The sequence below is a fragment of the Chanodichthys erythropterus genome, chromosome 5, assembly GCF_024489055.1.
Source record: "Chanodichthys erythropterus isolate Z2021 chromosome 5, ASM2448905v1, whole genome shotgun sequence".
Classification (NCBI taxonomy): domain Eukaryota; kingdom Metazoa; phylum Chordata; class Actinopteri; order Cypriniformes; family Xenocyprididae; genus Chanodichthys; species Chanodichthys erythropterus.
The window spans coordinates 25,746,663-25,890,841 of record NC_090225.1 but is presented as its reverse complement, the minus strand read 5'-3'; the positions used below and the strand labels follow the sequence as shown (position 1 = coordinate 25,890,841).

The 144,179-nt window shown below is 37.0% G+C and overlaps 2 protein-coding genes across 2 annotated transcripts in view; one reads left to right on the top strand and one right to left on the bottom strand.

Moving 5' to 3' along the window:
* Positions 1-8,970, bottom strand: part of micu1 (mitochondrial calcium uptake 1) — a 103,970-nt gene extending 95,000 nt beyond the window's left edge. Inside the window, exon 1 of the mRNA XM_067386718.1 lies at positions 8,812-8,970. The gene's annotated coding sequence lies outside the window, so the exon portion shown is untranslated. The remainder of the gene's footprint in view (positions 1-8,811) is intronic.
* An 18,231-nt stretch (positions 8,971-27,201) lies between these two features.
* Positions 27,202-143,124, top strand: mcu (mitochondrial calcium uniporter). The gene is made up of 9 exons (XM_067386719.1): positions 27,202-27,413; positions 74,043-74,156; positions 117,663-117,726; positions 123,400-123,570; positions 124,256-124,360; positions 124,453-124,613; positions 132,991-133,194; positions 133,330-133,446; positions 137,599-143,124. Exons 1-9 carry the CDS (start codon positions 27,294-27,296, stop codon positions 137,677-137,679), a joined length of 1,137 nt encoding a protein of 378 aa, XP_067242820.1. The 5' UTR covers positions 27,202-27,293; the 3' UTR covers positions 137,680-143,124.
* Positions 143,125-144,179: the final 1,055 nt, after the last annotated feature.

The window sequence follows — 144,179 nt, the reverse complement described above, 5'->3', positions numbered from 1 at the left end:
TCCCAACTAATGCTGTAAACTACACATGGGAGTCAGTTAGTACTACTTTACTATAATATTGAAATTAACTTATTTATATGAAAACACTTAAATTACACTCAATGATGTTTTTATTATAAATAAAGTTTGAATTACATAATCATATTTCTATTCCATTTAGTTTTTTTTTTTTTAAATATAAACATTCAAACATGCATGAAATATTGAAGAACATTAAAAATTATAATGAATATGTAATGGTGTATAGCTATATTTATCAGAATGTTGCTTTCTAGAGTACACTTTTCTAGCTGACTAATGAGTTTATGGTCACTGAATATGTTTTTCTGAGGTGAATGTGACGTTACGTGACATTGTTTACAAGACGTTTTATTGACGTCTTTCCGAGGTTGAAACACTGATTGAGCGTTTACACGAGACATGATACGGATTTCAGTAAGTTGTACTGTATATTTTAACATACCTTCAGATGTTTATTTATGTTTATTTTGTGCTGTAACTAGTATTAAAGTGGAAGAGAGGATATTCACATGCAGTCCGCGTTGCCGCTTCTCTTTAACTGAGGCACTAAAGCGATTTGTCACGCCAAAACGGTATTATTTTTTTAATCTCATAATAAGATGGACGTCATTTAAAATCAGAGACTTTGCTTCATATCAAAAGTAACAAAGCACAAAGATTATTAAAATTTATTGGATGGGAGGTGCTACATATTCTGCTCATTCATCAACTGAAAACAGACTAGACTAATCGATTCTTGGGATTTAAGAATCTTTATCGGTTTCGTAAAAATGAGAATCGATTCAAATCGAGAAATCAATATTTTTTACCCAGCCCTAGAAATAAGGTTGGGTAGTTGAAAAGAGCCGGACAAGCAGAAAATGACAAAATAAATGTAGACATGTTTTGAAAACGGCAGAGACGACAGCGTGGAACAAACCCATGCATACCAGCCTCCTAAGTTTCTGACACTACATCATAAGACGTAGTAGTCCAGCATGGCGGTGGTGGTTATTGGTGTTTTGGTGTATACCTACCAACAATGTCATTGCCATAGAAACCAATGCAGATATTCTGGAAACAAAAGAGCAGCATGGGACACACATATCGGATCTAAATAGTTGCAATACACAATGTAGACAGGCAATAATTTTAGATGAGATTTTAATCCAAATAATTGGATTTGGACTGACAGTGAACTTTTACTGTTAGTTTTACACAATAGTAAAACACTGCCGAGTGAAACACACAAATTAATGTTGACAACTAACTGGCCAGTGGATCCACAGTTCCCAGCAGGCTTTACAATGGACTGCATTAGTAGAGTAAATTTAGGAATTAAAGTGTTATTTTATGTGTTTTTCAGTAAAGGGAAAGATGTTGTTTGTTTATGTTGGCGTTAAATGTTCAGTTATGTTGGACATTTAGAGGAGTTTCTGTAAAGTTTTTTATGCAGAAGAGTAGCATCTGTGTTTAGGCTGTGAGCATGTTTATAGGGTTTTGGTTTGTTAGAGTTTGTTAAATTAGTTATTTTATTTATTTATTTATGTATTTATTTTTGAGTGCATTTTCTAGAGCGATAACAGCAATATTGTAATACCGCGATAATGACACGCCAACAGCGAGGTTCATTTTTGGCTGAACAATCCCTTTTGAAAAAGAACAATTTAAAAGCATACATATTTTACAAAGAGGACTTATTACAGATGTAATAATATTTAAAAGAATATAATAAGTGTTAACTACTAGGTCTGAGATGATAATGGACCAACTACCGGCGGTGGTACCGGCTGTCAGAGAAAGCTAAACTAAAATCACCGGCATGTGTGAAATGTGCTATACAAATAAGCTTAATGTGCCTTACCAAGTCTAATAATAAGCACAAACTGTTAAATAGAATTTGACGTGCAAGCAAAATGGTATCTCTCCTGTCCTACTTTACCACAGTAAAGAATGCAAATATAATGGGTGAGACGTGAGTGAAGATGATTTGGCAAAAGAAACAAGAGATTTCATGTTCAGTGGAATAACTAATGGAATATTGTTGAATTTGCAGATAATCGGGTGACTATATTGCAAAACAGAATACAAAGCTAAACATTATGGGCTCACGTACCTCTTATTCGGCTTGAATCCAAATGGTTCCATGGCTGCAATGTAACATTTAATTGCTAACCTATTATTTCTTTTGTAAACAAAGTTTTGTGCTTCACTCGTGTCATAATATTCACGTAAAACAGCATTCACATACAAATAAAAAAAAAAGAAAAGTGTTTTGGCGTATCACCGCCGGTGCTACGCAGCTACCGCAGTGGTGCAGTTGTCAAGTTTACTGGCTCACCCTTACTACATGTAATGTTTTCACTTAATTGTATGTTATTGACAATAGGTTGTTTGCACATGACAGCAGCGTGAATGAGTCTGGAGGGCAGGGAGTGATTTTTCTATATAGGAATCCTATCAAAAACTCAAAATAAATATGTTTTGCATCGTTTATGGTTGCTCAAATCGATAAAATCGAGAACCCAGAAGGTGTTTATATCGTTTACATAACTTATACCGTTTTTTATAACTTATATCATTTTTTAACTTTAAAAGTTGTCGCCTTTAATAGCATTTTGCGTCTGCTGATACTGAAATGAATATGGATACCTGCTTACTTTATTTGTTTTTGACTTGGTTAAATATCCACATTCTTCATGGTATCATTTGCAGGGAAGAGAAGCTATTTTATCCCACTGAACGATAATTTGGTGTTTTCACTTAAGTTTTGTACACAATGTTGATCTGGTTACAGTGTCACGCGCTGCTGCTTCAGCCATCGTATGGAATTAAAATGTATTATATTTGAAAGGTCCCATGGCATGAAAATTTCACTTAATGAGGTATTTTAACATTAATATGAGTTCCCCTAGCCTGCATATGGTCCCCCAGTGGCTAGAAAAGGCGATGGATGTAAACCGAGTCCTGGGTAAATTGAGAAAATGAAAGCTCAGACGGCCCAATCTGGAATCTTCCCTATATGTCGTGATACGAGGAAAGGTTACCTCCCCTTTCTCTGCTTTGCCCGTTTTGTATGTCTGCGCCACACATTTCACCGACGACTGTTTCCTCAACGTGGGCCAATACAGCTCAGTTACTGTTGCTAATGTAAAGGTAGACAGCATCAATATTTTGAAAATCAGTGGAGACCAAACAACATTGTACCTCACTGACTTTCTGTACTGAAATAATGCCAAGACATTTTTCAAAATACCTTTTTGTTTCATGTTTCGAAGAAGAAAATGAGGCCAATAAATAAGGCCAATTATTTGATCTCAATATTTTAAAGAGCAGCCTGAACATTCTACAAAACATCTCTTTTTGTGTTCCATATAAGAAATAAAGTTACAGGGGTGTTTGGATGCACACAAACCCGCAGACAGGAAATACTTCGTAAATTACTAAATCATAATTCCTCCATGGGCTTGAGACTTTGAGATTCCCAAATTGTTCTATTCAAAGAGAACTCTTTAACCTGGCTTCTCTGCAATCATCAACAGAAAACAGACTGCAGCAGTCTTGGTTTCACATATCTAGTGGCAATTGGGAATCAGCTTCTCTCTATGCACCAGTGATCTAACAGCCACACGCCTCTCAGATAAGGTTCTGCCAGGCATTGCACCAACAGGAGACATCAGGGCCAACTTCACAGGCAGCAGAGGACAAACTTGAGCGAGGAACAATATTGTTCCCTATCTGTCAGTCACTTTGACGTTCTGTCGATGACTTACACTAGGGGAGCCCAAAAAACTCCTGATACTTTGAGAAAAGGCCAATGAGAATTGGAGAGTGGATTTTGCATACCACTTCCCCGGACATAAGAGGGAGATGGCATGCACCACTCATTCATATTTGTTCTTCAGAGCTGAGCGAGTGTCATCTGTACACAAGATCATTTCATTCACCTCTGGAAGAAGCAAGTTGCTAGTGTTAAGCCGTATTTCAGCGGCCGGTCTCCAAGAAGTGCATTGATAAGTGCAGAAAGAGTTCCCCTGGGTGCTTCAGCAACAGAAGAGAGCAGCTTTCCTCTAAAAGAGCAGACACAGATTGAGAGCGTCTTTTTAAAGATGTCTTTCTGCCTGTGTTTCTAGATGTGGTCAATATCTTTCAGCCCCAGACAGTCATGATCGCCATCTCAAGTGTTTGGATCTCATCACCGATGTGGAGACAGCGTTTGTGGATGGCTCAGGTCCTCATTGCGAGAACATGACCATGGCAACATTCTCTTTTCTGGTAAGAGCATCACCTTATTTGCTCGTCCCGGTCCTTCTGCTATGCACAATGCCATGGTGGTTAGCGCTGAGGGCGATACGAGGGTGATACAAGGGCAACAGGAGTGTTTCCGCTGGGTCAATCCCCACGGGCCTTCCTTTCCTCGTCTTGCACATTGTGCCCGGTGGAGGTGTGGGGTCCCAATGAGGACGATAGCAGTATAGGAGGGTGGGCTTATGCCTTACGCTAAGGACTCATAGGGACTCCACAACCTCGGGTGTGGGTAGCTCAGTCTGAGTCTGATGCAGAGTTGGCAGCCATGCTTGTCCAGGATGATTTGGTATCTTGTATCAGAACTTGACTCACAGTCGCATTCAGGCCCAGTGCTTTTCTTCCCGGAAGTGCATGAATCCCTGACATAGTCAAGAAGGGCACCTTTCACTGCTCGGCCCCGCTTCACAAGATCTTCCCCCTCACTACCCTCGACGGTGGAATGGCCAGGGGAAATACGGAAGTTCTACAGGTGGAGCGTACGGTTGCAATGCATTTATGCACTTATCTCTAACGGCGAAGGCTTACGGTGCTGCTGGACAGGCTGACTCCGCAGGGCATGCCATGGCCATCCTGAAGGTCCATAAAGTCAAAGCTCTAAAAGAGCTGCATGAGGATAGTTCTGAGCCGGGATTAAAGCAGGAACTGTGCTCTGCGATCGACTTTGTTCTCCGAGGGGCGAAGGTCACTGCATGGGCTCTCAGCCAGACGATGTCTACCATGGTGATCCTGGAGAGCCATCTCTGGCTTAACCCTGCTGAGATTAGGGAGTTTAACAAAGTCCACTTTCTGACACCGCCTATCTCACAAGGTGGCCTCTTCGTTGACACTTTGCTCAGCAGTTCTCGGCAGAGATAAAGAAATCCTCCCTCAGGCCGCCGAGGTCATCATCTGCTCATTCCTAAAGGCGTCCGTCTGCGGCTGCCACATCAGCCAACAGGAAGTTGATGCAGCCCGCTCTTCAGGTGAGTGCTAAGGACCCCAAGAAGGCTTCTATTCCTGACACTGAGTGACCCAGAGGTGAAAGGATCTGCTCTTTCCCAGGAGGGGGTGAATGCACCATTCCTTCGGCCAGTGGAGGACCGGGTGTAGAATCTTTGGTTTCATTTGCTTTTAGCTCTGTGGCTTGACCAAGTGGCAGCAGTACCAGTGTGGCTTCCCAACATGGCAGCCAAAGCTCCACTTCACCCTCCCTACCGCAGGTAGGTAAAAAAACAACTGTTCCTCTAGTGCCACTCTTGCGGACTTTGGAGGCCTGATTAGCACTTCCCAACACGCCACACTGGTTCATCTGGACAGTCAGACACAGCAACGTGATTCAGTTCACCAGGCGCCCACCCAGGTTCAGCAGCATTCTCTTTACCACTGTGGCATGCAAAAATGCCCATCCTGCATGCGGAAATTGCAGTCCTATTGGCGAAGAATGCAATAGAGGCTGTCCCTCCAGCCAAGATGAAGAAGGATTTCTACAGCCTTTACTTTATCATATCAAAGAAGGTGGTGTCAACCAATTTTAGACCTGCAACTTTTGAATCGGGCCCTGCACAAGCTCCCCATGTAGGGCTGCAACTAACGAATATTTTGATAATCAATTAATCTGTTGATAATTTTTTTGATTGGTCGGATAAAAAAAATTGCCCTTGCCCAATGCTGTACTCCGAACAACGTATAATATAATAATATATATTATATATTTCAAGTTGTAGCTGCTAAAGTGCATGATCTTTTACTTACAGCATTCTTCACTTACTCTCGTACACACACAGAACTCTGAAGAAGATTTATGCTCCTTAGAGTGAAAGCCCTGCACAATTCCATATTATAACATAAAAATAACTTATTTATTATTTGTTGCATATTTTTTTGTGGACACCTGTGGACCTAATAAAAAGTTACTATTGAAACGTTATTAAAAAAAAATATATATATATTTTTTTTCTTTTTTTTATATATATATTATTTTATGCTGTGGCTCATTTGGGGGGGAAAAAATCATTAACCAAAAATTTAAAATTTTGGTTAAAAAAGGTTCCCGACACCTGATGTAGGCTATGCTGTACATTAGAAGCAAAAAAGGGTTCAAATACATTCTAAACCTAAAAACAACGCATTGCTTATTATTTTAAAGCAGAAATTAAATGACTAAAAAAATGATCAACAAAAACAAAAGCACAAAGTGTTAACTTGTAGGAAGTATGAAGAACACACACACCATTCGTCTGAACATAGTTTTTATATTACACTGATGAGCTATATCATTTTTTGCACTTGTTAACTTTAAAAGCTAAATTAGAATCTATACTTTTATGAACCCAGAACAAATATAAGGATGCATTTACTGCATTATAACAGGGCAGGATAATATATACCCCCAGTTTTACGGACAAGGCATAAGTCTAGTCCCAGACCAAAATGCGCGTTTGAGCTGTTTTAAATTAAAGCTGCAGTCCGTAACTTTTTTTGGTTAAAAATTATCCAAAATCCATTTTTGAGCAAGTACATATCCAGCCAGTGTTCAAAACCATCTCATTATCTTAGCTCGATTCACAACGGTAAGATTGTAATAATGTTTTATAATAAGAGCGACATGGTGGATTTCCAGGGAAAATTCGAGCATGCAGCAGTTCCTCTGTGCGTCATTACGTCACGTCCGTAAACAGAAATGAAGGAGTCGGTTTTCGAGAGGCTAGTCGGTTTTATCACGTGAGGACGCTGCTGGTAGCGGATCATTTATAAACTTTTCTCACAGCAGCTGAAATAATTAAACTTATCATTTTGATGGCGGATTGTAATCAAGAAAGATCCAAATGACAATCATCAGTGACAACTGGAGATTCACCTGTTGTCAAAAGCAAAAGTTCTACAGGTAACGCTAATACACACTAAATACACATAGTCACACAATGCTGATGTTGTTAACATTAACAATTTGAGAACAATATAACAGTAATAATAATTTGCACGGTTTGGCATGATCCGAGCTAAGCGATCATTAGATTTAATCATCATTGGCAGCGCAATTTATTGTAGGCCTAATGCTTTTTTCCTCAGTTGGTCAGAACAAAAGTGGCATGTTACTTACTTGTTCAGATTATATTTTTCAGTGAAAATTCTTATATTGGTCATACTTTCAAGACGTAGAATCTGTGATTCTGAAGTTCAGTATCCACACCGGTGCAGTGACTGACAGCAAACATTAGATTCATCCGCGCTGACGAGCCGTGCCGAGGCACAACGCACGTACAGATAACTGTTCTGCATATGACTGCAATTGCAAGTTTCAAACAGAGATGGCGACAAAGAGGAAAAATCACGGACTGCAGCTTTAAAGCAACTTTCACAGACTTATCTGAAATGTCAGCGCCATTGTTTTGTCTCAAAATGCACATCAGTAATGTTTTTCTTTCTAAGGCATGTTTATAAAAGCTACTTAAATGTCCTGTTTGAACTAAGGCCTAATCCTGGCTTAATCTAAGCCCGGTCAGTGAAACCAAGCCATAATATCTGTAACAAGGTCAGGTTTGAGATACATTACAACAGGCTATACTTTTCGAGCTTGCCCCATGTCTAGTAAAATAAAAAAAATAAAAAAAAATAACATTGTTTTATTAAGTTCATCACAGAAAATATCTATTGTCCTTTATCATATATTTTGCCCCTAAAATCTTTAATTTGTGGGAAAGAGTTTTCCTTCACAAAAGTTACTGTAGAGAACCTCTAAAATACAACATAAACACAAACACATGTGTAACTGTAAACACATACAAAAAAAAGAAAAAGTAAAAGTAACATGGTATTACCACTAGATATGACATATAGGTCAGGTTTCACAGACAGGGTTTATGCCTTAGGGCAAAAAAAAAAAAAAAAAAAATACATTATTGGTGTGCATCTTGAGACAAAACAATGGCACTGACATTTAAGATATGTCAGTGCAAGTTTCTTTCAGTTAAAACAGCTCAAACATGCATTTTAGTCTGGGATTAGACTTAAGCCTTGTCTGTGAAACCGGGGGATAATTCACAACAGGAATGTCAGCACTGTCTGAGCAAAAAATGCTTGTCAACAAGACCGTCAATAATTCCTTTAGTGTAGAAAACAAAACCAGCCAAACATAAACTGGGTCATAATATTAGTCTCTGAGCAACATGGACACATTATAACAGCTTTAAAAAAAATACCGAGTCAGAGTTTAAACGTTAAGCTTGAGCATGAGGATGTGGATGGGCTGAGACGCTACGCAGCTGGAGCATTAGCATGAGCTACACAGTAAGTGCATCTTTAACTGCTTTCTTTTCATTTATGTACAGTGTTATATTGGAAGATGTTTAGCGACTGCATGACTATTTGTAATTATGGACCTTTCAACTATGCTCATGCAGATACGATCAGTCACGTACAGACAGCCCACCTACTGAAGACAGACTGACTCTGGCTATGTTCGCTAGCCCCTGTGGCTGTCTCTGTCAGTGGTGTTAAAGTGATCTGGTCTGATCATATACTCACTCTGACACTTCTGGCGATCTCAGTTAAAGTCCTGTAAGGAAGATGTTTTCAGTGAAAGCTTCAGATTCCCCTCCGATTCTCCTTTAACGTAAGTCGCGTTCACTTTCTCCGCTGAAGTTCCGCGTCTACGGAGGCCGAACACAAACATAAACCCCACATGAACGTCAGAAGAGCCTCCTCCTTCTCTCGGCTCTTTTCCTGGATCTCCCTTCTGTTTGTAAACACAGGTTTTCATGGGCGAGGTCAAAAAGCTTTTGCGCTTTTGTGTAAGTATATAATAAAGAGTTTTTGGGAGCAGATAAATGAATGAATCAACACTTTAAAAAAAGTGTGGTTAAAAGATAATATTATAGATAGCAAAGTATTTGTGTAATCGTATTCTTCGTGGTGCCAACGTGTGTAAATGTGATATGGTAATCATACAGTGCAAAATACCTAAAATAAGTCTACCAAAAATACCAAAATGTTGTGGTTTTATACAGAATGATTTTATACTATACATACTTACATTCTATCCCCTAACCCTTTCAGTACATTATGCAAAAAACAAAAAAAACATAATTTAGTATGATTTATGAACTCTTTTGCCTATTTTTGTCGACCACAATGTCAAAAATATCAGGTTTTACTATCCCTGTGGAGACAATTTTCCCCCACAATGTAGGGAATATGGACCACAAACACATATTTGTTTACTATTAGTGAGGACATTGCATAGACTTCCATTTATTTTAGGTTAAAGGTGCAAAATGTAAGATTTTTGCAGAAAAATATCCAAAAAACACTAGGCCAGGGTTATATATTTTTTTCACTTGAGTACTTACAATATTCCAAATGTATCCAACTATTTGTAAATCGTGAGAAAATAGCAATTTTAACCAAGCCTGTCAATTGCGTCATACCCGGTCTGCCTAGGTTTTATTTTGTTGAAACCATGGAAACACCAAAGACGCTTTACACTTTTTAATAGACAATGGAACAACTGTTTTGATATATTTATAGACAGAATACTAATTATTGTTATATAGCTCAACATGTTTAGTCTTATTGTTTAAATCTAATTTTCTTGATTTTTTTGTGAGTACTATGCTTTACCATGCCTTAGAGAAAAACACTATTTTATGAAGTAGCTAACATAGCATAATCAGAAGCAGCTTTATCTTTAGTAACAGTAATACAGCATTTTCTCCATCATACGTTTTAAAATTAATTGCATGCTATTTATCAACACAAGCCATCCAGCATTTAAAGGGTTAGTTCACCCAAAAATGAAAATTCTGTCATTTATTATTCACCCTCATGCCGTTCCACACCCGTGACCTTCATTAATCTTCAGAACACAAATTAAGATATTTTAGTTCAAATCCGATGGCTCTGTGAGGCCTCCATAGGGAGTAATGTCACTTCCTCTGTCAAGGCATACTAGTAATATTATTTTCTATCATCTCCTAACCTAACCCCTACCCCTAAACACAACTCTCACAGAAACATATGCAAATCACTAGATTTAAATAAAAACACGTTTTGGCCAAATTTAAGCCTTTTTAGTGAGGACCAGTGAAATGTTCACTAGTCGGTTGTCATAATATTTCACTATATAAGTGAGGACATTTGGCCCTCACGAGTATAGCCAAACCTGTACACAAATACATATTTATAATTTCAAACTCATACATAAAATTTCCTGGTATTAATTTCAGAAATGTATCTGTGAAATATATTATGTAATACATATAGACTAACCTGTTTGTAAAACCATGTTTTGTCTTTGTTGTGTTGTCATAAAAGGTCCATCGCCCTGCTGGAAAATCCAGCTAAACCAGCTTCTTGGTAGCTACGTGGCTTTTAACTGCTTAAAGCTGTTCGTCACTGGGTACATAAGAGGTTGATCAGCTGGACAAGCAGTCAGAGGAGCCAAAGTCAAGCTGGGTAAAGCTGGTAGACCACCAAAGTCAATGGAGCTAGATGATCTATGATCTAAAATACAGCTTTGATTAGTTGACCAGCTTGACTACTTTAGGACAGTTTGACTTGACCTTTCCAGCAGGGCCTGGTCATAAACACTTAAATTTCTATGTTCACTTGGTGTGGGGATGGATGTTTGATTCAGTTGACTGATTTAATTTCCTCTTCAAATTGTCTGGCAGCCTCACTGCAGCTGAAGATGGCTCAATATCAAAAGTGTATGCCCAAAGCACAGAACACAAGAGCTGGGGACCAGAAATAGGCCACATTTTTGAAAGTTTTTCCTCCCTACATGTTTGAACTTGCTCAGTTCTTCTAATTTATCTTTCTTCAACCCTCCTCTTTCTCTTCCTCCCTTTTGCTATTTCCCCCCTGCTTCTCGATATATACAATTTGTCCCCTAGTGTTATCACACATACACACACACACACACACACACACACACTCCCTCTGCAAAATAGACTGTCTTTGGCAAATTTTCTCTCTGGATAAACCAACCGTGAAACAGGATCTGAGCAGGCTTGGGTGCATAGAGGATCCATCTATGCAAACTATTCTATTTTGCAGACTGCATCTTTTGAAGTTAAATGTAGCTTTATAATTTAGTCTGTGTGAAGCTTGTCACCAGGTTATACTTGTTGCCATAACACGCTAAATAATTAGCCACTGTTAGCATGCAACATCCAGTTGCGTGAGGTCCATTAATCTTATAATGCTTGTCACATACTGATAATTAAGGCCCTATGAAATCAACATTTTTGTCTATGTCTATTAGTGCTGAAGCGTGTGACTCCCCCACCCCACCCCCCAATTAAATGATTACTTTCAAATGAAAATTAGCACAAGCATTACTCACCCTCAAGCCATCCTAGGTGTATATGACTCTCTTCTTTCTGATGAACACAATCAGAGTTCTATTAATAAAATATCCTGACGCATCCATTCTTTATAACGCGACCAGCGAGTATGAACCTGAAGAAAGTACATCCATCCATCATAAACGTACTCCACGTGGCTCCAGGGGGTTAATAAAGGCTTCGTAACTTGTTGAATATGGGTATTTTTCTTACACAAATGCATCACTTTGCTTCAGAAGGCCTTTCCGGAGCCTTGTGGAACGTGTTTATGATGGATGTACGCTGTTTCAAGCTCTTCAGATCTCATAATTCAGTGGAAAATGAATAGAAATTATAAATTGTATAAAGAAGTAAACATTTAAGAATATATCTGTTCTCAGATACCAGTGATAACAAGAACTCAACAGAATATTCTTCCGGAATACTTTTCTTCTGTGTTTACGCAGGTTTTCAACACAGCGCCACCACTCTTACACTTTTGTGCAACAGCAGCAGCTCTGGGCACCTGATCTAGAGCTCAAAACTAATTGGACAGCCTGTTTCATTGCATGGTGATGGAGAAAAAAACGACACACTGGTAAAAAAAATTTGCTTGTGTGAATACCTCCATTGGGATCTATTGTTTCAGTTCAAGAGCATCATCGTATCGTACATTCACGTCACTTAAAAAGTGAGTTCACTTTCAAATAAAAATTACCCCAAGCTTTACTCACCTTCAAGCCATCCTAGGTGTGTATGACTTTCTTATTTCTGTTGAACACAATCGGAGATATTAATAAATATCCTGACGCGTCCGATCTTTATACTGTCAGTGAGCGATACCAACGAGTATGAGCTGAAGAAAGTGCCTCCATCCACATCCATCCATCATAAACATGTACTAATTTTTATTAACAGGGGGTTAATTAAGGCCTTGCGAAGCATTTGTGTAAAAAAAAAAATCCATATTTAACTAGTTATGAAGTAAAATATCTAGCTTCTGCCAGACCGCCTTCTGTATTCAACTTACGAAGAAAATGTAAAACTCTCACAGTTAAAAAAGCTTACGCTACATCCTACGCCTTCCACTTAAAAGCTTAACTGACACGACGCCACTTCCGATTTTTCCGTAAGTTCAAGACGGAAGGCGGCCTGGTGGAAGCTATATATTTTACTTCATAACTAGTTAAATATGGATATTTGTTTTTACACACATGCATCACTTCGCTTCAGAAGACCTTTATTAGAATGGTCTCTGCTTCTAATAAACCCCACGACGATTACTACTACTACTACTACTTTGTGCGTATTCAATGAAGTGATGAATCAAACCTCTAAAAACACCAATGAACTAGTGACAATATGCAATCTGTAAAGCAGTTTAGGGTTACAGTAGAAACATGCTGCCGCAAAATGGCAACTTGACATGTAGGGAGGACCTGCGGTCTATGAGATAGAAATGGCTCATTCTAAGCTAATAAAAACATAACGGTCTTTAAACCTCTGAAAACATAGTTATGTGTATTATATTGCATTTATGTCAATAGATCCTCCCAAATTTTACACACTGCACCTTTAATGAATCTCCGATTATGTTCAACAGAAATAAGAAAGTCATATACACCTAGGATGGCTTGAGGGTGAGTAAAGCTTGGGGTAATTTTCATTTGAAAGTTAACTAATCCTTTAAGCAAATATATAGCCAACCATCTTTTTTTTTTTTTTTAGCTGTCTTTAGTTGCACTAAGTTCCACTAATGTGGTTAACATTAGCAACAGTCTACTTATGAAAAATACTGTATTTCTTTGGAAGATATTCAAATATGTTTTGACACAAAGTGGACTAGACTTTATGCCGACAGTCAAAAGTCTGGCAAGACTAATGTGTAGTCTAATCATGCATAAGTCTCACTGCTGTTCAAAAATAACCACAGTCTACTGACTGTTCTCACATTAATTTTGAGAGTAGAGCCAGACTGGAGACATGTCTCGTATTTAAGCCCACTTCTCTGCGCACTGTTGTATGTCTATAAATCTCCATACACATCTCCATGGTTGCCATAATCGTTTTTTAAGTGTGGATTTGCCAGTAGTACAGTCATTCATGATGTGTAAAATAGAGTATCTTACAGCAATATTTCAATTCAAGTCTTTTTCAGTCTATCGGAAATGTCATTGATCTGTTGAGTGCTCTGCATAGCATATCCAATTTCTCTGCTGTCAGATTGTCAGAATCTCTCGCCTTATCGAGGGCTTCTAAACGGCTACTTTGAGCCAGAATAAAATATGTTTTATTGTTCACTGCCAAAAAGTGTACATAAATATAAAGCCTTGTATAATATTGGGCTGTGCAGGGCATGTTTTCTCTGGCAAGAAAAAAGTAATTGGGTTGTTGTTAAACGTATTATTGATTTTTCCCCCCCAGTATATATGCTGCATTTACGTGGAATACAGTTTTGATAAATCTATTTCCTCAGAGTTTGGAGGTGGGGGCAGGGGGTAATAAAAGATCAGAGATGATGCCATTCTGAAGCCACAATGGACAAAGAGTAGTAGCCCTGATAATATCATGCACGCAAATCTAGCTTTATTACAATAGACCTATTCAGATCATACGCCTACAGCATGACCAAACTAGCCATATTGGCGACATATGTGTCCTTATCTCTTTTGTTTTTTTGTTTTTTTATCCCTTTCCAAGTTTATTTTACCACAGGAAAATGCAAGGCAACAATGATAGTATCGTGTCTAGTTTCTGAATGTAAATAAAGTATATCAGTGTTTGAGGAGGTTACTTTGAAAGTGTAGTTTGCCAAGCCACTCATTTCATCCACAATGGAAAAAAGTAGATGTTAACTATGGAAGCTTGTTTCTACCACAAAATAAAAAGCTACAGTAATTGTGACTTTTTATTTCACTTTTTTCGCACAATTACAATTTTGTATCTAACAATTCAACAATTTCTCTCATGACTGAGAGTTTTATATTTTGCAATTGCAAGTTATAAACTCGTAATTGCAAGTTTATGTCTCACAACTTTGACTATACATTCTGTTTCTTGTTTGTGTTTTTTTCCTGATATGGAATAAATTTTGATGTTTTACCTGACAATTGTGACTTTCTCCCAACTGTGAGTTTGTATCTCGCAAATCTGTTTATATCTCTGTATTTACGATCTCTAATTTACGATTCTGAAAAAAAAAAGTCTGACTTGCGAGAGAGAGAAAAACCCCTCATAATTGCGAGATAAAAAGTCTCAATTGCCTTTTTTTCTGTGGCAGAAACAAACTTCCATAGCTAATAAAACATAGGTAACTACATTGTTTTGATTTGGGCCAGTAAGCAGCCACCTAGATGGACACCCAATCAAACCACCCAGAAAACCCTAGAAATATATATTGTTACGATCTCCACTTTTTTTAGGTCTAGGGGTTAAGGGAAAATGTAAAAAAAAAAAATGAGAGAGACCATGGGGAACTTCTCATCTCCAACCCCAGCTCAAAGAAGAAACACTGCCAACCAAAGATCAAACTGAAGCATAATTTATTAAAAAAAAAAGAAAAGAAACAGGAAACAAAAGCTTCAGGAGGGAGCAAGGCCGAAATAATAAACAAAAAGTTCCTAAATCAATTTTTTTTTTTCTAAATTACCTATAACAAAGAGAAAATGAACAGAAAAACAGCAATACTTCCCTGTCTCCCTCAGAAAGAAAAAAAAAAAACCCTGGAGAAAACAGTGAATTACAAAGGAAATGGCATCCACCTCCCTACAAGTTTCCAAATAACAACAACAAAAAAAGAAGTAACATAACTGGTAGAAAGAAACCAACATGTTCAATTAACACTTAAGATTACTCACTTAACACCAAAGGAAACTAAAGAAAAGCAAGAACAGAAGAAGTCCACATGGGGAGGAAAACCTCCAAATCTCTCTACTTGCTGGATATCTTTAGGCTGCTTTTATTGTTGACCCTCTTCCTGCTTGAGCCAATGAATGGAATGACAAATGACAATCAGCAAATGAGATACAGGTGTTTCCAATCAGCAACTGAAGAGCATCAGATCAGCATAGAAAGAAAACAGAGAGGGAAATAACAAAAGCAGCAATATACAGAAATGACCATAAACACATCACCAAACATATTACACAAAAAAACAATATATATCCAGCGTTAGCATCAGATCTGGCAGGTCACGTCAGTCAAGCTCACATCAGCTGACTCCCAGGTGACTTACTTCTACATATAGGAATATGACGCCTATCACAGCATCCATAAGCTCCTCAGTATTATCAGCAGCTATTGCATTCCTCAGAAGCTAATTACCCTCCTCCATCCCCAGCTCCTCCTCTCTTCAGTCAGGATTGGCCATGATTCCCCTGAATCAGACTAATTCTTGAAATATGTGTACGTAAAATTTTTGACATTAATTATATCTGCATATGTTGGTTCTGTTCTGTTTACCCTGAGGGGGGGTGGTATTGCTGCTCTCCCTGCTCTTATCCATGCTAGGCTGCATGGATGTGCAGGAAGTTCTTGCCTAGAACAGAACCACCGCCAATACAAACTCTATGCAATTATCAATCATATTTGACGATAGTGGTCCTGACAGAAATATATTTGTGGGTAATATAACAATACTGAATAAAATTTAATAATATACTGTATTATTAATCACACTAGTGTGCTTTAATGTTTAACCAGGAAGTTTGTTTTGAAATGCTTTAATTTTGTTCAAATATATATTTATAATACAAATATAATACAAATCCTATGCTAACTGAAAGTTGACAAAAAGATTGAATCCAATATTTGTTGACAATATTGAGTAATTTACAAGCAATTTTTTGTAGGCCGATGATTTTGGACTGGGAACACCACAAGTGTAACAAGGTGGAAAAAATCACAAGTTTTAGAACATTATTTGGGGGAGTAGTTGTACCCTGGGTGAGTAAAGACAGTAAGTTTTAGTCCAATGTAATAATGTTAACTAGCATTTTTGGGAAAAAGAAATCCTCTCCATGACCCCAAACACAACTTGAGGGTTAAATGTGTATTTTGGATGTTTTCTTTCCACTACTATGGAATAAAGAAAGGGGAAAAAATGTCCCAAAATCTTAAAATTGACCAGTGCATGAAAAAACAGTGGTTTTGCCTGCAGTGCCCTGCCTTAAACTGAGGTAGAATTTGCCCATTCAAAATTGAAAGACCTAAAAAAGCAGAGCTCTGCAGATACTGATGTCATAGAAGTGGAGATGATGTTGTTACTGTGGCTATCTGTCATCTGCGTGTGTGCATGAATGAAAGAAATGGACTCGGATTACAAACTGTTAATCAGGTGTGTGTGATAGTTCCAACAGAACGAGTAATGCTGGTTCAGATTTCTGCTTATCTTGCCCAGTTACTATGTGTGTGTGCCTCTGTCAGAGGTATGTTCTGCCATGCACGAGAGGAGGTGTGGAGTCCATGCGACTAAGAGTCTAATCATGTAAATATGAACCCTGGGAGTGGTGCATTCGTCAGGTGCTGACAAATGTTTCCGTGTTGCTGTGGTTACCAGTTCTACTGTCCTCTCCTTAGACATGACTGTGTTCATGCAACTTGATCTTGAAATGGGCTGTTGAGTAATGAGTACTTTGTTTAAGAAATTATTAAAGTGCTTTATTCAAAATTGATATCAATTTCAATTTTAAGCAATTAATTCATCCAAAACACTTTGCCTCAGGTATTCTATCTATCACTTTCCTGAAACTTTAATTTTTCTTTGCAAGCACTGCTGTTTCCTTCAGGAAATGCAAATCTAGTTCTTCTAACTCTTCTTCTCCACAATTAAAGGGTTAGTTCACCCAAAAATGAAAATTCTATCATTTATTACTTACCCTCATGCTGTTCCACACACGTAAGACCTTTGTTAATCTTCGGAACACAAATTAAGATATTTTAGTTGAAGTCCGATGGCTCCGTGAGGCCTCCATAGGGAGCAATGACACTTCCTCTCTCAAGATCCATAAAGGTACTAAAAAACATATTTAAATCGGTTCATGTGAGTACAGTGGTTCAATATTAATATTATAAAGCGACCAGAATATTTTTGGTGTGCCAAAAAACAAAACAAATGAATGACTTATTTAGTGATGGCCGATTTCAAAACACTGCTTCAGGAAGATTCGGAGCATAAATGAATCAGTCTATTGAATCGTGATTCAGATCGCGTGTCAAACTGCCAAGGGCTGAAATCACGACTTTGGCGCTCCGAACAGCAGATTCGATACACAGATTCACTGTGCTCCGATGCTTCCTGAAGCAGTTTTTTTTTAAATTGGCCATCACTAAATAAGTCGTTATTTTGTTTTTTTTTTTGGCGCTCCAAAAATACTCTCGTTGCTTTATAATATTAATATTGAACCACTGTACTCACATGAACTGATTTAGATATGTTTTTATTAATAAATGACAGAATTTTCATTTTTGGGTGAACTAACCCTTTAATGAACTCAAATCTCTTAACAAACAGACTCCACTCAAATTTTGTTTTGTCTACTCTTCACACAGTGTTCTTGTGTTACATCTGCACATTTTTACAGTCACAGTTGCACTAGTAATCATGCACCAATCAGTTCAATTCATGCACATGATGGAAGATCAAAAACAAAAGTTTATCTTCTGCTCCGTACCAATGATCAAATTTGAGGACCTCTGACCTGCAAATTCGCATTGTGCACAGACCTTCGACCAGCAGTCAGAGACTGACCTCTTGAACTATTGGATAAATTCAAAGGACATGCAAACCTAAAGCTGCATGGTTTGCTGTTCAATTCCATAGAACTCTGGCAATTTTTTTTAAACACAAGAACTCATCTGGTATGTTAGCTATATTTGTTTTTTATAAAACGGTTAGTTCCTGTCCTTGATTCTGATTGGTCAATAGCTGTGTTTTATTCATGATAAAACACGGCTATGTCCGTTTCACTCAACGGTTCTGTGTATCACTACACAACACCCTTAGCAACCACTCTTAGCAATGTAAACTGTTCTCAATTGATATTGTTTATTGAAACTTACTGTATTATGTCGAAGAGTATTGTGAGAAAGAGATCGAGTGAGCGAGTTTATTTCCTGCATTCAGATTTAGCATTTCCTTCAGGTCAGTCCTATGTTCATAATAAAAAAATCTGTTTAAATGTCCAATGTATTATCTTGTCCTTTTAACAGTTAAGCGGTTTTCCCGTGACTGACAGCACTAGTCAAAGAATTTGCGTCTTGTTCTGTGTTCACTACAATTCAGTCTTTTCAATGTAAACGTCTTCGTTACTGGCTGACACCAGTCTTTGCCGCCATCTAATGGTGTAATAATGTAACTTCTGTTGCTGTTCATGGTCAGGGACTATTTTTTCCGGCGGAAGGAAGACTTTTAGTGAAAGTTTACTTCATGAAAGTTGCATTGATACATATTTTTGGCTTTAATATTTGTATTGTGTGGAAACCGTTTTATAAAAACAATAAGGTACTCAAGGCTAGTGCTGTATCGTGAATAAGTCACTACTGAACTCCGCTTTGCGTCGTGCCTAACAACGCCCTTCAGCCGTTACTTATTTACAATACAACACAGCCTCTCGTACCTTATTGCTTACATATAAACTTCAATAAACAGGGGTTTGCGTCATCTCAATTAATTGATGACAATATAATATTTACATGCAGAATTGACATTTTGTCTTCATATCAATTTGCATACTGAATTACAATTGGTCTTTTCTTTCTCATAGGCCTTACTGTAAATCTGTCTCCCTTCATCTATCTGGGTTTATAGCTTTTCTATCACTTTATCTAATACTTTCAAACTATTGTCCTCCCTTGCAAGCAGCCTTTACTCCTTCAGGAAATGTTTTGCAGTTCCTGCAGTTGTGTTCTATATATTAGTGTATACCTGAATGTATAGGTGAGTGAAAATACATGAGCACTGTTATCAGCTAACATGGCAGAGGAAATGTTTTCTTTTGTTCTAACTGCCATTCAACTGACATGCTTCCTTTAGCTCTAAAGTCCATGAATATTGGCTATATACCTTTAGACTTAGTGACAGCTAAATCAAAACCCTTCACATGATTGAAGTACTCCAGTCCAGATTATCAAGTTAAGAACAGAGCTTGTGTTTGGTTTTGATTTATCTGCTGGAGTTCATTTGACTTGGCTGTAATTCATGCAGATTCACTGAGAGTATTCTGAGAAGTACAAATATGTGTCTGATTATCTCCCATGGCAACAATGGAGTGACTCAGAGAGAGTTGTAGGCAGAGAATCAGGATGTCAGCCATGTTTTCAGGCTGGTGTCATTGTTAGAAATGGGCCTTAAGGGGTCTGTGACTCAGCAACAGGTGTGAATAAAAAACAAAAAAAACAAAAACTGTGTCTTTTTTAGCCTCAATCACATGGCTCAAGTTAACGAATTGCATAAGCCTTACAGCTGTTGAACACACATGCTGTCCTAAAAACTAATGACCATCTGTATATTCAATTGGTTCTGCTCTTGCAAAGCTTAAGTCTCAAGATGTGCCGAGGATTTGGTGTGTAGATGTTCTTCAGTCTGAATAATCCAGATTTCCTTGTCTGGATTGTCAATATCGCAAACTAATAAAATGTCAAGCATTTAAAACTTGAATTACACTGTTCATGACTTTTAAAAACATCTATATTAAAAAGTTTTCAGTAAAACATATAATTTAATATGACAGAATAAACTTACTGTAACTTTAATAGTGTAAGGCTGGTGTTTGGTTGGGCTGTTTGTTTTCATGTTTCATGTGATTCACACGTTTTCCTTGTGTTCATGTTCTTTTTGTTTTCATTTGTGTTACGCTATCATTGGCTCATATGTTAAACATCAACAGCAAAAAACAACTCACTTGTGTAAGTATTGGTATAGTCACTGTCTCTTTAGTCTCTTTGCTGTGTTGCCAAGAAAAAAGTATCAATTAGAACAATGTAGATTCCCAAACAATTCCTAAAGTATGTTAGATTTATATTCAAAAGATCATATTCATCACATAAGAAGTTAAACTAGTTACCTAACCTGGCAACAAATCCCATAAACGGACATTAGGCTAAATTACACATAGTTTTGTAACATTAGCATGCAAGTTATCTAGTTGGCTAGATATACAGTAATATTAAATATATCTGTATTTTATAATTAGCTGAAATAAAGAGAGAATGCATTTATCTTTTAAGTTGTGGTGCACATTATTTAATTCAATTCTTGTTTCAAGATCTGAACTGGCAAAGAACTGATCAGTGATGTTCTATACCTTTCTGATTCTGTTGAGATCTCTTTGTGAATAAACTTGTTTAATACTGCTGAATGTTTGAATAGACTTTATATTAATGTGATGTTTTTGCATATTTTTAAAGTGTTATTGGATATTATTATCCAATAACCTGGTTATTAGTTACCACTGAGTTTCAGTTTTAGCAATTCTGATTCTTATCAATTCCCAGTTTCAATTCCAATAAGGTTAAAAAAATGAAGTCAAACATTTAGATATCAAACATATTTATGTGTCTTTTTGCAACACATTTTGTTGCGGCTGAATTTCATGAGCAGAAATCAGCAGCAAGAACACAAGGAACTTTCGCCTATGGTTTTAACAAAAACACCTCAGCAAAAACAAATAGCCTAACTAATATAAATTTCAAACATTATTAAAGACAATTAAACAAAGAACAAACACACAAATTAACAGTAGCACAAAGGAATACAACTGAACAAATTTCAAGTACAGAAGATGAAATTAAATGCAAAATAACACTGCATAGTTTGCATTTATAAATAAAATAAAGACTATCCTAATCCTTATTAAAGTTACAAAATGTATTCAGTCAAGATCAGCAAGTGATTTTTTCATTGTCGTATGTTGTTTTATTAACATTAATAACACAGACAGCAGCAGGAATATTAGGCTGCTGTCACTTTAAGACCTAATGCACGGATACATTCACGGCAGGTCATAATTCAACTTGTAAAAAGTGTTCACGTCCTCTTAGAACTCATAGATAGGAATTTTCGGAGAGTTCCTACCTGTACCATGTGATCGGCAGACATGTAAAGAGTACCTGAAAACCATACTTGAGTAAAAGTACAGATACCTTACAGCGAAAATGACTCCATTACAAGTCACCAATTCTAATACGACTTGAGTAAAAGTCTTGAAGTATCTGATTTTACTCTTACTGAATGTAGGCTCTAAGATGCACTAGTCCTCAACACCTAGAGATATGCCAGTGAAACACAAGTAACAGCTGATTTGTAAGATGAGAAAACATGTTTATTTTCTAAATTCAAAATAAAACTGAATAACTCAAAATTGCAATAAATCATGGTCGACAATGACAACAGCCTCTTAAACGTCTACAAAGTCTCAGTTAAGCTCAAGGAATATCACTTCTTTTCAGAAACAAACTGCTGCAGAAAAAGTTAGGTGCCATGCAAAATGTAATGCGTATTTGCATGACTCATCACACATTTATTGGAGTACAAATACATTTACTTATTCAAAAATATAGTCAGGTAGAGAGTAAAAGTTGCTAATATCTCTGATACTCAGTACAACTACAAAGTAGTCAAAAGTACAGTAACTAATTGCATTTACTCAAATACTTTACACCACTGGTGATCGCTGTACCACCTGACTGCTGCAGATTCATTTAGGCATTGATGGTGTTGCCATAGAAACTCATAATTCCCTGTCCGAGGACATGAACAGCCTCAAATAGAACATCACGTGTTGTCATTTCAAGACTACGGTAATTACAACATGGCGTGAACATAGCAATAAAGCTGCATAATTCCCAGTCCGAGGACAGAATTTTCATTTTTGGGTAAAGTAACCCTTTAATACTGGTACACTGCGTTTTCTTTCTTAAATGTTTATGTTAACTTAAAGGTGCAATATGTAAGAATTTTGCCATAAAATATCCAAAAACCACTAGGCCAGTGTTATATATTTTGTTCACTATATGAACAATTGTTTGCAACTATTTGTAAATCGTGAGAAAATTGCAATTTTAACCAGTTAATGTGTGAGGAGTCGCCTGTCAATTGCGTCATACCCGCGTTAACCCTCGGTTTTATTTTGTAGAAACCATGAAAACACCAAAGACGCATTAATATATTACATGTTTTAATAGACAAGGGATGAACTGTTTTGATATATTTATAGGCAGAAAATTAATTATTGTTATATAGCTCATCATGTTTAGTCTTATTGTTTAAATCTAATTTTCTTGATTTTTTGTGAGTACCATGTTTACCATGCCTCAGAGAAAAACACTATTTTGTGAAGTAGCTACAGCATAATGTTTTAGTAACAGTAATACAGAATTTTCTCCATTATACAATATGCTTTAACATGAATTCCATGCCATTTATCAACACAAGCCATCCAGCATTTAATATGACATTTTCTAAAATCGATCTATCTTACTGCAGTGTGTAACAAGTGTCTCACAGCAGCCACCGAACGAACGCACAGAGTAACGTTATAACATCATTTTCAACACACTCAAATATATCTAATATGATAAACAGAGCTGTGTTACCTCACACTCATGACCGGAAAAGCGGAAGCGGCGCCGGCGACTGTGTCATAATAAAAGTTCTGCTGCTCGTGAGGCATGCGTTGCGTAGTTGCTCCAGCGGCCTCGTTCAGCTCCCACAACACTCGTTCCTGCTCTGCTTTAACGTTAATAATCTCATCCATGAACATGATTTCTTCCCAATTCCTATCCTGATTATTTTCCACAGGCTGTGAGGTGGAGACCACATGTCCCAAGATTCCGCGCTCAAACTTGGCGTCATCAAGCTATGCCTTTGTTTTGAATAGGCCTCTAGCGACTTCTAGAGGACATAAAATTTTACATATTGCACCTTTAAGAGAAAAGCAACTGTTTTTACGAGGATATTTTGCCATAATTTTGTGTGTATTTGTTCATTAAAGCGCAAGAAGATGCGAAAAAGAACTCAGTTCAGTGTTCACACACTATATGAGATTCAAGAGTAAGCCTCCGATGTGCGCGCAGAGAAAATAGCGTGTGGCGTAAGCTCTCTTTCACTATTTAAAATCACATTGAAATGCACACACAGCAATTGATAGGTGGAATAAGAATCAATTGAAATTTTATAACAAGTTTTCGATTACTGACATTGAATTACAGAACTGAACCCTATATACTATTGATTGTATATGCTTTTAAAATGTTTATTTGAAATTAAAAGGCAGCATTACAAGCCACAGTTCAGGTTAATTTATTTACTGCTTTTATCAATTGTGGTCATACAAAAAAAAGGGCAGTAAACCACGCCTCAAGGGAGAGGAAGAAACCTTGGGTGGAACCAGGGCTCAAAGGTAACACAAATCTCATCTGAGCAACCTTGGAGACTTAAAACAGTTGTTCATAGACTTTCACATACGTATATAGTAAAGTATAATAAAGATTTATTTGAAATATTTGAACATCAGCAGAGATTCAAGTAAGATGTAGCCTATATATGCATCTTTCCATGATCTATGGTATGCAAAATTGTTAATGAAGTACAGGGTAGGTTCAAATGAACTATCAATAACAGACATCTGTTTTGTAACAGAAGATCTATATGCAAACAACAGTGCAATCCCACAATGAAATCGCAAGACATCTGTCACTGTGTAATCTAAACAATGGCACTGATTCAGATCAATGCTAAATAAATCCCTTAGATTGATGAATGATCTTTTGGAATAGTAATCGAGTTGCTGTGTGTACACACATTAGAGTCATATATGTTGGAGACACGCACACAATCAATCATAGGTTGAACTCTGGAATGTGTTAGAAACAGTTTATGAGCTACAGGGTGTGACCCACCATGCAACCTCTGAACAGACAAAAACACATCTTTAAAAGCCTCAATTGTGTTTGGCTGCTTAGTGATCTTTTTGAGATCAGAAAACAACAAGACCTACTCTGGGACACCATATGCATAGATTGAATTTCAATCAGTGTGTATTGTGCTATTGTTTTAAGTGGATTAGGTGTCTTAATAGAGTATATTAAATGTGGTTTGGCATTTTCATGTTCCATAACTCCAAAGAACTATTTGAAGGACAGACTAATAATAGAGACATAATTATATAATGCACAGGATGGATCAGTTGCCAAGAAGCAAGAATGAATGACACAGTGACACAATGGCACAGTGGAACAGCAGGTAGTCTATAGGAGATGGTTTAAAAATATTTCTACTCTTTTATTGAATGTTTATTCAACCTTTTATTCAATGTTTATTTTAAATCTGAAAGTACACTGTATATACTGTAAAGTCTCAAAAGTAAGAGTCGACTCTGAGTCAATTAAACGAGTCGTTTGTAAAACGAATAACAAGCCGTACATTAGCATTTTGTCCGCCCACTTATGGTGCGCTAACTCAGGTCTTAAAATCTAGATTAATGCCCAGTTTATTTGGACCAGCTTGCTCCTCTGTGAATCTCAACCTGTAAGTATGATTAATCATTGATGTTTATATTTTCTAGCGTCGTTCAAAATTCATAGTTATGTTGTGTAACATACACCCTAGTCTGTATGTCTCCTGCTAACTGGCTAACTCACGTTTTTTGTAGTTCTGCTATTCAGTGGGTCCAATGTTGTCGATTGTACAATATATTAATGCAGCTTGTCTGTCTTATTACTTGGAGTAATTATCAAGGATGGAGCATGACTTTTGTGGAGCTCCATCTGTAGCCTATTGTAATAGGATGTTAAGATGCTAGTCCGCGCTAGCTAGTTGAAGTATTCTCTCTGTAAACAGTAAACACCCCTTGTAATGTCAAACAATGACATAGCCATTTTTTACTTTGTTAATAGATATGACGAAAATGTCTGTTTACACATCTGGCCTAAATGTTCATCTTATGTTAGAGGTTTTCAGCTTCGCTTGCCATTCTGATACAGTTCCCACAGGCGAACCTACATAAAGTATAACAGTGATGCTGCTATTGCATCTTATAAATAACTAAGGTTTTCCTTGGTAAAAGTCTTGCTCCAGGGGGTAAAATCTGTGTTTTTAGCTGGGCTCCTCTTGTAAAATTCACATTCAAGGGCTAAATATCATGTTATTTAGGGTCAATTTAACCCGTGGACATGAAAAACAACCTGCGGAAACAGTGTAAAAGTAGCCCTATTCCGCAGGAAAACTGCAGACTTGGCAACACTGACGTGCATTAGACCAATAACAAAGGATTGGGCCCTCTGACCAATCAGAGCAGTGTAAGCTCACGGAAAGGAGTGGTTTAGACACACTGGCTGCGTCCGAAAACTGGAAAATGCTGCCTTCCGAGGACACATTTCAAGGTAGTAAGGCATCAAGGCACTTCCGAATCCAATGTTAGCTTCACTTCCTCTCTCATGAGATAACTTCCTCAGATCGATTTTTGAAGGAAGCATAGATGTATCCTTAGCTGCCTTTGATATCCCACAATCCTGTGCTTTCCATTCTGTGACAGTTGAGCTAGAAAAATAAAGATGGCGTCCGAAAGTTGCGTTTGCTGCTCAGTTTGTGTATAAATGTACGATTTTGATCAACATATTTCAATTTTTATATCACTTCTATCGAGAAATTACTACTGTAGTAATTAAATATTTGTGTAGTTCTCACCAAAGCTTGCGCTATATTGCTGTAGATCATTAAACTGTTACGCTGCCTCAGAAGTCTGTCCGAAATCAGTTTCGTGAGGTACCTTCATGCACAAATGCTGCTGTACAAGTCATTCACTTATAAGATAGCAAGGCAGCAAGACAGCTACCTAGGTTTTCGGACGCAGCCACTGATTCTTTGAACTCCTTCAAACTAATCGTTTACCAATCTTTGGTGAACTGAGGTGAAATTAAATGTATATTATGAGAAAACAAAAAGTGTTTTTAACCTTGCATGCATGTAAACCTGTTGTAGGAGACTCCCAAAACAATACATTAAAAAAGGTGCACTTTAACATGGCTGACAAAACAGGTAATGCACCAAGCAGCCTGCCTTTGGCACACCTACGACTTTCTTTGCAGTGATGTGTCTCTCAAAATACATAATTTTGGAAAGAAAACAATAAGTGGTTTAATATTATATAATAATATTTAATAGATATAAACTAATATGTTTTTCTTTCACAGAGAGAGAGAACACAAGAGCGCGAGCGTCCCAGGTTCTCTGATTGGTTGGGCTGACGTTCTCTTCAAGTTGTCAAAACTACAGAGCTGCGCCTCTTCTCATTGGACGAAAAGAGTTCCTAGCGGTGCCAGCAGGTAACCGCTCGGCCAATCAAAACTCTCCTGTCATGTTGTCCTAGAGACCGTGGTATTTGAGTGTATCACTTCCTTATACTGACATTTCCGAATGCCTTATGAAATATAATATTCTAGCTGTGTCAAAGTTCCCCGTTAGAAATACTTGGCTTCGAACGCGGAACTACAGCGACCTTCTTTAGAAACATTTCTTGTGTAGGCTATCCGTGTGTGTGTGTGTAGCGCTGCGTGTGTGTGTGTGTGTGTATGAAATATTAGCCCAGCCCAGCAGCCCTTCCTATTTCCCCTCCCTTTCCTCCAACAGTCTCAGTCGGTTCGCCCGCAGCACTTGCGTTCTCTCGGCCGGGTTTCACTCCAGAGATGGCTGCGAAAGTGTGTAGATCGGTCCTCCTCCTGTCCCGGAGCAGCGGCGCCGTAGCCTCTTCTGCTTTCCCCGCATTCGGTGTCTCCTCACAGCGACATCATCAGAGCACAAGAACGGTGAGTTCCTGGAATGGAAACCGAACATGGGTGCTGCTACCGCTGCTGCTGGACAAGGGGAGGGTTGTGAGGGGAGACATAAGGGGGCTGGGTTCCTCTCTCTGAAGAGGATTAGATGAAAACAACCGGCCAAGGAAGTGTTTTGGGACGGTTCTGTCCGCATTGAGTGTTGTCGTGCATTGCACAGTGATGATCGGCAGTGCTGCATCATTAACCAGTACACTTTCAGTCTAGCTGTACAAGACGTCCCGTTTACACATGTGCAGTCAGTGTCATGGCTTGACTCGTGTATGAACATTACATTTCAAGTTTGCATGCATGCTAGAGAATTACACGCGAGCGATCGGATGCGCTTTTGGCGCATGGGTTCCGTGCGATCCGTTCCAGGATAACCTTGAAAGCAACAGTGATCTCAACTTTAACGCGGACTGCACGCACAACTCCGAGACACATCATACGCTCTCTGTGATTGATTACGTGGCATTGGATCGCTTCGGTGATTTCAAGCATGCGATGTGTTCTTTCAAGCTTTCCCAAACTGGACGGACCGTTTGAGTGTGTTTGATCCACTGCAGTGTCCGCTGTGTATATGCGATCAGAGAGAGAGAGAGTGACAGTGCGGCATGACTCCTGCGCTCACACAGGACGTTGCGTTTGAACGTTCTCGAGACGCGTTTATAAAAGTTGAACTAATTGTTAACTTGACGCGCCGTCTTTAAAACGCAACGCAACGTCCGTCTGACGCATGCGTATTCAGAATAAAATAAAATAAACAGACGAAACGCAAGAATGCGTACAGTCACAGTCAGTGAGAACGCCCCCTGCTCGTCTGAAGTACTGTTGAGGGGAAACGAGTAGACTCTTTTCTCTCTCAGGCAAGCATGTTCAGTTCAGTTCTTCGTTTAATTATGTCACTCCTCCTTTTTACTCCCACACTCCTCCCTTTCTTCCTGCGGGTGTTTCCCGTTTTCAGCGGCAAGCCTGTGGGTTTTCCTTTGAGCAAACTCCAGTGCGCATTGCTCATTGCTCAGTGGCGCTCTAGCATGTTTCGGAAGCTCGTCAGCTGGAGAAAAACATGCGAGCAGTTCTTGAGACACCATCATCATAGCTTTTGCTTTGTTCCACCTCAATGACACTGTAAACGAGAAGAATGTGAGGAGGAGGAGGGCCAGGGGTTCCTGTGAAATTTACCATGAGAATATAGCCTCATTGTGAACGCTAGCATAATACAGATCCAAAAGATAACTTATTTATCCACATTTAGTAAAAGTACATATAAAGTGCTGAGGTTATTCCATATTTTTTGGGCAATATCTTTGTGGTACTACCATGGTATGTTTTGTAGAACCTTACAATACATAGCCTGGATAAAGTACTTTATACTTGCATATACATATTTAATTTCCCACATTACCAAAGCATATTGTTATTCTATGTTTGTTTTTTGTTTTTTTTGACAAAGGATAGCATAGAAAAAACATGTTTCGGTACACTGGCATGTTGCTAATACAGCGGCTATTTTATAGCTTACAGTACCATATTTTTTATTGTCCATACTTACAAACTTACTTTGTACTTATAACATGTTTTTAGACAAGTTGTCAGTTTGGACCATGGTAAACAAGGATTTTTCAACCCAGGCTTACTAGAAAAATGTGCCTATGATATGATGTTGATTCTTGAATGTGAATCTGGCAACATTTTTGTTGCTTCTTGTACATTGCAGCTCAGAAATGAAATGTCCTTTCAGTGATAATAAAAAGGTTAGTGCTAGGTTAGTGCTTTATCGTGTTAACCTACCTCATACACTAAATGCTACCTTAAATCTAACTGACTGTGATAACAAAAGTAAACATGATGAGATAAAAATGTGTTTGTTACAAATGTTTTATCATGACTCATATTTAAAGGGATAGTTCACACAAAAATGAAAAGTATCCCATGATTTACTCCCCCTCAAGCCATCTTCTTTCAGACAAACACAGTTAGAGATATATTTAAAAACATCCTGGCTCTTTCAAGCTTTATAATGGTAGTGAAGAGGGGCCTGTTTGGAGCCACAAAAAATACATCCATCCATCATAAATATTAGGGCTGGGTAAAAAAATATTGATTTCTCGATTTTAATCGATTTTCATTTTTACAAATCGACATTGATTCTTAAAGGTACAATTTGTGATATTTTTTTCCGCTAGAGGTCACTAGAAGCCTATTCAAAGCAAAGGCGTAGTTTGATGACGCCAAGTTTTAGAGCGGAAACTTGGGACATGTGGTCTCCATCTCAACGGACGGTGCAAAAGAATAGGGATTGGAGTCTGGAAGAACTCATGTTCGTGGATGCGATTATTAACGTTACTGTAGTATGAAGCAGAGCAGGACCGAGTGTTGTGGGAGCTGAACGAGGAGCTGGAGCGATTGATCAACACATGCCTCACGAGCAGCGGGACTTTTATTATGACACAGTCGCCGGCGCCGCTTCCGCTTTTCCGGTCATGAGTTTACGGGAGCTGTCCTTGTCGACAGAACCAGCGGCAGATGGTAAACAGTAATTATGTTCCATAAATAAGTAACACAATCCACCATAAAACGTGCAAGAAGTAAACAAGGAACTGCTTGAAGCAAGCTAGTGGTTTGCTGGACACTAGACACTACTTCCGCATTTGTCCACGGCACTGTTGTCATGTGGTTTCTACGTCAGTAAAGGCGGTAGCAAAGTTAACTGACGTCATTGACAGGCGACTGCACTGCCCCGTGACACTGTTTAGAATGGGAATTTTCTCATGATTTACAAGTAGTTGAAAACATTAGAGATATTGTTTGTAATCAGCTGGACAAAATATATAACACTAGCCTAGTGGTTTTTGGATATTTTACTGCAAAAATTTTACATATTGTACCTTTAAATCCCAAGAATCGATTAGTCTAGTCTGTTTTCAGTTGATGAATGAACAGAACATGTAGCACCTCCCATCCAATAAATCACAATAATCTGTGTGCTTTGTTCATCTTATTATGAGATTCAAAAAATACCATTTGGTGCTGTTAAATATGACGTGACAGATCGCTCTAGCACCTCAGTTAAAGAGAAGCGGCAACACGGACTGCATGTGAATATCCTCTCTTCCAATTTAATCCCAGTTACAGCACAAAATAAACATGAATAAACATCTGAAGGTATGTTAAAATATACAGTACAACTTACCGAAATCCGTATCATGTCTCGTGTAAACGCTCAATCAGTGTTTCAACCTCGGAAAGACGTCAATAAAACAGCTTGTAAACAATGTCACGTAACGTCACATTCACCTCAGAAAAACATATTCAGTGACCATAAACTCATTAGTCAGCTAGAAAAGTGTACTCTAGAAAGCAACATTCTGATAAATATAGCTATGCACTGTTACATATTCATTATAATGTTCTTCAATATTTAATGCATGTTTGAATAAATCAGTTATGACAGCCACGATTAAATGTTTATATTTCAAACGAATTGGAGTAGAAATATGGTTATGTAATTCTAAACTATTTATTATTAAAAAAAAAACATAAATGACTGTAATTTAAGTGTTTGTATTTATCTGATTGGAGCTCACAGACACCAGGATGGATTTAGTTCTCAGATTTGGCTCCCTTGTTCTGGAAACAAAAGTGTTCCTGTTTAAATGCCGTATACACAGCATATCTTTAGGCATATTAGTACCTAGTAAGTTCATTTTAACCTTCAATATTATAGTAAAGTAGTACCAACTGACTCCCATGTGTAGTTTACAGCATTAGTTGGGAGATATACTGATATACTACATCCAAAATAATCTATATCGGATCGAATCGTAATCGAATTGAATCGCAAGCATGTGAATAGAAATCGAATTGTATCATGAAAATTGTCAATACCCAGCCCTAATAAATATAATCCATAAAGGCCCTCTGAAGTGAAGCAATGTGTTTTTGCAAGAAAAATATCCATATTTAAAACTTTATAAATTAAAATAACTTGATTCCGCCAGATGACCGTACGCATACCGCAAGTCGACTTGTGCCAGAAGACTAACCCATGATGCGATGTATGGCGCAGGATGTAGGAATATCGTAAGCTTAGATGTCTCTCGCAGTTCAAACAAATAGGGCTATGCAACAAACTCCTCTTTTCTTATATCGAAATCCTCTGACATTTCTCTATAAAGATATTCATTTTAGACTTCTAATTCATGACCAGTGTTTTGTTTTGCTCTATCCTCTGAGCTTCCACATTCGTCATTGCGTCGTGCATCGGGTCATAGGCCATCTGCTGGAAGCTAGTTTTAAATATGTTTGTTTTAAATATGGATATTTTTCTTACAAAAACCCATCACTTTGCTTCAGAAGGCCTTTATTAACCCACTGGAGCTGTATGTATTATATTTATGATGGATGAATGCTTTTTTTTTGTGTTCTTCATTTTTGGGTGAACTATCCCTTTAAGGGGACTCATACCTGAGTGCACCACACTGCATGTGCAATGCTGAATCAGTTCAGCTAAGGAGCAAATTTACTACATCAGAAAAGCCACTCATATGGAGCTTATCATGTGATGCAAATATAGTTTACAGATCATGCAAGTCATGACAGCATTATGCAAAAACAAGCCTTTATTAATCAACAATCTGCCCATTTAATCATGACTTGTGTGAAAAGGAATAAAAGTTGTTGATGTTTTACTGCCACTATAGTGTTCATTTGAATTTTGTGTATAATGTATAGTTTCAGAGTTTTGAAAAATGTAGAGGCATGTTTTTCCAATAAATCTAGGTTGTGATTTTTAATTTTTAAAAACTGCTAATGTGGCAATGCAGTGGTATTATTTTACGTTCCTTACTGTATATTTTAAATTCCATAATATATGAATTTGGTAATCAGACATTACTATGGTAAATACTATCACTGATGGTGGCACTTCAGGGATTTTCTTTATATAGGTTTTATTGTAACTTGAAATTTAATGTGTAAACTTAAACATGTATTCTTTGATGAGATTGTGGCGTGCAATTAAATAATCTTTTAGTTGTTTGCAGAACTATACCTTCTCCGTTTGGCAAAGAATCACACCAGCAGACTCTTAAACCCTTGGATTAAGCAATCCCAGTTAGATCATGAATCTTGTGTGTCATTTATTTATTTCCCTCTGGGCAGGAATATCTGTGGTTCTGTTGGCATTTATAGTGTTTCCAAAACCAAGCCAGCATGGCCTCTTACAGTGCTTAGCACAGACTGTCAGGTTTAAACACAGCAGTGACAGGTCTCTGACAGCAAGACCATGCTGCCTGAGCACCAAGTCTCAAAGCACCATTTTATCATAAAAATCCAAAGCACAGCTGTGAGGTGTTTAACGAATTGCTATAGCACAACGTTTCCCTAAGGACTATGCAGTTCAGGAGAAATAACAAGGCTTTGAGTGTCTAAAAACACAACTGGACACAAGCAGTGGAGAGTGCCATGAAAAACAACTTCCTCTTGGATCACAAGCTGTCGTGGTGTCAGATATTAATCCTGACTCTGATGTCAGACCCCTGAGATATGCACTTAACTCTCGTTGGCTTCTCATTGACTCAACTGTTCAATAAAAGCCTCTTTTGAATGTGGACAAGTACAGAGACTGCTGAAAAACAAAGTATATTCACCTGAAGAAGAAGTAGATCACCCTGTGATCTCTGTGGTCCACTCCAGTGGCTTTCTGTCATATCTTTTTAAGGGTCATCAATCTGGGCGAATTGTTGAGTTTTCTCTGTTGCCTCAAGCATATGCAGAGAGTGTATGCGGAGGTTAAGCAAGCTGCAGGGCAGTGCTATGAATTCTGGGAGGTGCGTCCGTCTGCGTACCTTAGATGTTAAAAGAAACATTCAGCATTAGTTTCCAGTCATACATTCTGTACCAAAGATCTTTTTTTTGGTCATATTAGCCATTGTACAAAGTTTATGCTAGTTTATAGATTAATTGCTTTTGAAAGTGAAAGTGACATGTGAAGGCCAAATATGGTAATTTGTCCTCTGCATTTAACCCAGTGGTTCTCAACTCCAGTCCTCGGGACCCACTGCTCTGCACATTTTGTATGTCTCTCTTATCTGACACACTCAATTCAGTTCATGCAGACTCTCCTAATGAGCTGATGATCTAAATCAGGTGTGTTAAATAAGGGATACATACAAAATGTGCAGAGCAGTGGGTCCCGAGGACTGGAGTTGAGAAACACTGATTTAACCCATCCAAGTTAGTGCACACACATTATGAGTAGTGAGTACCAGTGAACACAAACACACACACAAACACACACACACACACACACACACACACACACACACTGCAAACCATGGACACACATACCCGGAGCAGTGGGCAGCCATTTTTGCTGTGGTACCCGGGGACTTGCTCAAGGGCACCACAGTCATTTCCTGCCCGTATTGAGACTCGAACCTAGCCTGACTTCGTCATACTCATATTCTTGGCAGAATGTGAGTCTGATACTGCTCCATTGCACTTGAATTATGGGGCGTGTCTTAACCGAACCAGTTAAAAAAACAACAACTCTGCACTCAATTGGATAGACCTACAACCAATCAGAGCAACGCAGCAAGTGACGTATGTTGAACTTGTACTTAAACGTTTGCTGAATCCCATTGGAAGGACGGCAAACACATCTTTCCCATCGACAAATGCCTTGATTGCGGTTCTTTGTTCGTCTTTTTTAAAATTAATGCGCTGTCGATTTCTTTTATTACAGACGTGATAGAGGAATCTAAACATCTTACTTCTCCAGCTGCAGTCATCATTGGTGAAAACCAATTCAACCCAAGCGCTCTTTGATGACGTAACCGCAGATAGCCTGTCCATCATCGATTGCCCACCCTGGCAATTTGATTGGCTCGGCCTTCTGGGAGCCGAGCATAATTACTCCACAATGGATCGAGTCCAGACCGAACTTCCCGTCCAAAAAATGTTGTGGGCGGGGTTCGGGCTGGCACCCAGGCTAACTTGAACCCACAACCTTTGGGTTACCAATCTGACTCTATAATTCAGTGGTCTCAAACTCAGTTCCTGGAGGGCCACAGCTCTGCAGAGTTTAGCTCCAACCAGTTCCAACTCACACCTGAAGTTTCTAGTAATCCTGAAGACCTTGATTAGCTGGACCAGGTGTGTTTGATTAGGGTTGGAGCAAAACTGTGCAGAGCTGTGGCCCTCCAGGAATTGAGTTTGAGACCACTGCTATAACCATTAGGCCACAACTGCCCCCAATTATTGGTATTTACACAGATGATTAATACCAGTGATCACATCATATTGAAGCGACTCAAGCAAGCATGGCAGTAAACGTGTTGAACCTGGCCTGTCAACATGAACAAATTTTGGAAGTTGTGACAATCCCAAAAATTTGGAATGTGGCTGCATATCAATTTAAATGTGTGTATAAATGCAGTTTTAAAATGGAACTTCATTACCTACTGGATACATAGTTTTCTTGTTAGTCTCTCCTTGTGATATGAACATCATGAAATTATTTGCTTCCAGTATTTTTATTCATTTATTTTTAAGTAAACCGGTTCTAAATTACAACCCTGCCTAGCCTGTTAATCCAATTTGGATTTAAGTGGCACGATTAACTGCCGTCGTGGCTTCAGTGATCTTTAGTAGCAGGAACAGACGGAGATTGGTCTAGACAGAGATTGTAACTCTCAGGCACAGTTTACAACTGATATTGAGATGTGTTTTGGTCGATTGGATCACAAGTGGACGACGTTAAATACAGGTGTAAATGGGGTCTAAAACGTTCTGAGCTTGTCCACTTTCGACCGGATTGTTTTCATAGTGTAGACGCTCATGTGTTCGAATGTGATCGAACATCCACAAAAGACCACTTACTCTTCACCTACTGACTTAATGCATAAACATTATGGGAAGTGTGCTAGCCAGACGGGATATACTTTGTCGAATGAAGACCCAAGTTTTGTTTGGAGAGGAAAAAAGTACCAAGCACAATGTTCTCTCACACTCAAATGTAGGGGTGTAAGAAAATATTGATACTCGTGAATATAGCGATATTATGTTTGGCGATACTGTATCGATTCTCAAAAACACTGTATCGATATTTATTTATTTATTTATTTACATTCAAGATTCATGGCTTTGTGTTTGGTTTAAACCACAGACTGTATTAAACCCAACCGCTAGATGGCAGCGTTATCTCAGAACGTAAACTGACGTGGAGCCGGAGAAGCGCGAGGTGCATAAATAGCGTTAGCATTAGCAAACCGATAGAATTAATACGCTCCTGCGGTATACAGAGCTGAAGTGTGGACTGATTTTGGCTTCAACTATTAAGAACCCACTAAAGAGATCGACAAGAGTCAGTTGTTTGCAAAATAGTCCATGTTAAAATCCAAAACTCAGGAAACGCATTGAATCTGAGAGCTCACTTAACATCCCAACGTGATCCACGCTGCTGAGAGGCATTTAGATAGAATATGTAGTAACGTTTTGTACGGAACATTTTCCTCTCAGTAACAAAATAAACACACAACAAAAATGACAGCGGTGACAGCATAAAGAAATCTGATCATAGTGATGTGGATATGTTTGCATCAGCTCTGTTCAGCACTTCAGTGATGGCACGTTTATTTAAATAGCACTATACATTAGACTGCTTTACAGTATTAAATATAAAACAAACAGACATTCAGTCATGAAATGGACTATGCACTAGTTGTTAAATAGTTTAGAAATTAAAAACTGCTATACTGTGAACCTTTAAAACGTATACACTTAAAGAATCCTGCAGTCACTTTACTATTTTCCCTTAGATTGCACAATATATCACTAATAGTGATTAGTGATATAAATGCAAATGATACTGTATAGAATAAATAAAATAAAGTTGTTTGTAAGGTTTTATGCATATGGTGGTGTTGTTCTTTATGACTCTTTTTCTCAAATTACATCCTTTTTCTAAAAAAACAAGAAATATCGCAATATATCGCCTTTCTTACAGTATCGCAATATATCACAATATATCACAATATATTGTATCGTAACCCCTGTATCGTGATATGTATCGTATCGCCAAGTTCTTGGCAATACACAGCCTTACTCAAATGCACTCGCCATGTTCAGTCAGTCCTGCGGCTCTCAGAACAGAAACAAAAGTTGCTGCAGGACAGAAGTGATCGAAAGTGGATGAAAGAGACAGATTAAAACACCAGCTGTAAACGGGTTTGTGTCTCCCTTGGCCAACTTGTGATCCGATTGACCAAAACGCATCTTAATAATACCAGGTGTAAACAGGGCTTCATTGTCCCAGCTGGAAACTGCTGAAATTTGTCTGCCTCTGAACCGAATACCAGTTTGTGATCATCCTTAATTATGTTTCAGGCCGTTTTTGGATATTTAACTAAAAGGACAATGCTTGATGAGCAACGTAACATGACCGATGTGTTCCTGTGGCTTTATATCTGCTAATTTATGTGCTTTTATAATACTGGTCTGCCTGTCTCTCTCAGTGGACGGCTCCATAAAGCATTCTCCTATCTGTTAAAAGGAGCTCTATGTTATGTTTTCAGATTGCTTCTGGCACACAACCATCCTTTATGTTGATAAAAAGAGCACTGCTGTGACTAGAACGCTGACAAGTTAAAATGTGCTTAGATGCATGATCATACTAATAGTGATATTTTTACATTTTATCCCTGCTAATGCATAAGCGCCAAAGCCATACACAATAAATGGGACAACAATTTAGAGCATCCTGCAACAAGCACTTTAAAAAGTGGACAAACCTGTCTAATCATACTAGGATAGTTCACCTAAAAAGATAATTGTGTCCTAATTTACTCATCATCATGTCGTTTTGGACCTTTATGACACAAAATAAGATTTTTTTCCCAATCAGTGGGAATCAATGTTGTTTTGGACCCTATGGTATAAACAAAAACACTTATTTTGACATTCTTCAAAATATCTTCTTTTAGTGTTGATTTATGGAGCTTTGCACATCTCTACCATTTGTGGCTGCATGGATAGTCATAGTAATGCTTGCCTTTGCAAACACACCTAATAATCAATATATGGATGCTGATTAGACAGATTAGGATTTTAAGGAGTTGTCTTTAACGGAGGTCTCTGTGTTTTAACACTGGAGCATGTCATTTATTCAGCCTTGAGAAATGTCAGTAAGGGCAAACTCTGGGCTGAATAATAAGCTCAAAATTATGCAATACTGTTCCTTTATGTCTAATGAAAAGATGATCCATTGGTTCAGTGTTCATGGTTGTACACCTAATTATGGCTTGATACAGTTGTGCCTTTAAGCATACTAAATCCTTAGATGCAGTTATACAATAGACTATTACTATTGCATACATTTGTGTAGGCGTAAACTCTGTGTACGCTCAACACTGGGTCCCTGTGTATCCTTTCCCCACAGAAGTATAAACACAAAATGTTTAAATTCCAATTATTCATGTGGTTGACAACATCACAAACAGAAGCCTTTCTTCCAGCTGTATCTCATACTGTATGTCCAAATATACTTACTTCCTACTATTTAGGAAGGGAAAAGCAGTGGATTGAGTTGAATGTCCGAATTCATAGCATTCATAAAACAGTAGTTGAAAAGTAGCCAGATCACCTACTACTTCGGCAAGATTCTCAAGTATGCATCCAGTGGATCCCATGTGGCCACGAATAGGAGTTATGAATGGCAACATATTTTTTAACAAATATAAAATTTGTTCCTCAAGTAATAGCTATTAGACAGTATGCGATTTAGGAACCATAGACAACATGCTTTTAGGTTGACGCCAGTGACTGTACACAAATGTATGCAATAGTAATAGTCTATTGTATAACTGCATCTAAGGATTTAGTATGCTTAAAGGCACAACTGTATCAAGCCATAATTAGGTGTACAACCATGAACACTGAACCAATGGATCATCTTTTCATTAGACATAAAGGAACAGTATTGCATAATTTTGAGCTTATTATTCAGCCCAGAGTTTGCCCTTACTGACATTTCTCAAGGCTGAATAAATGACATGCTCCAGTGTTAAAACACAGAGACCTCCGTTAAAGACAACTCCTTAAAATCCTAATCTGTCTAATCAGCATCCATATATTGATTATTAGGTGTGTTTGCAAAGGCAAGCATTACTATGACTATCCATGCAGCCACAAATGGTGCTAACTTGTGGTCTGCTGTCTTCTTGGGCATCATTCTGTATACAATGTAATTTGTAACTCCCTAAATGGCCAACAACTCAGTGGGCCCTATCTTGCACCCAGCGCAATTGACTTTGTACACCGACGCATGTGTCATTCCTATTTTGCACCCGCGCAAAGCGCGCTTTTCCCTCCACAGAAGCACGTCGCTAAACTAGTGAATGAACTTGCGCTCCCTGGGCGGTTCAGCGCAAAAAAGGAGGCGTGTTCCGGCGCAAACAATCCCTGGTGCTATTTTGCTGTTCCATTAAACAATTGCGCCACTGACCAGAAAAAAACTAGTCTAAAGTCAGCGGCGCGTTGCGCGTTGTTCATTATGCTGGTTTTAAGACCGCAGCATGCTTGACCATAATGTATAGCGTGCACAACGCGCATACACTTTGCTCATGTAATCTACACAGATGCAACAGTTATTTTTGCAAATCATATGTTACACTAAAAAAATATTAACACATGAGATGACGGAAATCATTATGGTGTGCCACGAAGATGTGAAAAAACCTGTTTAACCGACGCTATTTTGGGTGGGTTTCTCCCATCCCCATACAACACAACTTCTCTGTCTTTCACTGGTCTTACAAGAACATCAGTCTCCTCGGCTGTGAACCGCTCCTGGCGTGCGCCTGGTAAATACGCCATAATAATAGCAATCCATAATGGAACTTGCGCACCTGTTTTTAAAGGGAATGTTGGATGACGCTCTGATTGGTTTATTTCACGTTACGCCCAAACAACACCTATGAATAATAAAGCTACTTCAGACCAACCCATTTTAGATTTGCGCCGGGCGCAAGAGCCATTTATCCCGCCGGGAAAATAGCAACAGCGCCGAGACCCGCCCACAAAGTTACTTGCGCTTCGCGCTTTGACACTTGCGTTTCAGATCGTTAAAATAGGGCCCAGTGTCTCTTACAGATACCAATCTTTGTGCATGGAATACTTGATATAAGTTCAAATGATACAATGAATCACAATTTATATTAATACAGTTTGGCAATTACATATTGCTAAGCTAACAGCACAGTCGAACACACAGCCTTGGAAAGTATACTTCACTTGACTCGTACGTATACACTGGTGTTTGACGTATGCGCAGTTTTGAGCAATCTCTCGCCACGGGTTACAACCCATGTAAACACCTTTGTATTCTCTCATGCTAGAGTTGCACAAATGAGGGTACTTTCTAACCTCTTTGCACAATCTCTCATCTCTGTGGGCCTCTATTGTTGCTGTAGCTTGCATGCGTTCCGATCTGTTCTTTTTATGCAGTTTTTCTTTGACTAGCTTGTGAATCGATGCCCTCGCTTACATGTGAAAGGGAACTATACTATGGGCTTGGTTGTAGTGTTTAAGTTTAGGTATCGGGTATGAGTACGGGATGTAGAATATGGTCATGCAGAATAAGGCATTAATAAGTGCTTTATAAACAGCCAATATGCAAGCTAATATGCAACTAGTTAAAAAACGTTATCCTTTTTAATTTAATTATATATTTTTTTATTTTTCGGTATTGAATAAATAAGTATTATAACAAGCATTTCTCTTGCTTTCAGTGTTTTGGATGATTTTTTTTTTCACAGTGCATGGTATTTCAAGGGTACATAAAATGTTGCCTTAGAGAATTTGGTTAAAATAAGTTGACTTCTTAAAACAGCCTTTGCGCCTTTATGATGTCTTAACTGTGTTTTTTGAACAGAGCCTTTTAAATTTCTCTCAAACCACACAATTTTTGCCCGACAAAGTTCAGCTTTAAATGAAGACCTTTTCAATGATCTTTTTTGCATTATTGTGTCTTATAGCCATCTTCTATCTGTACTTAATCAGTTTAAGTAGGCTAAAATTAAGTGGTTCATGAGTGTGGAGAGGACAGGGTAGTATTTAACATTTTAGGTGACCATATTGAAGGTTATTAGAGCTGCTTTTAGTATAATTGCCCTTACATGAAGGCTCAACCTCCTCAGTGGTACTGGGCAGCTCGCTGTGTTTTCTTATTGCCTGTAGGTGCAAGTCATGCTTAATGCGGGCAGTAATGGAGGCCGGTGAGAGTAATATGATGATGGATGAGGAGGTGGTTGGTTACCCCTTTGCTTTGATGTTTCCCCTAGATTCTGACACTGTTACGAAGCCTGGCCCCTCTCATTGGTTAGTGAATATTGGACGCTCCACAATGTCATTACTTTTGACAGGAAAACAGATTTCTCTCCACTGAGGATCTGCATCAGCTTGGTAAATTAGGCTTTTTTAGACGAAGGTCACCTGAGCTGAGATTCCAGTCGGACGGATGCAGCATGTTGACTAGGGTTGGTGTAGTGCTAAATGAATGCGTGATTGGGTTTGTAATTTTTTGAAATGCTTCATGATGTGCTCCAAAATGTCGTTTAATGGTTTGCAGTTATGTGTATTTTCAGTCATTAAAGGTCATATTTCAAATCTGTGTGCCAACAGTACGCCCACTCTTTCATCACTTCTACACCTCTTGCATTCTTTTTCTCTCTGGACATCGTTATTAACCTTCCTCCGGTCATTTTCATTATTCAGCTTTTATTTAATTGCACAACAATAAATTAAATCTTCCTTATTTGATTTGAAGTAGTTCATCATTTTGAGCACCTTGCTGGAAATCCATAAATGACTCCTAAACCGTAATATGAGCATCTGAAGTGATTGCCTGCCTGGCAGTCTCGAGACCCTGTCATTTGGAGTCAGGGTGGGAAATATTAAGCCCTAAGAAGTTGCTATTGATGGAATTGTGGAATATATTAATGGAATATGAATTATATTCATTTAAGCAGGAAACGGGCAATCACATCATTGCAATCACATCATTCTCCATGGGGCACAGCTTATTGGTTCCTGCTGTATCAGTAGCCAATGAGCTCGCTGCTCATACTTGGTAAGCATTTGCTGTAGCAGTTGGAGCGTGCTTTCAGAAACCCTCCACCTCCCCAGCTCCACCTGTTTAGATCTGTATGATATTTTGTGTTGCAGCAGCATGTCTTATTTGCTCATTTGCAGCGTGTCATGTATGAATTGGCAGTAGCGAGTTGTGGACTTGCTCTGCAGCAGCAGAAGTGTAGCAGATCTATACTGCCAAAACCAAACACATCAACACTGTCATATGCATTACCACGCCAAACACTCTGAGAGTTGTCATAAGTTATAATATGTTATAGCTAAGGTTGTCATGCTTCCCAGAATTTCCATAGTTGTTGCAAATGAAAAAAAAAAAAAAAATGTTATACCATTGCAAAAACTAATATTCACTCTGTGTAAAATATTAACATGAGCATTATATAGCATGTAGCCTTCAATTATTTCTCAATTACACCATACGTTTTCCAAGTAATTATTTTCAAGTAAATGAGTAATCAAATTAAAGAATAAAGAAACTAATTATAGAGCAATAGAACACATAAAAAAATATAAAACAAAGATAAAAGTGAAGTGCAGAATATCAGATTTTTTTTTTTTTTTTTTTTGACATATTGTTTTTGTCCCACTTGTTTACATTAATTTAAAGTTTGCATTAATACTTTGTCAGGACAGACATTTTAGACCAAGAAGCAAATTTGACACATGCAGCCACATTATCACATGGGACAAACACCCTTTTTCTTTTTCTTCTACCAGTACTTTTGAAATCCCTACCTTTTGAATTTCAATATATTTGAATTAACACTGAACTGACTTCAGCTGAATATTGACACCATTTTCTTTTTTCCTTTTATAACTGTAAAGCTGCTTTGTCTGTATTGTATAAAGCGCTATATAAATAAAGTTGACTTGGAGTCAGTGTTTGGCAGTTAGACTGTATAGAGCATCATGAAATTAATAGATATTGCATTAATTGCATCATGAATGTTTGCATATTACTTTTGGTTTTGAGTGAGAGATTACTTTATTTGCATTTCCAGCCCTTGTCATTCTTATCAGCAGATTTTTATGGCTGCCTTTTTATCTTGCACTGCCTAGTTACTTCACAACCAGAGTGTAGCCACTATCTTTTCAAAGACCTATGCCAACCTGCACCTTTTACTTATCCCTCCCTTTTTGGTTTATAGTGATCCATGTAGAAATAAATGGGATGGATTTATTTTTACTTATTTTTGTTCTGCGATGTTTAAAAACAGGGTTTTGGTTCGAGGTCTTAACTTGTGAGATGCTCCCTGCGCATGATTGATCGATATGCTGGGTTAACAGTGCAGGGTATTGACATTTTCAGGCTTATGTTTGCTTTGTACCTGAAAGTTTAAGGGAAACATGGAGTATACAGCAAAAAGACTTCACTTTGATGAGGAAAGTGAATGAAACCCCTATCACTAATGCCAGGGTCAGTGGGGCTGGATTTGGAATTTGAAAAGTACATGAATGAATGAATTTATATAGCGCTTTTACAATGTACTGTGTACTGAGCACCCCCTGCTGGCCTCACTAAAAGCCCATTCACACCAAGAACGATGACTATAAAGATAAATATAATGCAGTTCTAAAAATCTTTCTAAATATAAAAGAAGAATCCACACCACAGCTATAATGATAAAAATATATAGAAACGATATCATTGGGATCACTTTCAGATTGTTTTTTTTCCCCAGCTGCTGAATGATAAAACACTGACAGCCAATCAGAATCAATTTCAATTTAAGCGCCCATGCATTTAAAATGGCAGACGACATTGTGGAGAAGTTAATCACCGAGGTCCAGAAAAGCCCACCACTGTTTGACATTTCAAACCCCCTTTTCAAGGATACTTTCAACAAAAAGGATGTATGGAAATCTATCAGTCATACCCTTGGAAAAAGGAGAAGTATTAATAGAGATGAGATCATTGTACCAGGCCAGCAAACAGTGTAACATAAAATTACTTCAGGTATCCAGCGCTAGTTTCGACATCATTGTTTTGCTTCCTTTAAAGTTGCAATGAAAAAGACTAGGTGGTGTGTTTATTCCACTATATTGACTACGTCAGCTAAATTCACCCTTAGATTAGACCAATTACACTAGCTATTCACTCGAAACATAGCATGCTGAGGAAATCTGCTGGTTAAAGCCCTGTAAGTAAAATAAGAACCACATACATGACACACACTTTGAAACCACAGCGCAAGAGCTTAGAATAAACACACCGTTATCGTTTGTTGTCGTGGATGCAAATATAGTTATCTTTATAGTTATCGTTGTTGGTGTGAATGGCTCTTTACACCTCTTCCTACATGCTTTTCACAGGAATTCTTCCATCTAGGTACTAACCTTAGCTTCAGTGGGCAACCAGTCTTGGGCTATAGGGTGATATGGCTGTGGCTGTGAAACTTTAAAAAGCTGTAGTTAAGGGGAAATGAGTGGAGAAGTGATAAGTAGTGACCTTTATGGATGGTTTTGTGGTGGAACTGTTGCAATGTCAACAGTTCATGTTGTATGAAATACTTTCTGCTTTGTATTTCAAATCCTTAGGCCGCATGCAACTCACACACAAAGGGCAGACAGAAAGATATAACAGAATTCATGTTAAAGTGTTAAATTTACTTACCCTTATGTAATTTCAAACCTTAATGACTTTCTTCCACATAAAAGGAGAAGTACTGTAGAATGTACTAGTCACTCTTCTGCTCTTCCATGTAATGAAAGTGAATAGGATGGTCTGTTGAGACCATCTATACATTTAAAAAAATATATATATATAAAATAAAATAGTATATATATTATACACTCCATATAACTTGTGTACTATATTCCTCTAACAAGACCTTTTGTGTGAGAAATATACCACAATATAAATGATTAATGTGCCCCTATTATGGCATTTGAAATGCCATAATTTTTGTTTTGGCAGTCACCAACAACAGGTTTACAAGCATGAAAGGTCAAAAAACACTACAATTGTCTTATAATCTGCATTTATTTTTACCTTATTTGCTCAACGACTCTCAAACGATTCGCTCAACGATTCATTTTGCCGACCCCCTCATTTGCGTGACACTAATCTGCGGTGATTGGTCAGATGACTTCTGCTGGTTAACATGGAGTACAGTATATATAGTGCTTGCCTCACTTACATTATATTATAATAATGATGGTGCTTCGCTCTGTTCTAAAAATAAAGACTCAGAGAGGAATTAAGTTGTTTTGTGTTTGTTAGCGAACCTGGCCCACAGCTCGGTGGTAAACACCCAAACAGTGGTACATTCGTTAGCCCAACGCAGAAATGTATTGATAAAGCACTGCAGTTGTACATCAACGTATTGCTCTATTCTTTATCATAACTCCTAGTAATGACAACGAACATTTGACACATTTCTAGACAATTGTGAGCGAACACATATTGCTGTTAGCTGGTTAGCTGGAGACCTACAAGCTGCGCGGAGCGTACACAACACACGTATTTGTACATGCTACAGAGGATGTGGTGACTCTGGCTCGGAATTTGGACGTGGAGACATCACTGACATGTTCGGACTGAACCCTATAAGGGTTTCAGCAACGTTTAGGTCATTGAACTGAAACTCAGAACCGTGTGGATGTTAGACACTGGATTTTAGTCCTTGTTAATCAGTTCAGTTGGATTGCACATCAGATCAGGTGAGTCTTTTTGTTTGGGGGCAGTTTTATATCTTGGATCCTTAAAAACTTAGCTAGTTTAAATAATTTTCTCTGTGAGAATTATAATACTTGCAGGATGTGATTCCGAGGAGGGAGAAGCTGGTCCAAATAAACTGGGTACTGACCAGTGTTAATTTTGACACCAAATTTTGATTTAGTTTTAGTCATAGTCTTTTGACTAAAATGCTATTTAGTTATAGTCATATTTTAGTCATTGGAAATTGTTTTAGTTTTAGTCTAGTTTTAGTCGACTAAATATCATAAGATTTTAGTAGACTAAATCTACAGTAAATTTAGTCGACTAAAATGTAATTTAGATAAATTGTAAGCATTTCCTTAACAATACACAGATCCAATACACTGATAGATCTGATATTCCCCAAACTATTTGTGTTCACCCAACTGTACTTTGCTCGCCAAAGCGGACGGTTTTTGACCGTTCAAGTGCAAAAATACAGAAAGAGAGAAAATCAGGACTTTTCAGGGATTGACACACTTATCATTGAGGTACTATTTAGTTTTCGTTTAAAATGTTTAGTTTTTCTGCTTTCATTGTAATTTTAGTTAAAAGTTTTAATAATTTTTTGTGTTTGTCTTTTAGTATTTGCTTTTAAATGTCTATAAGTTTTTATTTGTTTATTTTAATACCTCAGGTTAAGCTAAAGCTTAGAAACTAGATGAAATAAAATAAGTTTACATTTTTTATATATATATATATATATATATATATATATATATATATATATATATATATATATATATATATATATATATATAATATAATATTTTTTTTTTTTTTTTTTTTTCAGTTAATGTTTATTTCAAGCAATGAAGATTTCTTTGGTTTTAGGTTTAGTTAACTATAATAACCCTTATACTTGTAAAATATATTGAATAATGTGTCAAATAATGTTCTTAATCTTTCCTTCCTGTGACAGAAGATACAGTAGTTTACTCTGAATTAAATAGACATTAAATTGAATACAGTTTGTGTAATAATTATAAACAATCCCGAAATATACCGTGACTCTTATTCAGAAATGTCTGCAGTCTGCACTGTAGCAGGCTGCTCATGAGGGTGATAAATATGCATTCTTACAAACCGTCTAAAACATGCTACCATATAAACATTGTGTAGTAAACATTGTCATAATTCATCAACATTAGTGTATAAGCAATCGCTTGGCATAAATGTGCACTATTCATTAATTGCGACGCAGTCTGAAGCGTTGCTGCTCGAGCCTGTAGAGCGCGCAACAGCGCCGCATTTTCCTGCGGTTAGATCAGCACGTTACACTTCAAATGTGCGCATCTTCCACACAGGACACCAGTCCTGACTGGATATCTTCCCAAATTGTCCCTCTCTTTCATTTTCGTCTCGTTTTTATTCGTTGACGAAAATTAGAGTAGATTTTAGTCATAGATTTAGTCATTCAAAACGCATTTTTATTTAGTTATCATCTCGTTTTCGTCCGTGAAAAAATTTGTTGACGAAAATTATGGCGAAAATTATTCGTCAACGAAATTAACACTGGTACTGACCCATCCTTCAATAACAATCGACCTACGAATCCCTCGTTGAACGCATTTAGGTTGAAGAAGCAGTCGTCAGTAAAATGATGGGAACACAGCGCAAGGTTCGGGTTTCAAGTTTTCCCTGGTGCCTATGCGTGCAATAAGTGGGCGGGCAATATGCTAATGTTTCGTTGTGACGTCACAATGAAACGGCTTAAGATTCGTTTTACAAACGACTTGTTTAATTGATTCAGAGTCGACTCTTACTTTTAAAAGAAAATAACTTAACATATGGTGCCCTTTCAGATTTAAAACTTTGCAGGATGTTTTCCTTCACTTAGAGCTGTGTTACACACTACATGAAAGGTAATTTTCAAAAATCCATTATAGGGGCACTTTAATTTGGAATCTTTGCCTAATCTTTAGTTTGGATCTAGAACATTTGCACTTTGATTGGTCACATCACATTGATGCAACAACATCTTTGATTATCAAATGTAAAGTGTTGTGTTTAAAGGCACCATACTTGGATATGGACTGCAGAATGCAAGATTTTCAGTGAATAATGACTTACATTTCAATCTATTCATCGTACAATACTCTCATCATGGGGGGGCTCAACAATGCATGTCACCATTTTTATTATATGGACAAGAGTAGCCATTACATTCTTCAAAATGTATCCATTTGTGTTCCAACGAAGAAAAAGTTCTACAGGTTTGGAATGACATAAGGATGAATAAAATGATGACAGGGTTTTCATGTTTGGCGAACTGTCTCTTTAAAGTTTTACTCTTCAGCGAAGCATGCAAACTTCCACAGTAAGTCACCTTCATGAACCTGTTTATGTCAATTGAGAATTCAGTAACAAAGGTTGCAGGCTTAAAGATGAATAATCATTAATGGAGGGGTTAGGGGAAATCTTTACTTGCATATTATTATACTGGCTAATTAGCGCAATTAAATTGGCACAAACAAGCCCGGGTGACCACATGATGACCTGAAATCTGTGTTTACACTGTAATGAGTTACCACAACAACAGCGCTCTGCCAGATTTACCGTAGAGCACTCAGAGAACTCCATAAACAAACAATCCAGCTCCGACTGGCTCAACAGCTGCCATATTGTGTTTCTAGTCGATTACCCCGACTGCACATTTCTTCAGCATACAATAGACAAGCGCAAAACCCTTCACACGGGCTATCTGATCAGTTTTTGTTTTTTGTGTAGAAATGCGAGTGTATTTGACCCAGATATTCCAAGGACACAGTTGCTCTGTAAGCTCCCATCTGACTTCCTCGTCCTGCCAGGCCTGTCGCTGAGCTCTCGGTGGGTTGTCTGCACCACAACCTCCTCCCCCTTTGAATGAAAAGGGTATGGGAGAGGAGGCAGACTATGTGGGGCTTGATCTCGTCCACTTAAGCTCTGTATCACAACAGGAAATCGATATAATTACACAAAAGCTAAGCATGTTGGGGAGTTGGAGGCTGACAGAAAAAAGGTGACGGAAGGAAGAAATTAAAAGAATGAGGAAATTTTTTCTTAGCGGAAAAAACAAGAAAAGCAACCCATCTTTCAAACTGATCTATTAACCTTTGGGGCATGATTTTATTAACTGTAACAAAGCAGCCTCTCACACTGGCATCCTCTGGGATGAGAGATTGGAAAAATAAACCTTAGACAACAACATGCGATTCGGTTTACTCAGAGATGTGCTTTCACATGTCTGAATCCATTGGCTAAGCAAATTAGACTGCAGGGTAAACTTGGTAGTGGACTAGAGTTTTGATCCACATCTTCAAAGTTATTGCTGAGAATCGTGACCGACTTTTCTGGCTTCCCATGATATTTTTTTAGTCATAATGATCCAAAACTTTACTTCTAATTCACTCTATTACAGTTGTTTATGTTCACATGGTGCTCCTGTTATTATATGGATGAGCTTAAAGTGACTAGGAATAGGAGGGCAATGTCAAGGCAGTCACAAACAGTCAGTAAGTGTACCAAAATCTAGTTGTTTTGAGTCACGTAGTGGGATCTTGGCTTAAGCAAATTGGTATAATTCTGAGCATCACGCACTAGTACCTCATCATGATGTGATTCACATTGTGAATCAATAGTCACAATTCATCACAGTGCATCTTGGTATAATAATTTAAGTGTAGTTGGAACTGTGCCAAACTTGTAAGATACAAAAATTAATCTACCAGTTCCATTTCAACATCTGTTGGATGTTCTCTGTACAATATGCCGCCTCAAATGGGCTTTTCACACTGCTTAATGCCAGTTTATCATCTTTAGGAATGCACCACTGCGCTCCTGTTCTCGGTTAAAATTCTCGGATACCAACAACTGATACCATGTACAGTACAGTGCTTGTGTCCAGACAAAGAAATAAACATGGATGTATCAGAGAAGGATGTCTATGAAGTAAAAGTATCTAATTAAAAGAATATTAAACAAATTAAATATTCACACTATAGTTGCTGTGCACGAGCTGATGAGCACACAGTGGCAGAGACGCCCTAGCTTTTCAATTGCATCTCTTTTTCACAGACATCGTTGGAAAGTTTGTAGTTCGGCCGGATATGGCACTAGCAAAGACAGTAAAACGAGAAGCATATTACTATTGTTAACTTGCCTTAAAGAATGAGCGAGAGAACTTTTTGCATGCTCTTGATTGCTGTTCGCTCACTCAGCAAACATGCTTCATTTGGATTAAAACTGAATCGTATGTGTAAAAACATTATCTGTTACATGATTTATAACAAGTGGCTCCCTACAGTATTACAGGAAGGCGGTACAGTAATCACATGATGTTTTCAAGAAGTTTTCCGTGCGCAAACATCTGAAAGCTGCCTCTCAGATAGCGCGCGAATAGCCTATTAAATCAAGTTCTCTTTATTCTTGCACTTAAACAGACAAATTCACACAAAATTATGTCAAAATGCCTGTATAGGCAAGTACCTTGTGAAACATAGTTGTTAAATGGCTTAAGTGAATGTAAACTTTTGGATACGTGCAGCTCTTAAAATGACAGCAGCCTATTAAACCTACTGCTGTCTTTGTCGTCCGTGTTAATCTAAGAACAAAATACAAAGAGAAAATCACTCACTGCTCTTGACTGAATGACTTTTCTAACTTTAAAGGATTAGTTCACTTTCAAATGAAAATTAGCCCAAGCTTTACTCACCCACAAGCCATCCTAACTATATATGACTTTCTTCTTTCTCATGAACACGATTGTAGAAATATTAATAAATATCCTGACGCATCTGAGCTTTATAATGGCAGTAAGCGTTACCAAACGAGTATGAGCTGAAGAAAGTCTCCATCCACATCCATCCATCATAAACATAAATATAGGCCTTCTGAAGCAAAACGATGCATTTGTGTAAAAAAAAAATCCATATTTAACAAGGTATGAAGTAAAATATCTAGTTTCTGACAGACCGCTTTCCGTATTCAAGTTACGAAGAAAGTATAAAACTAGCAGTTCAAAAAGCTTACACTACGTCCTTGGCTGGCTTGAGGGTGACTAAAGCTTGGGGTAATTATCATTTGAAAGTGAACTAATCCTTTAATACAGATTAATCTATATTAATTTCATACAGTGCAGACTATGCAGTGTTATTTTTTCATAATAGCATTATTTGATTAAATTTTTCAATTTCTGTACCTGAAAATTGTGATATTTCATTGGTATCTAAAAAAATGATACTCTACTAGGCATCTTCACTTTGACACCTGCTTTGAGTTTGATGATGTCTCTTATGAGCCTATCACTCAGGAATAAGGTCTCTAGTGCTCCACTAAAGGTCTTTTCACACTTGAAATAGTTAACCCTGGGTCATTCTAAACGCCAGGTAAATTGAATCCTGGGTTATCTTGCTTCACGTTTCACACTGCTCGTAATTTGCCCGGGATAACAATTAATCCTGGATATTCATAGGGTGACGTTTCACATTGTACATTCCTAAACCTTGGGTTAACGTTCTTATTTGCAGATCCGTGTCATTGATTGGATAAACACAGCACACATGCTGTTTCTCTCAGCATTTGACATTTTTCCTCTCAAACACTGAATTTACTGTTTATATACAATACGTAGTGTTTCCGTGACTGTCCAAAGCAGGCAAATATGAGTACACTATTGGTTGTCTGTTGCTAAGCGTCTAACATTCTAACACTGCATTGTTTCACACTGTACAAGTTTGGCACTGCACTGCGGGGTTAACACAGCAAAAGTGGTTGCTAACCCTGCTCTGAAGCAGGGTTTCATAACTCTGGGTAAAAAAAAAACAAAACGGCACCAACCCCGTTTCTAAATTGCAAGTCTGAAACATTCCTTTACACAGGGTTAAAAGCAGTGTTTAGAACGATGATAACCTGGGATTAAGTGCAGTGTGAAAGGCCCTTAACTTGCTGCACAGCAGTAACTAGACAGACCCTAGAAAATACCTTAAAATTTGCTTTAATCACAGCCAGGAGGATCTCAGACCAATTCCTCCTGAAATAGTACAACAGTTTATATTAGACATGATTTATTACATTTTTTTTTTTTTTTTTCAAAAATAAGTTCTTCATATGTTTAATTCTCTGTTACTAGGTAAAAGCAAATTTGCATTCGTTAGGTTAAATATATATTTAGACAGCTATCTAGTTTTGTTTCCTCTTTTGTTATATTCAGACACAAACTTTGGCCCAAGTGTTTGGGGACATTTAGTTTTCAAAAACATATAAATGTTCATCCTGTAAGAAAAAGGAATGTTAGTTATGATTCATTAAAAATTTCCTTCACACCGGAAACTAGCAAGCCACAATATTTAAAAATGAAAGTACATCACGAAGCTCGGTGCAAGTAGTCCATTCATTGCACCCTAGTCTCCACTTTAATCCCTTACATCCAACAAGGATGCAAAGAATCCATAACATCCAAATGTGCAGGCAAGTTTGTCATGTACAGCAATGTTACAGAGCTTTTAATTTGCCTGCTGTCAGTAAGACGAACACGGTGGTTTTGTCAATCTACATGACAGGGCTTTAGGTAATTGTGGTTTTTTGAAAGTGTTTAGAAACATGGAGATCTTCCACATTTCCTAATCGTCAGACATATATGGGTTAGCTGTTCAACTGTCATTCGAGCCTTTCCAGAGGATTGATTGTTTGTGATGTCCATGTAGCGAACGATAATTGTTCTTTTAGGAAGGCATTGTGAGTATTGTCCATCAGGCTCTGCCGGACTCCACATGGCTTTCATTACTATCCCTCTAAGCTCTCTATTATAGTGTATGTTAAATAAGCAGTCATGAGAGGGAATGCTGCAACCAGCTCTCATGGTTGAACCAAAGTGTATGATATAATGAGGGCAGTTGTGCGGCACTCTCATCCTTAATTCAGCATGTGCCGCTGTGTCTGTGCTGAGTAATAGTGGTCCTGAAGATGACTCAGCTTCCCGCTGTTTCATTACTCTGTAGCCGCACGATGGCCCTAAGTGGATACAGTCAATGATCCCATATTCCGCAGGTGCCTCATTCAAGAAATGTTCAGAACAATTTCTGTAAAGAATTCATGAAACTAAACAATGCGACTGTTTAAGAAAAAATGGTTTTACAAACAATTTACACATTCACTCTGCTTATGTTTCATGAAGGAAGAATCAGTCACATTTACTCTTTGCAGGTGAAGAAGACAGGACTAGATTTAAAACAAGTGCCTTGTCCATTGTGAAAGTTCATTGTTGCTAAATGTACGAAGCACCACCCACAAAGAGGTCACCTCAGTGACCAATAGCAATTTGATATTGTTTACTGTAAACACTTAAAATTTCAATTCATTGAATTCGATTCAAGCTAACTGGCATACGAATAACTCCAAAAAGAGCAAATCATTCACAAATTGTCTGTTTGTTGTCTTTTATTTATATTTCTCTCTTTGGCATTTGCTCAACAAAAATTAAGTTTGCATTTAGCATTTATCATCATTGCAGGAAAGACAAATGGAAAATAAAGGTGGGCGGTAAGACGACACACCCTGGGTGTGCCGCACACGTCCTGAAAAAAGAAGCCAAAGCATTTCAATTGCCCCCAGGTGACTGCATGCAGTATAGGTCATAAACTCCGCCCTCTCCATGTAAACAAATGGGACGTGAGCCAAACTAAACAATCAAATTACACTTCAAATAAATGTTTTACAAAGATGGTTTGTCATTTTAGCAGTTTCTTATCAAGCTGATGTAAGTTCAAGTGTTATTTTTTTTTTAAAGAAGTTTGATTTTAGTTAGTTATTTGATGCTATAAAATGGGGGTGTGACGTCATGATTGACAGCTGTGGTTTACAGCTTCTTTGAGTGAAGTAGTTACACAGGCAACAACTGGCATTTTTTCAGGATATGACTATGTGGTTAGTAGTTGTATTTACCTTATTTTAACAAGCCTACAGTTGTACTACAATCCACAGACATCAAAATTGGAGCAGTCAGGTTATTTAAAGGAACACACCACTATTTTTGATTTCTGATTAGACCGTTAGCATCTCGCTCAATAATGTCCAAAGAGTTTTGATATGTTTCCTATTTAAAACTTGACTCTTCTGTAGTTACATTGTGTACTAAGCCCGATGGAAAATGAAAAGTTGCGATTTTCTAGGCCGATATGGCTAGGAGCTATACTCTCATTTCAGCGTAATAATCAAGGAACTTTGCTGCCGTACCATGAGTGCAGCAGGTGCAATGATATTACGCTGGAATGAGAGTAAAGTTCCTAGCCATATCGGTCTAGAAAAACACAACTTTTCATTTTCTGTCGGTCACTCTTAGTACACAGTGTAACTACAGAAGAGTCAAGTTTTAAATGGGAAAAATATTGAAAATCTTTGGTCATTTTTGAGCGAGATGCTAACAGTCTAATCAGATTCAATGAACTATGCTAAGCTGCAGCTAAAAGTGCTACCACCAGACCAAGAGATCGGCTGAATGGATTCGAAAATGGGAAAAACTCCACTGTTTAACTCTAGGGGAGATGGAAAATGAGCCTATTTTCAAAAATAATGGTGTGTTCCTTTTAAAAAAAAAGTTCAGGGGCATCTGCTTGCAGTATATAGGTGGGACCTTGATAACGCAGCTCCACTTCACTTCTGCGCAGACTCAGGCTCCGAACAACGTAATTAGTAATTAATAAACTTCACATCACGTTTCAGCCTTTAGTGACAAGATCTTCTTGTCTTGACTTGTTTTGGACACATCCCACTTTACTACTTCTTACTGTGTGCAAGTATACTGCAATATAAACATAGCAGGAAAATCTTTAAACACATTTCCACCATCAAAAAGTATATTCTGTCACACCACCCTGCCTTAGTGCATAGGAGATCATTCAGAGGGGTTGATCATGTCATTCTGTTTCAGTTATTGGCATTACTATTTTCACCTGCACATAAAAGAATTGATTTGTCTGATGATGCGTTAAGTTGTTGAAACCCCACATGACCGTACAGTGAACCTTAACTGGTAATGAAAGCAGGCATTGTAATTCCATTATTGAATGTGAGGTTAAGTCGTTTGTTACCTTGGATAGTAAGGGGGTGTGTGTTGTTTGTCAACCAAGTCTTGTGGGAAAACGGCCTGTTTGATGAGGGAGTTTGCTCTGTGGATCAGTCTGTCAGCCTTGACTCTTGAGCAGGAGATTTGCAGCCCTGTTTCAGCTATAGGCTGTCAAAGTGACGCAGGCTTTCCCGCTACCATTGATGGATGAATAAACACACACTTTTCCTGCTGCATGCTTACGCCGTTTCATCTACCAGTTTTACCGTGAGTAATTTTGGCGTGGCATATAGTATTTATCATTTAAAGTATCTAATCGCCTGTAAACAGTTTTTAAAGCACATCTGTAATTTGAATGTCTTCAACATGATGCAAGGTTAATTTCACTGTCAAAGTAAGTCCTTAAGCTCCTGTAAATAGAAATATTAACACTAGGATTACACTGCTAGTTCTACCATCAATGTTTTGGGGTTGGGTGGGGTTATTATTTTATGACTTGAGTTTTATGTGCTTTATATAGCATTCATTGGCCGTCTAGTTGACTAATGTTGTGGACGACTAATTGACTTCTAAAAAAATAAGTAGTCATGCCAGCTCTAGCACGCACAAACAAACGAGCACGCACGAATTTGCAGCGCATGATTTTCTGTGTGCCACAAGGGAAATAAGACAATAATAGAAAAAACAAAGAAAAACCTTGATGCACTCATAAACTCTCGGAGGGGTTTAGTAGGCAGAGCAGAGTGTGTGAGGGTCACCCTGGTGTAAAGCATTACATCAGGTCTCCTTGGCAACTGATAAACCACCAGACTGTTGCAATATAATGCGACCTGCATTCTAAGACTGAGGAACTGTAGAACATTTTACTAAAAAACGATTTGAATAACAAATGTCTTTTTACATATACAACAAATGCTGATAATTAAGAATGCATAATATATCTGTATCATATCGGTCATCAATGTATATTAGTTTTTTTTTTTCTCCGATATTGGATTTAATTGTGCATGTTTATTTTTTTTACACTTATTTACCTTTGTCTGATTCTCTAACACTCACTTTAAAGTTATTACATATTAATTTCCATACTGTACATAATGTTATGATGACTAAATAAATTTATAATATCAGATTTTACATTTTAATATTTTTATTTGTAATTTATTTAGGCAAAATTGTATTGATTTTAATATCAGACACTTATCGGTTATCATTATGCTATATTATATATTAATATTGGACAGAACACATGCTGGGTTAAAGTAACAGTGCGTATTGACTAAAATTGTATTAATTAATTTCATTTATTAATTTTACCATTTATTAATTTTACCATTTTACTCATAAAATTTAAAAATTTCTCTTGTAGCAGAGGCTATATATATATATATATATATATATATATATATATATATATATATATATATATATATATATATATATATATATATATATATATATATATATATATATATATATATATATATATATATATAGATCTTTATATATATATATATATATATCTATATATATATATATCTATATATATATCTATATCTATATATATATCTATATATATATATATCTATCTATATATATATATATATATATCTATATATATATATATCTATCTATCTATCTATCTATCTATCTATCTATCTATCTATCTATCTATCTATCTATATATATATCTAAATATATAAATATCTATATATATATCTATATATATATATATCTATTTTTTATCTATATATATATCTATATATATATATATATATATATATATATCTATCTATCTATATATGTATGTATATCTCTATCTATATATATATATATATATATCTATCTATATATCTATATATATATATCTATCTATATATCTATATATATATATCTATCTATATATCTATATATATATCTATCTATATATCTATATATATATATCTATCTATATATATATATAGATATATCTATCTAAATATATATATATATATATATCTCTCTCTATCTCTCTATCTATATATATATCTCTATATATATATCTATATATATATATATATATCATTTATATATATATATCATTTATATATATATATATATATCATTTATATATATATATATCATTTATATATATATATATATATAATTTATATATATATATATATAGTTATTTATATATATATATATATAGTTATTTATATTGATAAACCATTGTCTCTTTAGAAAATGAATGAATATTAAACAAACAACATAAGAATAGTCTAAATCAAATCATTTTAATTGATGGCAAAAGATGATGCATTGCATATGGCCGTGTCATATCTTTTGCAATGCAAGCAAACTTAGGAAATGTGACATAAACACTAAACAAGGGTGAAACTACAGATGTTTTTGTCTGTACGGTAGTGTTGTCAAACACTAAACACAAATTTTAAAAATATGGAGCGCTGTTGAGTGGATTCGTAAACACCTCTGATTGGCCATTGTGTTCACGCACTCAACATATATGTCTGTGATTGGCTACAGTGATCAATTGAAAACACATGGAAGTGTATGGATTGGAAAGCCAAGTGGCTTTGGTACCAAAGTCTGCACTTTTGGCACTACTGTACAGTAATTATTTGATATACAAGTGAATACAAACCTTAAAATGATTCACAACGATCACCTCAGAAAGCTTTCTCCCAGAACAGGAGACTAAATGACCATTGACAAATGATACATGATCCAGTTTTAAACTGTGAACCAGCAGTGGGCTACTGTAACCCAGCAGGCTGGATAGTTTGTGAGGCAGTAGTTTGTAACCCTACTGATGGTTAGACTGTAACCCAGCAGTGAGTTACACAATACTACTCAACCCTGTGAAAATGACCCAATAGGCAAAACCAAGCGGCGTTTTAAATTGTAGTCAAATGATATGGACCTATCTGTAGTCCTTGAGGGTTATAATAGTCCACTGTTCACCGGTGCTTTGTATCCACAAATTGTATCATGTTTCAAGTTCTGAGCTGAGAAATGGATTATTCTTGATAGCTCTGCCATCTCGATTGGTCGTTTTTTCATTCTAGAAGAGGAACAAAGGGAAAAATGGAGGTAGGAGTAAAAAGAGAAAAACAACTGAGAGTTAATCTATAGCCAGCAGTGTTTCTGATAGGATCCCTCAGTGCCCGAATCTCCGGTTCACCAGGGTATCCTTGAGGATTCCCTCTTATTAGCCAGAGCAATATTAGGCAGAGATACTTAAAATGTAAGAGGCTGTGGTTAAAAAGGATTCCCATTTCTCTTGCACAGAAAACAGACATGCACACAAAAGATTTGTTTCACTGGCAAATTGCTGCGGCGGGTGAGCCTGCAGCGACTCCACAAAGGCATGTAAATCTAGACTGAAGTGTTCCACGTGCAGCTCAAGAGAAAGCATGAACATTAAGGGCAAGCTGCTTTCAGACAGGCAGGGAGTGAAGAGATGGCATTCACAGCACATATGACCTCACACTTTTCCCAGTCACCATGGAGTTGCTGTGGAAACGCTGCATTTTTTTCAGGAAGTTCCAATTCAGCCTGCTGAAATGTGCCCACTCCGACACACTCCATTCATTTATGTGTGCTATGTGTACACCTTACGTTAAGAGCACTGGCAGTTAGCCTCTTGGGTTTAAACTGAGTTGTTGTCAAGGTGTTCTCTAACATGCAGCTGTAGTGTTAGTCCTACACTAATGCGGTCTTGTATTGACTCACTAAGCCCATATCAAATTTCTTTTCAGAGTGATTTGATTGTGTGCATTGCATCAATACAGCACTGTGGTTCCCTGAATATTGTTCCATAGAAATACCCATAGTGTTGATCAAGTGTTCTTCAAAAGACATGGACAAATTTGGCATTCTATGTAAAATATTCTTCCACACAGATACTTTTTTTAATTTAGTAAGCTTGCTCGAAATTAATGAATCCTCTCATGGGGAAAGCATATGTAACCAAGAATTAATTAAGCCTATGAAGGAGTATGGAGGTAGTTAAAACAGATGTTTTACGTTTACTTAGAATAAATAGAATAAATGTTTGTTGAAGAATTGTTTCTATGAGAGTTTTTAGTTTGTCCTATAATTACAAGCCTTTCAATTTCTTGTTGAAAAAAAAAGTACATAACAATATTCCTCAGCCAGTGGTGAAACTCTTCTCTGAACTTCAGTGTGGGTAAGTCTCAAGGAAGAGTACGGGTTGGTTTTTCTGTGAGGGTTCAGAGTAGTAAGTACTATCCAGTGACCAATAATATAATCAAAGCTCTCTGCAGTGTATGACTAATGACAGACTCTAATGAAGGGGGGTGAGTGTCATAAAAACACATCTTCTCCACTGGAAACCTCAAGCAATTGACCATCACCATACTTATGGGGCTTGTCAGGGTCAGATTTCAGTGAGGATAGGCCGTTTTCACAAGCTGAGATTATTTGATCACAGATACATGTATATTTCGACTGAGGAAAATTCAGAATCTTAAGATTTGGGTTCCCACATTTCATTATTTGGAATGCAAATTAAATTTGCCCCATATCCCAAACAGGAAAAAAAAAAGGTTTGACTTAGCTTTTTAAGGCTACATTCACACAGCAGCAACTCACATCCTTAAAGGTGCCCTAAAATCAAAAATTGAATTTACCTTGGCATAGTTGAATAACAAGAGTTCAAGAAGATTGTTTCATCCTTCTTGTATAAATCTCATTTGTTTAAAAGACCTCCGAAAAACAGGCGAATCTCAATATAACACCGACTGTTACGTACGGATCATTAGTATGTACGCCCCCAATATTTGCATATGCCAGCGCATGTTCAACGCATTACACAAGGGCAGGACATCTGGATGTGCACAGCTGAATCATCAGACTAGGTAAGTAAGCAAGAACAATAGCGAAAAATGGCAGATGGAGCGATAATAACTGACCATGATATCATGATATTTTTAGTGATATTTGTAAATTGTCTTTCTAAATGTTTCGTTAGCATGTTGCTAATGTACTGTTAAATGTGGTTAAAGTTACCATCGTTTCTTATTGTATTCACGGAGACGAGAGCCGTCGCTATTTTCATTATTAAACACTTGCAGTCTGTATAATGCATAAACACAACTTCATTCTTTATAAATCTCTCCAACAGTGTATAATGTTAGCTTTAGCCACGAAGCACAGCCTCAAACTCATTCAGAATCAAATATAAACATCCAAATAAATACTATGCTCACATGATCTGACACATGCATGCAGTATGCATGACGAACATCTTGTAAAGATCCATTTGAGGGTTATATTAGCTGTGTCGAGGGGGGCAGGGAGCACGTGATTTAAAGGGGCCGCATCCTGAATCGGTGCATATTTAATGATGCCCCCAAAATAGGCAGTTAAAAAAATTAATTAAAAAAAATCTGGGGGGTATTTTTAGCTGAAACTTCACAAATACATTCAGGGGACACCTTAGACTTATATTACATCTAAAAACTGGTTCTAGGGCACCTGTAAATTTTCTCACAACTGCATTCTCGGAAAACCCTCGCTGTGTGAACGGAACAGGACTGGACAACTACACCGCGAAAGAGCCTCTCTGTGCAGCACTAACGCTTGTCTACCGTGTGTTATGGCTTTTCATGTGTGGTTTCGGTAACTTGCAGTGACTGATATATGAGCTGGTTTTAAGTCTAAGAATTTAGTAGTAGGAAATTACTAGTTATCCAATTTTTATACCAGCTATGCACACCGTTAATTTTGTGAAATGGTACGTTTCGTCAGGGCGCAACTAAATATAGAGCAGAGTATCATCAGCGTAACAGGGAAAATAGCGCCATGCTTCCTAATGATATCTCCCAAGGGTAGCATGAACAGAGTGAAAAGCAACGGTCCTGGTACTGAGCCTTGCGGTACTCCCAGTCCCATATTGAACTTGTGATCTGTAGGACATCTCTTTGTTTGCTGCTAGATAATGGTCAGGTAAGTATGATTTGAACCATGACAATGCAATTCCACTAATGCCAACATAATTTCCAAGTCTATTCAAAAGAATGTTGTGGTTGATAGTTACAGATCTAGACACTGTTCTCCACCAGAGCTGCTTCCGTCATTTTTTCTTCTACAAGTGACTCAAAAGCTCCGCTTTCCACACAGATATAAAAAGCTGCTCTCGGATAATGAAAATTTGATGGATGAACTCTCAGATTGATTAGACTCTTGTCATGCCAATGGTGTGACTTTTCAAATATGGTGATGTCCAAAAAAAAAAAAAAGATATTATTTTGGTCACGGTTGCTGTGGTTACTAATAAGAGAATATGTACTTGACTCACATCCCTAACAGACCGTATTCGAGGTGCTACTTTAAGTTGTTGTTTGAACGGACCATTTTGAGACTCACATTTGCCAGTAAATGGGGTTGTCAATCCCCAAAATTGACAGTATGAATGTTTTTTTTTTTCTATCATGGTCTTTAAATCAAAATTATATATATATATAATCATATAATGTATAATAACTAGCTGCTTTCTCTAATCAACCTTGAAGCAGCTAGCAGCAGGATATGTTCTTGTGAGGGAACAACTTGAGCCTTAAGAAAGATCTGCTAATAGATGTGCATGAGAGAGGGGGGATGAAAATGAGACTCTCAGGGGGCAACTGTCTAATTCCCCGTTTAGCATACAGCAGAGCCACTCTTTGCTGTCAGACGGTTTACCAGCACTCTCATCTCTCCACCATCTGCATAGGTCTGCTCTTTCCTAATATGTCTGTATGTCTATCTCACCCCCACACACCTAGCCATCAGCATTTCTCAGTGATTTCCTTTCCATGTGCCCTGTTTTGTGAAGGTGCGAACACTGGTGAGGGGCAAAACTTCCTGGCAACAATCTTTTTTTTCTTTTTTAATAGTTTTACTGTCAGGAGAACAGTCAGGAAAACATAGATCAAGAGAAAGGACAGTGGAGAGAGTGAAAAGTGAAAAGTAATTTGCTATAATATGCAGAGGCGTAGTTTTCAAGTGCTATAAAGTCCCCTGTAATCGCTTGACATTGTAAGGACCTCTCAGGTTTACAGGGCTCTTGCTGGATATGTTTATCTTTTAGTGAAAGTAGCACCATAGCAAGTGCCCATTTTCCCCCTTTGAGAGAATTTTAGTGTGAACACCAGCTGTAAATGTGAATAACAATTTTGATATCATTCCACAACATTTATTAGAGTGTCGACTAGAATCACTGTGCCTCTTTTTGTAGGGCTGCCATGTTGCAGGTCTTTCATTTTGAATGAAGAAATTCAAAGTAATTCATCTCTCTTTCTCCATAAGCAGCCCGATAGAGAAACACCTACCACATTGTCATTAAGTCTGCTAGGGTTTCTCTCAATTTATGGCCATTGGGGTGGATTGATCCACCTGGAAATAAAGTTGCTATAACTGCTGTGCATTTATAAAACTATTTTATTTGACTTCCAGGCTGGTCTTTTAGTGTGGAATAACGTATTTCTGTCCAACCTCTTTTAAAACTGTACATAAAAACAAAACTGGTTTAAAAGTAGATGGTTCTTGCACCTTATTACACCATATTAGACCTATACTGCTGTTGCTGTTGTACTGTCTTGAGCAGGGGTGCCCAAATCTACTCTTAGAGGATCACCTTCCTGCAGAGTTTGGTTTCAGTGTGCTACAACACACCTGGTTTAACTGGTTCAGGTGTGTTTAATTATGGTTGGACTTCATGGTTGGTATACCAAGAGCAAGGTTGGACAACCTTGGTCTTGAGGTCCTATTTCAGGGATGTCCAGCTACAACTCATGTTTTCAAGTTGTTTGTCCATGGAAAATTTGTGGAAAGACATATAATAAACCTACATTTTGCATAAACAATAACTATTCAGGTACACAACCATGTGACATTTATACAAAATTAAAGCCTACAAGGCTGTGGAGCTGAAATGGCATCTATTCTGACACTATTGTCTGTTGGTTGCCTCAGTTACCCAGTTTTGTCCTTGGCAGAGGTTACACACATGATGTTGGTCCAGAATAGATGTGATGGGCGCATGTGTGTGTGTGTGTTTGTGACTGAGTGCATCAGCTGCTGCACATTCTCACACAGTCAGCGTCTGACATATCGGTTTACTTCACTCGCGTATTCCTCCAAGCACACTAATATGGCTCATTAGAAGGGATTCCTTTCATTTCTAGAGCTCATGTGTTCCCCTCACACATTGTAAAAGAGCCTGATTCTAGCAAGGACGCACCTCATCACCTTCTATTCAGTCTAACCTGTTCTCTATTCATCCCCTGCCTTTCTTAACCTCTGCTTTCATGTCCCTTTGGGTCATGTGAGTAATAAGACCATGTTGAATGCACAGGTGCACTTTGTGTGTGTGGTTTCGTTTTGAGGTAATGTTTTGTGTGTCTTAAGATGGGATACAGAATCTACAGCCCAGTTTCAAAAGAAACACATGATATGCAGTTGCAGTTTTGTGAACTAAGTTGTGAAAGGCATTGTGTGTGATACTGTAAAGTCCACAAATCTGTAAAGTGCTCCTTTTTGTCAATTTAGATTTCAGAAGGACAGTCACAAGCACCTGCTAGGCACACTTTTGCCTAACCCATATTGATGCTGGCTTTACAACAGACTTCTTCTTGACCAGTGTGGTCTCGAAGAAACAAAATGAAGTGGGTGGTTACTAGGTGTTACTAAAGCCTTGTTGCAAAACCAGTTTTTGTGCATATCCAATTGATCCGATTGATATCCGATCAGATTTAGCAACTGCAAACTGCAAAAAAATCACATAAAATTAGATTTTTTAAAATCTTTTTCGATCTACATTCATATGTAGTTTGAAATCCTACTCAAATTGCATTTCTGGAAATCTTTTTCAGTTTGACTGCTCGGGGGTATACTTCACTTTCCACGGCCGGACACATCTTTCAAAGTATACTAACCATGGATGCGCGCGGATGACCAAGTTCGACACATGCGCAGTACAATTTTTTTTCTGTACTCTTAACCAGGCATTATGTCATCAACTGGACATTCGCAGAAGAAAAATAGTGCCTCCACCATTGCAAAATGGTTCAGAAGATACACCAAGAGAACAGAAATCAAAAACGATGGGAGAAGGCATGCTTCTGAGTTTACATGTCTTGTTTTTGAATCCCTCTCTCCACACTCTTCTTCGATGACTGCACATTGTGCTCGGTATTGTGCATATCGCCACCTAGTGGACTCTTCTGTCTGGGCAACTCTGGCCCTTGAGAACCACTTTCCTGCAGAGTTTATGTCTGATCAAACTCGCCTGCCTGTAGCTTTCTAGCAATTCTGAAACCTTGATTAGCTTGTTCAGGTGTGTTTAATTAGAGTTGGAGCTAAACTCTGAAGGAGATTGGATCTTGATGGCCAGAATTCCTGCTCCAAAACCTGAAATGGATGAATCAGTTAAGGGAGACATCCAAAAAGTATACTGTTGGTATGTCTCCAGGAACAGGGTTGGGAAACACTTAGAAGTATTCACACAGACTGAGTAGAGGTCATTCCAACAACATGAGAAACAGCGATTTTTCCAACGCAACAAATTTGACTTGCTAACCTCTAGTTATTTAATTGCTATTATTGTGAACTTCCCGCCATGAACAACCAGATTTTGGGTGTCCTTAGCACAAACACTTCAGAACATGCTGCGCACCAAAGTTTAAAACTTAGAATTTAGAGGTTTGTTCCCTTATGCAGTATGTCCTATAGTAATAGTGATGCTTGTAATAGAAACAACAGCTAATAAAAGGAAAGAGTCAGAAAAGAGCGTAACGTCTAGGAGCGCCTTTCATCATTCCAACAAAGTGTACCTTCCTTCCACTGATCCCATATCATTATTACATTTATACTCAAGCTGTGAATGCTGCTTTTATCCTCATTCACGCAGAAGGCATTGATTTTTGCACTCTTTGTTCCAGCAACTGTCCAAAGTGAGATTGCTTTAGATGTGAGAGAATTCTTTCCTACACACACACTCACGCGCGCCACAGTCTCAAGCCATATGATCAGCCTTTTTGGATGTGACATTTGGATGGGAAATTAAACTAAGGCCTGATTCACACTGCACGCAAATGTTTTCCAACACATATTTCAGTGCCCATATTAAAGGTTACAGTTTTCACACTGCCCACTTAGTGCAGTGCTGCGTAGCAGAAGTGTATATAGTTTCTTTTTTGGTTCTGAGCCTTAGCATGATGAGCAATGAAGTGTACTGTAAAATATTCATCATTAACTTTGCAATATAGGTGACATGAACAAAAGATTGTTTTTGAACAACTGAAATCCTATCTTAATACAGTTAAGTCTGGTTTACACTGTATGCAGTTTGGGTTCAGAGTAAATTATTCTGCTGAGACAGCTACTTTACATTTAATAGAGCACATAAAATCTAAAGTTGACAAAGGAGGATTAGTTGGTGCTATATTTTTAGATCTGCATAAAGCCTTTGATACAGTTAACCACGAAGTTCTCCTTTCTAAACTGTCTAACTTTCAGTTCTCATCTGACGCTCTAGCGTGGATATCCTCATATTTATCAAATAGAGAACAATGTGTAAAAAGTCCTGTAACTTACATTATACAATGGGTGTACCCCAAGGATCAGTGTTGGGTCTCTTATTATTCAGTCTTTGTTAATGATCTCCCACAACAGTGTGAAGGGATACAAGTGCAAATGAATGCTGATGGTACCATCAAAACAGCAGAGTTAGCAGCTGAGAAGTTCCATGCTGCTATGGAAAGGATTACACAGTGGCTGGAGCAATCGTGTCTTAGCTTGAATATTGGTAAAACAAAAGGATTGTTTATCTCAAAAACAAAGGTTCAGTCTCCTAATGTTGATATTTTTATAAATGGTGAAAAGATAAAAATAGTTAATGAGTTCAATTATCTTGGTGTAATATTGGATTCAAATCTTAGTTTTAAAAAATGTAAAACATGGTGAGGATTATTAAATATAACTTGGTGAAACTGTGGTTAAGCCCATAAAATCCCTATATAAACAGACTTTAAAAACTTTTGATTTAAAAAAAATCAAACCATTTTCACCACTGTAGGATCTTGGAGAAACATAAATTGAGTTTTGACAGCTATATGCTTTTTTCAAATTTGTGAATGGTTTATACAATTTTAAATGGCTTGGCTCCTTCTGTACTCTGTAACTTTGTTAGTTTTCGTCCTAATAATTCTGTGAGATCCACCAGATCATCATCTATAAGTAATTGTGTTGTTTATTTTCGTCATTCTGCTTTTGGACTAACGTCTTTTGCTGTGAAAGCTACTACTCACTGGAACGGGGTCACATGAGGGTCAGTAATTAATGACAGAATTTTCATTTTGGGGTGAACTAACGCTTTAATTATGCTTTGGGTGTATATGTGGTGTTCTTCATGTCTTACAAATTAGTTTTTAGAATGATCAAGTTTGTAATGTATAATTCTCATTGACTAACTCTTAATAGCCATTCTTTTTACAAGAAGTACTCAATGTAGTGACTCAGATATCACTTTTTTTTTTTTCGTATAGAGCTGGTTTCAAAGCTTTCAAAGAATCAGTTATGTTAGGATCATCATTTTAACTGACTTGCACATCTAACTAGATTGAACCAAATCTGTAGGACAGCAGAAATAGAACTGAAATAATTATTTCTTAATGACTTCTGAAATGATAATGAAGTAAGCATAAGGCACTTTTGTACTAAAAGGTTATTGAATTGTTTGTGCAGTATGAATTTAACCTAAAGATGTTAAATATGTGAAACATAACTGAAACTCAGTGCCTTCTGTGTGCTTTGTCAGAGGATATAAAAGGGTGTAAATCTATTGGTCTTTTTAAACTTAAGTTAAAATCTCTTTTTAAAATTGAATAAACTTTGTAGACATTGACATGGTTGCTGTTTATTTACTTAATTATTTTTGGTCCTGATAGTATGTGTATGTATGTTTTATTGTGTATATATATATTAATTGTGTGTGTTATTTTATGATTTATGTTGACCTGCCAGGGGACTGCTGGTGAAAATGAGTTTTTAGCTAAATCCGGTACAGTGCATGGAATGGAAAAATTGTACATGGTCCCTTTATAAATAAAGTAAAAAATAAAAAATATGCTTTCCATGCAGTGACTAAAATCAGGTGACGTGAACAGTTTATAAGTTTGGGGTCTCTAGGTTTTGTAATCTTCTGTGTAGATTAAATGCTCAACACCCGTAAGATCTTTGTTTATCTTCAGAACACAAATTAAGATGTTTTTGATAAAATCTGATGTTAATATTAAAACCTTAATATTATAAAGCGTCTAGGATACTTTTTGTGTGCCAAAAATAACAAATAAAGTGACTTTATTTAACAATATCTAGTGATGGGCGATTTCAAAACACTGCTTCATAAAGCTTCGACGCTTTACAAAGCTTTTGTTTCGAATCAGTGGTTTGGAGCGCGTATCAAACTGCCAGAGTCACGTGAAGTTTCAAAACGCTTATGCTGTAACGAAGCCTCTTTTACTGAAATCACGGGATCATTGTGGAATAAAGTCGCTATTTTGTTATTTTTGGCGCACAAAAAGTTTTCTCGTCCCTTTAGAATATTAAGGTTGTACCACTGTAGTCACATGAACTGATTTAAATATGTTTTTAGTAAAATTATGGGCATTGAAAAAGGGAGTGTTATTCCTTGTGGATAAACAATGCAGTTAACTTCATAAATCTATCATAGCACTTCATGATAGTGGAATACAGGCCTAAATTAAGAATTTAATGTTTTGCTCCTTTGCTAAAACCGTGGATTTTTTTATGCTATGGTTGGCATTTCTGTGGAATTGCCATATGGAGGACAAAGTTAATTAGATTTTTTGCTGAGAAAATCTCCCAAATATCTCCCAGATACTGAGGCTTGTTCACACCTTGCTATACTAAGTACAAAAAATGCATAGTGCAGCTCTTTCAGACCATAATGTCTCTTGTGTCATGTTCTGTAGGCCTGTAAGCCTCTCTGGGTGTTTAGTTTGCGTGCATGACTTTATTTACCTCTTACTCCTGTTTCTCTCAGTTATGTGTCTGTATTTAGAACTGCTGCACTCTGGTCTTGTGTATCACGGGGGCCTCATAACCACTTGCTCGTGTTTGTATGTCAGGTCATATATTAACTCTAGGTCTGTTACTCCTCTCTAAACCAAAGCAGAACATGACCTCAAAGGGAATCTCATTATGAGAATGTGTTTTCTAAAACTGAGGGGGAGAGTTTTAGGATTATGTCAGAGCATATTTGTTCATTTATTTATTTATTTTTTATCTATAAGAGGCTCTTCCACTGCCCAGATCTCTGAAACATGAAAAAATGAGTTTTATTTTCAGTTAAGATGTTGAATGGCAAACATGCAAAGTTTATAATCTAAGAACCATTAGTGTATTGAGGACCTAAGAGGTTCTCGCAAATGTCTCACTACTGGGTCCATGTCAATTCGTGATGTGTTCATCCCTAATAAATTAGCCTGCAAATCAATATTTAACCAGTTGCTAAGGCAATATTTGTGACTTCACGTTTTGTCACATTAAACTGTGTGACTTTCCTGTGGTCTAAGCTTCCCACAATGATGAAAGAGCTCTATTCTGAACTGAAAGACATTACATAACTGTCAACATCAGACAATTTTCCCCCTGCCTTTGATAGCCAGCGTTTTAGTTACTGGTTATAAAAATATATTTTAGTTGTTTCAACCCCCCCTAAGACACAATTACTTTTCTGTAGGCCTATGTTTAGTCTGCAGATTTTGAATCTGTCATCCTGTGCTCGTGGTCACTGTGTCTACAGGCCTCAAGAGATAAAATGTCCAGAAAATGGCTGTCATTGTGCTGACAAAAGAAAACCAGACAGTTGGATGGCCGTTCTTCTGATCTTTGGGGAGAAACTTGTCATGCTACCGTTAACTGTGACTGGCTTATCAACAGAAATGCACGTGGTTGCTTTATGACAGTTCTGCATTTTGGCGTGAGAGGCAAGATGACAGCACTCTACAGGGCAAAATTCTAAAGCCAGTGACCATGACACATGATATTGAGGTTGATAATGATATTTCAGCCCTTCACAGAGAGATAACTTCATAACTTTGCATTTCTTGGATATCCCGACCTAGTATCTAAAGACACGAGCTGTTTCAGCAGTTTCATGCAGTGATAAGCAGAACTGCTGTGTGAAGATATCTGGTCGTAAACACACAAGAGAAAGAGCAGCTCTCTGTTTTTGCTAGATCAACGTGACTGGAGGGGTGGCAGATAAGATTATTTCTCTATTTTGTGTACAGTTTAAATTGATTTATTAGTCGCACCTCTTAACCGTACCGCCGTTCTTTTTAATATTCTCGCATATTAATCCACGGAGTAAATTTAACAAATCACACCAAGCATGCACTTTTAACCTCAGGTCATCATAAACAATTACCGCCAGTGTACTGGGTTAATTGGAGTCTCACAGCTGAGCATGGCTTTCCAGCAGACCTCTTACTTCATCTGAATGGCTGGCACAATAGATTCACTACATAAACATGCTCCATTACCTTTCATGCAACATAAAACCTTTGAGTTATCAAAAGGACTTCAGCTTTCATTGTCCCAGCATATTTATCTTTTAATGGCTGTTTAATATCTGCAGTCATACAAACAGAAGTACTGCATAGACTTTATGTAGCCCTGCTCCTTTTCAGAACTGCACTCATTGTGTTCAAAACAGATGCTCGAATGCAAAATTCTAAGGATGGCTTACTTCTCTAGCGCATAAGGCCTGTGTAACTGCAGCGCTTTGGGTGACTGTCCTCTGCTGCAACTGTCCTTTTTATATAATGTAATATATGCCCGTGTGCGGAGGTTACTCATTTGTAAGTATTGTGAAGAATTTAAATGGTTGAATTTTTTTTTTCACTGATTATTTACTTTGTATCACTCGCTCCCAGGTGTCTGACATGACTAATTTAACATTAGCATGAAACAGAACTTGCGATAGTCTTTTCTTCCCTACAGTGACTTTTATCTGAGTGAAACAGCTTCTTGAAAAAGAAAAAAATGTAAGGCAGGACTTGATTTTTTCCATTGGGAATTAACTGGATTGTTGTCGCTGCGATCTCGTGCGAGTGACAGGTTGATGGCTATAACAAGTGAATTAGGGCAAATCCAATGATTACTACTTCTCCTGAAACATGGCCTAGTATTGTAAAAACCTGGAAGTTATTTAACCCATTTGTGCCCAAATTTTTCTGAATGGTTTCATACATATAGTCCTGTTAATAGTGTCCTATGTGAACATGTTCTGCATTTATTTTCCCCAGGTTTTTGTTTTTTTTCTTAAAAAATGTGTTTGAATGTGCGGCAACTATAGTTGCCGGTGGGCAAATATGTTGTATGCACCTCTCAATGTAAAATTTGAATAGGAAGAGAACATTTATGCATCTAACTCAAAATAACTGCTTTCAACAGATCAATCAAAGTTGAAGAACATTCAATGTGAACACAAAAAAGCTGCATCTAACTTATAATCTCTTGAATATGAAAACAAAACAAACAACAAATCCATTTGTTTTAAAGTGGTGGAACATAGTGCAGAACAAAGTGCAGCCATTAAGTTGCTCCAACAGAGCATTGTAAATTAAAAAGTTAAATTACATTGTTCATTAGAAAAAATTACATCTATATGTGACCCTGGACCACAAAACCAGTCATAAGTTGCATGGATATATTTGTAGCAATAGCAAACAATACATTGTATGGGTCAAAATTATTGATTTATTTATTTTTTATACCAAAAATCATTAAACATGATCTTTACTTAATATCCTAATTAAGATATTTTGTAAATTTTCTACTGTAAATATATAACAAATAATTTTTATGAGTGGATATACATTGTTAAGGACTTCATTTGGTCAACTTTAAGGCAATTTTCTCAATATTTTGATTTTTTTTTTTTGCACCTTCAGATTCCAGATTTTCAAATAGTTGTATCTTGGCCAAATGTCCTATCATAACAAACCATACATCAATGGAAAGCTTATATATATTCACCTTTCAGATGATGTATAAATCTTAATTTAAAAAAATTGACCATTATTACTGGTTTTGTAGTCCAGGGTCACATATAACAAACAAACTAAAAATAAATAAATTAAAAAATAAATAAATTAACAAATAACACTATATAATATATAACAATATAAAATATTATGAAAGCAAAAAGCACTAAATAAGACAAATAACCTTGATTTATTAACCCATTAAACACAGTATACCCCATGATATATGTACTTACAAGTCATTTGCCCACCGGCAACTATAGTTGCCGCTTGGACATTTTGGCAAAAAACTATAGATCTCTTGTAAGATTTGTTTTGTTTGGATGATTCTAGAGACCCTCATGATTACGTAGATATATATATGTCAACAAAAAATTCCTAATATTAATATGAAAATTACTTTTATTTGGGAGGGTTTGCCTTTGCTATGCTTCCTGGAAGTAGGGGTTGGAAATTGACAGCCTCATGTCACAGGAAGGAAGTGAATACCTTTTTTTTGTTCTTGAAATCCTTTATTTGGATGTTTTCTTGCATGTCATTGAGAAATAAAACATGGAAAACATCTAGAAAAAAACTTACAAAAGGAAAATGACAACCATACACTGCGGCAACTATAGTTGCCGGTGGGCTAACCAATCAGATTAGTGCCTGGCAGATTGAGAGTGTTTGCCATTTTTTGAGTGCAGTATCCATCAGATGGTCAGTCAAAAGACTGTAAGTGTGATGCCTAATGGTTGAGACTACAAGAAACTCCTTGACTGCTGTATTATAAGTGGATGTTGCAAAAGTAATGGAGGTTTTGATGAGACGATCTGAAGAAGGGATATCCTCATAGCTTTCAAAGGGTAGGGATAATTGCCGCTGTCATGGATGAGTGGATGAGAGGTTCACTCATGCCTGAGACTGTGTCAGTTCAACAAAATGATTTAGTTGCTCGCATTGACTGCCCTGTCACTACTTCCCGCTTAAACGCTGGTGACACAACGTGTTTGAAATCCCATCACTGGCTCTGCATATGCAGGCCTGTTATTTTCTCTCTATTACTTTCTTCTCGTTCCTGAGGTGATGGACATGACACCTTTTATCTATCACTCTGGGAACTGTACAGATACACTGCAGAAGTGGAGAGTGAGATCTATGGGCTTGGTGCCTGCATTAACTTAAGATAAGAGCTTTGCAGACATTTGAGTCCTTGACCCTGTTCAACCTGTGCTAAACCTCGCCTACATATTCCCTCACGCCCACACGCCGTCCCCTGCTGCTTTCTGCCTCTTTGATGCGACATACCACCTGCATCTGTCTGCAATACCGAGCTTTTGCATTATTAATTTGTAATGTGTGTAACTGTCTGTAATTGGATAGGGAACAGCTGCTATATGATGAGTAAAATGAAAGGATGTGTATTTGCTATGGTTGTATCGGTTAAATTCCAGTTTGTATCAGTAAATACTTGGTACACTGCAATAATTTGCCGAATTGATATTGCAGATATTTGTTTTTCCAAGAGCCCATTTTACTACACTTTACTTATAAACACATGGCAATATACAATTATGGACAAAAAATTAGCTTTCTCTGAAATATTTCTGTTCTCTCTCTATAGAGTGCTGCAATGATGGCATATTTTTTGTAGGCCAACCTAGAAGTAGCATTTTGGTCCCCAAACAAAAAACCCAATAGGATTTATCCGTTAGCTTTTGGATTGTTGCAGAAACTAAGTTCTGCGACCAACAAAAGTTTATGATTCATACTCCGTTTGTTCATCATGACAGTCATCACAAATTAACCCAATTTTGAATCCTCAATACAATCACCAGAAGCAAAAAGCTAAACGTAGGCTATAAACAAATGAACGCATGAGGCTGTGAAAGTGGACTAACTTCAGGAGGGAAGTGTGTGTTAAAATGCTTTTGGCCTACAAATATATGTCATCCCTTAGCTCCTATCTATCTATCTATCTATCTATCTATCTATCTATCTATCTATCTATCTATCTATCTATCTATCTATCTATCTATCTATCTATCTAATCTATCTAATCTATCTAATCTATCTATCTATCTATCTATCTATCTATCTATCTATCTATCTATCTATCTATCTATCTATCTATCTATCTATCTATCTATCTGTCTGTCTGTCTATCTGTCTATCTGTCTATCTGTCTATCTGTCTATCTGTCTATCTGTCTATCTATCTGTCTATCTATCTGTCTATCTATCTGTCTATCTATCTGTCTATCTATCTGTCTATCTATCTGTCTATCTATCTGTCTATCTATCTGTCTATCTATCTGTCTATCTATCTGTCTAATCTATCTGTCTAATCTATCTAATCTTACATACACAGTACAGTCCAAAAGTGTGGAACCACTAAGATTTGTAATGTTTTTAAAAGAAGTTTCGTCTGCTCACCAAGGCTACATTTATTTAATTAAAAATACAGTAAAAACAGTAATATTGTGAAATATTAATGCAATTTAAAATACCTGTTTTCTATTTGAATATATTTCACAAAGTAATTTATTACTGTTATGGCAAAGCTGAATTTTCAGCATCATTACTCCAGTCTTCAGTGTCACATGATCCTTCAGAAATCATTCTAATATGCTGATCTGCTGCTCAAGAAACATTTAATGTGTACAATTGTACAACATATTTGTGTACAATATTTTGTTTCATTATTATTTGATGAATAGAAAGTTCAAAAGAACAGTGTTTATCTGAAATCTAATCTTTTGTAACATTATAAATGTCTTTACTGCCACTTTTGATTGATTTAATGCATCCTTGCTGAATAAAAGTATTAATTTCTTTAATTTCTTTTCAAAAAAATAAAAATAAAAATTCTTACTGACCCCAAACTTTTGAACGGTAGTGTATAATGGTACAGTAGCTTTGTATTTCAGATAAATGCTGTTCTTTTGAACTTTCTATTCATCAAGGAATCCTGAAAAAAAATGTTTGTTTTCAACATTGAAAATAATCGTAAATGTTTATTGAGCAGCAAATCAGCATATTAGAATGATTTCTGAAGGATCATGTGACACTGAAGACTGGAGTAACGATGCTGAGAATTCAGCTTTGCATCACAGGAATAAATTACTTTCTCAAATATATATAAATAGTACACAGTTATTTTAAATTGTAATAATATTTCACAATATTACTGTTTTTTACTGTATTTTTAATTAAATAAATGTAGCCTTGGTGAGCAGACGAAACTTCTTTTAAAAGCATTAAAAAACTTAATGGTTCCAAACTTTTGGACTGTACTGTGTATATACACACACACACGTTTGTTTTTGTGAATTGTGGGGACATTCCATAGGCGTGCGTGATAGTTTTTATACTGTACAAACCATATTTTCTATCGACCTTGATAGGTTGTGCTAACTGACCTTCAAACTGGTCAGTTAGCAGCAAATAATACCCACCTTACTAGTGTTAATATGCTATCTTATAGAACAGCGTTTTTGCAGTAACGTCACAACTCAGCAAATCATGTATCATATAGAATTTCAAGTTTACATTACAGCTTTGCATTGTCATTCATGTGTTTATTTCCACTTCAAGGGCACATTATTTTATGTTCTTGAATGTCACATTTTCAGAGATTGATATTCTATATTTCCTCCTTTCCTGCAGGAGGCGCTGTCCATTTCCCTTGCAAGTCACCAGACTGTCAGGAGAGCACACGGTCTGAGAACAGGTGCCAGGTCTGCTGTCTTCTGCCACCCCAGTGCCACTCTGACAGCCCAGGTGAGTGTTTCACACATTATTTATTCACAGTCTGAGCTACTGTGCATTGCAGCGCTTGAGAAATGTTTTTAAGCCCTGTCCCAAATGCTGATCATAAGCCCTCTCAGTCTCTAAATATGTAATGTAACATCATATATACTGTTGAATGCCAGCCTGCACCAGTGAACTTGAATTCACCATCTGGCTGGAAATCCATATCAAGTGCACCATTTGTGAATGTTTCCCCAGAGAGTGATATTTCCTGTTTCTTGCTCCAGCCAAAATTTATAAATTTTTATTTTTGTTGAAGCTATTACAGTCTTAACTACTATAAACTTAATATGAAGGTTAACTATTTTTGAGGTAAAACTTTCTTATTCCTTGTGGAGGAGCAGTTGGTTATGCGTAATTCTATGGGTGCTAGGGAGCTCAGCTCAGTAAAGACTAATTGCATCATGTTGCATGATAGTTGCGTCACATCCTTTCCGTTCATTTCCCTTTCTGATCTTCTCATGCAGTCGTTGTATATTTGAAACATTTATTTAATTTTTTTTTATACATTTAAATAAATATACTTTTATTATTAATTATTTCCAGGTTGTTTTTACGAACAACATTTATGAAGGACAGAAAAGAATGACTACAATTTTTACCTATGGTAATAAACAGCATGACATAGATGCAGTCCACAGACATGAAAGCATAATTGACCCCATTTACATTCTTACTGCACTTTCCGGACTTATTTTGCTCAATCTATCAGGGCACAACATTACTCTAAAACAAAAAAGAAGGTCTTTCATCAATTTATTTATTTGACACACAATCTTTTAAAGGATTCTCCATTTTGATAGTGTGTGCGAACACACTACGACACCTCACAAACAACGACCCTAGCTAGTGTTGACACTGTAATGGAGGCCAGCTAGTGGAAGCTCAAGAGGCGCTAGCGCTGATACTAGAGACTCCGGTCTTTAGTGTCCTTGTTATTATGCCCCCTTCCCATGCCAGAGATGCCCGCACAGAGCGTGGGACGGACGGGTTACATTGGTGCCGTGAACCGCATGGGAGTGAGGTTTAGGGCGGTGAGTGTAACGGAATCCTGCTAGTAAGAGCTGTCCGTGTAAACCTCACTCCCCTGATCTCAAGAGGCACACTAGAGGCTGAAGCTAGACACTGTGGTCTTTAGCATCTTTGATAGTGTGTCCGCCTCCCATGCTAGAGACGCAGAAGCGGGGCGATTAGGACCGGAGAGGTTACAACACCTTGTGTGTAAAATTCAAGGCTCATGTGAGCTGAGTGTGGTTGGAAAAAGCCCAAAGTATACTTTGGTTTTTATGTGTACATAAGGATGTGCATACAGTGTGCGTGACACAAATTTCATCATGTGAATGTGTTACAAGGCTTTGAAAGGCTGTGTCTTCACATGCATGCATATTTTCTCACAGGATTTTGTGAAACTGTGGTTGATGGACGGTGCATGCTGTCTCATGTTGACTTTGTTAATAAAAAAAATATATATATAAAAAATAGGTTTGAGTGTTTATCTCTAATGAATGATGATTCTGACTTAATGATTCCCAGAGGTTTTATTTTGCCATGCTGGTGAAGAGCAATCCCAGCATAATCGAATTGATGTCTCCTGTAGTAGCATTCTTTAGCATGATCATTTCATCCTGGTTTTTATTCATTGTAATTCCCTTTGACAGGAGATCAATTCAGTTAAATCTGCCTGGAGAAACATTAGAATTGGCTTTTTCTTCAACACTAGTTTGGTTTGCAAAACCAGTGAGGCGTACACATGATATTAAAACATCCCTGTAAGGGAAAGTGTTCACATATTTCAAATAGGGATGCATATCTTCTTCCTGCCAGTGTCTGTGACATGAAAAATGTATGATCAGAGGAGAATATTTGTTGTGTGAGTGCTCGCCATGCTTCTTGTTGGTGCATTAGGATGATTCTGTGTGTGTGTGTGTGTGTGTGTGTGTTTTGATTTTTGAAATTGAAAATGGGACTTTTCTAAAGGTCACACTTTTTTCCAAGTGTTGCGTGTGAAATGGAGGCGTTCTCTTTCTTACCCGAGGGATTTGATGAAGGAATAGATTATATCGCATTATCAACCTCTTTAGGATAGTAGAGAGAGAGAGAGTGCCAAGACTTTTTCTCTCTCTCCTTTCACCTTTTTCTCTCAAGCTGTGTCCTTACTGCTGCAGAGTGCATGTTTTTATAGAAAGAAAAGAGCATGTATGAAAAAGTATTAGGTCCAGTGGCATGCCTGGTTTAAACCTCTTTAAAGTCAGTGAAACCCATTTTAGTTCTGTAATCTGATGTATTTCCAAGTGAAACAGGATATTGGAGACAGTATAAAGGCCCTGATATACTCACTGCGAATTTCTTTTTCGTTCTTCGCTCTGGGATAAAAAGAAGTCTGAAATACCTGAGCAGCGGACCTGCTGGTGAACATTCTGACGCTGCTGAGAGTGATGTTTAAATGAATATGAATATGAGTTTGCTTCCAAAATGCTATAAATCCATTTTGATTAATTTGAGTAAAAATGTGTTTTCTATACTAAGAAAGTGGCAAGATGAAAACCACTATTTTCTGTTTCACATAGCATCTTTTGGTTATAAAAATATTAAAAATTCAAATCTAGATTTTGATTTTCAAAGGTTTTTTATAAAAACTGATTATTTTTTTCCCCAAAATTCAATAAATCCATGACACGTTTTGAAATTAATGCTAATGCATAATGCATAATGCAATTAATCCATCAATATAAAAGTCATATTGAAAATACACAACAAAGTAAGTTGATTCACATATATGACAGCCTCTGAACTTTGTCAATACTAACCTTATATACAGGCATTTGACTAAAAAATACATTCAGTTGTCGCTCCCAGAATTAATTCAACGAGTCATCTTCTTAAAGGTGCCCTAGAATTAAAAATTGAATTTACCTTGGCATATTTAAATAACAAGAGTTCAGTACATGGAAATGACATACAGTGAGTCTCAAACTCCATTGTTTCCTCCTTCTTATATAAGTCTCATTTGATTAAAAGACCTCCAAAGAACAGGCGAATCTCAACATAACACCGACTGTTACGTAACAGTCGGGATCATTAATATGTACGCCCCCAATATTTGCATATGCCAGCCCATGATCAAGGCATTACACAAGGGCAGGCAGTAACATCTGGAGCAGCACAGCTGAATGTACTGTTAAATGTGGTTAAAGTTACCATCGTTTATTACTGTATTCACGGAGTCAAGAGCCGTCGCTATTTTCATTATTAAACACTTGCAGACTGTATAATGCATAAACACATCTTCATTCTTTATAAATCTCTCTAACAGTGTGTAATGTTAGCTTTAGCCACAGAGCACAGCCTCAAACTCATTCAGAATCAAATGTGAACATCCAAATAAATACAATACTCACATGACCCGAAGCATGTATGCAGCATGCATGACGAACATTTTGTAAAGTTCCATTTCAGGGTTATATTAACTGTGTGAACTTTGTTTATGCACTGTATTATAGTCGAGAGCTCGGGGGCAAGGAGCGCGAGGATTTAAAGGGGCCGCAGCCTGAATCGGTGCATATTTAATGATGCCCCAAAATAGGCAGTTAAAAATTAATTAAAAAAAATCTATGGGGTATTTGGAGTTCACAGACACATTCAGGGGACACCTTAGTCTTATATTACATCTTGTGAAAAAAAAATGTTCTAGGGCACCTTTAAAGTTATAAATTAATTATGTGTCTGTTTGTAATTACCGATTAAAGAGTATCTGGCTCCACCGCACGGTTAAAATAAAAACACATTTGCCGAGTACATTGGTATTAAAAACGGCTTTTAAAAACTGTTCATGATTCAGTTTTGGGGACCGTGACAGCCGGCATTTTTCCTCCTCCTGACTCGAGTGCCACATCTTCTTAATCTCCTCGCATAAATGATTATATTTCGATGACTTACATTTCTTCCTCACCGCAGAAACCACCACAGGTTCATCAATGCCGTCAAAATGATAATTTTTTCTGTTTTTGTTGATCACAAAGTACAAAGTAGATAAGGAAAACTAGGATGCCAGGTGTATTCAGAGCGCTGCCATTATGGTTTACTGTGCGTGGAATGGTGCGCTGTGATTGGTTGAATGGTTATATCGCATTCTGCAGAGAAGGGAGACTGGCGTTTGTCACGTTTTGGAAAGAAAGGGAGAAAACATGACAGAATAACACGACAGATATCGCATTTTGCGCAAAATTAATGACTTTTCAGTACCGACCAGATACAATACTGATTTTGGCGGAAACAAATTTATTTTATTTTTTTTTAAATGCCGTTTATCGTGTTTTGGAACCGAACATTCATATGTGCTGTGTGCTTTCCTTTCAATAACAAAATGAACACACAACAAAAATGACAGTGGTGAGAACAGCAGTTAAGCAAGCATCTGATCATAGTGGTGTTGAAGTTTGCATGAAGTCTGCAATTTGACACTCCAGTCATGTAACTTTTATTTATATACCACTGTATACAATAGACGGTATAAAAATAAGCAGTTTGTCTATCCACACATGGTGTGTCACAGCTACAACACAAAATCAATCACAAATTGCAAGTGAATTGCGAAACGGCAGTGCATTTTACATACATACAAAGAAATCGATAAGTACATAATCAAACTGATGTACTTATTTATCTACACAGTTCACAGTTTGAAAGTTATTTTCAAGATCTTAAAAGATCTCCATTGTTGCTTTCATTGTCTATTAAAGTCATGCACAGTGATATATAAACTCAAATGAAACCATTGTAATATCATACAAATCACAACTGGTATCTGAGCTGTCAGCTGTGATGCTGCAGAAATAGAAACATCCCAAAAATAGAATCCTCTCTCGCACAAACTCTGATTAACATAGAAAAGATACATTTTATTGTGTGCTGCATCTGGTTACAACACTGTGTAACATATACTGGAGGAAATATTGTAAAGTTGGGTTAGGTTTTGGTGATTGAGATTTGATTGGATGGTGAGGAGGTAAAGCATTATAGGCTATGAAATTGGTTAATAGTATGTTTCCCCGCCCACATGGCCTCAGTTATATCAGCAGAATAGTTGAAACCAGTCGCATGGTTGCAGCTTATCCAAGGGCGTGAGATTGAGGCGGGAATCCAAAAGGTTTTTAATAATCTGAAAAAGATTTTTCCATGATAAAGAATCTGTGCATTGGAAAGTTTCCTTTGATATTAAAGGTTCTTAATGCAACCACTGATGCAAATAAGGAACCTTTCTTTTGAAGAGTATATCTGACCAATAGCAGATGGAGGAAACATTGTTGCAAATAATCATTATTTTTTGAGTAAATTACACATGGCACCTTTACTTTAACTTGAGCTCCATAAGATTTTCTTTACATTGTTGTTCTGAGAGTAGTTGACCTAAAAGAGAACAGGCGGTTGAAGAACAACCCCTTGCTGCAGTACTGAGAATGCAACACGTTTGTGCTAGGATGTTTCAGAACAATGATGCATGAAATAGAGTTTGCATGGCTAGAGGGTCTGCGTTCATATACTTGAGTAGATGATAGGCTCAGAGGTTTATTCAAATGATAGCTGTCATTGAGTTATTTTCCCAGTCTGTATTATGCAAAAATTGTTTAATGAGCTTGTACAAATGTATGAACTTGGTTGTTCCACAGTGTATTTCCCTATTAAACAATATCAAAAGATTAGGCAATATTTTGACTAAATTTATGTTCTGGTACATTGTATAACCTAATTAATAAATCTCTTCAAGGCTGCATGTCTCACTCGACGTCTCTGTCTGTCTCTCTCGCTGTCTCTCTCTCTGTCTCTCCCTGCATTGCTGTATTGAGGGTCAGACGCTGCATCGATTGCCCTGAGCTGCAGCTCTCTTCCTCCACTGACAGGTTATCTCTCAGAGAGTGAGAGAGAGCTGTACTCAGCATTATTCTCCTACGGCTGTGATTTATCTTTCTCTCACATGCACAGGCACAAACAGATTGGGAATTACCACAACAAACAACATGTCACTTTGAGAGTGGTGCCGGATTGGTTAACTGATACAGCCAGAAAAGATGGAGGAATAGCTGTTGTGCTGCATTAAGAGAAAAAAAAAAAAAAAAAACGGCAACTGTGGTTGCCAGAACTTTTACCGTAAAAAATATGGTAGCAACGTTTTAGGTTTTACGGGACAACACTTTACGGTCTATTTTGCAGTTCAAAACTGTATAATTTAAAGGTTTATATTGTAATAGTTATGGTTCATAACTGTTAATTTTACACACTGCAAAAAAAACAAAACATTAAATTTACGGTAAAAACACATTTCATTAACTGATATGTTAATTTACCAACCTATTGAAGTACTAATATCTGTTTTCTACCTACAACCACCAAACACAGTGGTGATGAGAGTCACATGATTAATCCAAGTTCATCACAAGCTGAGAAGGAACAACACTAATATATAGAAGGTGCACACAGTGTCATTCACACAAACACTAAACACCATCATGGTAACACAAATGAAATTTTAAAAATGCAGCAAACATTAATTTAACAACATTAGATGTAACATTTAACCCTAATGTACATAACTGATTAGACAAAAACTAAGAAAAACTAGGAAGAAACAGAGTTGTTTCAACAAAAATACATCAAATGTGAAGTGTAACGCAGGGAATTGTCGGAATCTTCGAGACGTTTTTTGACGCAAACATAAATAATCTGTTAAAATCATATATATATATAAAATTGGTTATTAAAAACAATATCCATCAATCTCGTGAGTGTGAAATCTCTCTATTGTTCTAGGATGCAGTCTTTCCTGAGAGATTTTGAAATATATACTACAGTTTTAGTTTCTTATTGAAAATCAGTGGACATGCATATGGACTGTAGTCAAATCGCCATCCATTCATTTCACTCTGATTCAAGTCATTCACACATTCCATTTTGTTTTTGTGCTTTTTTTTCCTGTCTGTGGGGAAGCAATATCAGAAATGTGCAGCTGCACACACTTGCAGCTTAGAGGGACCACTGCTCTCTTCAGCCACATCTGCAATGGTCTTCCACAATTTCCTCTATGGCAGAAGCCAGTTTTTCAACACTCGATTGTTATCGTTCATAAACGTGCATGCAGACACTCTGCCTAATAAGAGAATAGCAACTCTCGCTTGGACTGAATTATCCTGTCATTCTTCAGAAGTGTATGCCATGAGCAGACGTGCTGCAGTGCTGCAGTCCAGAGAGTCGTCCTATCAGAAACACCATTTAATAAGATCCCTTTATGTGCCATGCCAACTCTGATAGACTTGCTCACAGTGTCACTACTGCCTGTATCAGAGTCATTTCCTTATTGTCTGTGTTCTCCAGATTTAGACGGTACTAGTTTATTGTCAGATCAGTTAATATGATCAAATGAACCTAGAACAATTCCTTTTATAACTCACAACAGAAGTTTACAGTTTCAATTAAATGTATTAAAAAATGGATGAAAAAATGTGCAATATTGTGTGACTCTGACTGTCAGAGCAGCTCTGGAGATGAAGTTCCCAGGGAAAGCATGGCAAGATAAAATGCATACCTTAAATGCAACGAAAGTCACTTTGGATAAAAGCATCTGCCAAGTGCATAAATGTAAATGTAAATATTTTTCATTGACGTGTCTTGATTCTAATCTCAGACATCTGTGTTGTCCTCCCATAACTTTCAGAATCAAATTATCGAATGTAATTTTGGTGTCCTCTGAGGAATCTAATCTCATTCAGATAGGAATTGTGGTATATTGCTTTTTCACAATGCTTCTCATTTATTCTGACCTTCAGCAAACTGCACCCCAACTAAAGCTGAATTTCCTCTTCTCCTTTTGTTATGGATTTAGACCTTTTGCCAACTTCCTGGGCAAATTAAGAGTTGTTTGTGTGGCATCACATTCTTTGTTTCTTATTTTAAACATAACCCTGACAATTTAGTGAGACTGGTGCTTAAAACCAACTTCCAATCAGGTATGTATGGAGCCCCTAAAGCAAGGGTGGGGAACGTTGATCCTGGAGGGCCGTTGTCCTGCAGAGTTTAGCTCGAAACCTGAAAAATACACTCACCTGCCTGTAACTTTATTCAGAGATTGTATATTATAGGGAGATGAGAGGGTCTGTATCTCTTACCATTGGAGAAATCGTAACGGCTAACTAAATCACGTGCTCATCTCTCAGCCTATCGTGTAACGAAAGTATTGTTTGGTGCAAAACATGCTGAAGATTAGCAAACAGGCTGTCGATTAATTAAATGATTAGCTATTTCCCCACAAAAGCTGTTTAATCAGCATAGTGAAGCCTCTCATCCATTGGCATCCATTCAAAAAAACAGCCTCTGGTCTCCTTCCCTGCATACCGCTGGGGCGGAGTGTTAGCATTAGCCGTTACGCTTTTTTGGCTAAAGGTTGCAGGCTTGCCTTCCAGTGGCTTTGCTTTAGTAATCCTAAAGACCTTGATTAGCTTCAGGTGTGTTTAATTAGGGTTGGACCTAAACTCTGCAGGACAATGGCCCTTCAGAATCAACTATTGCGTGCTCACTAGTTTCTCATCCAATGTGCACGTGGAAAGTTTCACAGGATTTTTTGCGTGCTCGCTCATTGTAGTTTCAGGTTTATTTATACTATAACCTATTTCCTTTGTGTGTCACTGCCATCTTACTATGAAGAAAACAAGAGCATGGATGCACATGAATTAGAGATCTACCTTTTGTCAGAGCAGAACTTCTAATATCAAGGCCTTATGTCCACTTCAACACATTCTCTGTGGCGGCTGAGAAACCTCACCACGAAATGGGCTGATGGTGCAATACGGCTGTGCGCATTTTCCTATGTGCCAAATTTCAGTAAAAAGTGCAAACAATTTGGATTTCGTTCATATTTCAAGGCCTTATGTCCACTTATGTCCCTAATGAATTTATCTCTGTGGTGGCTGAGAAACCGTGCCTCGAAATGGGCTGGTGGCACAATAGGCGGGTCAGTGTGCATCGACATAGATGCTAAGTTCAGTTGTTCATAAAAAAAAAAAAAAGGTACAGTAAAAAGTGCTCTAAATGTGGATTTTGTTAGAGCAGTTCAAGTACTAGGCTGAATCCAGCTACTTATTCGTTTGTCACTTTTATATAATGTGATGCTTCCTAAAGTCCTCTATGTCTATGTTCGCAATAAGCGCTGTTAGAACTGAATAAAGAAATTATAAATTTCTTTCATAACCTGTAATGATTAAAGTTTTAAATCCACGAATTTGAATTTTTAGCACATTTTACTGTCAATATTTTTAAAATGGCCGTTAACATTTTATTTGGGACAATATAAATATACTGCCCTAACCAAATCCAAATTTTGAACACTTTTTACTGTACCAGTCTTTTTTTTTTTTTTTTTTTTTTATGAACCCTTGAGCTTGGAAAATAGGACAATGCATGCAGTCATATTGCACCATCATTTCATGGCGCGTTTTCTCAGCTGCCACAAAGGATGCGTTAAAGTGGACATAAGGCCTTGATATTAAAGGTACTGCCCTAACAAAAGCCAAATTTTGAGGAAATAGATCTGTATTAATTCATGCGCAACCATGCTCTTGATTCTTCGTAGTAAGAAGGCAGCGACTCTCAACGGAAGTTACAGTACAAACCGGAAATTGTAACATGTGAGCGTGCAAAAGTCCTGTGCACATGAACAAAGTTTCTCACTAAAGTCTGTATATTTTTTATACCCCTTTAGGGGTTCTGTAGTAAAGAATTAAAATAAAAATACAAATAATAAGTCTTTCTATTATTTGGCAATCCTATAAAATGTATTAAATTAATCTATTATGTGTAATTTTTATGTCAAAAATATTTATTGTTGATATAGTCAGAATTTCATGATGTCGTCACGGAAAAAAGGTTGTCAGAGAACATTTTTCATCATGGTTTTCGTTAGCAAAATTAACACTATTCGAAACATTTACACACCAATCACTGACCCAGAGACATGTATATTTAAACAGCAGTTTAATATTCACAGATGCTTGTCCAGTTTGTTATTTGATAAAATGTACAGTGCTACTTTTAATTTTCATCCAAATTTTCACAAATTGTGACATTCCATTTCACATTATATAGTAAATTCCATTTTTAGAACTGGATTCTGTGATTCTGCATATCACAGAAATCATAGGGCCTACATATTGAACTGACTGTTCTTCTGTCTATCACATATGTGTTTTGTAGTGTCAACCAGGCACGTGCACACATAGACAAAAAAGGGGCTTGAGCACCTGCCCTTTTTCTTCCTCGAGAGAAAGTGCCCTTTTTTCTGGGGTGTTTTTTTTTTAAATAAATGAATATATATTCCTGTTTATGTACAGCTTCCCTGTCAAACAAATATGTTTACTGAATAAAGCAAATAAAAAAATACTATATATCAGGTCGGCTTTGTCGAGTTCAGATGCCCTCCCTCCTCGACACAGCATTCATTCCCGCGCGCGCCCCGCCCCACCTCATGTTTGCTGCTGGCTGAAAACTTGTGACAACTATTCCCGGGAAAATACAACTGCTGTCTGGTGATTAGAAGCGAAAAAGAAAAAAGCCCTAGATGGATCCATCCCGTGCATTTCTTTCAGGTAGGCTAGCCTATTTTCACAAACCTGAACGTTTTGGCTATTTAAGGGTTATTTATACACGCTGCATTAACGCTGCATTAATAGTTTGACCACCATAAACACATCTGCCTGATTTGATACTAACGAAATTTATGTCATATTATAATTTCAATTATTTTAATGTGCTATGCATTGCGTTTTGAACCATGGTAAAGATACCTGTAGGGCTGTCAATACCAGAAGAGGAGCATCCATGAACAGCATTATTAGACAGTTTTCTAAGGATGCACGATTTATTAAAGCTATTTAAAAACCATAATACAGCATTACATAATGCTATTCTTAAATCTATGCTTACACAGGATAAAACATCAATAAAAGTTTAAACCCTTGCTCTGTCTTTGCATGTTTGATGACCATATATTCTTGTTGAAGAAATTACAGTGGCTGTAGTATTTCTATCAAAAAAATATTATTAATATAATGGCCGAATATTATAATTTAAATAATAATATATTTTTAATTATGGTGGTTGGCTTTAATCATGGATTTGATCGTGCTGTGCTGTGCAGTGTAACAACAAAAATCAGCACCCTTTTGGCGCCCTCTGCAGGCATTTGTTATAATATATAATGTATTTATAACATTTCAGGGGAAAAAAACTCTTGATGTGTTTAAATATGCAGATTAGCTTATTTTGGTTAATTTAGAATAAATCTACAGATGCAAACAGACGGATGATAGTAGGCTTAAAACAAACACCATCTAAATGGGTTAGGGTTAAGTTCTTCCCATTAGAGTAAAAGAAGACATTAAAGCAAAAATAGACCAAAATCTTAAAATTGTCCACTACATGAAAGAAGTATTCAAATAACCAAAAGAATTAAAACAATTTATTGATTTGTGCAAAATAAACAGTACATAATAGTGAAACTATGTCCCTCTCCTCAGTTCAGTCATTTATTCTAAATATATAGCTACTTCAAAATAGTTGCTGTTTTCTGCTCTTGAGATAAACTCTCGTGAATACTAAAGACGGTCTTTGTGTGAAATGATTATTTTGTAGAAATCTGTGGAGAGTGTAAGGGAAGTCAAAGTTGTCAATATATTTAAGGGTTCCTTATTTTGTAAATAAATAATTATGAGAAGTGCCCTTTTTTCCACTTGAGCCCCTGCCCCCCAAAATGTCTGTGCACGTCCCTGGTGTCAACTTTTAGATTTTCTAGCAGTTAGCAGGACCCAGAAGTTGAAAAGCTCCAGTTAAGGGTAAAGCCCCATTTTAGAAACACTGCTCTTCCGGTGGCCCTCCTGATAGCAGATTCAGAGACATGGTGTTTTTTCGGCCTCACAGCCCTCTCAACCCTACTGTCTAACCTTTCCTGTCTTAAAGAACAGCATTCTGTAGAACCGAGAAAATCAAGTTACCACAGCAGAGCGAAATGAGAACACAGACAATCCAATTCCTTGTGGTATTTTCTGCATCTGCTTCAATTAGATTAGTCTGAGACATGTCACATGGAGAAAGTGTTGTTTAAAGATGCCCTGAATTCCTCAGAGACGTAGTGCTTAAATAATGTGTGATACACTAGAGGAGGACGTTTGGAGTGTGGGAGTGTGTAAAGAGATGCATCACATTCTGTCTGTCACTGTGTCTGTACAGTAGGACTGGGCATCAAGGACTTTAATCTCATTTAAAATATTGGAAGTGAGTGATATTCATGACATTTGCTTCTGTTAATGTTTTTTTCAACATTTGCGTTCATCGTTTGCATGCTGAAACACTGTACTAGAATACTCTAGCTGTGTTTCCTGCTAGCAGTGTTAAATTTAGGAGCGAATGACTGATGATTTAGGGTTTTTTTTTTTTCAGTGAATGAAGCGCAAGCAGTGTAGAACAATTCCAAAACAAATGACTCCTATGAACCTGTTCTTTTTAATGAATCTGTCAATGACTCAATCTCAAACTCCTGTTTGATGGCTTACTCACTGATTGAATCAGTTGGAGCTGTTAGTGATTTACCATCTGACTCGATCACTGAACCACAGGTCATTAGTTTTGACCATAGTCAACTAAAAAAGAACTGCTACTGTGTTGAAGTCAGCATGAAATGGAAATTCTTCCTCTCTGTTTTCTTAATGCATTTTATCTATCTTGTTATGAATGATTCATCCATGCATATCAGAATGTCATATGTTTATATTCCAGTAAAATAACAGACTTCTCTCCTGTGACATGTGCCAGACCTTTCCAATCATTTAGTCCACCTAAAACCCATCCCTTTCTTAAAATCGACTGAGTTAAGGTCTCCCTCCATCCAATCAACAATTGGTGTATTGATCAGGTCCCCTCCCTACATTTGTTTTCCTTTTCAGATATTTTGTTTCACTCAGATGTATGGGAGAAAAGATTTGTTACTTTGGTTTCATCCCAGCTTCAAACCAGTATGTATGTGTATATATATATATATATATATATATATATATAATATAATATAATATATAATATAATATAATATAATATAATATAATATAATATAATATAATATAATATAATATAATATAATATAATATAATATAATATAATATAATATATAATATAATATAATATAATATAATATAATATATAATATAATATAATATAATATAATATAATATAATTAGGGCTGGGCAAGTTAACGCGTTTTTATCGCGTTAACGCATTAATTAATCAACGCCGACAATTAGTTTATCGCGCGTTAACGTACTTTTTATTTTGAAAGTCCTTTGCTCACTGCGTTTGAATACACATAGATAGACTACAACCGAATACAACGCAAAGCATGGGTCACAGGAGGGGTGGGATGTTTATCAGTAGGCTACTGGCTGCTTGGGATGAGCGTCATCACGCGTCTCAACCAATGAAAGCACTTGTTGTGTGCCTAAGAGAGCTACAGCGCGAAAAAGAAAATATCTGGTGCGGACAGAAAAATGGAAAAAGGTACCCACTGCTTATCACTCAATAAAAGAATCACATTGCTAAGTGTTTTTGAACGTTTTGATTTCGTTTGGTTTAATAATTAACATTACCTTTGCGAGTCTGACTCTCACTGCGCTCGTGAATGAGCAGAACTTGACGGGGACATTCAAATGCTTAACAAACGCTTCATGTGACCAACAATTCTGTACGTTACATGTTTATTAAAGCATACTGTGTGGAGATACGCAAATGAGCCCAAAATATGAATGCAGCACGTTTATATCTTAAACGGTTTCCTCTCATGTCATCTAAAGAAAACGCTTAATGCACTTAGACTGATATTAAAGATACCAAATTCTATTTACAAATAAAGCACATGCAGAAAAACGGATGACACCAAAATATAAACTTTCAGTATCACTTAAAATGCAAGCATTTTATAAATTTTCTTCATAACGGTTTTATAAAGGTAGGAAATTGCTTAGTATGGTTGTCATTTGTTAAAATAAATATAAAAAATACAGTGTGTTCGTGTCCGTCTGTCCGCTGAATTTGACCCATAATCTCTTATTCTCCTCATCTGTGATCATGGAAAAGGGGAATTACAATGACAAGTAGGCCTACTCAATATGCTCGTTTAAGCATCATTAAAACGTTTCCAACAAATAAATGAATCGACTTTTCTCAGTGATTTATTTGGATATTCATACGATGATATTCATACGATGGCTGAAGCAGCGGTGAGCGTCCAGCGTGCGACACGGTAAACAATCAACACTGTAAACGAAATTCTACAAACCTTCAGTGAAAAAAATAAAAATAAATAAAATGATCATGCGATGCGATAAAATAGCTTCTATTCCCTGCAAACGATACCATTAAAAATGTTAACGTTCCACTTAATGGCAGAAACAAAACAAAAGGTAAGCAAGAATCCGTATTAATTTCAGTACGAGTAATAGAGGGCGATCCTGTCAAAATGGCGGCGCCACCCCGGCATGCAACGAGGTGTGACGTCGGTTCATATTCTCTATTGCACTTTTGTTCATACAGCAGTACTTTGAAAGAATAAAATTACGCAATACACTACTCTTGATTTCATTATTGAATTTTGCACATGCTGCGATTAATCATGATTAATCAGAAAAAAATCATGTGATTAATCGCGATTAAAATATTTAATCGTTGCCCAGCACTAAATATAATATAACATAATATAACATAATATAATATAACATAATATAATATAATATAATATAATATATACACTGCCCTCCAAAAGTTTTGGACGATATCAGCATTAAATCCTTATCATTTTTTGGTGCAAATACATTATAGTAACTTGACCTTTTTCATCGAAGACCAGTAATAATAATATTTTGATTTTGATTACATAGTAATGGCAATATATACAGGTCAAAGTCACACATGCCCCTTTGCCAGCTGTGATGCCTGGTTACTGGTTTAAACTTGGCCCAGGTTTGTAAAAGTTTTTTGGGTCAGCGCACCTTAAAGCTTCAACAATTGATTGCCAATTAAGTTTAGAATACAGTGAACCAATTAGAACCCAGTTTAGTTCAGATAGCTGTTATTGGTGGATGTTTTGATGAATCTAATTTTTTTTTTTTTCTATGTATAAACTGTTTATGTAATAAAATATGTTTTCATAGTTTGTGTTGTCCCTTATCAGTGCAAAATTATCACGAATTAAAAAGGATTCATGCCAATATTGTCTAAAACCCCACTTTTCTAGGGCGTTTCCAAACTTTTGGAGGGCAGTGTGTGTGTGTGTGTGTGTGTGTGTGTATATATATATAAATTATACATGGATCAATGATTTCTCTATTGTATATCCAAATGAACAAAGAATTGTGGAAAGCAGACTGTTGTAGCTTGTGTCCTCAATAGAATTTTACAAATCAGCACCAGCTGGCAAACCTTCATGCACACTCTGTTGCCAGGCAGAACACCTGGTTATTGACTTATTGTTTTTCTCTTCTTTTTTTATTCAAATGATCTCTTTGTATTTATAATGTACTATATAATTGATATTGTCTAACCACAGTTGCTGAAATCAGAAAATGATTTTAGCACAGTTCCTTATGAATCAGCTTATGATGCAACATAACAGCAACAAACTAAGCAGCATTGTTTATAATGTTATGGCAACAGAGTGTGTGTTTAGTGTGTATCCCAGCTGCCAGACCTCCCTGAGCCTAGAGCGAGGATCCCTTTTTCAAGGGGCAAGAGGTCTGGCGCATATATCTGGCTCATCTCTGGTTGCCTGCAGTCTTTCTTTGCCTTGGATGATGGCGTCCAATTTGCAAACAAATCATTCTGTTGAACCGGCTTGTTAAATGATTTGGTACAGAGTTGTAAATCATTCCACTGTAACACGACATCCTAACCAGGAATGACACTACAAAACTACAAGAGTTTATCATCCTAACTGACCATAATAAGCGACAATGCATGTTGTTGGTAGCTTGTTTTCTTTCTTCAGCTTTCTTCAGGTTTATGTTTATTCCTAGGTTTCGTTTTTTTGAATTTGTTTGGTGTGATTTTGAAATGATTTCACAATAGGCCGATGAGGGTAGTGAATACAATAGCAGTAAAACAGTGTTGACTGTTCTTTTCTTCCCTTCATAATGGATCATTATGGAATCAGAATGAGAATCACTGATGTGTTTTTTGATGTTAAAGTACTTGATCCCAGTTTAATGTGAGAGAGAACTATAATTTCATTCAGCAATCTCACCCTGGTGTCAGAAAGTTTGATTACTTTATTCTTAGAGATGGAAAAACACTCTCTAAAGGGTAAATAGATGCTTTTTCAGAGAGTTAAGGTGTTTTTGTGGTGGTGAAGGTGAACTGTGTATTTTAGGCTCTGTTTGTGATACTAAAGCTGCCTGGAGATTTTCTTTCTCCCTGTGGAAAACTGGAAGATAATGTTCTTTGGCCCCATGTGATCTGAAAACCCATCAGAGCCCACAGGTAGACGGCACACACACGTTTAACAGCACACAAACATTAGATGTAATGGGCTTGCCAGTGTTTATATCATGTTGTGCTGTACATCAGATGAGTGAAGTTTGGTGAAAACCAGCATCATGACCAACTGTCTCCATAGGAAAGAAGCTAATGAAGTGGAACCATATCACTTTTAAGCCCAATTTGGATGAGGTAAAATTGTTTTTTGCAAGCATATTTGGTGATTTGTATCCATCTTTGCTTTTCTCTCACTCCAATTATGGATTAAACGACCTATTTATTTTTAGCTTTTAATTCCTCCAGGAAATAAACTGAACAAAATTATAAACGCAACACTTTTGTTTTTGCCCCCATTTTTCATGAGCTGAACTCAAAGATCTAAGACTTTTTCTATGTACACAAAAGACCTATTTCTCTCAAATATTGTTCACAAATCTGTCTAAATCTGTGTTAGTGAGCTAGGGGTGTAACGATACGCTCAGGTCACGATACGATACGTATCTCCATACGGAGTTCACGATACGATACGTATCACGATATTTTGAACAAAATGAAACTGAAATTCAAACAAGATTTATTAAAAAAACATTAACAAATTTCAATAATTTTCCTTGTTGTACATACAAGATCACATTTCAATAAAATAAATAAATATAAAATTTTAATAAAAACCTTCTGTATTCAAATTAACAGTTGAATAGGGCTGTCTGTCACTGAAAAAAAATGTTAAATTTAACATGAACTTAGAATTATGAATAGGGGCCGTTCACATATCGAGTCTAAAAACGCGTGGAAGGCGTGGCCGCACCGCTTCTCCTTTCCAAAGCGCTTGCGCTCCCGTGGCGTCGGTCGTTGCTATGCAACCATGAACTGAGCCCTCCAAGAGGATCAGGATGTTTCTGCAAAGGATAAATGATTTCTAGCCCTTGCATTAGTTTTACTACGAGATCTATTGATGGAGATAAGAGATAAAAACCACCATATACAGCTATGATCAGCTGTTCGGCTGAGCTTTTGATGTTTTGTTATGGAAAGGCCATAGCTGATCGGTTGATTCTTGTCACACGACCTGCGGTGCGCTTGCGGCATTCTGAGAAGTTGAGAATTGCATGCGCGTCGATCCCATTATGAGCGCGCCTGCCGCGCGGCTACATTTGAAAATAATAACTGACTTGCACGCGGAAAAGACGCAATATGTGAACGGCCCCACAGAACTTCTTAAAGCAAAGCATCACAAGCGTCTTTTGCTTTTCTGTGAGCACAGCTGTTGCTGTGCACTGCGGTAAAAGAAAGCCACTACTTTTCTCACGCGACCATGCAAGAGACTGACATGAGAAACGTTTAAACCTGCTTGCAAGATTTAATGTGTGCCCGAAACACTTACTGAACTAGAGAGCTGATTGAGACACACCATCTACGATAAATCGTTACACCCCTAATACTTATAGTAATTTAAAATGTGGTAGCATTGGATCTGGACAGGAAGGATAACTCTGGGAGTTGGAAGGGGTGTGTCGCGATTCTGCCTTCTCACATCGCGATACAGGTTCGTGGACCTGCGTATCGCGATTTCGGTTTCATATCGCATATCGTTACAGCCCTATAGTGAGCACTTCTCCTTCGTCGAGATAATCCATCCACCTCACACGATCCAGAGCATCCCAAACATGCTCAATGGGTGACATGTCCGGTGAGTATGCTGGCCATGCAAGAACTGGGATGTTTTAAGCTTCCAGGAATTGTGTACAGATCCTTGCAACATGGGGCTGTGCATTATCATGCTGCAACATGAGGTGATGGTCGTGGATGAATGGGCACAACAATGGGCCTCAGGATCTCTTCACGGTATCTCTGTGGATTCAAAATGCCATCAATAAAATGCACCTGTGTTCGCTGTCCATAACATACGCCTGCCCATACCATAACCCCACCGCCACTTGATCCACAACTTTGACATCAGCAAAGCACTCACCCACACAACGCCATACACACTGTCTGCCAGCTGCCCTGTAAAGTTATAACCGGGATTCATCTGTGAAGAGAACACCTCTCCAAAGTGCCAAAAGCCATCAAATGTGAGCATTTGCCCAATCAAGTCGGTTACGACGACGAACTGCAGTCAGGTCGAGATCCCGATGAGGACAACGAGCATGTAGATGAGCTTCCCTGAGACGGTTTCTGACAATTTGTGCAGAAATTCTTTGGTTATGCAAACTGATTGTTGCAGCAGCTGTCCAGGTGGCTGGTCTCAGACAATTTTGGAGGTGAAGATGCTGGATGTGGAGATGCTGGGCTGGTGTGGTTACACGTGGTCTGCGGTTGTGAGGCCGGTTGGATGTACTGCCAAATTCTCTGAAACGCCTTTGGAGATGGCTTATGGTAGAGAAATGAACATTCAATTCACGGGTAACAGCTCTGGTGGACATTCCTGCACATTATGCTTACACATTATTCTGTGGCATTATGCTGTGTGATAAAACTGCACATTTTAGAGTGGCCTTTTATTGTGTCCAGCCTATGGCAGGGGAAGTGCTCATTAACACAGATTTAGACAGATTTGTGAACAATATTTGAGAGAAATAGGCCTTTCGTGTACATAGAAAAAGTCTTAGATCTTTGAGTTCAGCTCATGAAAAATGGGGGCAAAAACAAAAGTGTTGCGTTTATAATTTTGTTCAGTGTATACGATTAAAGAATAGAATAGAATAGAATAGAATAGAAAGACATGTCTGTATTATTTTTCAGTTTTATTATTATTATAATTATTTTTTCCTTTTTTATTCCATTTACTGAATTTTGACCATAACTAATTTCTCATTATGCTGGCTGGTGCACCATGACTATAGATTTAGCCAACTCCTAGACCTTTATGCTAACTTTTTGTGCAAAATAAAAGTTGGTGCTGTTACTGTCCTATCCTATGTACCAGTAAAGTAAACATAAATTAATAAATACATAGGGTATATACAAACTCTACTTAAGAATTCTTATTTTCATGACCAACGTGTACTTAATGTCTGAATAATTTTAAAGGGGAAGTTTGTTTGAACACTTGAATTGGATCTCTCTCTTTGGTTAAGGCTTGAATCTTTATCTGATCTCCTGGGAGGCGTGTGTGTCAGAGAGGAACGGCATCATTAACAGAAATGGTCCACAACTGTGAATTGAAGAGATGAGATTTGATTTTAATGGCATCACATTTTAGTGATGTTACAGTAGAAAGCCTTTTTTTTCAGTTTTTTAGCTAGATAGCCGTGGACTCAATACAGAGTAAATCCATTTGCACCCGTTCGACCGTGCAAAATCTTTGCAGTGAACGAGTGAAGCTGAAGAGTTGGATGAATATTGATTCAGTCTCTTGTCTCTTAGCGAAATGAATGGGTCATGACATTTTCATCTTTGATCCTGGTTTCATTGAGCTTGCAAAAAAACAATATTTATCACGAAAACCTATCCCTGATTGCTTTTGGCCAATTGTTTCTGTAAACCCATGTGACTGTATATGTTCACTGATTCGCTTCAGTGAATCATTTGTTTTTAATTGTTTCTCATCTCTCCAAGGAGCTTATGTTTAGTTTGTGCGTGTGGTTGTTAATTGAAAACCCTACAGATTGTATTATCTATAAGTAATACATTTGCAATTATTGTGATAAGGATGAATTATCACCCTAAAGCCTTTTAGGATTCAATTTTCAAGTAATTAAAGGGTTAGTTCACCCAAAAATGAAAATTCTGTCATTTATTACTTACCTTCATGCTGTTCCACACCCGTAAAACCTTCGTTCATCTTCGGAACACAAATTAAGATATTTTAGTTGAAATCCAATGGAAATCCTATGAGGCCTCCATAGGGAGCAATGACATTTCCTCACTCAAGATCCATAAAGGTACTAAAAACAAAATAACGCCAAAAAAAACAAAATAACGACTTATATAGTGATGGCCAATTTCGAAACATTGCTTCAGGAATATTCGGAGCATAAATGAATCAGTGTATCGAATCATGATTCAGATCGATGAATTTCAGATGTTATACATCCACCAGGTTGCCATTGTCGTGTGACCTACGGCGTTAGCTGCGTCACTTCAACGCCATTCACAAATCCTCTTTCGTGGCCTTATGGGATAGTAAAGTGTCCATCAAATACACACTTCAGAATCTTAAAGGGGTGGTTACGTGTTTTTTTTCTAGGCTTGATTGTGTTTTTGGGGCACAGTATAACATGTCTTAATGCTTCGTTTTTTTGAAAACGCTGTATTTTTCATATATTTTATCTTAATTCTACACCTCTGTTTCCACTGTCATATGAACGGCTCGTTTGACTTCCTGCTTCTATGAAGCCACTCCCTCCGACATACGCAATGTGCTCAGATTGGTCAGCAGGTTGGTAACTGGCCCAGTCTGTCGTGATTCGCTGAAGCGTCTGGAAACGCCACGCCCCTTACCATCCGTTATTACGCGCTTAGGTGGAAAGTAAATAAAAGCGCCTATATTGCTGTATCAAATTGAGCTGAATCAGACCCAGATGAAGAGGATAAAGTAGAACCTCTCCAATCATGGCTTTTAAAGGACGTTTATGAATGGTATTTCATTTAGTATTTGTGTCAAAGTGTTTAGATAAGCTGTCACTGCTGTTTGTTAGCTTTCAATATACAGTTTTATCCTGATTAAAGCTTTCCTGTAGTAAATACATGCCTGAGTAGTCGCATTTTTGTAAAGGTATCTTTTAATTTATAGCATGAACAACTGTTTGTCTATGAACATAGAAGTTTGTTGGTGTTTGTTGCACTAGAATTTAGCTAACTGGCTAGCAAAAACGAGTTGCTCTTTGTATACGACCTAGATGCATTAAAAACAGCAACAGAACTATAACATTACGTTTAAAAGACATGTAAGTTACAAACAATAAAATGTACTTACAGTTTGGGGCTGATAAACAGCAGCTTCTGCTTTTAAAGTAGGAACTGCTTCATCTTTCAGTAAAAGCCTTTGTGTAAATCCAGAATTGAACTCGTGTAGATTCAGGAAGCTGTCTTCAGCACCGCATCCAGTGTAGAAAATATCACAGATAATAATGGGTTCTATATCTTTTGACGCGTCGCGCAGCTCGCGTTCGGTGTAAACAACTCTTCCGCTTTCATTATGCTGCGTCACATGGCCTCGCCCACTTTGTTGCGTGTTCCCGGGGGCAGTGTTTATGTTAATAGCAAGGGTTTATGATGTCACCAACCCGGGAAGAAGCTCGTTGTAGTCCAAACCACCCGTTTTTGTAGGCAATAAAATGCCATAACTTTAAAAGACAATCTCCGTTTGCATTAAACTTTCAGCGCTGTAACTTTGCAGATACTGTTTATGCTCAAGCAGCAACATTACACACTAACTAAAGTTAAAAAAGTGAAATCGCATGTAACCACCCCTTTAACAGTAGAAGTAGTTCATCTGGGTACTTACTGTTTTTCAAATACTACGTATTTGATCATACTACTCTGGCGTTAATTGTTTCACACATTATATAGTAGCGAAGTATTCGATTTTGGATGCAGCAAATGTTTTCCATAGCTTAAAAAAAATAAATCCTATTTCACAAGCTGGTGCAACATTACTTGAATTCATTTTTGTAGACTAACTGTTCAAAGTTATATGTTGCCAGATTAATTGTCATAGTAATTAATGAGAGAAACTTGCGTTAGTTCACTATGCATGAGACTTCAGCAATGGATTGGTGCCTTCACATTTTTAATGTGGCAAAAAATGTGTTATTAATGCATGTACAGGAAACATAATTGTGGGAAACATGCTTGAATGCTGCTGCATATTTTTGACAGTGTTGCCCAAGACTCTTATGGATTGTCATGACGACTGCAAAGTTCAAAGTGATGTTTCTGATTCTAGCCTTTGAGGAGTATTTTAAATCAGCTATAATGTGTTTTTTTTTTTTTTTTTTTTTTTTGTGTGTGTGTGTGTGTGTGTGTGTGTGTGTGTGTGTGTGTGTGTGTGTGTGTGTGTGTGTGTGTGTGTGTGTGTGTGTGTGTGTGTGTGTGTGTGTGTGTGTGTGTGTGTGTGTGTGTGTGTGTGTAAAATAAAGTGCATGTGTGATGTTTTATGTATTGTAAGTGACCAGTGACATGAACTTTAAACGACTGCAGACTCTTGCTTTGGGAATGAATTATGGGACTTCTGGAAAACTCCACAAACGCTAATTATAAGTCTTGTCCAAGTCTTTGTCTCATTTTTATTAATAACTATTTACTAAGTCTTTTGGCTGGGTGATGTATTAAATATTCATGATGTATTTGCACTGATTTTGCTCATGATGCAAAATTTTGCGAAATTATGAATATCTAACTGATTTTAATGAGCTATTTAGTGGCCATTAGTTTCTCTAAAGACTGTCATTAGAGTAGTTTCACAATCCTCTATCTCATCAGTATAAGATATGAGAATGAGCGTCAAGGTGGAGGTGTATTATTAGCATCTCTAATTAACATTTCAATAAGAAAAATGGCATTAGAGCTGGTGAGTTGAATTATTTTTATGAATCAGAGTTTAAATTATTCACTGAAACTGACAGTTTTTATTAAATTAAACATTATATTTATATATAGAAATATTGCTTTAACAATTTAATATTGTTTTTAATTCTTTAAATTAACAACTACCTGGCTTTAATGGTGTTTTTGGTCTAAATAATTTTTATGATTTTTTTTTATAAAAAAAAAAACATAATTTTAAGTCGTTTCAGAGCTGATTAAATAAATACCAAAATACATATCTGATGTCAAAAGGCTTAAAGATGTAGTGATTTTTTTTTTTTTTTTTTGCTGAATCACCCAGCCATATCCACACTGAGGACATGAGCCACAAAGAGAAGGCAGACAAGCAGTGGAAACTTTGACTGAAGGAAAGCAAGAAAGGGCTAATTCCCTTCGTCCCAGCCCAGTTGCGCCCCCTAGCCTAGCAGACCCTGGCTTGGCACTAGAGACGCCAGCATTCAGATACATAAGCCATCAGCATTTCTACTAGCAAATATCATTCCTGCAGAGGAACAATCAGCTGCAGGTCTACAGAATAGGAAGCCAGTGTTATAGGAGCCAACCTGATCTCACTGGAAAACATAACTATGTTTTTTTGAGGTGGTGATTTCGCATGATGTGAATGTGCAAAAATGTACAATTATTAGGAAAAAGTAAGCATGAAGGCCCGACTTTAACCCCACCTCTAAACATACCCGTCACTGGGGTGTAAGCAGATTGCACGGAAATGTATGAATAAGATTGTAAAACTATTATGAACTGCCAGGTTGTGTTGTAGGAGTCCAAGATTCTCCAGTGATTCAGTTGCTGGTGTTTGTGTGCACATATGCGCAACTGTCACTGAGAGGTCTCCAGTGAGTCATGTGTGAGGTTAGTGTGGTTGTGTGTTGTTGGGTTACTCACTCTACTCTGGAGCCTATGGCCATCTGTCTACATATGACTCATTGGGTCGGCTGTGCACTCATTTCAACATGGAGAACAAAATGTATTCTACACAAATACATGAATGCAAACACTTCTAGCTTTGTATTTTGTTGCATTCTGAAATGTGTCAGTTCTCATTTCTTAAAGTAATGAGTTTTAATGCACAATACTTTGAGATACCATATTTGTTATCGGCCAGTTAGGGATTTTTTATTTTTTTATTTTACTTTGCATCAATTGATATTGGATGTTTAATTGTACATGCTTATTTCTCCTATTTTAACATTTGGATTATCTTTATTATAACCTAATGCTCAGTTAAAGTTAATATTTAAAAAAAAAAAAAAAAAGTTCTCTACACAAAGAAGAGACAACCAGTTCGGTCGTGGGTGTGTGCCAGTGTTGGGAAGTAACTAACAGAAGTAACAAGGCTACAACTTGGCATCTTTCATTAGCGTGACAGCTGTTTTAAAATGTGCAGCTTTTTACAAGCTGTTTATTTCTAACAAATTACAATCTACAAGATGCTACACTGCTGCTTTCATTTGACGTTGCCTTGCACACAGTCCAGTTAGTGTTAACTAAAAGTATTAAAAATTGTTTTAAGCAATTTAAATGAAGCTGAAATAAAATAAAATTTACTTAAACTTAAAAAAAAAAAAAAAAAAATGTGATATGTTGCCTTGCAACAAAGTGAAATTAATAAGTACAAGTCAATAATACATTTCACTGATATGTGAATCTCAGTGAGGCCTCAATGCTTTTTGATGCCTCAAAACACTCCAATTGAATAGCCGTGGTGATATTGTATGCACAAAATAATTTTTCATGCACTCTGGCAATGACCTTTACTTTAGTTAGATGCAAAAGTAATAAGCCTAGTCATCACAGGTTCATATGTTAAAGAGCTTAAGACCATGTCCACACTAATATATTTTTCTCTCCGTTTTGGCCTTCCGTCCACACTGAGATAGCTTTTTAAGTCAACGAAAACGTAGCTTTTGCAAAATGCTCTCCAAAGCGGATAAATTTGAAAACGGCGTAGTGTGGACTGTGAAAATGGAGGCTTTTGAATACGATGACACATTTTTAGTCATATGATGCAGTCATATGACCAATTCAGCCTAGATGCTGAACCACATTGTACAGCAGTTGTTTTGGATGCTCTTTGTTTTGACAGCCTTGTTAAAAATTAATGTCAGTTTGTACATACTGCAGGTTGCGTTTCTTCAAAGAAGCCAGAATGTTTCCTTGCAGTTGCTGTTTAGTGGCGGAAAGTAAATAAACGCCTAGCGGAAATGACGCAGGTCAAAGCTTTACTCATGCGCAGTAGGGGGATGTAAGCGTTTTCATACATTTCAGTGTGGATGAGCAACTTTTGGAAAACGTTTGAAAATGAAAGTGTGGACGCGGAGCGTTTTTAGACAAACTCCGTTTTCAAATATATCCGGATTAGTTTAAGTGTTTTTTTTTTTTTTTTTTTTTTTTTGTTTGTTTGTTTTAAGGTGTTTTACTATGTTCAGTGTAAAAATCTATTCAGTTCAGTTAAGTGCAGTGTGGGTGGATACTATTTGTGAAACTGTAGTACTGATGATTTGTGAATAGAGTAGAGCTCTTCAGAAACATGATTCTGGCTAATGGTTGCCCAGGCGGCATGAGTGTCTCACATTTCCCTAAACCTCACTGTAATACACAAACATTTATGACATCATACTGAGTTTATAAATATCTGTCTGTTTCAGTGTATCTCACTGCACTGTAAAACATTGACCCGACTGAATCCAAACAAGATGATTCAGCTGCACTGACTTTAGATGCAGATGCAGAAAGGTTTATTTTGCTAAGAGTTGTAAATGTGGTGTTATATTCAAATAATCTGGCTGTTATGTTTTGTGTTTCGTTTTTTTAAAGGTCAGACAGCAACAGAATCCATGTAAATGCAAATTGTTGCCATGGTAAAAGATATATATTTATGTAATTTATCACTGTTTAAGACAACAACAGTTAAAAATTGAGAGGTTTAAATGTGGGAGGGAAATCTGATTAATTATCTGGTTAATTATGGAAGACTGTTTCAACTTCAAAGTAAAAAAAAAAAAAAAGTGAAGTGATTTCTTGACATTTTAATTTGATGTATTATCCAATAATTTCCTTTATTTCTTGGAATTGCAGACTATTTTTCTCATAATTCCAAATTAATTTCTTGGAATTAACTATATATCTCACTGTTGTGAGTATTTCTCATTACTGTAGTTATTTTTCATAAATGTGACTTTCTTACAATACATAATTGCGACTTCATTTCTCGTAATTGCATCTTTATATTGCAAAATTGTGAGTTTCTAGTTATTGTGAATTTATATCTCACAGTGTGACTTGGTTTATTATTATAAAGTTGCCCCTATTATGCTATTTTAAAGGTTTCTAGTTTTGTTTTGTAGGTCTCCTAGAATAGGTTTACATGCATCCAAGGTCAAAAAACACTTTAAATTTCACATAATATACATTGCAGCATCACCTCATTTCTCGCAGTGTCTGAAATGGTTTGATCAAGGATTTGGTCTCTTTAAACCCCGCCTTTCCAAGAGCCTACTCTGCTCTGATTGGTCAGGTGGCCCAGTCTGCTGTGATTGGTCGATCCCTTACAGTGCGTGTCAGAAACTAAACGCCCATTACCATATTTGAATTTCAGTTCTGGAATCTTCCTCGTCACTTGATAGTGATACAAACGATGGCGTCAGTTTTACCATATCATTTTACCTCATCCTTTTGAAGTGCTTGCAAAGTCTTCTCAACATGTCGACAACACGAACCAATCTCCCTCCTAGGCCTCAGCTAAAATTACAGTGTTTGAGGGCGGGTCAAAGTAGACGTTGTTCGCGGGAAGCCAATGAAGACCATAGGCTGGCATTATGCAAATTTGTCACAAACTTACGTTGGTTTGTACAGGAAGTAAGACTGGAATTACTGACAACTCATTTCAGGCCATTCAGAATCAGGGAGACAATAACTCTATAGACTTTTGCACACCTTTTACTTTCACAAACAGCTATATTGCAAACTAGATAATATCTGAAAAAGCTTAATGGGGCATATTGATTTTATTTATTTATTTATTTTATTTATTTTACTCTGGATACAGGCATAGTTAAAGATAGTTCACCCAAAATTTTAAATTCTGTCTACTCACCTTGACCTTTCTTTTACATTTTTAAAGAGTCCTGTTCGTGCTTGTACGATCTTAAATTGTGAAATTTTTTTAATTACATTTAAAAAATGTGATGGTTTCTTTAAGGGTTAGGGTGTGACTGTAAGTAGTAAGGGGTGTAAAAATTTAAGAACAACAGATATCAATCAAATATAAGTGCATGTGTGTTAACATCTCATGCTCTTAATGAATGTGTTCATAACGATCACTGTGAAATACATGTGGCTGTTGTGTGCTGTGTGAAAGACTCAGATGGCCGTGTGTGTCTGCAGTAATACTACAAAGTGCTGCAGCACACAGTGATTAATGTTACAGGCATGAGAGTGTGTAGATGTGTTAAGGTGTTTTATTAACACCGCTTGTGCTCGTGTTATGCGCCGGCCACATCCTGTGTCGAAATCCTCACGTGCACGTACATGCGCATGCGGTGTGAAATGCATTCTGCTGAGCTGTTTCAGCGCAGTGCGGGGGTAGCGGGGGCGTTGTTGCATATCAAACAGGGAAACACTAGGAGCGAGGTGAGCGAGGGAGGGCGGGGGATGCCGGCGTGAGGAGAGGAGAGGCGAGGCAAGGGGTAACCCTCCTTTCCAGGCAAGGGATTCCACCACTGCAGCAATCAGTGTTTCCTGCAATCTCTCTGTGCCGCTGCAGATTTCCCATGCACGCACGCTCTTACAAACGTGTTCCCCCAGAAATCCTTTCATCTGACTCCAGTCATCACGACACACTCTCGAGCTCTCTCCTTCTGCCTGTACTGAACCCTTCGGGTTGTGTTCTTACACTCAATCACGAGATGCAGCGGAATAGGACAGAATGAGATGTTTTTCAAACTTGAACTATTTTTACTTTCAGTGTGAAATATATTTTCCTTCATAGTCTTTATACACCCATAAATGATCAAGTATTTCATTTCAAAATCATGTGCTTTAATAGGAGTTTATACTCTCTAACCAGGGTTATTATCATTAACTAAAACTAAAATCATAAAAATACATTTTCATTGCTTGAAATAAAATAAACATTAACTGAAAAAAAAAAATAAAATTAAACTTTTATCTTAGGAAGTTGGCGAGGTAATAGGAGTGGGCAGTATACCGGTAGACATGGTTAACTGGTAGAGATTTTGGACTATCGTCTCTATTGCGCCCACGTAACTTTGCTGTGCTGCGCGGTCATGAAAGCTTATTGTTTGCATGTTTTAAAGCATTGTGGTTTAAAAATAAGTGATTTGAGACCATTTAAATGCAATAAGCAGCAAAATCGATCTCATTTGTCTATATGCGCGCGCTGAGAGATGTTTCTGAGCGCTGTCAGAGAGACGTGCGCACATGAAGCTGCTGCTCATAGAGTGTGTGAGTACTGAACTGAGTTATTTTTTTATGTGTTAAAGTCTTTGCAAGTATCCTAGTAAACAGTCATTTATGTGTTAAATGAACATAAACAGTTGAGAAAGAAAACACATGTGCAACAGTATATTAGATCAGTGCCTTTGATCTTAAAGTGACAGCAGCCTAATAAACCTGCTGATGTCTGTGCCGTTAATGTTAAAAAAAACAACAAAAAAGAGGAAATCTCTCACTGTTCTTGACTGAATCACTTTTGTGTCTCTTTAATAAGAATAAATGTCTTTTTTTAACACAATGAAGATAAGCAGTGTTTTTTATACATTTGATTACTTTATACAACTTATGTAGTACTAATTTAATTAACCTCATTTAAAGCAAAAATAACAATATATAGTTATCATGAAATAAAATTACTCTTATTATTATATAAAATTTTGGTTATATTGCCCACCTCTACAAGGCAACATTTCTCATTTTTGTTTATTTTGAATTGAATTACTAAAATAGCTAAAACTAAACAAGTTAAAACTAAAAATATGTTACTGTCCAAGTTGCAAATTTAATTGGTGCGAAAAACATGAATATTGCAACAATTTTAAATAGCAGCATTAACTTCTGATGAGTTCAACAGAACAAAATTGTCACAAAGAAATGTATGCAAAATAGAAATAGATGGAAGTTATAGTCACTGGGAAAGCCACTGTTATTTTTGTATTAAAGGGATAGTACACACAAAAATTAAAGTTCTGTCGTCATTTCCTCACCCTCATGTCATTCCAAACCTGTATGACTTTCTTTCTTCTGTGGAACATAAAAGAAGGCATTTTGAGAAATGTCTCAGTGTTTATTCTTGTCCATACAATGGAGGTAAATGGGCACCAATGTTCAAAATATCTTGTGCTCCGCATAAGAAATTTATACAGGTTTGGAACAAAATGAGGGTGAGTAAATGATGACAAAACTTTCATTTTTGGGTGATCTTTCCCTTTAATTGTGTTATCACTTTTGGTTTAGATTAAACTTTGCATTCTGAGAGGTAACAGATAACTTCTTCTCTGACTGAATTATTCAGTCACATTACTTTTTTGATGCGCATCTAGGAATTTATTCAGTAAATGTTTTCATCGTCGTTTATGTGCAGAGAGAGAGAGTGGATATGTTTTATACACATTTTTGAAATTTTATTCAATCGACAATTTTTCAATCAACATTTTCCATGCAATATGCCAAATTTTGCATGGAAACCCAGCAAGTGTGGTCAGGGATATTAAACAGGATATAATGTAACTCTATGTAAGTGGGCGTTAAAAACAAAGATTGTGCGATTGGGGAGAATAGAGAGGTTGTATGAAAGATAATGAAGATAAAGATATTTTTCCATTAGGAATAGCATGCACAAATGAATTGTTCACAGTAAGACCAGGAGCATTAAAGAGTGAATTTTAATTTCCTATTGATTTAACTTCAAAACCAAGCACTCATGACATGAGGTGCTAATAAACAGTATAAACAGCGAGATATGACGCAATGGCTAGAAAAATATTCATTTGACACAGTTGTACATAGCCCAACAAATAAAAAAAAAAGCACAGAGGGAATGCACAAATGTTTTTTGTTTTTTTTCTTCTGCCTTTGGCTCTCTCATGTTCTCTCCCCTTCTCTGTCTGCTTGAATGACATTGATTCTACGGATGCTATGCTATTGACTAGCCCTCTGTTGAATATTTCAGCCGCTGTGTGAGCGTGCAGGGAGGACGGGAGGGGTTTTCTGGTTCCCCATCTTCATTACAGCTCTGCTGCACACTGAGTACTGTGTTCAACACGCAAACACACACCACTGTGAATGCAGTGCCATTCATTTAATCCCACACAAGCTGTTCTCTTCTAATAACCAGCTGACACAGCGTACAGTGATTCCTTACAGTCAGTGCTGTTGCTTTTTGTATTATTTTGCGGCATGAATCTCGTTTCATCATATTTAATACATACTGCAAGCTGACGACTAAGATAATACATTATTTCTTTTGCTACAACCCTGATTCAATGGCCTAGGAAAAACTTTGAGTGTTTTAATTCTCTATCGGCAAAAGACATTTAGGAAATGGCAGTAGTACCATTCTCAATTCCCAACCTTGTTCTATGTGGTCTTGCTGCAGAGCAGTGCTCTGTGTTATTCCCTGACCTAAAAGGAGGAAAACATCTTATAAATCATACAGAATTATGTTTTTTGAAAATGTAAAAATGCAGAAAGTTTTCTGTGATGGGTAGGTTTAGGGTTAGGGTATAGAAGATACAGTTTGTATAGTATAAAAATCATTATGTCTATGGAAAGTCCCCATTAAACATGAAAACCCAACGTACGAGTGTTTGCGTGACTGTGAGTCAATGATGTGGGATATTTTGCTGATGTGTTTTGTCTCCATAACCTGACGTTTGATTGTCAGCAGTATTATTTTAGTATTACTCATATACTATCATAGTATTTATTAATATTTCAAATTGGCTTGTATTTTTATATTTTCAGTTTTCATTTTAATTTAAAGGGTTAGTTCACCCAAAAATGAAAATTTGATGTTTATCTGCTTACCCCCAGCGCACCCAAGATGTAGGCGACTTTGCTTCTTCAGTAGAACACAAATGATGATTTTTAACTGCAACCGTTGCCGTCTGTCAGTCGTATAATGCGTGTCAATAGGAACTCCATCTATAAGAGTCAAAAAAAAACATGACAGACAAATCCAAATTAAACCCTGCGGCTTGTGAGGACACCTTGATGTCGTAAGACATGAAACGATTGGTTTGTGTGAGAAAACAAACAGTATTTATATTATTTTTTACCTCTAAAACACCACTATGTCCAACTGCATTCAGAATCCGGTTAGTGAGGTCAAAAAATGTGTTCTGATGACGGAACTGATGTCTCGCTCTTTGCGTCAATGAGTGCGAGACATCTCTTCTGTTGTCAGAACGTGATCAGACTTCACACACCGGATGTGGAGGGCAGTTGGACATAGTGGTGTTTTAGAGGTAAAACATTATATAAATACTGTTTGGTTTCTCATACAAACTTTTTTTTAAATTTGTTAAATTTCTATTTAGCTTTAATTAATCTTAATTTCAGTTTTAGTAATTTTAGTACTTTTATTTTGTATAACGAGAACAATTTTTAGTTTTAGTGGACAGGGCTGCGGTGTTGCCTATATGGTTCCTCAGTTAAAGCCAATACAGGCTTGACTGACTGGTAAGGCCTGGAATGAAGTCAACACTGCTGACAGCCGACTGGCACAGGAAAGAAGGAAAGAGCAGCTCAGAGAAGAGTGAAGGTGATCAGAGATGCACTTTATTCTGTAAATGTAATGTGGGATGTACTGCAGTGCTGAAGAGTAAGGATGGCCTGGGGCAGTGTAAGAGAGTTTCAGGCCAGTTGATGGAACAGTCACATGCCCTGTTGTGTCAGTGATTTTTATGATAATGTATGATGCATGATGATAGTCTTAGTAGCGTCAGTAAGAATGAGTTAAAAATTACAAACCAATCAGTGATGTTTTGCCATATATGGCATCATTTTCAGCAACTTTTATGAATTTACTGCTGCCTTGGTTAGCTGTTGCCATGTGACCTTATAATAACTAATAACAAATATTGTTGCAAATTTTCTCTATAAAGACAATGTAATATTCGATACATTTATATGTGTGAAAAATGCGAACTAATATTTTAAATTTTAAAATAAATAGTAAATAAAAAAATATGCATTTAAAGTATAAAACTGATCAATTTAAAGTCATATTTCTGGGCTAGTGGAAATGTGCACCGGAGCTCTTGATGCAACCAGGAAATCAGAAAAAAATCCTTACTGTTGAGTCTTGTATTGTAGACACATGATATGTCATGGCAGGGGAAATAAGAGAATATGATACATACAGTACAAACCAAAAGAAAGAGAACTTAAAGGGATAATACACCAAAAAATTAAAACTGTATCATTATTTAGTAGGGGTGTAACAGTACACGTATTCATCCTGAACCATACGGTATGGACGTCACGGCGAGCCACGCTCCAATCCAAAAGGGGGCGCATGCATTAACGCGACATGGTTTGCTAACTATCACAACAGGAAAAAGAGCAAAAGAAGAACGGCATGAATGCATCTTTCTGTGCTTACGGACAAAGGAGAATACTTTGAAAAGGCTCTCACTCTCAACTGTACGCAAAACGGAGTGGAGCATGGAAAATTAAGTACTGTTTAGGAGGGTTAGGCTTAAGGTTTAAGTGGATCAAATTGTACATTTGCACTGTCTGTTCAAAATAAATAAAAAGAAACCTAGCATTGTGGATTTATTGCTTTTTTTCAGTAACACTTTATAGTTTAGGGTCCAATTCTCACTATTAACTAGCTGCTTATTAGCATGCCATATTACTAGATATTGGCTGTTTAGTAGTACTTATAAAGCACACATCAATGCCTTATTCTGTATGACCATATTCTACATCCCTTAGTCCTACCCAATACCTAAACTTAACAATCTTAACTAATAAGCAGTAATTAGGGGTTTGAGGCAGAAGTTAAGTTAGTTAGTAGTGAGAATTGGACCCTAAAACTAAGCGTGACCATTTTTCCTATTGTAACGAAAACATACCGAACCGTGACCCCAAAACCGAGGTACGTACAGAACCGTGACTTCTGTGTACTGTTACACCCCTATTATTTACTCATCCACAAGTTGTTTCAAAACCGTATTCATTTTTTCTTCTGCCGAACACAAAAGAAGATATTTTGAAGAATACGGGTAACCAAACAGTCAATGGGCCCTATTGACTTGCATAGTATGGAGAAAGAAAAAATAAATAAATACTATGTAAGTCACCAAATATCAACTTTTTGGTTACCAACATTCTTCAAAATATCTTCTTTTGTGTTCAGCAGAAGAAAGAAAGAATTTTCATTTTGTGGGTGAACTATCCCTTTAATGTTGTGTTTGGTGTCTTGTTGTTATCTTGCTCAGTGGACTTGTCTAGATCTTTACACAAGGGCTGATGCTTCTGTGTCAGTGCTAATTGTTTGTTAAACAGTAAGTCAATGATTGCTTCACAACTGAGCCACCTATTGAATTAACAAACTAAAACCAAACTGTGTGAACTGAAACTCTAGCTGGATCTCCTACATTAGCAACTGACAGGCAGCTCTTCACTAGCAACAGCAACTAAACATGTGCCTCAGAAATAAAGCAAGCAACACCACAATCTATTGTAGACTCCAAGTGACAAATTGCTTCCCCTCAATCTCTTGCCATCTCTTCAGTAAATAATTGAAGGTCATCAACTTGCTTTGCTGTTTGTTGTGTGTAGGCGTTCTAACTAGACTGCAGTATCCAACTCTTTGAGCAGGTGGATCTTGTGATTGTCTTCACTTCTGTTGGTAGTTGCCACATTGCATTGCTTCTCATTTTTTTTTACACAAAGCCGAATGTTGCTTGACTTTGTGGCCAGTGTCGCATATGCCACCTTAAATCATTACCTCTCAATGAAAAATGATGGTGTCTGGTCTCTGCTAATCACTGTGAACTCCACTTTAGACAGAAAGGGACTGTCTGAGCAACCACAGTGCATTTTTGAGTGAGTTAATCAGAAAATGGAGAATATAAAGTTTTGCTCAAAAGTTTTACCCCTTTTCAGAATCTGCAAAATGTTAATTATTTAAACAAAATAAGAGGGTTCATGGAAAATGTGTGTTATTTTTTATTTAGCACTGTCCTGAATAAGATAATTTGCATAAAAGATGTTTACATATAGTCAAAAAATAGCTGAATTTATAAAAATGACCCGTTCAAAAATGTACATACCCTTTATTCTGAATACTGTGTGTGGTTACCTGGATGATCCACGACTGTTTTTATGATTTGTGAATGTTGTTCTTGAGTCTCTTGTTTGTCCTGAACAGTTAAACTGCCCAATATTCTTCAAAAAAAATCCTTCAGGTCCTGCAAATTCTTCTGAAGCATCAGTGAACGTTTGAATTTTTTCTTATAGTTGTGTTTGAGTCCCTCAATTGCCTTCTGATCTCAAAATCACACAGTCACTACTGGAAAGGGTTCAAATATGCAAAAGATGCTAGAAAACTGAAGAATTTGCAGGACCTGAAGGATTTTTTCTGAAGGACAAACAAGAGACTTATAAACAACCATCACAAATCATAAAAACAGTCTTGGATCATCCAGGTAATCACACAAAGTATTAGGAAATCAAGGGTATGTACATTTTTGAATGGGTCATTTTTATAAATTCAGCTATTTTGTGACTATATGTAAACATCGTTTATGCAAAATATCTTATAAAACACACTTTGCATGATCCCTCTCATTTTGTAAAAATAATTAACATTTTGCAGATTCTGCAAGGGGTATGTAAACTTTTGAGCACGACTGTATACAGGGTATGCATTGACGTCATTTTCAATGCCAAGACGCTCCCTCAGACTGAGTGGAAAAACATGACTGGATTTAGTAGGGGACACTGAAAACGGAAGTAATACAAACAATTATGTGCTTAAATTAAAGGCAGTTGACCCTGTGGCCAGAAATCAAGTTTCCTGACGTTTAGATATACCTGATTTTGACACCAGGGAAATACATAAAGCAAAGCTTAAGAACATTTGATCTGCTAGAAAACGCAATATATGCAAAAGGGGGGAGGGGGGAGGTTTACACCTGATATTAAGATATTTGGTTGATTGGATCACAAGTAGACAAGTCAGACACATTCCCGTTTACACCTGGTGTTTTAATCCATCTTTTTTTTTTTTTTTTCCTTTCAACCACTTCTGTCCTGATTTCTTCGAGGGGAGGTTCTATGGGTGGGAAAATGTTTTTTTTTTTTTTTTTTTTTTGGGGGGGATAAAGAAAGCTTATGCAATTTGCATATGAACGCACTCAGAGATGAAGGAAACGTGGAGAGCATCAGCTTTCGTTTCTGCTCTGAGAGCTGCAAGACTACGCCAAACACTGTGAATGTGTGTTAGAAATCAGGAATGGTGAGAGAACATTGTGCTTGATATTTTTTTCCTCTTCAAACCAAACTTGGGTCTTCAGCCGACAAACTTTAAATCCCATCTGGCTAGCGCACTTCCCATAATGTTTACACATTAGGTCAGTAGGCGGTCTCTTGTTGCGAACCCATTCAACCACATGAGCAAATACACTACAAAAGCAATCCAGTCGAATGCATTTTCGACTACCTCTGGAAGTGGTCAAAAGTGGACAAGCTCAAAACGTTTTAGACCCCGTTTGCACCTGTATTTAGTGTCACCCATTCGTGATCCGATCGACCAAAACACATCTTAATACCTTTTAATAACTTTTTTACTTTATGCTAGTAGATAACTTGACAAATGGCAAAGCTATATCTGCTTCTCCAGAAGCTCTCATTGTAGCAGCTTTTGAAACATTGTTTCCTGACAGGCTGTTAAAAGCTTGTTCACCTCGACACCCAGAAATTGCACAGATGCCAGTTCAATCAGATTGGATCAGATGATTTATGCTGGCTCTTGCCATTTTTATGCGCAGAATGCATCAGACGGTTCGTGAGCTGTCTGTTTTGTGTAAATCTGACACTTCTCTTTGTTTGTTTTGGTAAAGCTAAATACTGTTGTTTTTGTCTAATGCCCCTGACACCTTTCCACATTTATTTAGTCGTAATAATGAAAGCACACATCACCCTCTGTAGAGGGACTGGCTTGTTATCTCTTTATTACTAATTAATGACAGTCCTTGTCTGAAATTTGCACTTAAGCAGCTGTCACAGAACTGCAGTGACCTCCAGTCTCTCTTTCCCCCCTCAGGCTCGATCCTTTCACTCATTAAACTCCTTCACACCTCTGTGCTATCTCTCTGCAGTGCCATTTGACATGTCAGATCTTCTCTCATCATTGTGTGTCTGATTGGCACAGGCATTGTATTTGGACATCTTGTGGCGTTTTATCGACACGTGACAATTAAACACTGTGTTTGCAATGACAGTTAAGGCTTTAGATCAGGTGGACCAATGACTTCCCACTGCAGCAGTAAACACTCCAAATGGACCTTCATCAGTTGCATGGTATCTCAGTGCCACTTTAGCATCAGTGCATGTGAATCTTTAATTAAATCAATACAAATCAATATTTTTCCCACATTTCAAACAAACCAGTTTAAATTATAATAAATTAGCCTTCATTTGGTGAAACATTGGTATTGCCTCATTAAGAATTAATACAGTGGGATTCCCACAAAATTCCTGCTAAAAGATACAACACATTCATTGCAAATATCTTTAAACTGTGAGAGTTTTGTTGTTGTTGATGTTGTTTTCGTTTTAAATCATTTAGTCACACAGTTTAGAGAGCGTTTTTAATACATTGACCTGTAAAAAAAAAAAATCAGACAGATTAAAAACTTTAGCTTTGAAACTTGTCCTAGTCATGTTTCCTGGTTCCTTGCCATCTGTTTCCCTTGCCCTCATGTCACATGCTTGCCTTGGTTCATGTATTATATTGTCATTGATTTGCCTTGTCATGTGATGGTCTGCTCTGTTTGCCATTGGCTCACTGTTTGATTGCTTCCAGGTGTTCCTTGTTATATGATTTGTCCTTGTGTATTTAAGCCCTCACGTTTGCCTTGTTACTTTGGCCCTGTTTCCACCTGGTATTATGATGCATTTTGGAAGATCGGACCACTTCCAACCACTTCCAGAGGTAGTTGAAAATGCATTTGACCAGATTGCTTTCATAGTGTAAACGCTCATGTGGTCAAATGTGTTCAAACAGCGCAAAAGATTGCCTACTCTCCACCTACTAATGCCTACCTAATGCGTCAACATTATGGGAAGTGCGCTAGCCAGACGGGATTTAAACTTTGTCGACTGAGGACCCAAGTTTGGTTTGAAGATGAAAAATGTACCAATCACAATGTTCTCTCTCTCCATTCCTGATTTCCTACATGCACTCAGCCCGTTTGGCATGGTCTTGCGGCTGTTAGAGCAGAAACAAAAACTGATGCTCTCCGTATGTTTTCTGTCATCTCCGGGCGCGTTCATATGTAAAGTGCGCAAGCTTATTTTGTTAATTAGATCAAAATATCTGAAAAAACCCACACATTTACCTGGCCATAGACCCTCCCTTTGAAGAAATCAGGACAGAAGTAGTTTTAAAGTGGACAAAAGAGACAGATTAAAATATCAGGTGTAAACAGGAATGTGTCTCCCTCCACTTGTGATTGGATCAACCAAAACACATCTTAATAACAGGTGTGAACAGGGCCTTTGTTGGGTTTTGAAGTATTTTGCTGTCTGAAGTTTCATGTGTCAGGGCATAGTCTATAGTTAATGTTTATGGTTTATAATGACTCTCTTCTGCAGAAGAATAAATATAATTCTGGACACCATTTTTCATGCACTTGTGGACTGAGGATTTTGAGTTTCAAGTCAGACACGAAAACTCTATAAAGTGTCATTTAAGTGGTCTACATGACTTGTGGCTTCAGAAGACTTGGAATATAGCAAACAACAAAGAGATTGAAAACTGTAAGGGTTGTTACTCAGTAATATTCTGGTTCTTGACTGTTAACAGCATCATTAGGTCAAAAGATCTGTTCAGAAGCGCCATTAAGACAGATTTTGGATCAAACATCAGTTCATTTGAAAAGAGTAATTTGTTCACTAAATCTCTACTTCTTTGATAAACACTCATGAATGTGCCCAGGAGAGCTGAGGTGGGAGCTGATGTGAAGATTTTCAGTGAGTAACGACTTTAAATTATGGTCTGTGATCAGACAAAGCTATCTTTTGGCTTTAGACTCGGGATATGGTGTTGTACATATGGTGTTGTATGGATTAGTTTAATGACACTTTTTGATCACACATTGATAATCCATTTCCAATTCACTTCCTTTGTACTGAAAAGAGTGGCCGGGGTATTCTTCATAAATTCATTTTTTGTGTTCCACAGAAGAAAAAGAAATTCATGCCGGTTCAGAAAAATGTGAGGATGAGTAAATATTGCCAAGATCTTCATTGTGTTTCTTTTGAACCTGTGGATGGAACATGATTAACTAAAGAGTAGTTCACCATATCATCTGTTAGTTCAGCTGATCGTCCTCCTGAACCAGCATGGACTTTCATACTTGTCCTTGAAATTTCAGGGATGTTTGAATATTGTTTGTGTGTATGTAGATACACCAACTGACAGCTGGGATACAGTGCAGTCACTAGTTCACCTGGATGTTGGGTAGGGTTGCACCAACTGTTCATAAGTTTTTACATAAATTGAAACGTAAAGTTCACACTATAGACTTAGTAACTGCTTGCTAGTTTGTAACAAACTCTGTTCTTTATTCAGTTGCACCATTTGTTCTTAAGGCAGAACATAACTAGTAGCTCATAAGCTCTCCATAAAGTAATATGCATAATATGACATTTACCCTGCGTTATCCAATATCTGCCTTCAAATACGTGAGTAGAAGTTGGGTTGAAATGCTGTGAATTTCAGTTTATCCTTGATTCTAACTTCTTTTGCCTCACATAACTAACAGTACAAACGTTTCCATTCAAATACAATAATACTTAATAAGTATGAATAACACAATATGTATTTTTATATGTAAATAACATTCAGAATAAATAAAATGAAAATGTAAATGAGTGTAAATGTCAGCATTATCATGTCTAAATAATTGTTTTTCAGGTAAAACAAGAGCATATTGATGCATTTCAGTCAATCTGCTATTTTATTCCAACCGTTACTCCTATATGTAGAGTTACATTTCAATTAAGTTTAATGGTGCAAAAATATTTAGTACGTACAAAAATAACTTTACGTCAATACCAGGCTAAGGTGTAACTTACAAACAGCTGGTGCAAAAGGCACCTGGTCCCTTGTGTTTTGCATATAAGCATGTAGGTCATGGTGTTACAGTAGAGTGAGTCATTTGCTTACAGTAGGAGTAGGAGATGTTTGGAGCAAGTAAACAGTCGCTTTTAACCAAAGCGAAACCACTACAAGGACAATCCACCTGGAGCAACCAAGTACTCAAGGGCACATAGCTGATACTTCATGACTTGTTCCGCACTTGTTCCTTGTTCGAACCAGCAACCATCCTGTTACAAGCCCTGGGTTTTGACTGCTGCACCACAAGTGACTCACTGCGAGTAAATCTGCTGCTGTGAAGTATTTTAGAGTGCTGTCAGGTCAGTGGGGCAGTGTGTGTGGGAGGAGAGTCCGTGTGTAGATGCGTGGGCGGAAATGTTGAGAGCTCTATTTCAGGAAGACATGGAGTGGTTCGTGAAACACGCTGACAGAAAAGTCTGGATCAGAACTGTTCACCTGAGTACTAGCTGGACACCAGGTGCATGCTAAAATGACCACACTGCCCATCTCCAGACATTCTACACCCAAACTTACTGCTGCTGCTGTTAACTCGGCAAACCGTGTGTGTGCTCGTAATGCTGTGTATGGCAAAGGTCCCTTGAATTCCCATGATCTCATTATAGAATCCCCATTCAATTTAGCCACAACCCTCTCTCTCCATTCTCTTTCTCTCTATATTTGTCTCGCTGTTTGTGATGATTGTCCTCTCCAGAGGCACAGTGGAAAATGTGATGTATTTTCCCTTGATTCAAAGCATGTGGTTCCCTTCTGGTTGCCTTTCACTTCAGAAACACCCAACTGCCGGTTTTAGAGAGACCGAGGGTTTTCCGTCAGACCTTACTGTCCACGTGTTTTTCTGCCCAATCCACATTTGCATACTTTTTTCCAGGGTTCTGGTATTTATAATGTTGTTGCATCAAATGCAAGCAGCATTTTCAAAGTTCTTATGCAAAGGGTTAGTTCACCCAAAAATGAACATTCTGTCATTAACTCACCCTCATGTCTTTCCACACCCATAAGACATTTGTTTATCTTCAGAACACAAATGTAGATCTTTTTAATGAAATCTGTGAGCATTCTGTCCCTCCATTGAACGCCTACGCAACTACCACTTTCAAGAAGTCAAACATCAAAAAGGTAGTAAAGACATCATTAAAGTAATCCATGTGACTCCAGTTGTTTTAACCTCAGTTTTATGAAGCGACACGTGCTTTGTTTGCGCAAAATAACATAATTTTCCACTTTATTTACAAAATGTTGTTGGAGATAAACATTTTGTAAATAAAGTGGTATATATATATATTTTTTTTTTCCCCAAACAAAGCACTCGTGTCGTTTCATAAAATTTAGGTTAACATGGAGTACTTTAAAAGATTATTTCACTTTCAAATTAAAATTTCCTGATAATTTACTCACCCCCATGTCATCCAAGATGTTCATGTCTTTCTTTCTTCAGTTGAAAATAAATGAAGGTTTTTGATGAAAACATTCCAGGATTTTTCTCCATATAGTGGACTTCAATTGAGCCCAAACGGTTGAAGGTCAAAATTACAGTTTCAGTGCAGCTTCAAAGTGTTCTACACAATCCCAGATGAGGAATAAGGGTCTTATCTAGAGAAACCATCAGTCATTTTCTAAAAAAATTAAAATAAAAAATTGTATATGTTTTAACCATAAATGCTCAACTAGCTCTCTTCTTCTTCTTCTCTATTGGAATTCCGGCAGTATAGACGCTGCTAAGTGTATTACTGCCCTCCACAGGTCAAAGTTTGAACTAATTGTTATATACTTTGGACTAGCATATTGTATATGACAATTAAAGCCGGGTATACTTCACTTTCTGCGCCCGGACGCGTCTTTCAAAGTATACTAAACCAAGGATGCGTGCGGATGACAGAGTTCGACACATGCGCAGTGCAATTTTTTTCTATACTATTACCAGACAACCGGACATTCGCTAGGCAGGATCGGAGAAGAAAAACAGTGCAGCCACCATTGCAACATAGTTCAGAAGATACACCAAGAGAACTCATCATCAAAAATGATGGAGAAGGCATGCTTTTGAGTTTACTTGTCTTATTTTTTACACACCCTTCTTCTATGACTGCACATTGTGCTCAGTACTGTGAGTATTGCGAGCTAGTGGACTCTTCTTTCCTGCTTGCGCATGTGCTGTTGCATTTGCACTGTCTGCTTGGTCTCGAAATTTGGGCTGCATGCGGACTGGGTGTGCGGCCGGCCGCAAGCCCTCCACATGACGAAAATTACGTCATGCGGACGGTGCACGAACACAGACGGCTGAAGTATACCCGGGGCTTTAGTTCAAACTTTGACAAATAACAAAAAAAAACTGGAAAAAAAAAACTATCTTTGGTAAACATTTATTTGAAGTGTAATTTGATTATTTAGTGGCTCACGTCCCATTTGTTTACGTGGAGAGGGCGGGGTTTATGACCTATACTGCATCCAGCCACTTGGGGGCGATTGAAATGCTTTAGCTTCACTTTTCAGGACGTGTGGCGCACTCCCGCTTGAAAATGGTAGTTGAGTAGGCTGTCAATTGGAGGGACAGAAAGCTCTTAGATTTCATTAAAAAGATCTGTATTTGTGTTCCGAAGATGAACAAATGTCTTTGCTTGGAACGACATGAGAGTGAGTAAATGATGAGAGAATTTTTGGGTGAACTAACCCTTTAATGTGCAGTCACATTAGTGAAATTTTTGGTTTGTTTCATGGGCAAAAAAAGGTCCATTGTCAATAGTGTATGGATTCATGAAGCACTGCTTATGCAAAAATTCACTTTCGAACCAAGCAACTTTATGTTTGCAGAATTCAAGTGACCAACTTGAACACAAGCGCAATCTGCATGGGGCCCTCGTGTGAAACTCCCAATCGCACGGATTCCTATTGAAATAACTGCATTTTGCTCTCGAAATTTTGCTGAGCAAAGGGAAAATGTGACCATACCTTTAAACTGATTCATCAAATAATGGAAATTCCAGCATAATTTATCTACCTTTGTGTTGTGCTTTCTTTAGTGGAACATAAACGGAAAAAGAAAATAATTTATGAAGAACATCCTGGCCATTCTTTTCAATAAAAAGTAACTAGGGAACAGGATTTCTTCAGACCAGTCCATTCATTGAAAAGGTCTGACACAGATGACAATTTTTTTCCTCCTATGAATTCTCCTCAACTTGGCAATAAGAGTAAAGGGAGATTTAAGAGAAAATTAGCTGTGACTAATGACTGACTTCCTCACACAATGCTCTATCATATGTCAGAAGACTTGAATATATAGTGCATAATGTTATATGGGCTGCTTTTATGATACTTTTAAGGTGCTTTTTGTCATTTTGAAGAATTACAACCCCAGTTCCCTTCTACTCCCATCATACTGGAAAGAGTAAACCTTTTGTGTTCTACTGGAAAAAAGTAATACAGGTTTGGAATGACATGAAGGAGAGTAAACAATAACCAAATTTCCATTTTGGGCAAACTATTCCCTCAAGTTTTGAAAACTGCTGCCGTTTCATTTATCCAGCAGTATGGAACTCAGTCACTTTTTGTTCTTTATCGCACCTGTTCTTAGTCAGTGTTAAAAATAAGAACACAAAATAGTTTCCATGATTCAGTGGTTCCTGCCACCTCAGTGTCTGTGTATCCTTTGTGTACATGTTCAATACCAGTGTGTTGCTCAGTGCCAACCCCCTTCACATTTTCAAGACAAAACTTTTCCATTTATCCCCTAAAGGATTGCTTTAGATCAGATACACATAGTAACACATACAGCAACTACTCAAAATGAAAAAAGCCCATCTGTGATCTCAGCACCATCATATCTCACACTCTGCAGTCAGACAAGCCTAGACAAATGGGGAATATCTACGATCATTTAAGCAGGCTTGATTGTGCAAGCAGTTTAGTAAGAACATGTTTGTGTAGCTGTATTGCTGAATAAGATTCAACAAAAAAAATGACCACCTCCTCTCTCTCTCTCTCTCTCGTTGTAGGGCTGGAAGGGCTCCCCCTCATGGCAGGGTCAAAGACTACTGTGTTCACCTGCTGCTACAGAAGGTGAGTGTTCATTTTAATATTGTTTATTTGAAAACATGCAAATACGTGTGAGTTTTTGCATCACTGAGATGGTTTACAAACTCTAGAGCTCTGCTGTGACCGCCTACTTATCGGTCTCAGAAGCGTGTTTTCCGTTTGGTTTTCTCTGAAGACATTTCAGAAAATTCTTTAATAAAGAGTTCAAAGCCTTGAACCAAGCCTCTGAGCTCTGAGAACATACCGTATACACAACAAATAATAATTGATTTGAAGTAAATGTTTGAAAGTCTGGTAGAAAAGACAAAGAGTAACTTGAGTAACATACTTAATTGTATCAATTGCAATTAAATGAAACTGAGTCTAGGTTTTTATCTTTTATGCTCTAAATATCCCAATATCCCTTATTTACTAACATTAGTTGACACTACCTAAAAAGCTTTAGAGACTGAAGCAGTTCCCATTTCCACAGTGGATCTAGTTTTAGGGTTGTAGGCATGTATAGTTGAATAAAGGATGCTATGCAATGCTAGCATTGTTCTGTGAATGATTTTAAACAGAGAGGATCATTTACTGTGTTTTACACACCCGTCTCTGCAAACGTTTGCCAAACAGGTTTTATCATTATGGAATTATGAATTGACTTAAATGAGCTATGTTTCAATGCACCCAAATCATCCTGATTTCCACTGTCGGGCCAAAAAGCGATTGATTGAACTGATGGCTCAATCGGACTGAAAGCCTTCATGTAAACACCTCAGTCAATCCAGTTGAGGTCAATCTGAATGAAATTTCGATCGGATTGAAATGGTTGGTGTAGACCTGAAAATATAATCAACAGGAAAAAATCAAGCAAGGTATTTTTGAATCCGATTGAGAACATAGTTAGATTCAAGCATTTTTGAATCTAACTATGTTCTCAATCGGATTCAAAAATACCTTGTGCACATACAAACATGCATATATTTGTCTTGTCTTACAAACTGGCAAATGGAGGAGACCGAATATTTACTAATGTTTGAAAAAAGCTCTTCTGACATAAATGTGAGCTTTCTTTTTAGATATGTCATCAAGGCTATCACTGTGATTTTCTCTGGTTCTGTACCCCAGGGTTGCCAGATCTGTACAATAAAATCTGCCAAATTGCCAATCAAATCTAATGCAATTACATTCTGGGGGATAAAAATAGTGCAGTTACATTCAGGGGGTTGTCAACCCGTGGACTACACAAACTACCCCCGGCAAGTGACAGCAGTGTAAAAGTAGCCCAATTCCTCTGGAAAACTGCGGACTTGGCAACGCTGCTTTACGCCATGACTAGATTACATGTAATGCACAAGTAAATGAATATGTGAATCAGATTGCAAAAGTTTAGGGTTCTTATAACCAAAACTTTCAGAAACTGAACTCGTATTAGATTCTTTTATATTGATTAAAATTACTGCATTTTATTTTCTTAAAAGTGAATGTTAATCATTCTGGATGACATACCCAAATCTCAGCAGTAGGTTGTAGATTTTCACAATTTCTAATTCAGAACTGTGACTTCATTTTGCATTTTGTTGCATTTTCCAAGAATTCTGACTTTCGGAGTTGGAATTGAATGCATCCCAAGCATGGAGGTTTGGCTAGTTCAGTTAACCCCATGCTGTTAGATACCATAATTTAGCCATTATTAGGATAAAAATGCTGTTCACCATTCATTAGCATTCAAAATAATTAAAGGGTTAGTTAACCCCAATATGAAAATTCTGTCATTATTTACTCACCCTCATGTTGTTCCACACCCGTAAGACCTTCATTCATCTTTGGAACAGGTATTAAAGGATTAGTCCACTTTTAAATAAACTTTTCCTGATAATTTACTCCATGTCATCCAAGATGTTCATGTTTTTCTTTCTTCAGTCGAAAAGAAATTCGAGTTTTTGATGAAAACATTCCAGGATTATTCTCCTTATAGTAGACTTCAATGGGCACCAAACAGTTGAAGGTCATAATTAGTTTCACTGCAGCTTCAAATTGTTCAACACGATCCCAGATGAGAAATAAGGGTCTTATCTAGTGAAACCATCACTCATTTTCTGAAAAAAAATTGAAAATTTTTAACCAGAAATGCTCACCTTGAACTAGCTCTCTTCTTCTTCTCCTCTATTAGAATTCCAGCAGTATAGACGCTGCTAAGCATATTACTGCCCTCCACAGGTCAAAGTTTGAACAAATTTTTATATGCAATATGCTAGTTCAAAGAACTGATTTGAAACTAGGCTCTGGCTCCGAACCAGCACTCACACAGCCTTAGTAGAAAAGGGGTAATAGAGAAAAAGAAAAAGAAGAAGAAGAAGAGAGCAAGTTCAAGATGAGCATTTATGGTTAAAACTTATTAAAAAAAAGTTTTAAATTTTTTTCAGAAAATGAGTCATGGTTTCACTAGATAAGACCCTTATTTCTTATCTGGGATCGTATTGAACAATTTGAAGCTGCACTGAAACTAATTATGACCTTCAACTGTTTGGAGCCCATTGAAGTCCACTATAAGGAGAATAATCCTGGAATGTTTTCATCAAAAACTTTAATTTCTTTTCGACTGAAGAAAGAAAGACATGAACATCTTGGATGACATGGGGGTGAGTAAATTATCAGGAAAAGTTTATTTAAAAGTGGACTAATCCTTTAAGATATTTTTGATGAAATTCGAGAGGCTTCAAGGTCCAGAAAGGTAGTAAAGACATCGTAGTAAAGATGCTGTTGACAGTGCAGCGCTTCCGGGTTCTATGGCAGAACGATGATGATGGTGAGTAGTTAAAGGCAAATGTCATTTTTGGGTGAACTAACCCTTTAAATTGAATGAGAAAGTTAATAAATAGCACTCTCTCTACCTCTCGATCTCTACAGCTCAAGGCAGTGTCCGTAGTGCTTTGTGGGTATTCTGGTGCCAAAACTACAATAGAGTAGAGTAGATCTGATTTGATGGGTGAGGGGGTCAGTCTGCATGAAGAGAGCAATGAATCTCTGTGGCACTAGGACAATTTATACCCAGAAGGTCAGGAGAGGTGAAGACATAGAGAGGGGTATGATTGCGGACTGTTAACTCAGTGCACTGTAGAGAAAGTGATTTATCTCGCAGTGGATTTTAATAACAGCTCCTCTATAACAGTTGGATCATGACAACGCTGCATCAGAGCAGCTGATTCAAACCCTTAATGCTGTCTGTGATTTTCTGTACTTTAGCTGTCTCACTAAAGACTCAGTGCACATACATCCTGACCAGTGTTGAAAAAGATAACTGTAACCTGCCAGGCTACAAGATACGTGAATGTCAGGCTGTGATTTTCGTTTCCTACTCTGCAATTTACAAACAAAATTACCTAATTTAAGCTATATAAGGGGGCAATGTCTTTTTAATTGAATAGCATCTAAAATCAGAGCAGCATGATCTCAATTAGGGTAATTGCATCTTACTAGAACACTGTCAATACAGCTAATAAAATAGAAAAGATCCTCAGTGATCATTGAAATAAACCATTTGAATGAACTAATTTGTTAAAATGAATCTTCCAATATTAAAGTTAGTTTAAAGCTTTTCAATGAAACTCATCCTGAATAAAATAGGGCCCTATGATTCGTTCAGTCATTTTAAATTTAATATTGAATTTAGAAAAATGAGAAAATGGCTCCCTTTTCGTTTTTTCATTTTTAAAAAAAAAAAAAAAAAAAACATGAATTCAAATTGATTTATTAGTTCAGGGATGGAGAATGAAAAGAAAAAAACAGCTAGAATTTTTGATCTCTACACGTGGGCGGGAATGAAACGCCCCTTTTCTCTGATTAGTCAGCTGAAGATCAAGTCGTGCCATCATCAGTTCTTCCACGCAGCAGTCTTCTTAGTCAAATTTTAAGGGTTAAGTAAAATTTTCTGAATAAAGAATGGTTTAATCATTTCTTTATTATTATTTTAACAAAAGGCCATCTGAAATGCATTTAATTTTTTCTGAAATTCTTTGAGGTTTTAATTTTTCTAGATTCTGTGTTTTATGATTTAATACAAATTTGCAATTTAATTCATCTTTTAAGATATATTTCATTAAATCAAATGAATATTGATCAATTCTTTACTCTTTTTATTGGCAAACAAAGTGCTGCACAACAGATGTTTACACTACAGGTTAAATGAAAAAAGACAACAGATGCTAAAAACACCACGAGCACCAAGCGTTCTTGAGTATGTATAGTAGACTGAATTGTGCAGCTCATTCACACAGAAACATGCAGGACATGCAGACTTCATATTTAAATAGCAGTCTTTCTGCAGTTTGGTATTCAGAGTCAGACACCAGTCTCAATTTGATTACATTTACAGACCTACTTTCAATGTATTTATTCCATTTATTATGACTGGATTCTGCATTTCTGTCTGCATTTGCTGTATAGTGGAAATCATAGGGTCCTAATGAAACTTCAGCCCTGCATACAAGCACTCTTTGAGTCATTGTATCAAAGCCGCTGACCAATCTTTCATCCAGCTCATTTCTATGTGAAAAGGCCATTCTGAGACCAAAAAAAAAAAAAGACTCTGCACTAGCCCCTTTAACCTGCTGGTCTCAGACCACAAATTCATTCTGGCGAAGCTGATGCAAAACAAAACTAGATTGCATAAAACTATTTTGCTCACATTATAATCACTGAAGCTGTCTGCACTGGAAACGCCTGATGTCGCAATGAGATGTGTTCAGTTGACAGACATCCAAAATGAAATTATTACTTTAAAGAAAGTGAATCAAATTACTTTTGATGTTAAAATAGGTTCTTAAAACTCCTAAAACTGTAGTCAGGCCATTTATGTCACCATTCAGCTCTGAAGTCAATGGCAACATGGGCCTAAAGGAAGTGAATCAAATTACTTTGGATGTTAAAATATTCTTAAAACTCGCAAGACCATAGTTACATCAGTTATATCCTCATTCAGCTCTGAAGTCAGTGGAAACATAGGCATAAAGAAAGTGAATCAGAATACTTTTGATGTTAAAACAGGTACTTAAAACTTGTTAGACTTTAGTTCAGCTCTGAAGTCAATGGAAATTCTGGAAAGAACGAAGAAAACGAGTAGGGTCCGTTGATTGTCTTTATCGCCATACGTTAGATCTCACTGCAGAGCATCAGGGACCCCCTCATACTCATTAAACATAATGACTGCAGTAATGAGGCAGTATATAAATGGGACGCCGCAAGCCCCTTGGCTAATGCATCTTACGCAGAGCTCTGGATCAGAACAGTACAGTCTACAGGACAGCTCGAAGGGACAGGAGATGCACTGACAGTAAACTGTGATGTACAGTTGCTGTTCGCTCTGGAGAGAGCATTCATAACTTAACTTGAAGGGCAGTTCTAATGCTGCAGCTGTGTGGTGAATACTCCTATCATTCAACAAGGTCCTGTGGTTCCCCCTTAATGTCATTACATTACTGCCCCCTGCTGGCCATCTACTCACCTACGGTCCACACAAGTCCCATACACACTCTCGGCACTCACAATCTTCCGTTTGCCATTTAAAAGTCCTTGAGGAGTTTAAGAAAATTCCTTGGCTTTTTTTTTTTTTTTCTTTTCAATTCAAAATCATCTAAAGGGCACAAAATTGCCAATGGGGTCTAAGCAAAGCATGCATAAAAGGCCTGTGTGATTTCTTTGGCTATGTGTCCGCAGACGTTACAGTGGTGTATCAGAACGGCTTGCCGGTGATCTCCGTTCGTCTGCCGTCCCGACGAGAACTCTGCCAGTTCACCCTCAAACCCTTGAGCGACACAGTGGGTGTTTTCCTTCAGCAGCTGCAGGCAGAGGACAGGGGCATCGATAGAGTCGCCATCTACTCTGAAGGTAAAGTGCATCTCTGACACTACTATGGTTGTTTTCTTTGCATTATAAGCTGATTTGTCAGTGGATACTGTGTATATGAGTACAGCAAAACTCTAATAACTGCCTAAAATCAGCTTGTAATATTTTAAAGCACCCCTGCTCAATAAAAGTGTAGAACTGTACAGACAATACAATGATAACAGAGTTGTCACTTTTGGGTGAACTATCCTTTTAAGAATAGTTAATGTCGTATTATCACTTTTCATTGTTCACAGTTCTAGGGGCAAAATTAAATTAAAATTTAAGTTATTAACAGTTTCGTTTTTGTAGTTTAATTCACAAATCGCAGATGAACGTATGGCTTTATCTGAAGTGTTTAATTGAAAGTACATCTTATAATCTAATTGAGGAACAAGAATCATTTGTTCTCTGTGCAAACTGCATGTCTGCTCTGTTTCAAGCTCAATTATTCCCGTGTGAGAGGTGAGCTTCCTCTCGCTTGTGAGAGAGGTTATCCGCTGTCTTTACCTCACTCTGTTTCACCTCAGATTGGGAAATGCTTCTATTCCTGATGAGCATACTAACGCAGAGCAGGACACCTTTGTGATCAGCATTTAGATTGGCTTTTGTATTTCACAACCATTTCAGAGAGAGGATTGCAGTTTAAGAGACACACCTTTTTTTTTTCTTTCTCCTCTCACTGTAGATGGAGCAAGGATAGCCTCCTCTACAGGGATTGACATTTTACTAATGGACAGCTTTAAGCTAGTCATTAATGACACAACATACCTGGTGCAGCCGCCCAGGAGAGGTGAGTGTGCCCTGCTGCATTGTGGGTCATTATGTGCAAGACTTTGCAGAGGCACAGATGAGTTTTTGATATTCTGTTGGCATCCATTGCAGATATGCTACCGCACGAGGAAGGAGAACGACTGAACGATGTCAAGCTCTTGGTGCAGCAGCTCTACAGCACCCTGCGCATTGAGGAACATCAGCTCACCAAAGAGAGAGAGCTGATTGGACGACTGGAGGACCTCAACTCGCAGCTCCAGCCCTTGGAGAAGGTGCGATGTTTGGGTTAATGTCACGTTGTGTGTCATAAAAGGGTTAGTTCACCCAAAAATGAAAATTCTGTCATTAATTATTCACCCTCATGTCATTCCAAACCCGTAAGACCTTTGTTCATCTTCAGAACACAAATTAAGATATTTTTGATGAAATCTGGGAGCTGTCTGACTAGGGCTGTGCGTTTCGCCGTCATTTTGATGGACAGGAATGTAAAAAAAATCCATCATAATCAATATTAGGCTACCCGTCATTTTAATTTTTATATTTTAATGATAAGACATTTTATTCAAGAACTTACATGATAAGCAAATAGGCATAAGCTTGCATTTATTTATATTATGAAAAGAAAGTTGATCAAAGACAAGCTTATTGGCAGAGGCTGTTGACGCATGCGTGTGATGCTGACATAGAACCTCGAAGCACTGGACGTAAACAGTGTAAGAGAATGTCACAGAAGAGAAGATATTGTTGAATAAAGTCGTTATTTTTGTTTTGTTTTTGCGCACAAAACGTATTCTCGTCACTTCATAAAATTAAAGGATTAGATCACTTTCAAATAAAAATTTCCTGATAATTTACTCACCCCCACGTCATTCAAGATGTTTGTGTCCTTCTTTTTTCAGTTGAAAAGAAATTTGATGAAAACATTCCTCTCCTTATAGAGGAATTCAATGGCCTCCAAACGGTTGAAGGTCAAAATTGAGTAAATAATCAGGAAATTTTAATTTGAAAGTGAACTAATCCTTTAACGTTAAACCACTGCAGTCGTGTCGACGGTTTTAACGATGTCTTTAGTACCTTTCTGGACCTTAAAAATGGTGGTTAAATTGCTGTCTATGGAGTCATACAGCTATCGAATTTCATCAAAAATATCTTAATTTGTGTTCCGAAGATGAACGAAGGTCTTACGGGTGTGGAACGACATGAGGGTGAGTAATTAATGACAGAAAATTTGTTTTTGGGTGAGCTAACCATTTAACATAAAAAATCCCTAATTTATTGCCCTCATAATGAAAGTTTTTTTTACAGTCTTAGTCTATTTTGCACCAAAACATCCTGTGTCCTGTGGAAGTCGTTTCCACCTCAGAGTAAACAAATTAACAAGGTAACAGCAAGAAAGATTAAAATGAGAAAATTACAATTTTAAGAAATGAAGTTGCATTACTAAAAAAGCCACATTGCGAGAGATAAAGTAGAGTCCTGCGTGGGACAAATTTTTTTCATCCTGCTCCTGCTTAATTTCTGACTATTACCGCCCTCTCCCGCAACGTGTGTGTTTCACTCCCATCCGCACCTGCAATATTTATATCCACTCCTGCCCACACCTGCAAACATTCTGTTACAGCTTGTAGAAATTGTGAAAAAATTACACAAACATTAGGGCTATGCTAAACATTCAGAATAACAGAGATAAAATATTGCATTCAATTAAACTGACCATAAGTTTTATTAGCCTTAAAAACTCAAACTCAAACAACTGTTAAAATAAAACATCACAACTAGCGTAGCCTAAAAACATATTTAAACGTATGCATAACAACACACACACCTAACATAACAGTTAAACTCTGGTAACCTAACAAAGCACATTATTTAATTGAATTACTTATAAAATAAATACATATTTAACAAATTAAATATATATAAAAAATAAATAAATAAATAAAATAAATAGGAAATAAAAATCACACAGATATCACAGGTGTTTATGTAGCCTGATTAAAATATAGTACATTAAGTAAATAATACTAAAAATATTAAACTTAATGAATGAATTAAATAATGAATCACTTGGCCTAGACTGCTATGGAGGAAACTGTTACTGATCGACTGTGGTGAACTTAATTTGTTGACTCCTTTCTTGTTATGCACCAAATCTGCAGGACCCGCACTGTATTTTTTGACTGCCCACTCCCACACGCAGCGAAGGTAAAACCACTCGCTCCTGCGAGATTTGCAGTCCATATGCAACAAATACAACAATTTGGATTTTGGATCATTGGGACGTTAGATTTTTGCAACATTTACAGGGGTTAGTCAGTGATTTTATTGCCGTTCGATTAAAAATATGTCAGTGTTTTCTCCCACCACCCACAAAAAAAAAATCTCTGGTCGAATTATGTATTGTTTTTGACACACACCAAGTTCATGTGGTCATTTAATTGCACATCTCTGAGTTTACAAGAAAGGATCGATTCAAAAATCACTGTTTAAATCCTTTTTGACCACTGCTGAGCACTGTACAGTAACTGTTGCGCTTCATGGTAGTTTGCATTTTAAAAATGTATACTTTTATTAGGCTACAGAAATGCTTCAAAGTATTTACGAGAACAATATTTCATCACCGCTCCACCTCAGCGAAGGGGAGCTGTTAAAAACAAAAAGAAGAAAGAGAAGAAAAGCATGTAAACATTTGAAATGGGTCATTATTGTGCAGTGATGGGAATAACCGTGTTATAAATAAACGGCGTTACTAACGCCGTTAATTTTTTCAGTAACGAGTAATCAAACGAATTACTTTTTCTCCCGTTACAACGCTGTACCGTTACTGACAAAAAAATGCTGCGTTACTATAATTGAGCTCACTGAAGCGGTTTTCATCCGAGTAAGCTCTCTCTCAGCCATAGGACCTGCAAAGTTTTTTTTCTCTCTGGTGTGTGCTGCGGTTAGTCATACACAAATATAATTTTAAACTGATAACAAGGTATGATGCGCTGTGTGTGTGTGTCTGTCAGAGCATGCGCGCGAAGCGCGAGCTCAAACCAGAATACCCTTTTTGATGCTTGATCGAAAATATGTTAAATTAGTTTTTTTCTAGTCGACTAGTAGTTGTTCATTTAAGCTATTAGTTGACTAATCACATTTATATTAATTTAATTTCTTAAATACTGGAGAGAATAAACCATAATAAGGAGCGTTTACATAAAAAAGGCTATATAGCACTCAATGGCATAAAGAACCGGCAAAAGTAATGATTATGAGTGTGACAAAAACAGTAAGGAGACATTTTAATTGTTTATTAATGAAGTAATGTTTTCTGAATCCGTGTCAGCTGCAAAGATGAAGTTGACATTGCTGATTCTCATTGCTGATCATCTGCTCATATGGACGCGCCTAGAGAGATAATGCACATTTCATTCGGATTAGGCTACATAATCAGAGTAGCCTCTTTGTTTTTCGTTTTTAATATCTTCATTTTCGTTAAAGTAGATATTTCAAGCATTCTATAGATATATTTCTCATGTCTGCGAGGCAAGCAGCCTCTGAGTTTCGGTTCATTTAGCCTATAAGTCGTGCTCCAGTTAACGCGCCAGTGATCGCACCCCCGCCTCCATGACATGATTTTATTGTCTGCTATATTTGCTTGTTATATATTAAATCCAAGCAATTGGTAGATGAAACATTGATTAAAATTAAGATACAATTTTGTACAAAACGAAATTCACTTTAAAGAGAGGCTTTCTATAAAACAAAACTTAATGAAGTGTTTAAAATAATGTCTGACCCACTCCATGTCTCCCGATATATTTGCGCATCTTATGATGCATCTTACTCATGCTGTTCACTAACTTTTCATAATCGAATAAATGGATTTAAAACATAACATAGGACTATTTAAACGTAAATATGAAACTACGTTTTCTTTAATGGCTACCAACACAGTACAGAGAAATTTCATGTCGTGAGCAAGAGCGGATCATGAGTCAGGAGTCGCATCAAGAATAATTTATTCTTAGACTTATATGTAATATTGGGGGCATTCAATTTATTTGGCATATTTTTATTTTATTTTTTTAAAGTAACGCAATAGTTACTTTCCCTGGTAATTAGTTACTTTTATAATGATGTAACTCAGTTACTATCTCCGTTACTATTTGTGAGAAGTAACTAGTAACTATAACTAATTACTTTTTTAAAGCAATGTGACCAACACTGTTATTATGGCAGCAACAGTTATGCAATACAATTTTAAAATTTGTATTATGTGCAATTATATACATTAAAAATTTAAACCAAGCAGCTTTGTTTACTTTGTGTAAATAAGAGGTTGCATTAACTTATTTCTGCTAATTTCCACATTTTTAAAATGAGGGATAAAATGCAAGACAGAAAACCATTTCAACTATAGCATGACTATTTTCCCATTTTTAATCAAGTAAGAAATGGGATATTATTTTCCTATTATTAAATTAAATATTAATTTTTCCGTATTATTCAAAGCATATGACATTTTATTTACAGCTGACATCTGTTATTAGGATTAAGAAATCGCTCCTCCATCTGAATGCATGAGTTTCATCACTGAGGTGCCATGCAGATTTTTACAGACGTCCATGGGAAACAATTGACATTCAAACAGGGCTTTAGTCACAATTTCAAAAGTCACATTTTGTGATATGAAGTCACAGGGAGATAGAAAGTTGCAATAACAAGATATAAAGTCATTGTAAAATATAAAGTTGCTATTACAAAAAACAATCACAGCTGCAAGATATATGCATTGCTAAAGTCACAGATGGAGATATAGTCAATTACAATTTTATTTTTTTATACTTTGTGGCAGCAACAGGCTTCCATTTGTGTCCAGCAATGCTACAAAGTTAAGAAAAGTTTCATGCAAATGAGCAAAAATGTTATGCGACAGCTGAAGTGAAGACAGTGGAGCTCTCATGATTCATCTTCCGTCAAAGAAAATGGAGAAGTTAATGTTACTTTAAGCAGTTTCCCTGTTCTAAATGATTCGTCTCAGCCCACATGCAGAGATACAATAAAAAGTGATGCGTGGAAAAAAGAAATTGTTGGCATTTTAAGTGAGTTTGATTCAAGCATTGATAATCATTCATCTTGTTCAAGATTGCATTATGAACTGCTGGAGTCTTTGCCCTGCATTATGTAAATTTTCAGCATGTTGGCAAGATCAACCAACATCTTTATTTATGGTCAGATTTTCAAAAGCTATGGCAGTTTACATACATACTAGCATCCAGCTGTAAGAACATCAATTATGATCAACAACACGATTGCATTCATCTGAAGAGGCACCCACAGAACCAGTGTACATGCACTGCTGTTTGTTAGAAGACTGGTTCTATGGTTGCGTCTTTTATATGAATGCAACTTTTTGAAGTTTGGAGGTCTGAATAACTTCTAATCAATTTTTTGGTTACTGAACGGTCTAAAAATGTGTAAAAATGTACCTTTAAGACTTTTCAGTAAATTGAATCCAAAAACTGGAACAAATGTGACATTTATGAATTTATGTATTCCGTTTCTTACTAGTTCCACCAATCGCTGAACCACACACACAGGATTGTGGGATATCACAGGCAGCAAACATCTAAAGTGATACTAACACACATTATCTGATCATAATGACAGCTGATAATTAAGCTGTGACTCTAATTGCACAGTAGATTAAGTGTGGAATAGAGGGCTTTTACACACTGAGAGCTGCATGAATACTGCTAATTTTGTAATTGCAAAGTTTGTGTGTGTGTGTGTGTGTGTGTGTGTGTGTGTGTGTGTGTGTGTGTGTGTGTGTGTGTGTGTGTGTGTGTGTGTGTGTGTGTGTGTGTGTGTGTGTGTGTGTGTGTGTGTGTGTGTGTGTGTGTGTGTGTGTGTGTGTGTGTGTGTGTGTGTGTGTGAGAGAGAGAGAGAGAGTGTGCGCATTTTTGTGACATCAGGACACAAATTTGTATGATGACAGGGGTATGACACAGGTATTACAAGGAGAGGGTGACTTATGAGGACATTACACCATGTCCCCATCTTTCAAAAGGCTTATAATTCATACAAAAGTTTTTTCTTTTTTTTTTTTTTTTTTTTGTGAAAGTAAACATGTGCACAGTTTCCTGTGATGAGTAGGTTTAGGGGTAGGGTTGGTGTAGGTCGATAGAAAATACGGTTTGTACAGTATAAAAACCATTACGCCTATGGAATGTCCCCACAATTCACAAAAACAAACCTGTGTGTGTGTGTGTTCTTCCAGAAGAAGTGTGCAAAGATAACCTAATAAAGCAAAAAATTTCATTGAAAGCATTGACACATTCACTGACTCTTCAACGATCTGGCCTACAGTCAGGGGCGTCACGTTCTATTGTATTTATTATGGCAAGTTTTGACTAGTTGTAGAATTTATAATAGATAATCTAAGGGAATAGTTTTTTCACTAAATATTTATATTATATTCATAACAAAAAAGAAAGAAAGAAAGAAAAAATTGTTTATATTGTCTAAGGATATAATTACCTGTAACAAATTGTAACAAATGCTATAATTAACAATTACAAGAACTGTGCAATTTTAAGGCCAAGTACAAATTAGAAAGAGCTAGGGGCTCCTACCTCAAATTCTTTCATAGGGCCCAAAATTTCTAGCGGCGCCCCAGCCTATGGTTTCTTTTGCTTGTATGTTTGTTCTGCAAGGATAGCAAATTGAAAAGACTTATTTAGCCTTAAAATGGAGGGTGCAAAATAGACTAAAATAAAAAAAAAAAAATTATAATAATGAATAAATAAATAAAAAATAAATTAAAAAAATGCTTCTAGTATGAGGAAATAAGTGTTTTTGGCATTAACGTGACCGTATGTTTGTTTCTGATTTTATTGTGACATACTTTGGATATACATTTAGCTATATTTTAATGAAGCTTGCCTAATATATTATGTATACTGGTGGTCAAAAGTTAGGAAGATTTTTTTTATATATATTATAGTAAAAGTGAAATATTATTGCAATTTAAAAGTGTTTTCTATGTTAATATATGTAAAAATGTAATTTATTCCTGTGATGACAAAGCTGAATTTTCAGCATCATTACTCCAGTCTTCAGTGTCACATGATCCTTCAGAAATCATTCTAATATGCTGATTTGCTGCTCAAGAAATGAATGCATTTCTTATCATTATCAATGTAGCAAACTGTTGTGCTGCTTCATAGAGTGAAACCATTATACACTATTATTTAAAAGCTTGGGGTAAGTAAGATTTAAAAAAAAAAAAAAAAAACATACAAATTTAAGGTGCCATAGAATTAAAAATTGAATTTACCTTGGCATAGTTAAATAACAAGAGTTCAGTACATGGAAATGACAAACAGTGAGTCTCAAACTCCATTGTTTCCTCCTTCTTATGTAAATCTCATTTGTTTAAAAGACCTCAGAAGAACAGGCGAATCTCAACATAACATGGGCTGTGACGTAACAGTAGGGATCATTAATATGTACGCCCCCAATATTTGCATATGCCAGCCCATGTTCAAGGCATTACACAAGGCAGAATTAACGTTGCATGTTGCTAATGTACTGTTAAATGTGGTTAAAGTTACCATCATTTCTTACTGTTTTCACAGAGACCAAAGCAATGTCGTATTTTCATTTTTAAACACTTGCAGTCTGTATAATTCATAAACAACTTCATTCTTTATAAATCTCTCCAACAGTGTGTAATGTTAGCTTTAGCCACGAAGCACTATCAAACTCATTCAGAATCAAATGTGAACATCCAAATAAATACTATACTTACGTGATTAGACATGCTGCATGATGAATACTTTGTAAAGATTCATTTTGAGGGTTATATTAGCTGTGTGAACTTTTTTTATGCAATTTTTAAGGCAGTCGTGAGCTTGGGGGCGGGGAGCGAGAGAATTTAAAGGGGAAGTGTGCTTAATCGGCGCATATTTAATGACGCCCCAAAATAGGCAGTTACAAAAATGAATAAAAAAAAATCTATGGGGTATTTTGAGCTGAAGCTTCACAAACACATTCAGGGGACATCTTAGACTTATATTACACCTTGTGTAAAAAAGCATTCTATGGCACCTTTAATACTTTATTAAACAAGGATGCATTAAAATGTTTCAAGTGACAGTAAAGAATGTATAATGTAACAAAATATTTCTATTTCAAATAAATGCTGTTCTTTTGAACATTCTATCAAAGAATCCTGAAAAAAATGTATAATAATAAGAAACATTATTATTAAATGAGCACTAATTATAATTAATAAAAATTAAGCACTAAATCAGAATATTAGAATTATTTCTGAAAGATCATGTGATGCGGAAGACTGCAGTAATGATGCTGAAAATTCAGCCTTGCCATTACGGAAATATATTTTATATATTAATATATATAATCTATTTTATATATAAATATACATAATCCTATGTTGTTAATAAGGCACAAAGAAGCACTTGAATTAATGTGTAAACAGTTTTAAACATGTTAAAGGAAGAATTAAACATTACATTATTTTGAAAAAGCAGCCATAAGAAATTTTGGTTAATGATTTGTCATTTTACTTTTCAACACAACCTAGCAAAAATCTGTGCTGAGAAGCTGTACTGTAATGTCAAAATCTCCTTTTCTCAGGTTAAAGAAGAACTGAGTAGGAAAGCAGAGCGCAGGACTACTTGGGTGCTATGGGGCGGGATGGCTTACATGGCCACACAATTTGGCATTCTGGCACGGCTGACCTGGTGGGAGTACTCATGGGATATCATGGAGCCCGTCACATATTTTATCACCTACGGCACAGCCATGGCTATGTATGCTTACTTCGTGCTGACACGTCAGGTGAGCAGCTTGAGCTCTTTCTCTGTAGAACTTGCCTTAGAAGATCAGTGGGATTTCATAAGCTCCCTGTGAATACATAGTTGCCGCAGCAGGAGGAGATCCACCTGACCTCTCTGCTATTGTTTTCTCACACAGGAATATATTTACCCAGACGCCAGGGACAGACAGTACCTGCTGTTCTTTCATAAGGGAGCGAAGAGAACACGTTTTGACATTGAGAAGTACAACAAACTGAAGGATGCGATTGCTGAGGTAAGCTAGCAAACAAACGTCATCACTCCTTGCATTCTCTTAAAGGAACAGTTCACCAGAAATGAAAACTGTTGTTATGTACTCACTAGACATGGTAATGTTGGTAATATGGTTTATTACTGTAATTAATATATGGTAATAACATATGGTAACGTGGACAATTAAAAATACTGTAAATAATTCTAGATACAATATTAGCATTTTTTTACACTTCTGTGAACTCATAGTAGCTTAGGGTGTTTTCACACTTGAGTCCTCATTAAAAGAACCAAACTCAGACCCCTTTAAAGGGTTAGTTCACCCAAAAATGAAAATTGTGTCATTTATTACTCAGCCTCATGTCGTTCCACATCTGTAAGACCTATTAAGAACACAAATTAAGATATTTTAGTTGAAATCCGATGTCTCCATGAGGCCTTCATAGGGAGCAATGACACTTCCTCTCTCAAGATCCATTAATGTACTAAAAACATATTTAAATCAGTTCATGTGAGCACAGGGGTTCAATATTAATATTATAAAGTGACAAGAATATTTTTGGTGCGCCAAAAAAACAAAATAATGACTTATTTAGTGATGGCCGATGTCAAAACACTGCTTCAGGAAGCTTCGGAGCACCAAAGTCATGTGATTTCAGCAGTTTGGCGGTTTGACACGTGATCCGAATCATGATTCGATACGCTGATTCATAACGCTCTGAAGCTTTTTGGCCCATATGTGAACACTCCAAACAATCTCACCTTCGAGATCGAGACCATCTTGGGAGGTGGTCTGAGTACGGTTCGATTTCATCTTACGGTACGGTTCGATTAAAAACACACAATCTGAACACAGACCACTCTGGGAATTCTAATGTAGTTTGGTCATTAGATGTCTCCGTACAAATCAGCTGTTCATCATGGCTGCTGCTTTCAGATCTCTACAAATTATTTAGTCACATCGTACACTTGTTTATTATGATTTTAACTGCTTACAAGCTGTGTAAGAGAGATGCCTGCATGCGTTTAATTTTTATTTTTAGTTTAATTTAATTTAATTAAAAATCTGTAGAGTCTTATTGCTTTTAAAGTGTCAAAACACTCACATAAACCAGCTTTATTTTAAGTGAATGTATCTGGGAAAGAAATCATGCATGTTTATCAGTATATTGGATCGATCCATTACTGAAGTGTACTGAAGAGACAGCCTAATAAAACAATCAGTAGAATCAGTATATGTTTTATTCATAAAGTGAAGAATATGCAGTTTTATTTTGCCACTTGATTATTCAATTTCTTACTTAAATGCTGCTTTTAGGTATACCTACTGTACATGGAAAATTGAAAGCAGTTTATTTCATTTGCATCTTTTTTTTTATTGTATTTGTCCTTGCAAAAAAAAAAAAAAAACATGATTCAAAGAAAACTATTCAAAATAAATGTTATTTACAAAGATGGATGTGATATAGTGCAAGAATATGAATGTAATATTGCAACAGTTTATATTTTTGTGCAAAAGATAAACAACTTAAGCTCATTCAAGAGCATTTGTAGCAATGTCGTTTTACAAAATAATAATTAATAGTAATCTTTACAAACTAATTTCTTGGTTAGTGAGGCACAATGTAAGTGAATGGGATCATTTTGAAGGCCATAAGGTCAGACATTAAACACTGAACTGGACTAGATCCCAAAAAAAGCAACAGTATGAACACAAAGAGGTTTAAGACCACATTTCTATTTAAGTGGATCAAAAAGTCCTCTTTTAGGGACAGGGACAGTGTGAACGTAAAGAGAACTGGGCCCTTTTTCACTTGGTTCACCTCTTGGTCCACCTCTTGGTCCACTTAAAGGGGTTTGGGTGTTTTCACACCTAGTTCATTTAACCCTTTCAAACGCTCTCGGAGCAGTTTGAAATGTATATGTAAACAAACCAAGTGATCTCAGACCCCCCCTAAAAGGACCCAAAAGCGAACCGTACTCAGACCACTGGAGGTTTGTTTGTGGTTGCGTCTCGGTCCGCTTTGTGTTTCGTTTCGACAAGTGTACCTTCAGGCTCGCCATTCCCGCTGTTCCGTCTTTTCCGTCACTGCTGACAACAAGGTCCATTCGCGATCGCGTTCCGGGGGGAATGCTTAATATATTTGTGTTATATAATATAAATATCACATTCCTTTTTACACTTAATATAAACTACTAATGATCACTAGCGGCATGTAATCTTGGTTAATGTTAATATTTACTAACCCATTACGTTTATATTTTATATAGTAAGTTCCATTGGTTTTTTGTATGCATAGAAAAAGTTGTTTTAGCAATATTCAGCCGCTATTTTGTTTCAACTTCCATGTTCTCTAATCAGTAATAATAATAAACTTTATTTTCTTTTATTAAACATTTACGCCATATATATATATATATATATATATATATATATATATATATATGTATATGTGTTTATTTGATGCTATAAATGAACTAGTAAGAAGAGATGATAGGTTCACGAGCCTCTTGAGCTGAGGCGCTACAGCAATCTGTCACGACCATGGTCACAACACAATAAAGAGCAAAAAAATGTTTTTTATAGTTTGAATTTCTTAAAAAAACTACACAGTTTTAAAGCTGGGACTTTGTTTAATATCATAGGTAACCTGCTCTATCTTGTCTGTCGATGTGTTTTCAGTGTCCTCTTTGCTCCGTGATGTATTTTTCACTGCGTGTGGCGTGACAGCGCCACGGCTTGTCGGACAAAGCAACAGTAACTAAGAGGGGCGGGTCTTTGCGAAGGGTCAATTGGAAAGATGCAGCAGTGTTACTGAAAACACAGAAAGTTGGGGTCTGAGTTCTTATAAAGTTGTGGTGTGAACAAGAAAGGGTCTGAGATCACTTGATCACTTCAATGCTGAAAAGGACAAAAAAAAAAGGATTGGGTTCTCTTTTGAGTCCACTAGATTGTGAACGCCAAAAGGACTAAGGTCACTTTCGGTTGGTTCCCTTTCTGGTTCACTTAAGTGAACTGGGTTTGGTTCTTTTAAAACGAACTATATGTGAAAACACCCTTAAAGAGGACTCAAGAGTGAAAACACCCTAAGTGGACCAAGAGGTGAACCAGTGCTTCAGTTGCCACACATAGACTTTACTTGTGCAGGCCACACAGGTATATTAACGGCTGCCCATGTATATTTGGAGACACATTTTTGCTTTTATTATTTTATCCTCTTAAACTTTTTTTATCCGCCTGAGATAATGAAACCATCCGCAATTGAATAACTAGTGGAAAATCTCCCCTCTATTTTGCAGTAAAATTTCCAAAAACCACTAGGCCAGTGTTATATATTTTGTTCACTTGATTACTTACAATATCCCAAAAGATTCCAACTATTTGTAAATCGTGAGAAAATTGCAATTTTAACCAAGGCTCCGGGACGTGAGGAGGCGCCTGTCAATTGCGTCATACCCGCGTTAACCCTCGGTTTCCTGTTTTGTTTTGTAGAAATCATGTAAACACCAAAGACGCTTTAATATTTACATGTTTTAATAGATAAGAGAACAACTGTTTTGATATATTTATAGACAGAAATCATTAGATATTGTTATATAACTCAACACGTTTAGTCTTATTGTTTAAATCTAATTTTTGTTTGATTAGACAGCATAATTATTGCACAGGTGTGCCTTAGGCTGGCCACAATAAAAGGCCACTCTAAAATGTGCAGTTTTACTGTACAATAATCTAATCAGCACCTTGATATGCCACACCTGTGAGGTGGATGGATAATCTCGGCAAAGGAGAAGTGCTCACTAACACAGATTTAGACAGATTTGTGAACAATATTTGAGAGAAATATGCCTTTTGTGTACATAGAAAAAGTCTTAGATCTTTGAGTTTAGCTCATAAAAAATGGGGGTAAAAACAAAAGTGTTGCGTTTATAATTTCGTTCAGTGTACACAGGCGTGTGTCATGGAAAAACTTAATTACTTGAATGTTATGGTACTTTTTTTGTCATTTTTGAAGGTTTTTTTTTTTTTTTTTTTTTTTTAAGCGCCTGATTACTCTCTGTTTTTGTTGTATGGGAAAGAGCAGTGTGAACATTTTCTCCAGCATCTCCATTTTTGGGGTGATCTGCTCCTTCAACTGAATTCGTTCATCCTAATTTTCCTTCTCTTCCTCAGGCGGAGCTGGATCTAAAGCGTCTACGAGACCCGCTGCAGTTGCACCTCCCTGTCCAGCAAATCAATTCCAGCAAGGACTGATGAGAACGTGAAGCCCTTTCTGCCTCGCTCTCTTATTTCATTCTCTTCTGCCTCTTTGCGTTTAGTTTTCTGTCTGTCTTTTTGTGTTTGTTTTATCTCTACAACCTCAATGAAAAACCATATCCACAGCAAGCTTCGGAGTTTTATTATTATCCTTTATATTATTTCCTTTATTTGGCAAGTCTATGCAGAGGAGAAGAGATACAATTAAATGAAATGACAAAAATACATCCCTGAACGGATGACAGATGCTTGCGGATCAGGCGCTCTCATAATGCTACAGGAGTACAGGAAGTTGGGACATTGGGATTCAAACAGTACATCGCTATGAGACAATGACCCCAGGTCTTGCATGGGACACAGACACTGAGGTCTAAAAACCATCTGCCCTTGGGTTGAACCGTTTTTTTTCCCACATTGGAGTACTGATGATATCCCTAACTCTGACACTTTGCAGAAGAGATTTTTGGATGTGGTGCTCTTTTCCAATTTGGAAAAGGTCTGTTTACCATCGAACCAGTCTTCTTGTGGACGAAACGCTGCATTGACACCTGTACCCCCAACAGCCTAAGCTAAACCTTCTTGATTCCTTTCCCGCTTCCTGTACGGACCTGTTAAGAGCTGGAGACAGATCTAACAGCTAAAATATCACTGTGTGTTCTATTATTCCAAAAAGAAAAAAGAATCAAAGAAATGTTGGCACTTTTTTTTAAAAGCCATATTATGTTTATTATATACTCAAAAAGAAATGAATAGAAACTTTTTTTTTACTCAATATTAGATTATTTTCTTTATATTTGAACCATGCCACCAGACATTACACATCTGCAGATGCGCTGATATTTTATTTTCCCAGATTCCCATCACCAAACGACGCTCAAATAGTCCATCCCTAATGCTCTGAGCCTCTGATACTGAGTTTCTTTTTTTAGAAATATGATGTACCTGTACACACTCGATCGGTTTACATTGTGATGGGAAACGCACATACACATGCTCGCTTGGCGGATGGATTCTCTTAAAAGGTCGCCTCTTTTCTCATAAATCTTTCAAACATCATCAAATGGCATTTTCCCACAGTGCCTCACAGCATCTGCTGCAGCGTGCTTGTTACTAAACACCTGTTTATCAGACCCAATCCAAGAAAATGACCCATCGAACGGTCTTAAGGCAGGACACTGTGTAAAATGTGATTTCTTTTTCTTGAAAAAAGGTTCTGGACGCTATCAATTTCCCATCAGTCATGTGGCGTTTTTAGCTGCATAAATCTGCCTCGATATGCCAAGTCTTCTCGAACCTGCAGAGAATGTGTAATATTTTAGATCTAGAATTAGCGTGTGTTTTGCACACTTCGTGGCATGCTATAGAGAGAGATCGTCGCATCCTTTGTCTATATGTGCTATCTTTAGCCGACAGGCCTTAGCAATGATTCTGGCTGGTTTGAGCTGATCATCGACATCATTTTCATTGGTTTTGCATTGACCATGCATCTTCAGTCTAGTTGAGACTATGAGATTATACATTAATACGTTTATGAAAACAAAATTCTCGTAATCATTTCCCTTTGTTTCGACAGAGATTGTCACCCAGACCGTTTGAATCTGAGGGATGTGAAATCAACTTGTTGCTCTCAAACAAAATTGATCTAATGTTGGTTTTTTTCACAGTCTTGTTGTCTCGTATGGGTATTCCCTGCGCACTCAACAGCTCTGTGATTCTATAGCAGAAGTCTGTCCATTATGTCACACTGTCCATGTTTGTGCCTATGGTTGTCATTAAGCATTTTTTTAAAGTCATATTTGTGTTGTGTTCGTATCTCTAGAGGTGGGTAGGGCGCATAATAGTTTCAGATCCCCTTAGCAGCAGCATGTGTCCATTCTTATTGTGTGTTTAAATATTACAGGGTGAAACTCCAGCCTACAGCTCTAAAAGAAAGAATATTAAAGAGATAGTTCATCCAAAATTTTTCTGTGAAACTCAAAAATACTTTATTAAAGGGATAGTTCACCCAAAAATGAAAATTTGATATTTATCTGCTTACCCCCAGTGCATCCAAGGTGTAGGTGACTTTGTTTCTTCAGTAGAACACAAATGATGATTTTTAACTGCAACCGCTGCCGTCTGTCAGTCAAATAATGAGAGTGAATGGGAACTTGAACAATAAGCGTTAAAAAAACTTGCATAGACAAATCCAAATTAAACCCTGTGGCTCGTGACGACACATTGATGTCCCTAGACACGAAACGATTGGTTTGTGTGAGAAACTGAACAGTATTTATATCATTTTTTACCTCTAATACACCACTATGTCCAACTGCGTTCAGCACTCACTTAGTGAGGTCTGATCGCGCTCTGACAACGGCAGTAATGTCTCGCGCATATACTTCAATGAGTGCGAGACATCACTTCCGCTGTCAGAGCGGAATTTTGTGTAATGTAATTTTTATGATGAACAGATTTAATTTAGGCTTTTATTCACATATAAACATTGATCAGCAAACATAAGCTCAACCGAACCTGATTGACGTGCGAGAACAAACCTCTTCCATAAGTTCAAACCTCACTGGTTCTCGCACGTCAATCAAACATGTTTGAGCTTCTGTTTACAACAACTGATGTGTGAGTTGATCAATGTTTATATGTGAATAAAAATCTGTTCATCATATAAACTGTTCGTGTCTCTTCAGAAAATTTGGACTAAACCACCCGATTCATATGGATTCATTTTCGAAGAAGAACTAAAGTCTTACGGGTTTGGAACGGCAGAATTTTCATTTTTGGGTGAACTAACCCTTTAAAATATATCAGTAATACCCCTATATATCAGTAATATATCAATAATATGTCATAAAATAAAATGTAAAAATATCTTGAGTGTGTGTTCACCACAGACTTTATTTTTTAGGCATTTAACCACAACCCTATTCCAAAAACACATTGACTTTAGGACAGTGAAACTGGAAGTGCTAAAATGTTAACTCGTTTTTGGTTTTTGGCCCCAAAAAATATGTAATCCCTGCAGCACTTTATTCCAAATCTTCTGAAGCCATACAGAACAACAATTTTGAGGAGCAGAATGAAATCTTTTCCCTTTTCTCAAAGCTCTGAAATATCATACTAATGTAAGTTGACCCGAAAATGAAAATTATTACTCATTTACTCACTCTCATGTCATTGCAAACCCATTCATCTTCGAAACATGATTGTTTGATTCTCACCATTTTTGTCCATCCATTGAAAGTTCATGCAACCAAAACTTTGATGGATCAAATAGTACAAAAATACATTGTAAATCCATATAAATTGAGTGGTTTAATCCTTCTGAAGAACCAATTTGATATAGGCTTTTATTAATATATAAATATATTGTTCAGCGCACATACATGGGACTTGGATTAAACCACTTGATTCATATTGATTACCATCTTTTTTGTACTTTTTGATTCAGCAAAGTTTTGGTTGTGTGCATTTTTAATGGATGGACAAAAATTATGAGAGAATGTTAAAAATAATGTTTCAAAGATGAACGAAAGTCTTATGGGTTTGGAACGACATGATTGTGAGTAAATGATGACAGAATTTTCATTTTTGGGTCAAATAACTTTTTCAATTTAAGTCTGTTCCTCACACAAAGCTACTGTATGACTTCAGGAGACCCGGAAAAGCGTTTGAGTCATATGAACTACTTTCTTAATGTTCTTTTTGGAGCATAACAGACATGGTCACTATGAACTGTGGTTTAATGGAAAAGAGCTACATGAACTGTGACAATTCTACAGAATATCTCTATTTTGTATAAAAAAAACAGAGTGACATTGTTAAATAATGACAGACTTGCATTTTACGGTTTAAACAGACCTTTTTGGGAGGGAAAGCACAATCTAGTTATGATAAACCAAACTGTGGTTTGTGGATTCTGCACGTCTGGCTAAAATTGCAAGTGTTGTGATGGACTGAGATTGTTTGTCGTTGGTGAGGAGTTCAGGTCAATAGGAATTACCCATCATGCTTGACTGAGTTACACTGTAATTTAACACAGCATGACCTGAACTGTAGGTGAATATTTTAAGGACGACACTGCCTTATAACTGCATTATATGCAAGCCAGCTGGTTTTAATGGAGCTGCTTCTCTCTTTTAACCAAGTTGTGTTTGAACCGGGTTTATCAGAACGCATATCCTATAATAAAATGTTTAAACTTTGTTTCCATCACTCTAGTTGTAGCTAATGGGTACAGGATACCATTTGTCCTGGAACAACATTGTGACATAGGGCTGACCCTATGCATTAATCGCCCTAAAGGAAATGATTACAAATATAAATCCTAAACATTAAAATCTGACTGGTTGAATGGGATGCCCTTCCAGGAACAATGAGGATGTTGATGGAAGTCAGAATCAAGGTCACTGTGGACATTTCTGATAATATGATGTTAAAAAAATGAGAGTTGTGCATTTGGTGCGAGCATCTTGTCTCGTGATGATGTTCATGAATTTTATATTCATGCATAATCTTCGTCCATAGCAGTCCAAATCATCATAAGCAAAAATACATCCATTCTGCCTCACTTATGTGATCAACAGTCATAAATCCAACCCAGTACACACTCCAGAAAGTTACTCAAAGATGCCCAGTACACTGACATCCCTTGACCTCCATCTAAGAGGTCTGGGGCCTGGTCATTATCTGATGATAAGTTTTTGTTATTTTATTTTATTTGTAGGGTTTCTGTTTGTTTCAGGGTTTTTTAAAAAAATATATCAAATATATGGAATCTACTCTAAAGCGGGTGTTGCATGAATGTATGTTTACATGGGGAAATTATATATAAATGAATCTAAAAAGCAAAGAATATTATGAATGCTAATTGCAGATTAATAGACTCCTGGTTCATCAAGAGTTTAATTTTTCCACCTAGTCCCTCGCCCTCCATGACCCAGCAGTAAGGACGCTCTCGTTTGCTGCACAGGCTCTGATTGGTCAAGATTCTCTCCTAAGTTGTGTTGTTTTAGCCTGTCTTTGCTCTCTCAGTCTCGATGCTGCTGCTCGATCGCTGCAGTGCTGCCTTTATTCTAAACACTGACCTGAGAACAGAGAGTATGGAAGATCTGAGCGCACTGTATAGTGTCCTTCTCTAACACCCCTTGCTCCGCCCATTTGCCCCTCTTTCTTTAGCTCCTCATTATACTCTCACACTGATTGTTTTAAATATGTGTATTACTTTAAAGTTTTCTTCATGTGCACTTATAATGGAAATTATATTTCGGGGAAAAAAGGAAATGGGTGACGTTGAATGAAAAACTTTTTTTTTCATATTTTGTTGGTTTTGTCATTGGCATCGGATGCTGTAATGTTAGAAGACTTTAAAAATGACAATGTAAAATCCTGTATCATTTATGAAAAGTGTATAAAAGAGAAATGTAATTCAATTATCAATAAATACTTATCCAGTTTTGGATCCGGTGTTGTTTGATTTATTTAAATATGAAAATATTTATAGGACAACATCATATAATTAGAATATCATCAAAAAGTTGATTTATTTCACTAATTCCATTCAAAAAATGAAACTTGTATATTATATTCATTCATTACACACAGACTGGCATATTTCAAATGTTTATTTCTTTTAATTTCGATGATTATAACTGACAACTAAGGAAAATCCCAAATTCAGTATCTCAGAAAATTAGAATATTGTGAAAAGGTTCAATATTGAAGACACCTGGCGCCACACTCTAATCAGCTAATTAACTCAAAACATCTGCAAAGGCCTTTAAATGGTCTCTCAGTCTAGTTCTGAAGGCTACACAATCATGGGGAAGACTGCTGACTTGACAGTTGTCCAAAAGACGACCATTGACACCTTGCAAAAGGAGGGCAAGACACAAAAGGTCATTGCAAAAGAGGCTGGCTGTTCACAGAGCTCTGTGTCCAAGCACATTAATAGAGAGGCGAAGGGAAGGAAAAGATGTGGTAGAAAAAAAGTGCACAAGCAATAGGGATAACCACAACCCTGGAGAGGATTGTGAAACAAAACCCATTCAAAAATGTGGGGGAGATTCACAAAGAGTGGACTGCAGCTGGAGTCAGTGCTTCAAGAACCACTACGCACAGACGTATGCAAGACATGGGTTTCAGTTGTCACATTCCTTGTGTCAAGCCACTCTTGAACAACAGAGAGCATCAGAAGCGTCTCGCCTGGGCTAAAGACAAAAAGGTCCAAAGTTATGTTCTCTGATGAAAGTAAATTTTGCATTTCCTTTGGAAATCAGGGTCCCAGAGTCTGGAGGAAGAGAGGAGAGGCACACAATCCATGTTGCTTGAGGTCCAGTGTAAAGTTTCCACAGTCAGTGATGGTTTGGGGTGCCATGTCATCTGCTGGTGTTGGTCCACTGTTTTTTCTGAGGTCCAAGGTCAGTCTGTGTGTAATGAATGAGTATGTATGTTATATTCATTCATTACACACAGACTGATAAATTTCAAATGTTTATTTCTTT

Coding starts and splice junctions, on each gene's coding strand:
- mcu (XM_067386719.1), top strand. CDS start 27,294: ATGGCTGCGAAAGTGTGTAGATCGGTCCTCCTCCTGTCCCGGAGCAGC. Junction 74,157..117,662: donor GTGCCACTCTGACAGCCCAG/GTGAGTGTTTCA, acceptor CTCTCGTTGTAG/GGCTGGAAGGGCTCCCCCTC. Junction 124,361..124,452: donor GGTGCAGCCGCCCAGGAGAG/GTGAGTGTGCCC, acceptor CATCCATTGCAG/ATATGCTACCGCACGAGGAA.